Source organism: Mytilus edulis, chromosome 2 (assembly GCF_963676685.1).
Source record: "Mytilus edulis chromosome 2, xbMytEdul2.2, whole genome shotgun sequence".
Classification (NCBI taxonomy): domain Eukaryota; kingdom Metazoa; phylum Mollusca; class Bivalvia; order Mytilida; family Mytilidae; genus Mytilus; species Mytilus edulis.
In genome coordinates this window covers 27,571,915-27,687,258 of record NC_092345.1, presented here as the reverse complement: position 1 = coordinate 27,687,258, position 115,344 = coordinate 27,571,915, and the positions used below count along the sequence as shown (strand labels likewise).

Sequence of the window (115,344 nt, the reverse complement as noted above, 5' to 3'; positions counted from 1 at the left end):
TTACCTCTAGTTAATAGGGCTTCCCTATTACTTTAATGCTATTAATTTTTTTTTAGTATTATTATTTCTCTGTTAGAATATGCTTATACGTTTTAAATCTGGAGACAAGGCTTCCTTGTCTACGGAACTGTTTTACCTATCTATAGAGACAATATTTCACTTCGTTATCTACAGAACAGGGCTTCCTTATTCTTTATTGCCTCCCCTATATTTGCTATACCTAGACAAGGCTTCCCTATCTGGTTTTATTAATAATTATATATATATATATATATATATATATACAACTCGTCTAAACATCAACCCAACAATGTTAGATCTGTAAATTTGCTTATATATTTGCTTATATATATATATAAGTACGTCTGAGTCAGTGACAACCCTACAACAGATGTATCCATCGGATCGCCATCAATGATGGTGATACATGGCTGTGTACATAATGTATATACAACTCGTCTAAACATCAACCCAACAATGTTAGATCTGTAAATTTACTTTCGCAAATTTTTGGTCTTCCCTCGCCGGGATTCGAACCCATGCTACTGTATCCTCGCCGGGATTCGAACCCATGCTACTGTGATACAATAGCATGGGTTCGAATCCCGGCGAGGGAAGAATCAAAAATTTGCGAAACAGTAGCATGGGTTCGAATCCCGGCGAGGGAAGAACCAAAAATTTGCGAAACAGTAGCATGGGTTCGAATCCCGGCGAGGGAAGAACCAAAAATTTGCGAAAGCAAATTTACAGATCTAACATTGTTGGGTTGATGTTTAGACGAGTATATATAACAGTTACCTTTTACCTTATGCAACTGAATATTATTTGTTCTTGTAAGAATCTGGGTGCTCTATACTTCTTATTGAGTAATTTTAATTGCCTATTGTAGTAGTCTACTTGGTAACACAGTTCTTTATCCAGGCTACTTGCTTGCGTTACTGGTCTATATCCTTTTGTCTTGTCAATTACTTATGCCGGATAGTGCCTCTTTTTTCTATCCTTTTTTGTTACAATTCTGGTACCACTATACTTTTTCACTACTAGGGAGTAGTTTGTTGGTTTTGTTTGATTGTTGTTTTGATCTAATTTGTCTTTGTTTTCTTCACTTCTCTATCTCTGATTGTTTTATTAAATGTTGATATCGAGTAGTATGGGCGGGCAATCAAGAAAGATTATAGTGACATATTTGAATTTTGCCAATATTTTGTCTCTTAAATCTCAGAATCCTGTTAGTTATTGACTCTATATTTTGATATGGGTAGTTTCTTAGGTATATTTACTTTCCCTTTGTGGTAGTTTCACAAGTTCCGAACCAGATTAAGATGATTGCATCTTTAAGTTTCAACTCTTCTAATTTTGCAAAAAGGTTTTTTAGATGTTCGTCAGTGGTAGCTGTAGCTCCATTTTTTGCCACTATGTGGAACTTGTCACTGACGCTTTCTGGAACCACTTTATCTACACTGAACCCCTTGCTATCCGTGAATAGCACGGTATCTCGTGAAAGGCCCTGCCTTTTAAATAGGTTATAAACCCTTTTGTATTCTTTTATAATCTTATTAACTGACAGGAATTACTATTAATTACGCAATGTCAATTACGGATATATATATATATATATATATTCAAAATTTCAATTTCAGAAAAATCCAATATGGCGGCAACGAGCCTAGTGTCAATGCACAGTTTCAAAGGAGATTTTTCACTATTCTTCACTGATTAATCCATATTTACATTTATATACAGTTATTTATGACTTATATACTGAAAATGTTTGACTTATTTGACAACTGACTAACAAAAACACACAGAAAACTTATCTTTTCTTGACTTTTTGCAGGAGCAGAAAAATCTTGACGATGCCGACCGGAAGTCACGTGATTATAACACATCACTTACACGTTTTCTTATTTATGATACTGGAAAAGGTAAGAAAAAGGAGATATGTTTTGACTGCCATGCAATAAGACAACTATCCACAAAACCAAATGAAGTAGAAGTACACGCAATCAACTACGCTACGGCCTTCTACAATGAGCAAAACAAATACCGTTTAGTCAGTTATTTAAGTCTGTTGTAATCGAGTCCTTGTTTTTTTCTAGATAGAATCCAACATATACCGTTGGAATATGAACGTCCAGCTGCAAATATGTCATGCATGCCTAAGACGAGAATGAATCAACCAAAGACGTACAGAAGTGCCGTATATTCTGTAATAGAGGTCGGTTATGACGATTGTAGTAAAAATTTGAACAGGAACTAGAAAAATGAGGGAATATGACAGTTCGTTTCATGTGTTTGAGCTTTTGATTTTGCCATTTGATTAGGGACTTTCCGTTTTGAATTTTCCTCGGAGTTCAGTATTTTTGTGGTTTTACGTTTTGGATAGAAACAAATTATATGTAATTTTTTTATTATTTCTGATGGAAATACAGTTTTGAATGTTAAAATGAAAGATTCAAGAATTTATGAACCAAATACGATTTAGATCTATTTTGATAAGATTAAAATATATGTAAGTAAGATTTTTGCGTAATTTATGTGCGTCAGGGTAACACATTTCAAATTATTTTGTTTCCTTTTTTTCTGATTACCTTGATATCTGAAAAGGGGACTTTTTACAATGCATTCCAATGGATCTTCCCGACTAGTTTCTTTATTATTATGAGGCTGACTTCATACAGGAACTTCTTAGGAAGAAAGATAAAAAGTTAGCAATATCCTTTAACTCTATTTTCCGCTATATAGATGATGTTCTTTCACTTAATAATTAAAAATTTGGTGACCATGTTGAACGCATCTATCCCATCGAACTAGAGATAAAGGATACAACAGATACAGTTAAGTCGGCCTCATATCTTGACTTACATCTAGAAATTGACAATTTAAAATGAGGGTTGGTTGAAAACAAAACTTTACGACAAAAGAGATGATTTCAGCTTTCTAATTGTAAACTTTCCACTTCTAAGTAGCAATATTCCAGCAGCCCCTGCATACGGGGTATATATCTCCCAATTGATACGATATTCCCGTGCTTTCATTTCCTATCACGATTTTCTTGATAGAGGGTTGCTGCTCACAAGGAAGCTATTAAACCAAGAGTTCCAAATGGTGAAGTTGAAATCATCCCTTCGTAAATTTTACGGACGCCATCACGAGTTGGTTGACCATCATGGAAAAACCGTTTCACAAATGATATCGGATATGTTCCTTACGTCGTAACTACAAGCCCCTTCCCTTTCATGAATAGGACCTACCGAATTAGACTATTTACCGAATTTGTTATAACATTAGCAACACGACGGGTGCCACATGTGGAGCAAGTTCTGCTTACCCTTCCGGAGCACCTGAGATCACCCCTAGTTTTTGGTGGAGTTCGTGTTGCGTATTCTCTAGTTTTCTATGTTGTGTCGTGTGTACTATTGTTTGTCTTTTTCATTTTTAGCCATGGTGTTGTCAGTTTATTTTCGATTTATGAGTTTGACTGTCCCTTTGGTATCTTTCGTCCCTCTTTTTGACTTACTGGTGGGTTTTTTTTTCATAACCTTTGAAAACCAATTTTACGAGGCATTTATCAGTACACCATGGAAAATTGACAAATATATATGTATGTGCCTGTCCCAAGTCAGGAGCCTGTAATTCAATGGTTGTCGTTTGTTTATGTGATACTTATTTGTTTTTCGTTCATTTTTTTTATATAAATAAGGCCGTTAGTTTTCTCGTTTGAATTGTTTTACATTGTCATTTCGGGGCCTTTTATAGCTGACTATGCGGTATGAGGTTTGGTCATTGTTGAAGGCCGTACGGTGACCTATAGTTGTTAATGTCTATGTCATTTATGGTCTCTTGTGGAGCGTTTTCTCATTAGCAATCATACCACATCTTCTTTTTTTATAAGGACAGCTGTACTTTTAAAAATCATATATATATCAATATGCACTTTTGTACGTAAGCATCGATATATCCTTGAATGTATCGATTGCTAACAGAAAGAATAATGATGATGAACTTGCTGCTGTGTAGAATCGTTTTACTTTAGATTCCTATAGTGAAAACCTATACAAAGGTAACGACCAGAGAAAATCAAAACATTGTTGTTTGCTCGGCTTCAAAGTGATTTTCTTAGATCGGAAATATTCAAACTGAGTGTGATTTCGAAAAAAAAATCGGGTCAAAAAAGAAAAATTGCATTTTATGTAAGATCGAATATCATATGTATAGGAAAACAATGGATTGGGATTATAGAATATACATATATACTGATTCCAAAATAAGTTTAATAATTGAAAAAAAAAAAAAATATTAAGTTTAAAAAATACTGAATAAGAATTCATGCTATATATAAAAAAAGAAGAAGATGTGGTATGATTGCCAATGAGACAACTGTCCACGGGCGTATTGCATTTCAGCTAATTTTTCAAAGTCCCAATGCTACGTTTCCGCAAATTTAAAGTATACGTTTCCGCAATTTGTATTTATTACTTTTCCGGAAATTTACCTAGTAAATTATAAATATTTGAATATATATTGACTTGAAAAATGTTGCTATGTCCTTATACAGAGATAGGCGAAAGCAGTTTCCAAAATTACATAAATGTAGATTAGAAATTCACGAGACATTAATATTTGAATATATATTTTTTCCGGAAAAGTAAGATATTTATTGCGGAAACGTAAACTTTTTTTTGCGGAAACGTCATCTTTTTTTTCCGGAAAAGTAATGCCAATTTGCGGAAACGTAAAATGCCGATGTCCACAAGAGACCAAAATGACACAGACATTAAAACAACTATAGATCACCGTACGTATACGTATAGTTTGGGTAAAAAAAAAGGCAACAGTAGTATACCGCTGTTCAAAACTCATAAATCCATTGACAATAAACAAAATCGGGGTAACAAACTAAAACCGAGGGAAACGCATTAAATATAAGAGGAGAACAACGACATAACACTAAAATGTAACACACATAGACAAAATCCCAAAATGTATCTTTTTAATAATTATTGATAAAGTTTTTATTTTATTTCCTTTTTATATCAAAAGTAACCCAAACATAAGACCAACAAATTACAGGAAAGTAAAAGAAAGTTTCTACTTTAAAAAAAGGTATTTTCTGCAAAGATGTAACCAGAAATTACTAAACAAATGTTGCCGAAAGGTTCAACGCATGATTATATACAGTTACTTCTATGGATAGTCACTTACATTTGCTATGAACAGGGGCCGGTTTCACGAAGCTATCCTAAGACATGTCATAAGACATATCTTAGGACATGTCTTATGATCCTCTTATAACTATCCTAGGATATATCTCAGACCTCGTCTCGAAGCTGTCTTTGGATCATCTTAGCTAAGACATCCTAAACCTGTCGCAAGCTCTTTAAATTTTCAAATATAAATATGATCTACGGAAAAAAATCATGTAAATGTAGTATGTCTTACCATAAATTATTCTAAACGTATTGATTAATATAATGACATAATTTGCAAAATAAATATAAATAAATAAAAGTAATTTATATATAAATTATCTTTAAACAATACATCAATATAAATATGAAATTTTCAATGCAAAATTAAGAAAAAAGAATATAAAATTATGACATTGTTTTGGTACAAGTGAGTTGAATTCAATTTCGACTTTATTGGTTATAAAAGGTTTAAGAGATAAAATCGTGCAATTTTTATATCAATACATCGAACTTTCATTGTTGACAAATCCTGATAATCCGTCAATGTATATATGTTTTAATCAGGAACAGGAGAATAGATAATTAGATATAAATAATAAGATATTTTTTTTCAACATTAATATAAAAAATGAGTGTAATTCATATAAATAAACGTATAACTATCCCAAGACCATCATAAGACACCTCTCGCGTTGTCCTAACTTTATGACCAACTTTAAGAGTTGTCCTAATTTAGGACCGCTTTGTGAAACCCACTTAGGACTAAGATATGTCGTAAGACCATCCTAAGACATGTCTTAGTCCTAAGACAGCTTCGTGAAACTGGGCCCAGATTAACAATTGGACTGTCTGGTGAATGAATATCAATTTTTGAAGTTGAGAAAAATAAATTATCTTAATAGTACTAGATACAACAGGAACATACACATTAGTATCGGTAGACTTCAAAGCTATAACATGTGCAGTACTCATTTTTTAAGTTGCTACATGTAATTGTTTTTTTCTTGTATTTATTTTCATAAATCACAAACGAATTTCAGTCATAATACCATTGAAGTTTCCATAAAAAGGGGGCGGCATTGACTGTCCAAGAGGGGTATATCTCGAGTCACGCTTCAGTGATTCCTTAAAAAATCAACCAAATGTTTTCCTCAAAACGGGACGGGGCCCCCTGGAACATACTCTAAATCCGCCTCTGTATGGATAAAATAAAAAGTGAAATCTCGAGTTAAATTAAAAATTTCAAGAGTTTGAAAGTTAAAAATTTCGAGTTAAATCCAAAATTACAAGATATCGAAAGATTTTTTTCTTTATATTTAATATGATCCCAACACGGAGAACACGGAATAAAACCAAGAAAAAAACAATGATAATGCATTATTTTTTTTTTTCATTTTGTTTGTACTTAAAAAAAATATATAACTTTCCGAATTTTTCGATCGATCAAAATCTTCATAAAAATTTTGAAGTTGTTGGACTGTGAAATGTTTAAAGTAAGCACAAAGTTAAAAGCTGTCAAATATAAACTAATGTTGATGAAAGAGATAGAAACGATTTTTACATAAAAAATAAATTTGACAACATGTTACAACCCTAACATTAAATATTCAAAAAAACTCAAGAAGTCGTACCTGAAGCTAAGGAGAAACGTGAACTTCAACGGCGATATTTATATAATTAACAAGTTTCATAAATAGCGTATTTATGTACTTTTTAATTTAAAATATTTTTAGTAACAACCAAACATTGCAATAATGTAGAAACCCGTATGCTTAAAGCACAGAGTATTCATTTTTTTCTGCATTTCTTTTTCTTTTTCTTTTTGGACAAACATTTTTTTCTCCACTTTATAAATTAAAAAAATGAACTTTTTGTTTCAACAAAATATAGATACTTAAAATTGAATAAATCTGTTTCAAAATTTTCAATGGAACAAGATCGTGTCTTTCGAAACCGAACCAAATGACTTTTTGTTTTCTCAAGTAATTAATTCATAATCAACCAATTTATTCAAATGAAAATAAGAATGTCCCTTCCTATTACAGAAGAACGATTGGTGCCTTTACCATTTTTAATTCTTATTCTTTTATTGAAAATTTTCGATATTTTTTGTTATCTCTGAATGGTTAAAATTAACAAAGAAATTGAATCTTCTAAAATTCAAAATGAATACTGCAGTTATAACAAATCTCCTCGTCATGTTGCATTTTAATGCACGCTTATTTTATTACTCATATGATTCGATATTTGCGTATAATTGTAAAAAAAAAATGATATTTCAGTTAACTATGTCTATTAATTCCTGATATTTTCAAATCCGTGTATTTTTTTCTATAAGTTCCTTCAATGTCCTTCTTTCTAGATTTTCTTATTATTTCTATATATCCCAATTTTCTAAATAGTGTCTTTCTATCATTCGACTGCATAATTTAGAAATAAGCAAAACAAACAAACAAAACAGCTAACCTCAAAAAACAGTTAATTAAAATTGAATAAATTCGTAGTTATCAGCAAACAGTACTCAAGTCATGAAAAAATATGTTTTTTTCTAGTTAAAGATTCTAAATGAAAACTTCCTGTATGATGATAGTCCCTGCAGTCTTTTATAAAAATGTGGACAATAAGTTGATTCTAGAATTTCTTTATAGGTTTTCAAAAAACAAATATGTTGACATATTTACAATAATAAGAAATCGTATTTATGATATGCATGTGAACCCTGCAGACATGTACACGGTACTTTTCTAATGAGTACAATGAATGTACTGCTTGTAAATGCGAGGACACAACTTGTTATTCAGCATTGCCGTGAGGGTGGACTAAATCTATGTTTTGATTGAAAATACGATTTTTTTTTTTATTTCGTCAATTTCGATGTTTAAGCAAGTTGGTTTCGTATTTGGACTAGTTGCCTGTCTTTTCCATGAGACAGTGAAATGAAACCAGCTCATTTTGTCATGATAAAGTCATTCAAATGTAGCCATTAATTTTCAAAACTTATTTAAAAAATAGAAAAATTAAGTATATGACTATGTTGCCAATAACTATTATACTATGTAAATGATTTTTTATTGTGTTAAGCCATTCCAATTACTATTTAAAGTGTGTCTTTCTATGTTGTGATGTTACACTATTGTTTCAGATAAGGGATAAGGTTTGATATCATTAAAATGTTTAATCGCGCTGAAATTGTATGCACCTGTCCCGTTTGAATAGTTTTACACTAGTAATTTGTGGGACCCTGTAAGGCTGTATAGCTTGCTGTTCGATGTGAGTCAAGAATTACTGTTGAAGACCGTATCTTGACCTTTAATGGTTTACTTTTATAAATTGTGACTTGGATGGAGAGTTGTCTCATTAGCTCATATCACATCTAGCGATATCTAAGTAATAGGATATCATCATTATATAGATATAACTTCCGGTTGGCTATGTGGATTTAAAGTACAACATTGGTGTGCACACCTATTTAAAAAGTTATATTTATTTTCTTCTATATAACACAATGCATTCAAACATAAATATCGTGTATGAAATACGAAATTTGTTTCCCAAATGTATGCTGTCGATAATCTAGAACTTTTGAGCATATCGCACTGCTGTAATAAAGAGCCGAAAATATTACCATACGACTCATGCTTTATAATTCTTCTAATTTAATTTGTCAAATAGTTTTGAAGGATCTGCTTACTCAACCGGGACACTTGCGATCACCCTGGTTGTTTTGTGCTTTTTTTGTTGCTCAGTCTTTAGTTTTCTATGTTGTTGTTTCTGTATTGTTGGGTGTTTTTTGTTGTTTGTCGGTTGGTCATTTTTTATTACCATGGCATTGTCAGTTTGTTGTCGACTTCTGAGTTTAAATATCCTTTGTAGTGTTGTCATTTAGCTATATATTTTTACATTGCCATATAATCTGACTCAGCGTTTGGCTAAACTAGACCCCTGCTGTTGGTTCGCTCTACAAACGTGTGGAAAAGTATCAATCAGTGGGTGGCCAGTTTAGAGTTTGATGTTATGGTCCACCTGCTAGATGATGTTCTATAGCACAATCATAGGAATACTCTTTATCGAAACTCAACACAACCAAAGTCATAAGGATTGATTCTGTTTAGATCGTTATACTATATATAAAAAAAGAAGATATGGGATGATTGCCAATGAGACAACTATCCACAAAAGACCAAAATGACACAGACATTAACAACTATAGGTCACCGTACGGCCTTCAACAATGAGCAAAGCCTATACCGCATAGTCAGCTATAAAAGGCCCCGATAAGACAATGTAAAACAATTCAAACGAGAAAACTAACGGCCTTATTTATGTAACTACTTTGTTATAGTCTGTTCGTTTTTATTTACGGAATCTATTGAGTAGGTTTGACATCAGAGGCGGCGGATTTATAGGTGGACAGGGTGCCCGGTACTTTTTAATGTTGAAAATGTTTTAGATTATATAGGGAATCACAAAAGCATAACTGGAGAGGGTCCCCTCTCAGGCAGTCAATGACCCCCCTTCCTTATGAAATTTTCTGGATTGGCCACTGTTTTCGGCTCATGTATGTTGATGAAGTAACTGACATTAATATACTAATCGGTATTGACGATGCGTGAATTCTTTCTGAATTGTACCGGTTGATTGGAATTTTCTGGGGTTACCGGAATGGATAAGCCATGAATGAAAATATGCAGTGTCATGCAACATTTTTTGGGCTTGAGTATAACTTATTCATTGGAAAATTTATGTGACAAAAGATTATTTTCCTCTTTTTGCACAAGTATCTTCTTATGAAAATTATTGATGTTGTAATGTTTTGGGACCCATAATTGGAACTAAAATATCTTCTTCTTTATTCTTCTTCTATATTACTTTGTATTCAAAATCATAAGTAACGTTCCTTAGCTCAGTTAGGTTCAGCCCTCTATTAACTTTTATCAAACAAATTCAAAATGCCTTTTGCATTTAGCATTACTGCTGGAGCCAACTCATTTTCGAAAAATTAACACTGAAGCATACAATTAGTTCCGATGTTTGGTGGTTCTTGATTGTACATGTAGCGAAGTAAATCAAATTTACGGTGCTAGCACGGCCGCATCAAACGTATTTATATTAGAAAGTAGAAAATCGTACTATATTGGTACATGCACAAAGTATGACTCATGATAGTAATATTGAGTAGGGGGTTTCATAAATGATTACCATAAAAGCATGTGTGCTCATCAATTGTTGATGTCCCGGTTATACATAAAGTATTTGATACTTTATGAAAACTATACATCTATTTATATTTCTTTTTCTGCTTTGCCATGATTGAAATATTTTTAACTGTTGCTCCAAATCTCGAAACAAATCGTTTGTCAATTTATCTTAGTCGTTTTTTAAATCTAAATATTTCCAAATACAACCACACTGTCAAAATAAGTGTTTAATGATTAACATGTTTATAGGTTTATATAATAACGGATTTGTTCATATATCTACACTGTCATGTTAAAACAGAAACATGGGACTGATAATTGTTTAAATATACGTATTAACGCGGTTATGCCGTTAATATACGTACATGTATAGAAGACCGTTATTTTTTGTTTTATTTATACTCATTCCAGAATGAATAGCGAAAGAGTGCATATGTTGCACTCCCATGTGCGTACGAATCCTGTTTGTTACTATTCAGGAAAAATGTATCTTATATATAGTATCAAATATAACAAAGGAAAAATCAAGGAAGAACAAATAGCGTTACCAAGTAAACACAAGACTATAAACTGAGAATTAAGATGATGTGTTTGATGTGAGGGCTAACCCCATCTTAGAGTTGTTGTAACGATTCTTTAGCATATAGAGAGCGAGGTACTCCACCAAGAAATGTTGCCAAAACAGAAGTATAGTTCGTGTCGATAACTAAAGCTATTAAAACTTTGAAATGAACGAGTAAAATGAGTAATAATCAATTTCTGATCATTTCATTATAAGTTTATAACTGTTTTAATGTATATACAAACTTCCCAGTTTAGGGGAGGGTTGGGATCCCGCTAACATGTTTAACCCCGCCACATTATGTATGTATGTGCCTGTCCCAAGTTAGGAGTCTGTAATTCAGTGGTTGTCGTATGTTTATGTGTTACATATTTGTTTTTCGTTCTTTTTTTAAAATAAATAAGGCCGTTAGTTTTCTCGTTTGAATTGTTTTACATTGTCATTTCGGGGCCTTTTATAGCTGACTTTGCTGTATTGGCTTTGTTCATTGTTGAAGGCCGTACGGTGACCTATAGTTGTAAATTTCTGTGTCTTTTTGGTCTCTTGTGGAGAGTTGTCTCTTTGGCAATCATACCACACCTTCTTGTTTATATTTACAAAATAAACTATAGCACTGTAAAATAAGCAACTTGAAAGTGTACGCAGAAATGCTTTGCAATAGTCCAATTTAAGATTAATTTGCGTCTAACAGTACATGTAAGCTTAATCAGGAAATACAAGTTGTGGTTTAGATATTAATGTACTGATATAACCATCCTGAAGCCAGACTATTTTTTTTTTATTAAATTCTGTCCTGTCACGATATAAAACATATTGTCGTACGATTTAACGGGTCGTTGTTTTTTTTTTAAAGTCGTTCGTAGTTAGAACATGGATTTGTATAGTTACTATACAAATACTTGTTTAGAATATAAGCCTCTAAATGTTCTTAATATCATTAATAAATAAAATTCGGTAATGATCATACTATCATTGCACATAAGTTTTTGAAATGAAATATTTGTACCAATTAAAAATTTAAAAAAACTTTATTAAAATTTAACCCTAACTTAATAAAACTAGCCTAGTATACACAACAAAATTATTGCTGCATTTTCTAGCTGTAAATTTGTCTTACCAGAAAAAATATATCTATATCTTTAAATGTGAATTCTCAAAAGGATTAGCGGTGGTGTATATGAATATTATATGGTCATTGGGATTTCATCCGATCCGTCGGTAAAACCTTGACCAAACGGGGTGTACGTGTTTTGTGTACGAGATGTATAAATACGCAGCCACGTCCTGTTTGAATGGGGACTTTAAATCCAATGTCTCGTGTAACAACAAGTTTTATAGGGTGGCATGTTTTTTCTGCAACTGACATGCACATTTTTGGGGCCATTTATAGCTTGTTTTTCGGTGAGAGCCAATGCTCCGTGTTGAAGACCGTACTTTGGCCGATAATGGTTTACTTTTACAAATTGTGACTTGGATGAGAGAGTTGGCTCATTGGTACTCATACCATATTTTCTTATATCTGTTATGTAAAAAAACATACAACAAAAACAAAACAAAAAGATGATAGAAGCCAACGATAACCATGTACTGAGAAGTCTGAGAACCAAAAAAAAAACAACGTTCATATACTAGTAGTCCAAACTAAAGTTTCCATTTGCTTTGGGTTTTCAACATTCTTTTAAATATGCTGTTAATGTATCATTCGTGTACTGATTTTATTTGCCATGGTCTTGTACAATTTTCATGGAGGATAGTAGAGGTAAAGAACTTTTTTCTGAATATTCATTTCCCATCATGAAAGGCTATTTAAAAAAGTCTTTCAGCCTTTGAAAAATTTACCAGATCACAGATTCGTATGACTGAATGTATTTAAAGCACCTGGAAAAAGTTCAAAACTGGAACTTTTGATCAAATTTTGCACACTTTATTTATCTATCTAAAAAAAACGTTTAAGAAGACATTCTTTGTATCTGAAAGATATATAGATATAGGAAGATGTGGTGTGAGTGCCAATGAGACAACTCTCCATACAAATAACAATTTAAAAAGTAAACCATTATAGGTTAAAGTACGGCCTTCAACACGGAGCCTTAGCTCACACCGAACAACAAGCTATAAAGGGCCCCAAAATTACTAGTGTAAAACCATTCAAACGGGAAAACCAACGGTCTAATCTATATAAACAAAACGAGAAACGAGAAACACGTATATATTACATAAACAAACGACAACTACTGTACATCAGATTCCTGACTTAGGACAGGTGCAAACATTTGCAGCGGGATTAAACGTTTTAATGGATCCAAACCTTCTCCCTTTTTCTGAAACAATAGCATAACATCACAACAAAGAAAAACATACGATAAAATATCAATTGGCAGACTTAACTCAATCAAAAAACGTATGATTAAACAATGAACGAATAAATTTGATCTGCGATATCTGAATACAAATGCACAGTTAATTAAATATTAGAGACAAACATTCATGACCAAAAAGCTAACAAACAAATTCAAAAACAGGACATGACTGAGAAATATTTAACCAATCAATGTTCACTTTAGAAAAAAAACGTTTTTTTTATAATCTTGAAGTTTATACAAATGTTGTAAGAATAAGTGAAAAATTGAAGATATTACAAATAATCAAAGCTGGTGTACAGACAAGATCCATATAAATATAAATAACAAAAAAGCATTATAAACAGTATCAACAGGTCGAATAAACAAGAAAATACGATTTGAGAGTACTAGCAGTTACTGACAGCTAGTTAAAAGCCAAAACCAATTAATAATTAAAAAAATCATGCATCAGAGACTAAAATCGACTAAAACACATCACAGGGATTTAGTATTTTAACGTCATTAATAGTCAAAGAAGACATGACTTGTGCAATGCCAAAAATAAATGTATCGACAGGTAGTAGTATAGTGAAGAGCGACTTCTATAGAAATAAAAGTTAACGTGTCTGTGTCTCTATACATCTCGCCTCAAAAGATAATGAAATTTAGTTATGTTTTAATTTGCTAATGAGAATATCAATATTAGTGCCAATGTGAACTATATTCAGAGATCTTATTACAATATTGGTACGATAACCCTTACTTATAAGTTTGTTTAAAGGTTCGGTGAGTTTACAAGTATATAAAATAAAGATTTCAGATTTAAACTTATTATTTCGATTAGAGATATCATTCGACGCAAACTAAATTAGCTATATCATATCTAAACTGCCATCAACAGCAATATATAGAGTTAATAAAAGAAAAGCAAAGATACCAAAGACATAGATTGAAAACAAACTGATAATGTCATGGCAAAAAACGAAAAAACACAAAAAGACATACAACGGTTCACAAACTGACAAAACAAAGAAAACTCAAGACTGAGCAAGACAAAACCAACTCAAACCCAGGGTCCCGGATGTTATCATATGCTCTGTAATGTTGAGCAGCTCCAGCACCACAAATGGCACTCGTTGTGTTACTTTTGATAGTTCTTACGCGGTGATCAGTCTTATGCGTTGCTTAAATCTTATTCAGGGACTCTGAAGACAAATGTAGTGCATTTGAAATATTGTTATATTGATTGCTAATGATCGAGGTATGTCGTTCAGACTCCTTTAATAAAAAAAAAATCAAGAAGGCTTTACCACTTTCTGTTTTTTGAATTTACCTTGTGGATGAAACAGAAGAGAAATCGAGCATTTATACTTCTTTGATAATTCGTTTGTTTTCCTCAGTTACTACACGGTTTCTTTAGTTTAAATGTTCCTCTGGTATCTTTCGTCCCTCTGGTATCTTTCGTCCCTTTTTTATTATATTATTTAAAAGTTCCATAAACAGAAGTGCTACTGTATTGGTCCGTTTTCGAGCTTTCAATTATGAGTTTATGTGTTAAACTTTTGCATTGAATACTCATGAATTGAATGGTGGTAGTTTCGAGAAAACCAAACATAATATAGAAGTGATCCCCATGCTTACTTAGGGGCCTGGGCTTAGTGAGGAGAATCCGGGAATCATGCATTGGGCCTTGCTTTGTTTTAATATCCTGTCTTCTTTGTGTTTGTATTTAAAATACGGAATAAATAATGGAACGATCTGTGATTTAAAGTTTTTTTTAAATTGTAGGTTAAGCTTTGGTCGGGAGAAAAAAACTGAATGCATCCTGGTTTAAAGAGCATCCATGGCTAAAATATTCAATATCTACGTTCACACTTAATTGCGGAAATTGTACTGGCCTCGCGGATAAAGGTGCCAAAGACAAACTGTTCATTAATCCGGTTACTGGATGGGTTAAAGTTTCAAGAGTTTGGTACTCGTCACGAAAAATAAGGATCGTGTCATGCATTGTCAGAAGTTGCGGCCGAACATTTTAAGAGTGGGAAATCGGGAAAAAAGAATCGGTCATAAGTACGTTTTCTTCGTCGAGAAAGAGCAAGTTCTAAGAAACCGTCATATCCTTGATAAAATTATTCGAGCATTAATTTACTACTGTGTGGTAAACAGAACATTGCTATTAGGGATCATACCGAAGAAAGAAGTAATTTCATGATAATCCTACTTGAACTCGCGGAAGATGATTCAGTGTTAAAAAAAACATATTCAGAGTACTACTACAAGGTACAAATACATTGTATTATACTTTGCCCGACGGTCAGAATGATTTTTTGATAATGTGCGGGAAACTGATTTTTGATAAAAAAAATAGTCGAAGATTGTAATGAACTTGTTTCTTTTCTGTGCTTGGCGATAAATGTATGGATAAGTCAACTAAGGAACACATGTCTATTTGTTTAAGATTTATAGATCCAGGGACCAAAGATGTTGGGAATATTTTCTTTTTTTTTGTGGAACCTGCATGATAACACAAAAGGCGAAACAATCACTAGATGCTTATTAGGCACATTACAGCAACATACATACATTGCAAGGTCCACCAACTTAAACTGGCTCTCATACATTCTTCAAAAGAACCGTGTGCTCGCAATTTGATGGGAACTGTTCAGGATATTGTATTTGCGTTTGACTATTCAGCAAATAGACTCAATGCATGCCTTCGCAACTGAACTTTGTATTTGTGATGAATACGTCAAGGAAGCCATGGAAAAACGCTCCAAGCTAACAACGTGATGCGAGACTAGATGGTCAGCTCGAGCGGGTTCTTTGTTCACATTTAAGTCGGCCTTCCTCGTAGATGTTAATGCCATATTTCCGTGATAATCGAGATGAAAAAGCCGGTGATTTCTTAGCCGCTATACTTTATACAGATTTTTGAACTAAATTTGTGTACACCGCGTCGCGACGGGCGCCAAATAAACAAAGCAAACCACCCTGTATAAGACCCACAAGAATACTGTATGGTTTCTCTGTTCTATGTTTTTCTTGACCATCTCGTTCAGGAATTGGAATCAAGTTTAATTCAATCAGAAGATAGGCTTCTTGCAGAATAGAATGAAATTCAAAACAGTGTGGCTGTGGCCATTGATTGACACATTAAATTCATCCATTGACTGGGACAATTTAGGTGAACGTTTGTATGTAACGACCACTGTCCCAGTCAATGGATGAATTTAATGTGTCAATCAATGGCCACAGCCACACTGTTTTGAATTTCATTCTATTTGGTTCCAGTTAAACTAAAAAAATAGACATCAGATCACATTGAAAAGGTTACAATGCTTACAACGACGATATTGACACTCTTGAACAACTCAAAGAAGAAGTTTTTCGTTGGAAATCTATGGAGCATGACCACGTTGGAAACGAAACCAAAGACACTCCATGAAACACTTGTCAAAACAAAAAAAAATCTCTATCCGAACATTTTTGCTATAATACCTGTCCTTCTAACAATACCAGCTTCAACAGCCACAGCAGAGAGATCTTTTAGTACAACGAGCAGAATCAAAACATAATTGCGAACCACGATGAGAACAAACCGTCTATCGGCGCTTGCTATGCTGCATATCTATAGAGATGTTGAAATGGATAGACAAAATGTCATTACAAAATATGCATCTCTTAAGGGAAGAAAGCTGAACTTGTTGTTGTAAATATTCTGATTGTTAATTTCGTAAATAATAAAATTATCATTGGAACCCTATTCAATATTTTCAAGGCTTTTATTAATGGATTTGAAACAAAAATCTAACCAATGTCGGAATCCAGGGGAAAGTACTAACAAATGCATTCAAAGAAAAAGGCAGAAAATATATATTTCTGCATAAAATGGTCCCAATTTTTCGGCGATTTGTTTGCGACAGTTTGGCATCCAAATCCATTTACCCCTGGCTACGCCACTGTTGGCTCTTGGTATAACTGTATATTAGTACGAATAAATTAGTATAGTTAATGATTATGTCAAGTCATCCTGAAGAGTCGAAATTTGGAACTTAGTAGGTGTATGCAAATTGTAAATAAGTTTAGAGTTTTTCTGTTCACTCCATTAATATGTAAAACTGGCCCCATTCAGGCAAATTGTGAATGAAATAATTGACTATTTAATTTAATGTGTATATGTGTGTTATTTATCATGTTTACCGTTAAATAAGGTATATATTTTTTTAAATAAAAAAAAAAACCATTTTTTAACTAATTTTGTATTTTCAATTTTATTCTTTTTTTCAACATGCAAAAGTATCATCACACAAATATTTGCCTAAAGCATGAAAACATACAAGCATTTTGCAGATACCATAATTATTTTATTATTATAAATGATTTAAATGAACTTAAGGTATCACTTTCAGTTGTAAATTAGATAAAAATCTATCAAGATAAAGTATCATTTAAGTACCTGGAACGTTATAAGACCATAATCTCGGGAGTATACCTACAGATTGTTGAGCGGATACTTGGTTTTAATTATATTTTTTATTAAAATTCTGTGCAAATGAATGATTTCGAGATTTTATATACTTAGTTTTAAATACTTGTACCTTATATTTTTAATATGAATTAATGTGTTTCACAGTACAAAGTAAAATTACAAAAATTCTGAACTCCGAGGAAAATTCAAAACGGCAAAATCAAAAGCTCAAACACATCAAACGAATGGACATCAACTATCATAATCCTGACTTGGAACAGCCATTTTATTATGTCGAAAATGGTGAATCAAACCATGGAAGTAATATTTAGATCTAAATATTACTTCCATGCTTAACCTCTAACCTGTTTTGCAGTCGCATCAAATTCAAGATAAAGGAATGAATTCGAGATTTTATATACTTATTTTAAAAATACTTGAAACTGATATTTTCAATATAGATTGATTTGTTTCGCAGTACAACTGTTTTTATCAAAATTCTGCAATTGAACGCAAATCATTTTAGTGAAAAAGGATGAAACTGTAGTAAAAGCACAAATATTGCAACATGACGAACTATAAGTAAGTCCGTGGGAAAATAGTTTCTTGAAACCGGAGTAATTGCATGTTAAGAGACTTGAGTTTAAAATGAAAATTACTGACCGTTCAATAGTTCAATTTCCCAACAACAATTTTAAAAAGTAAATAAAATTCTCCTTGGAAATATTAAAATTATTTTCATAATATTTGGTAATAAAATATTCTCAGCGTTTAACCCTTTGTTAAATGTAAAATAGTTATTTTGGAATCATGGTGTTACGAAAACATTTTCTCATCTTGAATAGATTTTTCTTTGTCAGAGATTTGGCTGGCTACAATAAGAATTTTAGATGCTGAAAGTTATTTTTTCTTAGGGTATCCCCGCTGATTGGGAAATATGGCAAATGCATTCGTGGTGGTTTTGCTTTACAACGATGACAGATATATTATACTTCATACCGAGCTATCTAAAATAAAACCACTTGACGAAAAATGAATATTGCGATAAATTATGTATTTTCCAAACAAAAATTTAAACCATGTGTATCTAGTTACGGTCTATTGACTTTGGCAGATCATATACAAATCATATGAAAATAATATCATATTTTACCTGTATAGGTAAATCAAAAAAGACAATTTTGTTCTTTGATGATATAATCGAGTTATGATACCATCCAATACAAAAATCAACAATACCGTTGGAAAAATAAATATTGATATAAGAATCAGAACCAATCATGTTATATGAGTTTTGCATAAAATAAACAGAAAAAACGAGTTCATAAAGCATTGATGATTGTTTTTAAGGACGTCGACGTCTCCGTTACGGCTGAGTAAGTTTGTGAAATAATCCATCAATCAAACGTTGACTACCAACTGATGTAGTTAAATTGATCGTGATTGGATAGAGATTGTCACGTGGCTGGTATAAGTCTCTCTAATCTTGTCATTTTCAAGTTGTAATTTAGCTTCATTTATTTTAGATTTATCTTTAGATCGACGGGCTAATTTAGGCACCCCTATTGACAATTTAACGGTCTAAATTATGAATACGGAGAGTGATTACACACTTTGTAACTTAGATTCTCAACATTATGGAAACGGTTATTCTAATTCAGAAATCCCAAATAATATTTATGGATATAATGCTGTTAATAATCGTTCGTTAGATACGGGACAAAATTATTACGGATCAGAAAATGTCATTCCACACAATTTGTCCGGAGTAGACCTTTCACTTGGAAACGGACAGTGTCTTTCATATCCAGTTAATTCCACTATCATTCCAAGACATTCGAGAAATTCCGGATATGATCTACCTGAAAACCAAAGCCATTTGGTGGACAATTACTTAAATGGGCATAATCATAATGGGTTGACAATAAACGGTGACATTCATCTTGGAGGGGCTCAGATGAGTCTTTCTCCCGGACGGACAAACTATCCTAACGCATGTTTAGAAAATTACGGATCCTGTTCGTTGTCAAACCCGTATGGTTCTTCACTTCAGCAACCGTCACATGCAACACAAATAAAACAGGAGCCTATTTCTGGACAAGAACTGCAAACAAAGCCGTTCCGGTGGATGCAAATAAAACGGAACACCCCGAAAACAGGTAGTGTAAAAAGTCCATGTTTTGTTTATTACTGTGTTACATTGTAACGTTCTAATTTTTGACAGTTTATGATCGGTATAATGACAGTTTTGTTTGTATACGTATGTTTCTCCCCAGTGAGTTTTCCTTTTGACGCAAATAGGAATACACATAAACCACAGGGAGAAAATCTCGTGGTATCTGGTTAATAATTTTGTCTAATAGTTACTTGTCTTGTTTTAATGCTTTCATTGCATCGGAATCTTGTAAATTACCGAGAATAATGTTATTCCTCTTGTTTTCAAATGGTTTATTGGTAGATGCTAATAGATAACAGATCTCGTGCAGAAAAAAAATAGTTAACAAATTATTGTGTTGAAATGTATTCTCAAAATAATGCAGTCTTATCTAAAATAATATACTCGGCGTAATCTTGAAAGATACGCAGCATGCATTTTATCGGAAATATCATTTTTCATGTGATATGATTATAAAAACATATGATTTTGAAAATTCACAATTCACATTCTTCTATATGTTTAATTTTTGGCATTCTTTTTTCTATTTCTGTCGCTTTCCAATTTCAACAAAATTAAGATTAAATAGAATTGGTTAAAAGTATAAGATTTGGCGACCCACAAATTAAAGAAAAAGAAGGATATTAAATTTAATACTTCAATTAACGATCAACACTATCAAATTTTAACATTTTTTAAGGACTGTTTTCAGTAATAACCACACCAAAGATATTTCAATTTTAATTAAATTTCAGGTTTAAATATAAAGTTTATCATTTATTATATATATATGATGGGACACCACATTCGCTGCATGAATTTCAGAAATGAAAAGTAAACTGAAAATTTGCTACCGGTTTCAAACTCATCAGCCACATATTTCTTTATTTAATTCTATAATTACGATTCTTAAAAACTTTTATAATACAATGAATAAACTTGTATTTAAAGGTCTTAAAATAGCATAATGCAGAAAAAAGAAGCGAATATACTATTAACATATCCTTATTATATACTTGAAAATCTGTTTTTTTCATAGATACTCGTTAGAATTTTGAATTATTTGAATTATTTGAATATGAAAATTAATTTCATTTTAACGATTATTTTTCTAACGGTCAGTTGTTTTTATCTAGATGTAGAATCTTGAACTAAGCCCCAATAAGAACGGTTATAATCAAAGCTTAACAAAAGAAAACATATATTTTACAAAACTGTAAACCACATTTTGGTTTGTTTCTGGGAGGCATTTCCATCTTTTGATCAGAACAAATATTGACAATAAATTACATAAGTATAAAAATATGTAAAAAGAATTAAAGAATTAAATCATAATATTTGACATGTTGAGTGCTTTATAAGTTATCCTTATAGGGGGGTTGTAAAACCTTCAAAAAAAAAACTTTGCGAGTTTGTTTATTTGTTGTCTTTTTAAATATTTAAAAAACAAAATAATTTATTTGTTGTCTTTTTAAATATTTAAAAAACAAAATAAGAATAGACGAAAAGATGTATCTATGCTTATTACAAATATACATAACTGCATATGAAAAATCGTAGTGTTCTATGTATTAGCGTAAAAACTTTATAGATTCGAAAGCAAAGCTAATTAATTACGCCTTAATGAAAAACAAATAATAGGTTTGATCTGTATTTTGACTTCTGCGGTTAAATTAAAAATATTTGTGGTGTCTTTTATGGGAGACTATGCACAGATGATTCACATATTTAATATCAAATTGAAATTTACTGTCTAATTAATTAGGAAGTTGATTGAGAAAACTTATAACTAGAACATTCGATCTTAACATAACATGTTTAGCCTTGATTTATCCTGTGACTGAAGTGGTTAAATTTGACTAATTTAAAAATATGGTAAAATCAGGATAAATAATGAAAATGCGGAGTATTGAGGTTAAAACATTAAAATATATGATTATACAAGTAAATATATATAATTGTTATATACCGCATGACTATACAAAAGAAATAAACGGGATTTTTATGTAGACATTTCTGTTGTTAATTTTGCAATCGTACTAATTTCTTTATAACGAGAAAGTCGTTTATTGTTATGAGCAAAATTCCTGGAATAAGTGTAGTTGTTTGCTATTGACTGACTGGTGACTATGATAGACCGCGCCGTCAAATGTAACTTTGTCCTTGTTCTTTTGCCCATTTTTCTTGCTTGGATTTCAAGAACAGTTAGACATTTTTGTATGGAAAAATTACTTCTTAAACACACGAAACTATAAACAAATTACAAATCATTCTTGCATCCTAAACCCAGATTATTACAGATCAAAATCTATTTTATTTCAAACCAATTTCACTTTGCAAAGTGGAATTTATTTTTTTGAAATTGGGAAAGTGTAGTTATTTAACATCTTTACCAAAATATAGTACCCCTTTTTTTTCTTTATTTATAAAAAATGTCACGTGGATAGATAATATTGAATACGCATATGTACTGCCACCAAATGGTTGAGAAAATACCAATTTCATAAAAGTAAAGACATAAGAACGACAAGTTCCTGTCACAAGATGGCAGATTATATGTTTTAAGGGTAATGATAAGTCTGTCATTGTTTTGTCACATCTTATGAAAAATGTTTCAGAATACCTTTACAAGTTGTTTGACAACGTTTCCTTGTAATTACACCCCCTACTTGTAAAATATATAATGTCCATTATGAAGACCATTTATCTTTGTCCATGGCGTTGATTCACTGATGTTGTTGTTATTTACACCTGTTGATATTTATAGAATTTCATCATGTTTTAGGGAATCACCAAAAATATATCAGGTATTGATGAACCGGACTTGAACTCTGCTAACCTTGTAATCCCTTATGCCTATATTGTCTAGCGAGATAAATAAATAAGGCATTTTAGAGTTTATTTTGTACCAGAATTTGGACAAGAAGAAATGAATTGCATGTTATTTTCGTTAAAGTAAATGTTCGTATATATGATATGGGCAAGTTTTGGGGATTATTCTTATGAAATTGACGATTGGGAACAATTTATCCTTAGAAGGCTTGCAAATACTTTTGGATGGGCGGTAAATTCATTTTCGTTGATTTGGATATTGGGACTGTGTTTTTAAAAAATAAACGATACTTACTTTTAAAAGGACACAACTTATATAATTGTATTAACTCCTTTATTCGGTATAATAGATAATGTTTGGATATATTGGGAAATTAAACAATAGTTTATATTTTCTATTTTCCAGTTTATAAATCGATCAAAACTCTCACGAAAATAGATCTAAACAAAAACAAAAACCCAGAGATACCTGCTGCTTAATATAATATATTTGTTGGAAGTTTGAAATCGTATGAAACTCAAATTCCCCACCCTTCAAACCCAGCTATTTTATTTTGATGTAAGAAAAGGTTATTTGGTTCAAAATAGATTAAAATACAAATTCTTCTTCAGTTATATTAGAAAGCAGTGTTTCAGTCCGGTTGTAGTCGAGGCTGTCGTCTGCCTAAGCCACACGCATATGCCAGAATTGGCTCTTCAGTATTCTATTCTGAATCTTTCCAGTGTTTACATAACTAGTCAAAGTTGAGTGGTATAGTCTACCCATTCAATATCTTGCATGTACTAATCCACTTTACAAGTAAAAAGTAAATATTGTCTTTTATTAGTAAATTTGCTTTTCTATTAAATTATTCGGATCTTCGTCGACATGTAAATTAATAAAATACACATTGAAGTTTTATCACGTTCAACCGGTGCCAAACATTCTAGAAGTGACTCCTCGGGAAGAAGGAATGTTCAGAAATAAGAAATTGTGGATCAGTGCATATGTATGGAATTACGTTTGACTCATATTTGAGGATATGAGGAACATACTTAAATCAATTTATTTAAATATACTTTATAATATGACCTGCAGCAGCAAGAATATTCGAGAACACTGTATTGGTGAAAATTTAGAATTTTAATACATGTTTAACTGCAGATTGAAAACATGCTACTTGAACGCAAGTAAAATATATTTTCCAAACCAAAAAGTGTTTTATATTGTAACAATTAAGATGGTTTAGGTAGGAATGGGAACGTTGTTTGCTCCCTGGTATGTGTATAGTTCGATATGGATACTCTGGTTGCACCCTTATACGTGGGTTTAGTTAGGGATGGGAAAATTTGGTTACACCCTGCTTGGTAAGTGGGTTTATAGTTCGGGATGGTTTCACCCTGATAAGTAGGTTTAGTAAGGGATAGATACGTTTGTTGCACTCTGTGTAGAAGCTTTGGAACGGAATTCGTTTTAATATGTATAATTCTTTTAATCTATATCTTTGTATACCATATGTTACAAATATTTCAAAACAGAAAACTGCATCCATTCACTAAACCAATATTTGAAATTTAAAATCACTGTAAGGTTGTGTATATACAAAATTGATAGAATGTTATGAAGCTTTTTATTTGAAACCTGTTCCTAATCGATATTAGTAATTCAAATATTTTCATACCTTTTACCTTTTTCATAAAAGGGCACACGTCTTATCCCAGTGGGACGTAAAAATAAATGGCGTAATCGAGGCCTTATTCAGGGGTCATGACTGCAAAGCATTTAATATCCCTCTCAACATCCAAGAAAGGACTATTTCGCTTTTATTCATGGTTTGATATACAAAATGAACTCATAAAAGAACCATTATATTTTCCTGCTTTATAAAAGTAAAGCCTTTCACTAACCATTTTTTACTTATAGTCCCCATTGGCCCCAATATAAATGCCCGACGAAAAATTAATATTGCAAACACCTTATGTGTCCGATTTCAACAGATGCTGTTCTTCTTTCTCTATTTAAATCAACGTGAAAACGATCATCTTTCATCCATTGTATGAACTGTAAAATTTAACATAATAATCATCCAAGAATCGATGAATTAAGACATTAGCTGCGATCCTGAGACATTAACTGCGGTCCTGCATCAGAGATCACTTTCGGAATATCGACAGGTTAAGCAGATACAAGAGGCTAAATCTGCTTTTGACAAGAGGCATCAAATTAAAATCATGTCCTTTTTAGAAATGATTTTAGTGATCGATTTTCTCCCCATTTAACAGTCGACATGGAATAAACTTTGATGCTTCCTTTTTCATGCTTAATGGTTTCAAATATGTTAGTGCCAGCTTCACGTGGTTTGAAACTTAATCCCACAGAAATGTCTCAGATATATTTATAATTCATTAAACTCTTTTAAGTCCTTAAATTTATAATTTTATTATGAAATATTAATTTATGATGAAAGCTATAGTGACTTGCACTTTTTAACTTCAGAAAGTACCGTAAAGAAAATCATATTTATTGAAAATGTCCATTCGTTTGATGTGTTTGAGGTTTCGATTTTGTTATTCAGTTGATTTTGGACTTTCCGTTTTGAGTTTTTCTCGGAAATCAGTTTTTTTGTAACGGATTTTTTTTCTTTTTATTGTATTAGCTGAAAAATAACTTCAATGTTCTATGTTTAAAGCCTCTTTGGTAAAACAAACCTGAACTATCAAAAAACTGACGGTGCATGTTAGCAATCAAACAGTAACCAACGCGAAATATAATAGTTACTGGAAGACAAATATTTGACGTCACAATCTTTCAGACTTAATTATAATTCTCATTTAGTATTTGCTTCCCTTTCTTCACACCTATCATCAAAATGTCCGTTCTTCTTAACACTTACAAGACAACAAACGCTCTTTAATTACGTAGAAGTCTCGTGGAAGATCACGTTAATTACGATATTTCTGAACTGTCTACCTAAAATCACAGCTCTTTCCGCTGAAGACAATGGTAATTGCGCTGCTCAGAAATGTCCAGTTAAACAGCAAACGACGGAAACAGAATTCGATCATTATGGACAGAAACGTCTGCCTTTATTGTCTTTTGAAAATGATTGAGATTATTAGTAAATGCTTTCTTATGCGATGTTAGTATATTAGGTTACACGTGCTTTTTATTTCTCCAATAGTCACGTAAAAACCAATCGCATTGGAAAATCTATTAAGTCTTTATCTGCAAATATTTCGGTTACATTTTGCGAAGTATGATAAAAATAAACTCCTCATGGATACTAGGCTTCAAATTTTATACGCCATACACGCGTTTCATCCACTAAAGACTCCCAAGAAACCGATCTGCGAATATTTAGTTAGACTTTCACTATCCCAGACTGCCTGTAGTCCATACGATGCTGGTACATCTAGTCAGATTGTTTGATTATGGACGATTAAGAACTTTTCCTATTTTATCATGAGACAACCGTCTGTTGTTTAAGACGCATGTTGCTCTTATTCTAGATGATCGATTGTTTTGTTGTTTGGTTTCTGTCTTGTTGACGTATACCCAAGAAATTAAGGCCGGTATATGTGACTTAACTATAGTGATTTAGCGTCTGGTGGCCACTTGGAAAAATGGTTGGCACTCCCGACCAAAACATTTCGGTCTTATCAGTAGATACTCGCCTTCTAGTCCTATTGTCCGGAAAATGCTTGAAATATTTTCCACTGGACGTTAGACAACCAAAAATCAATCAATATCGTCATATGGTCTTTGATGCATCTGAATTGAAAACTCTATAATTATTTGAAGAAGTGAATTATTGGTAAACATACGCATTAGTAAATTTATGGAACTTTACCGAATAAAGATAAAGCGATGAAATAACAATTTATTAAATTTTGTTTTAATTCAAAATTATATTCATTTTCCACCGAAAATTTAGAACAGTAAAAGTCACTTTTTAACATAATGTTAGTAATAAACTTATACTTGTACGGAAAAGTAATTGAATAGTAAAATATAGACTATTAATTCAGTGTTTAGGAAAATGAAAAAAAAATCCGATAATTTTTAACATGTAGGTGATGGTCAGCAAAATCAAAATTTCCCTCATCCCGAATAATTCAGTTGGTATATTCTACTGATCTACGATGGCCATATCAAGACGAGTTTGCGAGTTTGAGAGTCAATTACGGAGAGGGACTGAACTATTCGGGTTATATTTATATTTTCTCAAAACCGATTTCATTGAGAGAAATCCGTTTATTGATTTTCAGTCAATCAATAATGACTAAATTGCTTTATCTAATCTGTTTTTTGTGCAAATATTGATATAACAAAGAGATTTTATTACTTTATAAATACACACTTAAAAAGCTCCTCCTTTTAACAATTTATAAACTCATTTTGTAGATTAACTATGATACCGGTCTTATCAGGTCGATCACATGAAATAGTTTGTTTAGAAAATTAGAATCCTTTGCCTCAAGTCAGAATAAAGTCTTAAATGACACTTTTTCATATTAAAATAATGATATGGTTCAACAGAATATTATGATATCAACTCGATTTATGTGGATATTATGAGGTTTCTATAAAGTTATTTTCACTTCTAGTTTTTAAGTATACAGACCTCATATTTCACTTATAAAGATATTGAAAAAAACCTTTGAATATATGTTTATATTTTGAAAGCATTTAAACAAAAAAGTATGATCTAAATCTTCAATATTTTTTTCATAATGCTGTTCTCAAAATAGTTTACATGATACACTCGAATAATACAATCCCTGTAAATTGGCAAATGTCAAATGTAAATTTGCATTTGTAAATATACCATAATTGATATATTTTCAAATATGACATTTATTAAAATTTGCAAATTCACTGCCCTGTAACAGTACATGAAACCTACTTCTTCAATTGTGACCTATTAGTATCTAGGAGATGTAAGACACAACTGAAAAGATGTGGCATGATTGCCAATAAGACAACTATCTACCAGACTTAAAATGATGTGGCATGATTGCCAATAAGACAACTATCTACCAGACTTAAAATGATGTGGCATGATTGTCAATCAGACAACTATCTACAAGACTTAAAATGATGTGGCATGATTGCCAATAAGACAACTCTACCAGACTTACAATGATGTGGCATGATTGTCAATAAGACAAGCCCAGTAGTCAGCACTTTTTGTGCTGACATGAATTGTCATTGATATGGTTATATTTATTAATTTACTGTTTACAAATTTTTGAATTTTTTGAAAAAAACTAAGGCTTTTCTACCTGAGGCATAGATTACCTTAGTTTTATTTGGCAAAACTTTAAGGAATTTTGGTCATCAATGCTCTTCAACTTCGTACTTTATTTGGCCTTTTTATCTTTTTTGGATTCGAGCGTCACTGATGAGTCTTTTGTAGACGAAACTCGCGTCTGGCGTATATACTAAATTTAGTCCTGGTATCTATGATGAGTTTATCTACCAGACTTAAAATGAAGTGGTATAAAGCAATGATAGACCATTGTAAGGCTTTGTGTCACTTTTCGTTCTTTCCTCCTCTAATTCCCGATAAGTTAGAAGTTCTAACCTGAACATATACTTTCTTCTTCTTTAACCCAAAAATGTTGTCTCATTGGTACTCATACCTCATTTCATATATCTATATGGGAATGAGATGAAAATAAATATTGTTTATCGAAATACGTAAGAGTACGGTGTGGGGCTTGCTCATGGTTGAAACTGTACATTGATCTGTTATTTACATTCTTGTAAGGTGAATATTTGTCTTCTTCAAGTTATAAGCAGTCATTTTTTTTTTTTAAAGTTTTAAGGTAGCATTTTAAAAGTAGCTTTGAGACTATTGCTGACTTAAACAATGCATTGTTATGATACTAATTTCTTATTTGATAAATTTAAAGACTTAAACTGTATACGACATTCAGACACTGAGAAATCGAACGATTCAGGAAACCAAGACGCTCAAAAGTCTGCCATATTTTAATGTGCCTGTCCAAAGTTGTTATTCAGTGTTTACGTTTGTTGCCGTTCATTATATTTGTATATCGTTTCTACATAAATCCGGTCCTGTATCCAAAAATACATTTTGTTATATTTGAGCCTTTTATAAATTGCAATGCGGTATGAGGTTTGTTCATTGTTGAAGGCCGTATGGTGAAATTAAGTTGCTAAAATCTACGTCATTTGGTTTCTGGTGGATAGTTGTCTCATTGGCAATCATAACACATCTTCTTATTTTATATTGTAATGTTTGGAGTCGAAACTCCTCTTTCAGTATTTTGAAAATTGTTTTATGAAAGACAGCATTGAATTAAAGTGGTTTATATATCTTAACATGTTTCCATTATTGAAGAATGTGTCGTTTTTTTCATGTTCATTGTAATGTGTTCTCATTAAATTTGACACTTTTATCACAAAATATCGACTGGCTAAGGGTATGCAGTCAAATTATATATAATCTAAAAGAAATGAAAAATGTTGTCCACAAATGTAAATATTACCAATGTTAATAGGGGTTAATAAATGTGGTAATAAAGTGACACAATTATTAACTTATAAAGTCATCATATATTACAAATTATATTTTCATCGTTTGATGAATGTAGGCAGGCCACTTCAAAAATGACTGATGAACTGTAATATAGAAATTCGGATTTCTCTCTGCACCGACATCGATTCATATGTTACACACTTGTCTATAACGTGTTTTGGGACACATTTTTACTGTCATTGGTACAAACTTCCCGAATCAATCATATGTTTTGACAAGTTTGTCAGTTAAATCGCCATCAGCTAAGCCGGTGATTTGTAAACGAATTTAGTCAGAAGATATTACTGCGGATTTAGTAATCTGACATAATTTCACTTTCGTGACCTTAAATCGTACCATTTCTATCAATAAACCAGCTGCAATAACTCTTTAAAATGAAAATTTATCTCATTTTTCAAGTCAAACTGGGTTATTTATTGGTTCAAAATCAAAACACTTAAAAAATCAAATCAATAGGATTGTTTTTATAGATATAGAACTAAATTAAATAATTCTCTGTGTAGATTTTTTCATTTATTTATTAACCTATAGTATACGATACGCTTATTTACTGAAATGCCAGCATGTACTACAAAACAAAACTTCAGAAATTATATCATTTTCGAGTTTTTCAGTTTTGGTGTTGTCTTTGCTTCCAGACTACAAGTATGTTTTGATTCTAACAACATGGATATTCAATTTAATTTTGACATTTTTGAATATTAATTCCAAAAACTTTATTTGTTTTGTTTTTTGTTTGTTTCATACTATTTGCGAGTCATAAACCAATTGTTTGAAAAAATCACAGTCATTCTTTCATTATGCCACTGTGTCGACAACTAACCAACGTGCAATGAAAATTTACATATTAATTCTTCATACTTAACTTCTTGTCAAATCCCATTAATTTTTATAGTAATAACCTACATTGTACATATATAAAACTTGTGTAGTATGGATTAAAATTAGCATTTCCTGGAAAGGTTTTATAAGACCAACATTGAAGTTTTTTTTTAAATTACATAAATTACAAAGGTTTCAAAATAGTAAATCTCAATTTTTGCAGTATAATAATGTCAACTATTGTCTTTTGAAATGACATTTTTCGATTTTTAAAAACCACAACGTTATTGACCTAATATTAAATGATTAGACAAAATACATAGTTTATGACGACTACATGCAAAAATCATAACCCTAATTTTATGTACATATAGTTTTAAGACAATATTTCAAACAGTTAACATTTGATACCACCCACTTGTTCATAGCCTTTTTGTTTATTGACATGTTCATTTTCTCCCATGGTCTACTACAAGGTGCTAGGATGACTCAACGACTCTATGTTCTTTAATGTGTGTCTCTGTTGTAAAGTGTATGTCATAGTTTGAATGTTTGAGGTGTTGAGATGATATACATATTTTATAGTTCTTTTGAAGTTGTAATTTGATGATTATTATAGGTGTCATATTGATATGTCGAATCATATAATAAGTTTTTATTTGTTTGTTACGTATATTTTCGTAAAAGGATTGCTAATCCATACCGATGTTATGAGTTGACAAAAACGCAGAGAAGACCAAATCCTAATACCAAAACAGAACTGAACAGATCAGTAGTAAAATTCGGACAGTAAAATGACGTAAAGGCGAATGTTGTTTTGTTGATCTAAAGTGATTGGATGCTATTTTTAAACTAATCCGTTCCTATGTTAGTGTTCCTTTATAAGAAATGAAAGTAAAAGTATTTCAATTAATTTTAATGATTGCTAACTATCTGTAAAAAGATATAAAATCTAAAAATATATTTTCTATAAGGCTATACTATCGTTTTTGACACACTTCTAAATATACCGTTCCATGCACAGGTGTTTCCGATCAAAATCAGTGATATCTGTGCCAATACAATACGATGTTTATCCGATATACATTTGTTCATAACCAATAAATGTCCAAAATCACTTTTACTTTAACTATGAGTTGTTGGTAATTGTCGAGGTAAGCGTGGATGTTTTTATTAAACATGTCTGTTAAAATTAAGACATTTAACATCATATAAACATGTTCTCACATCTATATCTGTATTTCCGATGTTATTTCAATTTCATACTAACAATCACACTCTGTTAATTGCGGTCAGAAAAAGATGTCCACTTTTCCCTCAGCTCTTTCATCCATCCAACATAAAAAAAGTTATGAATGTGTGTCCTCACGTTTACCTATCTAAGAACCATACATGTTGCACAAGAATGGCAACTCTTACACATATGGAATAAATAATGCTAGCATTTTTTGTATTTGCACATATACAAATTATGTTGGTGCACTTTTTCATATTAGTTACACAAGAATGACAACGCTTACACACATGGAATAAATAATTCTAGTATTTTTGTATTTGTACATATACAAATGTTGGTGCACCTTTTCACATTGAATAATTTACAATAAAAGTTGTCAATTTTTGATCCAGTACAGGTATATTCGATTGACCTGCAATAACAATTAAAATCACCCATAAAACAATATCTGACAAAATTTGAATGCTATTACCATATTAATATTCCGATCAGTTTTTGTAAATAAATTATAGAAAAGGTACATTGGTGCGTTTTTCTAATAAATCCTAAATATGGAGGTGTTTTGATGTGTGTTTATAAGGTTTCAAGGATAGAAAGTACTAAAATAGACACATTTAAAGGGGGGAAAGTTCATATTGTGATTGTTAGGTTTTTTTCTCAAGCTAAGTATAAAACTAGTCAATGTATAATGAAATTAAGGACAGAATGCTTAATATTGAACAAATTTATGGTATTTTGCCAATTATACTTGCTCCAAGTTATACATACATATATAAAAAAAAAATTAAACGGGATCATACGCTACAGTACACTAGAGCTTCAAATAAAACACTTTTTTGTTTTCTGGCAACAAGGATGCAGGATGAAGAACACATTTGTTAAAACCCAATAGCGTATGTATTTTTCCCGCCTTTTATTTCAATAGTAACATATTTCTTTTTCATTATCCTTTTGAAACAAAATTCTTTTAAAAAGAAATTTAGAATAAAACAATTTTAAGATACCAAAAGATGACTGCATGCTCAGTGTTTATTTAATACTTTTATAAAATTTTAAAATGAATGATTGATTGTAAATTGAGATTGAAAGCTTATCCCCCAGTGGCAAATACTACACGCATCTGAGAGAGAACAAATACACAATAAATATAAAAGTAATATCGAAACGAGGGTGGAATGGGTTAATAACTTAGTAGAGTGTTATCCATTGGTGACCTTCGGCTGTTATCTGATTTTTGGTCGGGTTGTTGTCTGTTTGACACATTCCCCTTTCCATTCTCAATTTTATTTTTTGAAGTATATGCTATTGACAAAAATACATGTATATTATGTATATAAATCCATTATAAAAAGCTGAACAACAACAACTTCTACTGCAATTTTAACCTACCTAACAACTTATAATACTGAGACTACTGCTATGCAAGCCTCCATTACTATTGACTGATATGAAAAAAATCAAAAAAACATAATGATACAAAGTCATTGTCACTATAGAGTAATTATTTTTATCAGTTTTGTATAAAATTCAAATACTTCGACTTTTTTTAAAAGGAAATTATTTGACAAAATGAATTCATCAAGCTTAGTCTATCTTACTGCAAACAAAAATTCTTGAAGGTTTTGATTGTAGACATCTACTTGGCACAAAGCATTGAGATGAAACACGAATATGTTAAATATTTATATCATAAATAGAAAAAAAATAATATGTATTCCATCAAAAGCGATAGACCATGGAAATCAAGTCCGTTTTAAAGACATACATGTACTGTCTATCATCATGACGTAAGAATGTTAGGAATTATAAGGCTCTTCAGAGGAACCCTTCGAAAAGAGAAAAGCCAAGATAATGCTTATAACGTTTTAACAATTCCTTTGTAAAGGCTTGAAATGTTCTACGACTTTCTAGACTTCTCTATTGGGTAATGTTTTCTTGTGTGAGAAGTTCAATAGAATTCCTACTTGAACTTTTGAAAAAAGAACATCTCCATGTTAAGGTCATCTCGTTGGAATACAAGATCGTATTATTTTCTTTTCTGATTTCTTTTCTATTATTTTATCTTTATTGCATTAAAAATACTGTTGCACCACCTTCTGAAACAGTTGACATATGGAGTTTCTGTCTGTTCTGAATAGAATGGTTTGATGTTCACAAATGTTTATGCGTGTGTTTTTTTTCCGAAACTTTGATACAAAGAGTTCCTAAAGAAAGATCTTTCAATATTCAAAATTTAATTGATTAACAAGAGGCAAAAAAATATTACAACGGCAAAACAGATTAAGTGGATAAGTGAGCACTAAAATCGTTTTTCCACATTTAAAGCACTAATTTTAGCATTTTGAATTTGCTTATTTTTTTACTCTGAAATAACAGTTTTTCATTTTTGATATTTCCTACTGTTTTTCTGTCAAAGCTGACATAGTAATAAAAATTGTTTTAGACAACCAATTGCTAAAACATAACGGAAACACTCAGTGTGATGTTTAACACTGACTTGATGCCATGTTCAATTTGCGTACGTCGTCATGCAATTTACAGAAGCTGAAATTCGTTTCTTTCAGTATCAGTTACGGAAACTTAGAATGAATTCCTGTTCCCTGACAGTTCTTTAAATGTATCAAAATGTATAAAATTATTCTCTCACAAAAGAAGTATGCTCTTTGCGTGATAACGGCAGAAAACCGTACCTTTGTCTTGCTTCTTGAAATGAATACTTGTTGTGAACTTCAAAACGCGTTAACTCTGACAATATTCCTGTTTATGAGTTTACCTAATCGCCTGAGCTTTCATTGAAATACATTGAAATGAAAAATTAATTCCTTGATATAAAAACGGAATAAGATCGTCAATCACTTTAAAAATGCGATCATAGCGTTTAATACTATACCATGTTTCAATTGTTGAAACAAGCACGTTTGTGAAGATGATTTGGTCTTGGCGGTATGACACCGACAATGAAAACAAATATTACCATACCCAACACGTGGCGCTTGCACAAATGAAAATCTAATGTTCCATGGTTTAAGAAAGTAAATATAATTAAATCTCAAGTTATTGTATAATTTCTTCCCTTGATATTTGATCAGCGTCTATCTAGCTCTTTTCTTTACCTGCAATCTATTGTTTCTGTTCTTACAGTAGAGTAAAGCTAAGTTTTGAAATCACTTAAAAAGCAATAAATCGACAGCCTGCTTTTGTTGAACTTAATTAAATTTGCATCATGAAGCCGAGTTATTATATTGTGATTTTTCTGTATAACTATGTTATCACTGCAAAGAAAGCGAAAGTAAGACTTCTTCTGAAGTCAAACAGTCAAGAAATTCTAAAATAAATGCAATTCTATAGTTTTGATAGGCATGCTCAAGTCATTTTTTTTGTATGAAGGTATTTGGTTAAACAGTATTTGAAAATTTTACGGAAATCTTTTTTTCTTTAGAACATAAATTAATTCTATTCGTTGAATTCAATTGAACTTTTGTTTAAATAGCTGAAATAAGTAGTTTAATTAAAAGTTATAAGATGCAAATATTTCTTTGTTAGTAAAAATTAAAAAATAACATTGTATTTCAGAAACATATATAAAGTTGATTTTTCGTATTATATTTAGATAGTTTTAAATCGGAAAATAGCGCAATAACATTTTATAGTACCTATCTTCAGGTTTACTTAATCAATTGTTTAACAAAAAGGAAGTTGAAAAAAAGTACCGATCAAAAATTATTAGAAGAAAAAATATTTGTGATATCTTGGTCATATCTGCTCAAAACTGTGTTCCTTTACAGATCCGGCGCATGCCTCTGATTCATTGTGTTGCCAATTCCTTAATTCTATATTTGATGAACTGTGCTGGATTTTTTTATAGTACTTTCGGAGATGTAACTATTCAATGCATTTTTTCAAAGCTATCTAGTAATTTGTTTTGGTCTGAATAAAAACTAAACAGAAGAACTTTACTATATTTAGATTAATTTCGGGCGAATTGATGGAGAAATTGGCACTCTTACTGTTTTACTGTTTGAGGATAGTTTGAATGCAGGAGAATCAAAGCTATTGTGATTATCATTAAAAATGTTGACAAATCCTAACTCAAAGTGTAATTGAAGTGAGTGTTTGACACCATAAGCCATGTTCAAACACTTTGTAAAGGAAATACCTTCACCAATTCAGATATCTGCAGTTGATTTTGTGAGTTTTTATGATTGCATTCTAAGAGTTTTTTCAGTTTAATAAGTATTTTTTTGTTCACTTAAAATTTGAAAGTTCGGACGTACCACAATAAAGTGTTATTTTCATTACGTAAAAGCCTGACAAAAGCTAGATTTTCTCTAATTCTGATAGTCAGTATCAAAATGTTAATTTCATTTATGCTTCAAGAAAACCGCAGATGATAAATATCAAGCTCTGTAATAAATTGATTTTATTGTATGTATGTTAGAATTGTTAATGGAAGGTAGGTTGACAAATATGAAAAATTGAACAAAACTTTACGACATCCGCCTCTTTACCGCTTCCGTTAAAATATCATCAAAGTGGGAATGTAGTTCTTATTCCGGTCTCGCTACAAAACGTGCTGATATTGCTTGTGTTGGACAAAGAATGATGGATGGCTTATCGCAGATCAAATCTGAGAGATGCCATTTAACAAGCCGTAATTATTTTAGATTTCTTTCGTCTAAGACGTCTGTCATTTACGTAGAAAAGGCAACAAGAAAAAACGCCTAGTTGCATGTCGCGGATTCTGCGGTAGCGGTGATGGACATGTTAATTAAAGATGGGTTTGTTTCATATCTGTTAATTTGTTCATTGTGCAAGTAGTGCTTTACAAGCTATAAGAACCACAAACACTATTCATTGATGCGCTCGTGAAATAATTAACTAACTTAAGTTTAATGCAGTTAGTGTTAACGAAGAACTTCTTACATTTAAGAAAAAAACTTAATATTCGTTGTACTCTTTCTACATTATAATTTGATACAGATTGGGTTGCTCAGGGGTAGGGGTGTTTTGATTAATATGAATCATGCAGCGCCTTGTGTATATGCATATGGATAAGAGTTTCAGGAATATGACTGCCATATATTTTCACTAACAGAGATTATGTTTATATTTTAAATTAAAATAATTTAAAGTAAACATAAATCGATGTCCTTTTTTGTTCTTATTCTGTTTTTTTTTCAATTTTCACAGTTTTTCCTCAAAGCAAAAATAAAAATAAGTATACAAAACGTAGGAATGTTTCAAGAAGCAAACTTTCACAGCTTTAATTTAGAAAAGATGATCGTAAATGTTTTAATTCTTCAGTATATAAACCAAATAATCCAATGTAATTAAACAAGGCCTCTCATCCTGTGTTATCCACTGCAGCAAACCATGACTTCTTTACTGCAACAGATATAACTTACTTTAATTACATTTTTGTTGTTGATCGGTCATGCTATAAGAAATAGGGGTAACTAGAAATGACTATATAGACTGGAATTCACTGATTTCATTATATTAGTTGCAGTATTACCTTTATATCTCTTGCAATGTTTCTATATTTTTTTCTTGATATAATGGCAATTCATTGCCAAAAAATGTCAAACTTAATTTCACCATGAGGGCAAGTGATAGAATAAGCTTAATAGTGAAAGGGCAAACTTTGGCCTTTTGATTCTAAGTTTCTATTCAAATTGCACAAACATACATTGAAAATCTATCTTACCACACATCCCCTTATTTTTATTTCATTTAGGGACCAGGTGTTTCAATCTAGTAGAAGTAAATCATATTAAAACTAAGTTTGTGAGGCATATTTTGATAAGGTTCGGTTAGCTTCACTAGGAAGCCTTGGTGATAAACCTGTCAGAAGAAGCCGTATATCTCCAACCGTTACAGGGACTTTATGTAGTGTCTAGAAGCAACTAGAAAACATATTTATTATACCAAAAATTATTATATTTTCTCAATGACATTACATAATTGTAATTCATATCCTCAGGTATCGACTCACAGCCAATTTTGACATTTTCATGGCAATTGTGACGTGTGGTTGGTCATCAAAGAAGAACGTCACTTTGATGGGAAGAAAAGCTTTTATTTTGCATTCTTTTTTTCTACAAATTTCAGGAAATGATTGTGAGAAATATTCAAATTTTCTCGAATTTGTCGTTTTAATCGACTTTTATGATCCTGTGAACGATTTTATTGAAATATGTTTGACAAATTTTATACGTTTTATTCAACAAAGCAGACGATTGGGTTATTTTTTTCCCTGTTGGTTTATATATAAGCAGACGACAATATTATGGCAAACCTCAATTATTGTCGTTTTTTTATAAATTAAAATACAAAACCTATTTTAATTTTTAGATGTAAGCTATGGAAATAAAACAATAAAATAAAATCATTGATAATTGACATTAAAAGTTTAAGAAATGGATATTTGAGACTACATCATTGAACAACATAAAATAATGGGTTGTGCTCTGAAACATTACTTGCAGCATTATGCAACCACAATCCGATATTGAAAGTTTGTTGCAACGTAAGGATAGAACAAGTTAAAAGTCTATGATTAAACAATATTTACAGCTCCATAATAAAGAGGGACTAGACAACGTAAGGGGTAGGACTAGAAAAGTAAAAGTAAACATTCGCATTATATGTAGCTCCCTAAAGGTGTTCCCTCTAAATCCGCCTCTAGATGATAGTGGTCATACAAAGTAATGCATTTAAAATCTTGCAATATTTATTTTAGATATAAAAGGAAGTCGCCTATAATAATTTTCTATTTTATAGTTTATGCTATTATTCTAAAGGTTGTTATCTCTTTGTTCCTCGTAACCCTCAACTGGTCCCGGAAATAACAACAGAAATGTAAATCAGACGTTGATTTTTCATATCTTTATTAGAATTTTGTTACTTTTGAGACGTTGATTTTTATGTATTTATTCGAATTTTGTTACTTTTGCGACGTTGATTTACATGTAACTTTCTAAATCATGTTATATATAAGAAAAATCTTTAAGGGCACATAAGATTTTAACATAATTTGTTACTATAAGGGGAAAGGATATTTGCATTTCGAAGTTCTAGTAATTAGTTGAACGTTGGAAAAAATGAAAAAAACAGTATTAAACTCTAGCATAAATTTTCATGTACCAGTGTACCAGGCTAAAAGAAATAAAGAGGGGGGGGGGGGGGGGTAATTGCTTTGGAACTCTTGTGGTTAACTTCTCTTATTCTTATGATAAAACTGTCACCGAAACTTTAAAATCTATATATAGTTGTATAAATTGTTCCATCTGTATCCAAAATTGAACATTCTCTATGCTTTTCCAACAAGTTAAACAAAGCATATTTAATAAAACCAATACAACAGAGCTATAAATCATTGGCTGCCATCTTAAATACACTAGCGTGGATTATTTGATTATGATTTAATTAATATCACTAACTAAAGAAAATTACGTGGCAAAAACAACATGCTTTGTGAATATCAAATAAGTTTCGTATTGTTTTCTCGACTGCACTTCATTCTTATTACATCAGCATTGCTTCGATTCTATTCCGACCCAATACAACTTGGCTGCCTGGGAAGACGGTCTTGTTGACAGTTAACTAAGATGGATGAGTCTTGCCTGTGAAATTCTTATTCTTTAGCGAATTCTCTAATCTGATAGTACTTTAGTTTTTTGTCTTGGCCCAATTACTACAAAGCCAGATTTCTGCGATTATTTCAATGAAGTTCATTTTTCTCTTTTTTGAAGCGGAATATAAAGATATCTTAACCCTTGTCAAAGATGGCACTGTTTGCGAGCCAATAATGATGTTGTTAAGATCAGAGAATTGTAAATGACAAAGATAATGACCATCTGACTTCGCAAGTTAATATAAATAAACACAAGTAATTAATTTCTAATTTTACATAAGGTTGTGCAGAATTAAAGATATCTTCATTTTGATATTGTTCCTGCATCAAACGTTTTTGTAGTCAATGGGTTTAAGGAAAGTCGTTCACTTGCGATTCAAAGATTTTCTAATTTTTGACTCATTTGAACGTCCAAATTACAAAAAAGTACAGATTTATTTTTCAAAATAGATACAGTATTTTGTATTCTATGTAGGCGACAAAGTCACGTGACAAACGGAAGTTGCACACCATATATCTTCCTGTTTTATTTTGTCACATAAAAAATGTTTCCTTTCAAATGGGTGGAGTAATATATGTTTCATGTAGTAATTTATTAAAATTTATAGGAACAAATTCGGTTGTTGAATTCTAATCACCGCAATTGAACATTTATATTCAAATTAGATTAGAATAAACATTTCTAGCACTGAATAATGATGTAAATATTGCGCCGACCAATCAATGAATATAACATATCCATATATCAAATATGTTACAAATACACGAAATAGGAGGAATAAAAGTATCGGATAATATAAATTAAAACTCAGAATATTGGTATAATCAAGAGAATTTCAGTATTGTTGAAAACTTTTTAAATTTCTGTAACCATTATGGTTAGACCCTGACAAACTATTGGTATAATTTCGGAAAGTCTCGTTTTGTTGCAGGGTTCTGTTGATCAGTATTTCTTCTTCTGTGCACTGTTCGTAGCTGACTTTTGCCCTTGGAATCTTCCCCTTTCATGTCAGTGTAATGGTATTTTTATTTTCTATTATGGAGTTCGTATAGAATTCAGTGCTAACATTTTTGTAAGATTGGCTGTTTATTAAATTTGCAAGTTAAAGAAATATTTTTTTCAGGCGATGTTGGTCCAAGATTGGTTTGGTTTCTGTATAAGATTATTCAAGAATGATCTTGCAAAGATCTTCAAATTTTTATATGTTTTCACGGTTTAACATTTCAGAAAACGATTATGTGAAAGTATTCTTATATCAGTACATTTATATTATTTAACCCAACCATATGAATTAAAATATAACCACTAAAGAAAGTAATTTGGTTTTTCGTTACTGATTTATAAAGTGTGAAACTTTTTTAATTTGCGTTGTCGGATGCAGTAATGGAAGGCCTTTTTTACTTGTAAGCTAAATTAATGATATGCGCCTGAGTGTGTGAATTCCTGCTTGTTCTTCTATTACACCTTTTGTTTGTTTTGTTTTGTTTTGTGTTCTTTTTTTAAACTTAAAGCTTTTCCATCAGTTTAAGTCTTAAGTTTTTATGTTGTGTTTTATTTACGGTTGTTTGACTTTTGCTCCTTTTTCGTTTTTTTCCATGGCATTGTCAGTTTATTTTCAACACATGAGTTTGAATATCCCTTTGATATATTTTGCCTCGTTTTGAAAACTATGGGAATATTTTCTTTCCAGGATTTAGTGTGTCTTTTACAGTTTCCTAAATGTATATTTCTTGAATTTAATTATGAGTTATTTACGTGAATCGAATATTGATTAAGTGGGTTTGAAAATATTTTTTTAATATTAAGACATCCATTGTCTTTGATGTCTATAGATTTGATATTAATTGAAAATTAATTCATGATTTTTTATTTTAAGACATCAAAGTTTATCAAAGTCTGTAACAGAGCAAAGATATAACGATGGGAAAATTAATTTTCATTCAAACTGTTTATGAGATAGTGAAAGAGATATTATATCTTAAGAAGAATTGCTCGGGAAGCGAAAACCTCAGAAAATATTTGAAAATCGGTATAAAAAGAAACATTTAAGAATAAAGGACCAATTGTTAGCATGTCTGTGAAGTTCAATTTTAAACAGAAACTTTAATTGGGTGATGTCAAGTTTTGATCCGGTCGGTACAAGAGAATAATCTTCTCCGTGAAAGCGGTGAAACATGGAAATTGACAGTTTTAAGTGTAATATTACTTAAAAGGTGTAAATTTCAAATTAATTGGGCGATAGATGAATATCAACTATAGGTTTAATTCTGACCTGTCGCTGTCAAAATATTGTGTTAAAAATTGCCCATTTTTACTTAAACGGTTATATTTCATGTTTTGAAGAGGAGTTTGATTAGATCATTTTAATACAATGAAATCAATAGAAAATGTGTTTGGTTATGTGAAATCTAGGCGGTTGGCGCTGCAGGCAGATTCCAAAAATGACAGTTTATGGAGGTGTTCCGTCTCATCTGTCTATCTGACTTAATTTGCTGATAACTTTTTTTATAGTTGATAATCAAATTATAGTAATAAACTATAATTTTTGTGATCGTTTGGGGGTTGTTTCCGACTTTTATTTAGGGGATGAAGTGTTAAATCGGTTTGTTTCCGACTTTTATTTTATTTCATACTCACAGTTGTTACCATACGCTGAAAGAAATTTTTTTCAGAGAAGGACTTTCTCTTTAAATTATATATTTTCTGGAATATCTTATATCTTATATCTTAGGTTAATTTTTTGTTGTTGCAGTTGACATTTATTTTTCCTTTCAGTTTTGTCGTATCATCTCATTTATTACGTAATGGAGTTTTAATTTCATTCAAACAATACCAATTACCATAAATCAGTTTATATATATATAAATATTTTTCTTAATCCTTTTATAATTCACACAAAAGGATATACTTTTAAGCTTGAACTTTCTAATTCTTTCAAAGGTGTCACGTGATACTTTAAGCCTGAACTTTTCGTGACAGACTCAATTATTTTCTTGCATTGTAAATGCACAACAATGCTTCGTTTTACCGTAATTTTTCATATGTATGCGATTGTTCAGAAACATTAGAAACATGATCTACAATATCATCTAAATAAAGATGTTTGCTTCTGATAAAAATCATAAAAAATAATAATGCACTCTTACTTTCCCGCCATGGGCACAATAACGCATTGTAAAAGTATTTTTTTGTGCTTCAAATATCCCTGTGTAAAAAAATAAAAAAAGCAGTAAAATCGAACTCGTGACAGCAGTCTTGTCTCGGAGCGACCCCTATTGTTAGAAACGAATTCCCGAGCGATTTGTCGTTGACAAGATAAATAGACGGTGTGGTAAAGGTGGAAAGAATATGCTTAAATGATGAGAAAAATAAATTACTTAGTCTCACAGGAGTTAAAAATTGAAACGAAATATTAAGAATTGATTTAGACGTCTATTTTTAGTATAAATATTCAGCAATATTAGAGGACTTCAGTCTACTTAGGGTACAGACAGATTTTTTTGGTAAATTTGATACATGTCAAAAATAATCTTTATATGTTTTAAGAAAAAGTTTTATGCTGTCAAAATTGAGGTTTTATATAACACTCTGATAAAAGCATATATAACTAAATTCGAGTTTAATTAATTTATACATCAAGTACGGTTTGCCCTTTATTAAGATTAGATTATTAAGATATTTAAAAACCACAAAGATAACAAAAAAGTGAAATAGGTACCACTCAAAGGAGATCTAAGGAACTCAAAATCGTTTATTTAAGGAAGTAATTTAACTGATATTTTTGTGCTTTTATGTCATATCAGATGAAAAGAAAAATATTTTTGATTTCACCTTAAAAGCCGTCGTTTTTATTCTTATGCTGTTTGTATATTTCAAAAATGATTAGCGTAAAATTGAGTGTTAAAAATGTTTCGCGACAAAACCCAATTCAATATTTATTCAAGTCTCATCTCTCAAGAAGGAAAAATTATAAATATTAAAAATGAAGGGAAAACGTATAAACATTCTAGTAAAAAAGTACAATTCAAAAGAAGTTTTATTTATCGGAGAAAATAAACCATATTGGAAAAGAATAATTAAAATATTTCTACGTAAAAGGTCGTCTTAACCATTACAGAAACAAATGTCAATGCTTTCCAAATATATACAAATGGTCTTAACAAAGATACTAATTGATCAGTGCAGTTCAAAATATAAATTCCTGATAGACTGCATCATTTAGAAAATGTAGAAAAACATTTACTTATAGACGTTTATTCTGTAGTTTGTATTATTTTGTTCAAACTTTGGCAACAACGTCTATATAGTGCGCAACTTTCTTGGTATGTTTTGAACAAAATAACGATGTACACAAAATGCTTATGATATGCAATTTCAACACTGACAAAGTTCGACTCAAAAAGTAATTATAAAAAAAGCCTTCCCTCATTTGAGACAAAACATGAAATTGTGTGATACTTTCCTTAAAATACAATACAAGTATGATGAATTTGAGCCAAACAAAATGAGAAAAGAACTACACTATTTTGTAATAAACAACAAATTTATAATTTATTTAATTTGATATTTACTTTTTCTTTTACCCAAACAAGCAAAGTTGAGAATTTATTTTAAATGCATATAATTTGAAGTCATTTCCACATAATGAGAGAAGTTTAACTCTTTCGGTTATCATTCTAATATAATTAATGACCAGAATAAACACAAAAATAGTTTCAGTATTAAGGGTGAAAGGGTTTTAATAATGCATGATGTTTTAGAAATATTGGAGTTTGTGGGAACACCATAGTTAACTGCGGACCTGTCCTGATATGATTGATGGGTAGCCATTTCCAGGAAAACTGATTTCCAATAGAAATAAATTGGATTTGGTTTTTTTCCAACACTGACTTTGTTGTGGACTTTATTCTAGTGTAACTTTCATCCACGTAATTTTTGAAAAGTTGTCTCACTGGCATTCATACCATATCTCCTTATGTTTATATTTATTACGGTTATATAGTTTTATAATTATTTATATCTGGGAACACGGAATACATGTGTTCCTGTTTATATGTAGCACATTGTCAATAGTACATATTTATTAGAAATGTAAAAGAAAAAGACAAATTTGCGATATACTGTTTGTAATGCAAGTCAGTGTTTTGGGATGACTGTTTAATTAAAAAATCTTTTTCCACATAAATTACCATACTGTCTAAATGAACATTAAATACTAATATTTGTCAATAACTGCTTTGAAGTTGTATTGAATTGTAGAAAGATAAAATTACTGACGGATCTGGTCCCGTCTTCGTACCTATTTATTATGAACTTTATTGCATAATAAATACGCGAGACTTTTAGGATAGATTACATGTAAAAACTGTAAAATGCGACGAACAATATTTTTTTCTAATTAACTAAGATATTAATTGGTATCATTTAACCTACTAACAGACAAATAATTATAAAAATAATTAAAGGGGAAGACTCATTTAACAGCTGCACCCAAAAATGCACATCACCTGTTCGGGATTATCTCTTCTCTTTTCGATAAGTAATTTAATATCCGAATGTCAAGAAGAATTGTTGTGTTTTTTTACAAGAATGACAACTGATTAACATTGTTCGAACAAAGAAAAATATCTCTTACCGATTTTCACATACCATGTCTTTTTGTAAAATTAGTTTCGTTTGAGAATTCTACTGAAAGTTATCGAGATGTTTTGACATCTTCAGTCTTGGAGGAATTTGTGATTCAGGGAAAATAAATCCAATTCCGGTATAACGCGACATTTGACATGTGCATTATGGTCTATCGAGAGGTTTGGGTTGCATAAAAAACGGAACAGTTGCCAAAGATGTCATATTGGTGAAAGTTTCTGCGAGAAACAGTCAAAATCAATGTTTTCTTTTACTCAAAAACTGTCACTTTTACAGTGCTTTGACATGCGTAGGTTTAAATTTCCTCTGGTGAGGTCGCTTTTGTTTTTCATTTTTTATTTATTTTAGAATGTTGATGAACAATTCAGAAAGGTATCTATTGTTACAAACAGTTAGTAAGAATTGGATTAGACTTCTAGATAAAGTCATCGCACTTTCTTTATTTAAGTGAAAATATTACAATTTTACAGAAATTAATTAATTACATTTTCTGATAAAATAAAGCGAAAAACTTTAAACACAAATTTAGTGTTCATCTGAAATCAACTTGTATTTTGATTCAAACGTTTACAATTGTATGTTCTCAAACAAACGGTTGAAAAAATATCAGTGTTGTTTTCAAAAATGAAAAATGGCCTTTCTAGGTGTTATAATAGTCGTAAATGACATCTCTTTTTCCTTGTAATTACAAAAAATTATCGGTTTATAGAGACAGAACATTAATCATAAAAACTGCCCGTCTCAGTCCGGTGTGAAATCAGTCGCGTCCAGCTCCGAGTATGAGTCTAAACATTACAATTTTTATTGTTTATTCACATGATAAATATACGGGGATCATTTGTCAAACTATTTCGTACCTGTAGGTAAATTTTTAAAAACAAATCGTGAAAAATTGGTTAGCATGATCGCTTTTCTTAATATTTGAAATTAAAGGAAGATGGATATCATTAGGAAATTTAAAACACTTTTTAAAATTTAAAATATGTACATGCAGTTTCATTTAAACTGTTAAACGTTTAATTAATTATTTAGAAAGTTAACTTTAAATATCAATTTCGCAAATTAAAAGAAGACATGTTTTTTCCCCCAAATCCATCCTTTTTTCAAATCTTGTTTCTTTTCCTGATATAAACCTTTTTATTTTTCTTTCATTTAAATCATTATTTTCTTCTTTTTAATGTTTTAAACACTGTTTAAATCTTACAGATTTGAACATAAAAACAAGTGAGTTTGGTTAATTTAAATATTTATATATATATATATATTTTTTTGCGCTTTTCTTTTCTTTTGTCATGTCAGTGTAAGTTTGTTTCGACTTATGAGTTTTAATATTCCTTAGGTATCTTTCCTCTCTTTTACATGAATTTAAAGTATGAAACTTTAAACATTTTACCTCAATAACTGTTATAAGTTTACAAAACTAAATCGATAACAGGTCAGCAGACCATTCATTTATTTTACAAAGAGTCCTGATTCTATTCCGCAAGATACAGCTATTTTTTTAACATTACTGGTAAAGAAAAAATGTTAAGTTAATTGAACAAAACAAAAACGGGACAAACCATCCATAAAGAAAGTACCTATAATCATAGCGTATTTTTTTACAAAATATACGAATTGCGTTCAGCACCCATTATCTATATATTTTTTTTAAACATTACTGGTAAAGAAAACATGTTAAGTTAATTGAACAAAACAAAAACGGGACAAACCGTCCATAAAGAAAGTACCTATAATCATAGCGTACTTTTTTTTTCAAAATATACGAATTGCGTTCAGCACCAATTATCTATATATTTTTTAGTTTTCTATATTGTGTTTTGTGTGCTGTTGTATGTCTTGTCGTCGGTTTTCAATTTTGTCATGACATTGCCTGTTTGTTTTCAGAATTTTTCGTTTAAATATCCATTTGGGACCTTTCTCCTCTTTTTCATTATCTATACTTTAACGGAAAACATACATGTGGAGCAGCATCTGCTTACCCTTTCGTAGCACCTGAGATCACCCCTAGTTTTTGGTGGGGTTCGTGTGGTTTATTCTTTAGTTTTCTATGTTGTGTCATGTGTACTATTGTTTGTCTGTCTTTTTCATTTTTAGCCATGGCGTTGTCAGTTTGTTTTCGATTTATGAGTTTGACTGTCCCTTTGGTATCCTTCGTCCCTCTTTTAGATACACCAGGAACTGAAAATGTTGTTTGATTGCATCGATACTTAAGATTGTTTTCTAAAGTTTCATTTTGTCTCATTTCAGGTACAACAAAAGCAGCAACTGATTTTGGATATTCCCCTACAACTACGTCATCAGCAGCCTCGCAACCAAACATGGGAAGGACAAACTTTACAAACAAACAATTAACAGAATTAGAAAAAGAATTCCACTTTAACAAATATCTTACTAGAGCAAGACGGATAGAGATTGCGGCTTCGTTAGGACTAAATGAAACACAAGTGAAAATTTGGTTTCAAAACAGGAGGATGAAACAAAAGAAACGCATGAAAGAAGCAGCATTCGAAAGTTCTATTAAAGATGGCTGTCAAATTAGTTTAGATGGACTTTCAATGACAGCGATGGGTTTATGTCAGGACAGTCGATAAAGTGATTAATTGCATGGTAAAAACTTTACTTTTTCCTGATATCTGTCTAAATGGCGGGTTTATTCACCCAGTTTATTTCAAATCGGATTGGTTCGTGACTAAGTCACTATCAGATGTACACGTTGTTTCAGCAAAAGTACAATGAAAAAGGCGTTCCAGGATAAAAAGTTCATATTGAAAATATTTCCAAAAGAATAAATTGCGTGGATTGTTTTCTTTTTCGTATCTGCATAGCGACAATGCCTACAAATAACGACCATCTGGACGGTAACAATTAGTGCTTTTTATTGTCAAAGGGAGATAATTCGTTTTATATTCAAGTCTTCAAGCAACCGTGTTTATTTTTGTCTCATAAACGTAAATGATTAAATGGCAGTAGTTATACTATTGTCAACATTCCATAAACGAAGGAATCCATTTTCGTGAACTATTTCAGACGGCGTAATAATTACTTGGCAAGTTGGTGCTCGTTTCAGTGTGACTTTGCGATTTTGTTTTGTTTTCTATTACTATGTTAAATGTTTGTATGCTCGTGATTGTGTTCGTACTGTACAAATGATGCTCAATCTTTAAATAGTTATTTATAACATTGAAAATTTATAAAACAGTTGAACATGAAATGTCATTGTGTATGATAAAATGTGTTACGTCATATTTGGCGTTATAAAATATTAAATATTATGGTGCAATATGTATTTGTATGTTTTACTTTGAATTTATTAAGAATTTGGCAAGTCTTATTACAGAAATATTTTTTGATCTTCAACTAAATACCAGTTGTAAAATACATACATTCCGAAAAACAGCAGACATTAAAAGCAATTTTTTTTTTTGGTATATATTTAAATAAAGGCATTAAAACCGAGAGAATTTCCAACCTCATCAACTATAAGAGGAAAACAAAGCCTGAAACAACAGAAACACTGAATATAACAACTACAAATGCATATAGAAACGGTCAATTTGATAACAACTGTCATATTCCTGACTTGGTTCAGGACATTTTAAGAATTACAAGTCGAAGGACCGAAACAACGAACCATCAAATACTTTTATTAATCTTATGGTACATACAAAGCTTATCACATATAAATGTGGCAAGTTTCTAATTGTACTTGTGATGTACAAGTAAAATAATTAGAGTACCGAAGCAATATTTGATAATTACAAAAAGCAAAAAGAACAAATCGACAAATCGACAAAAGACTGACAAACACGACAAAAAAATAGTACCATATCAATACTGAACATCTTTCAAACAAAGATTTAACAATAATATATAAAGTACTGTTACATGAATATATAATTTAGGAATACCAATGCAGTTCCCGTTCCGACATTTAAAGCACCGAGTCGTACACATACGAAACATCTATTTAAAAAGACATTACATCTAAATCTTATGTGGAATGAAATATGCATTGAAACATATGTCTTCATATAAAAGAGGAACGAAAGATACCAGAGGGACAGTCAAACTCATAAATCGAAAATAAACTGACAACGCTAAAAATGAAAAAGACAAACAGACAAACAATAGTACACATGACACAACATAGAAAACTAAAGAATAAGCAACACGAACACAACAAAAAACTAGGGGTGATCTCAGGTGCTCCGGAAAGGTAGGCAGATCCTGATCCACATGTGGCACCCGTCGTGTTGCTTACGTGATAACAAATACGGTAAATAGTCTAATTCGGTAGATTACTACTACAGTATGAAGCCCTCCAGATTTAACTAGACGCAACACTAGTTTACCTATGATCTAGTCGCAAAAACTCAAAAAAGAAGATTCACAATATAAACTGAGGGAATTACACTGAACTCAAAAAGGGTCAATACCAGGTGCGTCTCCAAGGAAACCGTATATTGCTGAGCATGCATCACTAGTTATGTGAACAAATAACAACTGAAGATATAAAATTATAACCAAAACCATAAGTCGACGAAAGACTGACAAAATACAGAAAACACGGACATAACAGAAAGCCGGGAATATACTCTCTTGCTTCGGAATGACCAGCAGTTCATGTTACATTATAATGCCTGCTGCTGTGACCATTTAAGTCTTCGTTCATGAAGCAAACACTATCTGAATTTATATAATTATAATACAGTATTTTTTATTTTTACAAATTTGGGAAACAGAATTAAGCTACAGGGTTTTTAAAATTCAATATCTGTATATATATAATATGACCAGCTGCAGTATCAAAACTCATCAGTAAAAAAAGTACAAATAAATGATTTTTTTTATAGCAAGTTTGCTGCGATAATGTGACACTGGACTTGAAGAAAAGTTCACATTAGGTCTTTCATGTTTACTGGACAATCTTATACAAATGATTTGTGTATATTAGTAATAAGGAAAGGGATAACATTTCATTATTTACTCCCATGTTTAATCTGTCAGTTTCTACATAAGGAAATGCCTGCACCAAGTCAGGAATATAACAGTTGTTTTCAATTCGTTTGGTGTGTTTGGGCTCTTGAATTTGCCATTTGATAAGAGACTTCAATTGTGAATTTTCCTTGGAGTTCAGTATTTTTGTTATTATACTTTTGCTCAATCGTATGGTTTAATGTCGTTTAGATTGTTATGATGATAAATGATATCTCAAACTCGATTAAATAATAAGTATATCTTCAGAAATTCTCAATTACAGTAATATAAAATATGCAATATTCTATCATTAGTGGAAATAATACAACAATTCAGCAAAACAATAGTAATCATAAAGTTAAGAAAATGTCTGTATTCCAGTTGTAAACGTTTTTCAGTTATATGAAATTTTGATTTGGATATCCAAATACAATTTGGTTCAGACAGTCGGATCTAGATTCATCAGCCACCAACGCATTTATAAATAGCGCTTCTATTATCATTTTTAAAATGCCACTGCATCATCCTTAGGGTGAACAGATTACGTTTTGTCTTCGAAAGACAATAAAAATGAATATCATGATTAAAAATTGAACTTGTTGAGATAGAGAAATTATTGTCTAATATTTTATTAAGTGTAAAAGACAGCGTTAATATTGCAGTGAAAAACATGCCTGGAATTTCAAGATGCAAACATTTACACTTTCATTTTTAAATCTAAATCATCAGAGGGCTTCTCTTCTGAGAATTTACCCATTGATAATGAATTTTTACCAATTTTAGCGTATTACCTGTTATATTAAAAACTAATAGAACAGGGAAAAAAGTAGTAGTTTAACTTTAACTAAATGCCAAAATGACTAAATCAATGGATCAACCCCTTTTCATACATGTACAAGTTTTACAGTGTTTTAAAAAAACAACAACATTCTCGTCTTTATTCTTGATTCAGTAAAGGACACATCAAACCTTATTAAAACATTTTTATCAAAACAAAACGTTTTCTGAAACTGACCTCATTCATATGATTAGTTTGATAGACAAAGTACTTGTAACACATTTGATGGATGTAAGTTTCAACAGACAGACGGCTTTCACATGCATACAATTGTCATCCAGACATTCTGCAAGAGGTAAAATAGCAAAATTACAACCTCCAAGGAAAATTGAAAACGGAAGGTCCTTATCAAAGGGAAAAATAAAAGCCCAAACGCATTAAACGACTGAAAAACAACCGTCATATTCCTGATTTGTTACAGGCATTATTTTTCCTTGTGTAGAATAAGTAGGATCAATTATAAAAAAAGATGTGGTATGATTGCCAATGAGACATCTCTCCACAAGAGACCAAAATGACACAGAAATTAACAACTATAGGTCACCGTACGGTCACCGTACAAGATAAAACCTGATTTTACAGCTAGCTAACTAAATTCATTATATATTCTAGTATTGCAATTTTATATTTGCGCTAGACGCGCGTTTCGTCCACAAAAGACTAATCAGTGACGCTCATTGTTATCAAATAGTCAGTATCTAGATATATTGCATTGGCGTTTGTATTTGTTGCACTTCAGTGTTTCTGTTCTTCCGTTTTTGTCAATTTGTATTTGATGTGTTTCATTTGGTTTTAATTTGTAACCCGGATTTGCTTACTCTTAATGAATTTATTACTTTTGATCAGAGGTATACTACTGTTGCCTTTATGTATGACAGTCACATATAATTTCATTACATTGACAACAATGTGAGAGAAAAATAGGGCTTCTCAAGAATAAATAAAAATTAACACTTTCAGTTAGCTTGCATTCATTTATTTTAGAAGATCTTCTATCACTGAATGATTCATGCTTTGGTAACTTTGTTATTGATATATAAAATACCACTACAGGCTGTTTCTCTAAAAAAAATTATATCTACTTTGATATAGCACATATTAAAAAATATATAGGTGATCTTTTCCAGACAAGTGCCTGTGGATACTACAAATAGGTCTACTCCATATTCTGATGACAGTTTGAAAATAAACGAAGACGAAAAACGCATACGGTTGCACTTTGCAACAATTATTTTTAATTATAAAGGTCCTATTGTGAATTTGCATCATTCCAACAGCAAAAATAATTGATACATCAAATGTGTTTTCTTTTAAAATTGTTACACGATGATTACTGCTGTACCCATATTTTGACTATTTTATTTATTATCTCGTTTAGTTCACGCATCAATGTAAATATAACGGAATTTGACGAGACTGTCATACAAAGTGAGAGGTTTAGCTCTATAAAACCAGGTTTAATCCACCATTTTCTACATTTGAAAATGCCTGTACCAAGTCAGGAATATGACAGATGTTGTCCATTCGTTTTTTATATGTTTTGTTATTTGAATTTTGCCATGATTAGAGATTATTTTCCGATTTGATTTTCCTCTGAGTTCAGTATTTTTGTGATTTTACTTTTTTCTATGATGATGTTCTTGAAAGTTATTGGTGTTTACAAATAAGCTATCGAACCAAGGGTGTTGAACGATTAAAATTAAGTCATCTCTTATAAACCATTATGATATGGACGATCATCATATCTTATCTGTGTCATAGATGACCATATATGTTTTACTTTTAATAACAATCTTGTCCTCCTTTCATCGCGTCTTTAATTTTCAGTTTTCTATTTTGAGAACTTGTGTGTCTTTAAGTCGTCTTTCGGGGTTTTTTTTGCCATTATACCTAGACTTATGATTTATGAATGTCCCATGGTATCTTCGGCCTTCCCTCCACAGACATTGATAAAACAAACACTCTCATTATAAGATAACTATTTTTTGCAAGACGAGATACATTGATTTTTTATAAATTCAAAATGTTGTTATTTTTAACCACTTATGCTGTTACTTGGGCCGTATTTTCATTACGTAATAGCCATTTTTGTCCATATAAATCTGATTCCAAAATAGTTTACACGGTTGTGGCATAGAACATAACTAAATACTGATGCTTCGCTTTGTAATTCAGTCTTGGGATTAATACATCCAATATTCATGTATCTAGTTATGATGTTTATGTTGTAGGTTCAGTTAGATATTGTGATGTCTTATTGTTTTTGGTTTAGACTGTATGTTTTCTGTGCATTTTACGCGTAATAGGTTTGTCAGTGCCGACATATTTTTTTTCTCGCTTTAAGTCCTTTCATACAGATTTCGTATTTGACGATTTTTTTGACGATATGTAACACAACTTGCAAAGTCACTGGAATAAATCGATTGCAAACCTTAGATTAGAATGATCTAGAATAACAGTATTTGGCAATATTTACATGCTTCCGTAGAGCCCATACTATTGGAAAAAAGTGGGTAAAAATAAAAGCACAATTGTGAATTAATCAAAAGACAAAATTTAACGAATGTATAAAAAAAACCAGTATTCGATGATCTATGATATGTTAGATCAGTTATAAATAAAACCTGTAAGCAGATTTTCTCTCTTATTGTTACAGATAAACTAAAATTACACCATTACGTACAATGTCACGATTTCATTCTTATGTTCAAAGAGAGACAATTGTTTGATATTAAATCTAAAGCAGTTTCGAACGAAGCATGTTTTGTTGGCTATTATTTGTTTGTTTCTCTGTCCTATATTTTCTCCCGTTTATTTGTATTGTAGTCCTGTCATGTAATCTTGTCATTTTAATTTTATAATTAACATTGCCATTAAAGCGGGAGGTTTGGCATGCCACAAAATCAGGTTCAACCCACCATTTTTTTCTGCAAATCCACTGTACCAAGTCAGGAAAATGGCCATTGTTATATTATAGTTCGTTTCTGTGTGTGTTGGATTTTAATGTTGTGTTTCTGTTGTGTCTTAGTTCTCTTATATTTAGTGCGTTTCCCTCAGTTTTAGTTTTTAACCCGGATTTGTTTTTTCTCTATCGATTTATGAATTTCGAACAGCGGTATACTACTGTTGCCTTTATTTATTCAATATTTCAAAATTTCTGCCATTTAATTTCCACCAAATATTTTTATTCTATGTCGTTTTTTTCAATAAATTAACCATTATAGGTATTTGTCATTTGCTAGTTTTCTGTTTTATTTTGCCATGACGTTGTCAGTTTATTTTTGACTTGCAAGTGTGAATGTCCCTTTGGCATCTATTGCCACTCTTAAAGATATGTCACATTATTATCAAGCACCCATTTAAAGTAAAATTTGTTTGAAAGGAGATAGTCTTTTCAATGATTTCATAAATATAATGGAATGTATTATCTTATTTGTAACAAAAATAACTCGACCATATCACTAGTGTATCACGCAATGGTTGACATGAATTTGATAATCACTATCGTAGCACCATTTTACCTACTATACAAAAGTACTCATTCCAATATCTTGTAAATTACTAAGTAAAAGAGAACAATTAAACATTAAAATACGCTGAAGTTTTTGTTTGTTTGTTATTAACGTTTATACTATAAATCGTTATTTTAGGGAGTGGTAACTGTAAGCCTCTACTAGCCGACTTGTTTGTATTCAAATAAAAAAATTGTCTAAACAAGAAGACCAAGATTTGGCTTACAGTTACCACTCCTTCATGATTTGTTTACCAAAATCTAAAGTGCTAAAATATATCTGTATATGTAATATGACCAACAATATATATTGTACACTAACAAGTACTAACCTAACCACTAATATGTTATACACTAACGTTAACGAGGCCGGGACAAGGTACCGGTACTTTATTTATCTCTGACAAATGTAACATTCATATAAAATTAAAAAAATAAATAGATATGGCTTACTGTAGTATCAAAATTCATCAGAAAACATATGAACATTAGTAAACATGTGAACATCAGTAAACATATGAACATCAGTAAAAATATGAACATCAGTAAAAATATGAACATCAGTAAAAATATGAACAAATAAATGAATTTTGTAATGTACGTTTGCTGCAATAACATGACACTGAACTAGACACAAGCCCATATTAGGCATTGGATGTTTACCGATAAAAAAACCATATACATATAAATTTCAAACGGAAAGTCCCTTATCAAATGTCAAAATTAAAAGCACAACAAACAAACGATGGAAAACAATTGTAATACTCCTGACTTAGTGCAGACATTTCCTAAGTTATCGACCACCCTTTACTCAATTGTAATGTTTTAGTCGTTTTGATTGTTGTGAAGATACATATTATCTTAAAACCAAAATCCGAATTGCAGCATTGTAGCGGTCATCTATGTTATCTTTAGTGGTAAATATTCATCAATTTAGCAAACGAATATTAATTATAAAGTTGTTCCGATTGTAAATGTTTCGGCTGAGTTATCTGCAAAATGGATACCATGATTGAACATGTTGAAAGTGAAATTATTGTCTTATATTTTGTTAACTGTAAATCTGATAGTGATAAACTTGCCCTTTTAAATCGTAATGATGAAAGGACATCTGTTCTGACTTATTACCACTAAATGTTATTGTTTACACACTATAGAGTATTACCTTTTATATTGAAAACTAATATTAAGATAGAAACTTAAAACAGCAAAATAATCAGAAGGTCAAGTTCTGCAAAATGCAAAACTGAATAGAAACATAGATCAACTCCTTTTTATATACATGTATAAGGTTATTCTTTCAAAAATGACGACAACTAGGACTTTTTTAGATACAATTATCTTGATTAAGAAAGGGACAAATCAAGTATTGCTAAAACACTCTGATTAAAACAAACAAAATTCTAAAACTGGTTGTTTGATTGATAAAAGTATTCGTTACACAATTGATGGACGTACATTTCAACAGACAGTGGGCCAGAAAACAATTGCCATCCGGACTTTCTGCAAAAAAGTGAAATGACGAACACCTAAGAAAGATAAGTCCTTTAACAAATGGAAACTCAAAAGCTCAAATACATTAAACGAATGGAAAAAAAACCTGTCATATTCCTGACTTGGTACAGGTATTTTCTTATGTAGAAAATGGATGATTTAAACCTGACTTTATAGCTAGCTTAACCTCTCCCTTGTATGAATATTGCATATTATTCCATTATATTGACAAAAATGCAAGGACTTTAAAATAAATAAAACTATTGAGCATTTCCGGTGACTTAACGTTCGTTTATCAAGATGTTGTTCTCTACCCGAATGATTAATGCGTGTGTGACTTAGTTGATCGTATAAGCTCTCATTGAACTCAAAATATATGATACCACTATAAGCAATTTTCTCTGACAAAATATATAGGTACCTCAATATAACACATATCATAGTATATAGGTAATTTATTTTTTAAAGACAAGTGGATACCAAAAATAGGTTATTTTTTAAAGACAAGTGGATACCAAAAATCGGTTTATGTCAATCTAAAAATAAACGACGAAAACGCGTACGGTTGTGCAGTGTCCTTTACGACAAAAGAAAATTGAGAATTTCTTAATTGCTCCTAATGTGAATTTGCATAAAAAAATGTGTTTCCTATAATGATGTTTTTGAAAATGTGTTGGTGTTTAGAAGCTATTGAATTAGTGGTGCTGAGTGGTAAAGGTGAAGTCATCTCGTATAAACCTCTATATTATTGTCTACCATCATTACGCATCTATGTCACAGCTGACCACGTATATGTTTCACTTACAAAAAGTCTGGCCCTCCTTTCTTCGTGTTTCTCAGTCTTAAATTTTCTATGTTATGTTTTTGAACTTGTTTGTCTCTTTGTCGCCTTTCGTTTATTTTTAGTGACTTTATCCAGTTCTTTAGACTAATGATTTTTTAATGTCACCTTGACCTATTCCACCTCTTCGTCTCTCACTTTTGTATCATTTTTGAAGGGGACTGTAAAATGAACAATTAGACATAAACTAGCAATGCCAACCCAGATTATAGCTTGGGTTTACGTTGCACAACTTTTGTTTTCTATGTGAATTTCTTATGTTTGTTAATCTTTTTCTATGTGTTTTTTCTGTTCTTCGTTTAGACATCTAGTCATTCTTTTGCCATAGTGTTGTCTATCTTTATTTGTCTTGTAGTTTGTAAATGACTTCTGTTTCGTTCCTCGCAATACAGGTATTACGAGTAGCACGGTACTGGATTGGTGAAGTTCCTTTTATAGACCTGAGTCATAACAATTTCAAAATCATTGGCACATACAAATTCTCATATATAAGCGAACCTAAAAGTGTGCAATTTTAATACGAAATTAGGTCAGAAACAAAAAATAACAAGAACGTACACAATGTTAAAAAACACGAACATTGACGAAATTAAACATTCTAGGCAAGACCAAACTACTTTATGAAAGACAAGATATATCGACTACTGACTATCTTGTGGGAGTTGAAATCTCAGTTTTTTTATGATTTAAAAATTAATCAACGAACAATTTTAAAAAGGCTTGTTTAAAATCATATCAGTACCGGCGTATTGATTACTGAGCTGATAATAACTGGGTAATGGTTTTAAGAAATTTGGGGTATAGAACTAACAGAATATACTAATTTACCAGTAATACGTTCATTGAAATCCATAACAACACTAGACACGGACATAACGAGTTGAAATATATAAACACCGAAGAATGGGGACAAGGAGCATGATGTAAACTAAAAGAATAAATTAACAATCCAGAACGACAAATCGTCCCATCGGTCTGGTTAATTTTTGGATTTGACTACCTATTAGTAAGTTTTGTGTGGAAAGTTGTTTAGGTAAATGTATTGTCTTTATTCTTTATAATTTTTGTATTTTTGTCTTTCATGTGTTGGTTTATATACCTTTTTGTGTTTCTTTTTTACATATATACACCCAGTCATTGTGTTATTTTCCCATGGTAAATAATGTTTGTTTATATATTTGTTATTAATAAAATTAACGGTACCAATTTTCTTGCACCAGATGCGCATTTCGACAATACATGTCTCTTCAGTGATGCTCGTGGCCAAAATATTTGAAATCCAAAGCTTACATAAAAGATGAAGAGATATATATTCCTTAATTTATAATATTTTCTATCATCAACACAAAAAAATCCGTATTTTCATGCCAGTACCGAAGTACTGGCTACTGGGCTGATGATACCCTCGGGGACTAATAGTCCACCAGCAGAGGCATCGACCCAGTGGTAGTAATAACATTAACGGTACCAATTTTCTTGCACCAGATGCGCATTTCGACAATACATTTCTCTTCAGTGATGCTCGTGGCCAAAATATTTGAAATCCAAAGCTTACATAAAAGATGAAGAGCTATAATCCAAAAGGTCCAAAAAGTATAGCCCAATCCGTGGAAAGAATCAGAGCTTTGCATGAGGGAGATGCATTCCTTAATTTATAATAATTTCTATCATTTTGTAACAGCAAATTTTGATAACACAAAAAAATCCGTATTTTCATGCCAGTACCGAAGTACTGGCTACTGGACTGGTGATACCTTCGGGGACTAATAGGCCACCAGCAGAGGCATCGACCCAGTGGTAAGTGATTAAGATAATAACGCAATGCATACTAATGTATCCCTATGTTTTACATTTATACATATTGTGTCTGATTGGTTTTTTTCACACATCGTTGTCAATATAATGGAATTATATGCGACTGTCATACACGTGAGATGTTTAGCTAGCTTTAAAACCAGGGTTGAACCACCATTTTCTACATAAGAAAATGCCTGTACCAAGTCTGGAATATGATAGTTGTTATCCATATGCATATAATATTTGATGTGTATTAAGTGGTATTTAAAAGTCTTATAAACATGTTTGTTTATCCATTCGTTTGATGTGTTTGAGCAATTGATTTTGCCATTTGATTAGGGACATGCCGTATTGAATTTTCCTCGGTGTTCAGTATTTTTTAGATTTAACTTATTACTACTGTTTTTTTCAGTTTGTATTCTTTTAACTAACAATTGAGTATTTCCTTAGAGAACTCGTTATCTTGTCATTGTTCTACAATTTCATGATTCGGATGGTGTCAAACCTAGCTTATCAATATATTTTCAGAAATAATTATTACGATCTTTGTCTTAAAATTATAGTTATCTGTTTATAAAGGCTTGAATTAATTTACAGATGATTAAAATAGTTAATAAACACATGAAGCAATGCCATGCAACCTTTAGATGGCATGTTTTAGAAATCAGTTTTTGTATGCGAGTAGTGTTTTTTTGATGGTGTTGCATTTAACCCTGTATAGCCGATGCAATTTGTATATTCATAAATAGGAAAGTTTGACATTTTTTTAGGAATTATTTTAAGAATGTGAAATTTAATAAAATGGGTTTGCTTTGAAATCTTATAACTTTTATTTCAAATAACTTACATTAAGATGAGAACAAATCATGTTGAAATATAATAGTTTTTTTCTTGGTTGTCTCTCTTCTTACACTTCGTAGAATGGTAAATCACGTCTCATTTATATAAGTGATCTGTATACATTTTATGGATGTCTCTGTATTCTCTGTAATATATAAATATATTATTTTAATTCAATCGTCACGGAACATGGAAACGATCAAAGAGAGACAATTGATCCCACTGATATTGATATATTTAGGAATAGTGAACATCATATATTAGAACGATCAGCACTGCCTCTACTAAGAGAGACGAATATGGCGACTCGTCCAGTATATTTTCCAAGACCTGCAAAATGAGGGTTGCATCTACCGTGCATACACACTGTTTTGATATTCCTTGAGATACTATTGATTAAATCACTAGTGAAACTATCGTTTATAAAAACGTTAATATTTAAACAGGCAATACATGCCGCCATATCACGATTATACCCTTATATGCATTTCAAAATCACTTACCGTCTTGAGACAAGACAATCTTAAAATATTGCCATCAATGCAACGTTAAACCAATATCACGTCAATATATCAGTAACTGAAATCTTGTTCAATATGTTCAAAGCCAATGACAACTAAAAAGTAAAATCATAAAAATTATCAAAGCCATGGGAAATTCAAAACGGAAAGTCCCTAATCTAATGGCAAAATCAAAAGCTCAAACACACCAAACGAATAGATAAACAAACATGTTTATAAGACTTTTAAATACCACTTAATACACATCAAATATTATATGCATTCAAAGATAAAAAGACGTCATTATTAGTTGGAGAAAACATATTACCTAGTCCAAACCAAAAATTAGGGTATCGACAGAATTTAGGACTTCGATTTTGATAGATGTACTTTGTACAGCATATAAGTTAGTAGGGATGAAATTCATATTTAAATCAATGTTAAATCAATATTTATACCGATAAACACAATATTCAAAGTTGTAACTTCACACCTTTTAAATGGTAAAAAAAAACATCACAGTAAACATGAGGATGTGCTATCCGTTTATAAAACGGTTTCTACAGGTACAGCATAATGTCCGTACTACACTTTTGCATATATATATGAAAAATATAATTAATGGTTTTAACTTTTTAATGTCATTTGTAGTAACGAAATCCCAAGTTTCAATCATTTTCCAGTAAAACATTGTTTAGCTTCATTCAAATTCAAACTTCAGTGAACACGGTCATGTCAAGTTGAGATACCTTTTTTTTACCTAAACTTTCTTCCTATTGTTCTGCGATTCTCATTTTCAGATTGATAAAGGTAAAAGATCTAATCACACACCTTGCTAATTAATATTTATGCTTCTATTTTTTTAGTATTTGACCAAATATATTTAAATGACTGTGGCAAAGAGAAACGAATACTGGTACCCGTCAAGTATATTTTCCAAGACCTGAAAATGAGGGTTGCAACTACCGTTCAAATACACTGCTTTGGTATTCCTTAAGATTTTTCTGTTGGAATCACCCGTGAATCTGTCGTCGTTAAATCTCTTATGTAAAACAGGCAATAGTTATATCTTTAATTAAATACTCCCATAAAACGAGTAGAATCTACTATACGTAATAAAGCCATCTAGAAACTTTCAAGCTATTGCCAATAATACACCGATCACCAGAGCCCAGTACAACGCCTTTGGGTATATCAAGTCAAAGCGAATCAGCTTATCTTCAATTGAAAATGCCTGTACCAAGTCAGGAATATGACAGTTGTTGTCCATTCGTTTTTGATGTGTCTTGTCATTTGATTCGTTTGCCATGATTAGGGACTTTCCGATTTGATTTTCCTGTGAATTCAGTATTTTTGTGATATTACAGGTGTTCCATGTACGTTGACTTATTTTCACCACTACAGCCACTGCTATTTGTATCTTAAAATTATCCCGGAAAGGCTTTGCCAGTGAAATAGGGACAAGCTGACATTATGTTGGACCAGCTTTGCACATGTTCGTTGCTGTCATACATTGAGGATCTGGGGTCGCACTTGCTTCATCAATCAGTTTAGTTATATTCAAAGATGTGAAAGACGAACACGTGTATTTATGATGAGCTTATTAATCTACACAGGCGTCGAAATGGGCATTTACCCAATGTCTTCGTACAGGAATCCAACAGATTTAGCGATGACAGCTTTGATGTGGGCGGCTATATTCTACAATCCCAACGTAAGAGAAACGATATTTTGCAGCCACATATATGTGGATGACTTATTAAAGCAGGAGAATGCCAAGGCCAATACAAAAAGCGAAACAATAGATTCCCTAACTCAGGAAGACCTCAATGTATTAACTCGTGTACATGGATCTCAACGTCGCCGATTTGCACATGAAAAGAATATATTTGGGAAAACTTAAAATGCATGTCCAACAATCATTGGACCAATGTTCTCAGTTATGAGTTGCAACATAATTGATGAAAAAGGGAAACAACAGATCAAAATACAAAATTCAATCAAATTAATGCCAAGGAGATTCAGAACTGCCTTAGTGGAATCAAGAACCATATTAGTAAGTAGTTTTTTTTTATATTGCGTACTTCATGTATCATCAAATGACATGATGTGGGTTGGAAATTAGAATTACCTATTTTGTAAACAATTATACGCGGCTTATCATCGGGAAATTTCGTGTAGTTTGTATATGTTTATCTTTTATCAGTTGTAAATCTTGTAAGCAATTAGAATATCGTATAAGACATGGTTATGATTTGTTTTATTTACATTTTGCTATGTATTAATTTCATCCAAAATGTAGTTTGCTATAATAAACGAATACTTACAAATGACCCAGACCATGTTGAAACGAGATTCAACCAGTTGGAACAGAGAATACAAAGTTTGGCATCCAAGCTAGCACAACATGATAACCAGATGATACAAATGGAAAATACTATACATGGCCTTTCTACCAGACTGGCGGAAAAAGACAAAGAGGTAACTACAGCTGCCAATTTTTCATTTTATAATTTATATATAATCATACGTATTTAATTTTTGTTGAATTATGTGACAGTATTACAACACCTCCTAGACTGTTTACATTACTCTACAGTGTATAACGCAGTACATGATATATATTGTGGTAAAGAATGTTATACGCTGCAATCGACAAATAAGATTGGTATTTAGCACAACATAAAATAACAAAACTATTTTTTGCAATTCATGAAAGCTTATTCACACCACAATTTGAACCAATGAATAAAGCATGTTTTCAAAATTAAGCATTGGGCAATTCATGCAAACAAATAATACTCTGCATTCACACAAAACATATATATATGGTAGTACTGCTTCATGCAGTTATGATCAGCATACAGTAAACAATGAATTATATTGTTTCATTTTCTTTCGTCTGCAAAACTTTTATCGATATACATGTTCAAGTTTTATCAGTGCATCCTTTGAGTTTATACAGTGTTTTCATTTTAAGTCCATTTTTGAAACAGGTATTAGCTCTTCAAAACATAACACACATACTGACAGAAACGATAGACTTATTCTACAGTTGTCTAGTAATTTAACTGTACTACAGTTTGAAGGTAAGAACACCATTTTGTAAGAGTTTCATACTTAAATTGTATTGTAACAGAGAAATCGAAAACTGCACCAAATTGACAAGCAGAAACATTTAGTCGAAGAAAACCTTGATCAAAAGAAAAAAAAGACTGACCTACAAATAAAATCAAAAGTTAATTTATGTTCGGTAAGCGTTTTTGCAAATTATCCTTATGAACATGCTATATCTGTTTAAATGTCACAGAAAATCGATAGAATTGGTGAAGTTAATCATTCAAACTAGTTCTATTATGCCTTCTCTTCGGTTTTATGCAAAACAGCTTTTAAAAAAGTACACAACTGATCAAACGTCGCCGTGAAGGGTGAAAAAGGTCATACACTTTAAGGGAAAGTACCTCGACAGAGAGTTTAAAAGGAGGGGCGAAAGATAACAGAGGGACATTCAAACTCAACGAAGTTAGATCTGGTGCAGAAAAATTGGTACCGTTAATGTTATTACTACCACTGGGTCGATGCCTCTGCTGGTGGACTGTTAGTCCCCGAGGGTATCACAAGCCTAGTAGCCAGTACTCCGGTACTAGCATGAAAATACGGATTGTTTGTGTTATTTAAATTTGCTATTACAAAATTTTAAAAATTATTATAAATTAAGGAATGTATCTCCCTCATGCAAAGCTCTGATTCCTTTCACGGATTTGGCTATACTTTTTGCAATTTTTGAATTATAGCTCTTCATCTTTTATATAAGCTTTGGATTTTACATATTTTGGTCACGAGCATCACTAAAGAGACATGTATTGTCGAAATGCGCATCTGGTGCAAAAAAAAATGGTACCGTTAATGTTATTAGACATATCTTTATGCACATAAGCAGCAGCAGACATCTAAACGATACTCATTAGGTTAAACGAAAGAAAAAAAAAGAAAACATAAAAAAATACACTTGCTATCAACCAATCAAAATCACTATCCTTATAAAAGGGGATATAATATACAAAACACTGCAGAAAAAGGTCTCTGAGATACAAAGTTCTGATAACAAAGACATGCTACAAACTAACGAAATCTAGGAATGTTACAAGAACAAAACACTAACGCATCACACCATACAGAAGCCACAATTAATTGGTCGAAAGTTGTAGTACGAACTGGATTTAACTTTTAGAATCGTTTGATGGTTGATACCGTCATTACACGATACTCTGATGACGCGCATGAAGTGTACGTCATCCATTTGAACTTTTGGATATCAGTACATTTGTGTATGGACGTATGAGATATTTTCTGCATATCGGCATATCTTTACATTAAATGAATGAATTAATGAGGAACTGTATTGCCCATGTTGATATGATAACCATTTAACTTTGAAAAATAGCTTTTCGACAACAATCACACATAAATATTCACTAGAACACACCCGCGAAATCGCGGGCATACAGCTTGTGAACTGTTGTAGGATGATTTTTTGTAAAAGATATTATGTATGAAGAATTTCATAAAAGGCACCAAAAGCCCTCTCCCTTTTTCCAAAGTCCATTATTTGTTTCCTTTCTGTTAAATTCAATTCATTTTCGTGTTTCTAGCCTCAGACCACAATTATTCTTCTCCTTTGCTACAATGCTTCGTTAAATCAAATTAAAAATTTGCACCGTTTCAAACATGTAATAAATGTAACTGCTTGTATATAGACCATTAGGAGTCTAACAAAATATGCTTCTAGGACAACCCATCAGTGCTTTTTTCTTTTAAGAGCCTTATTAACATGCCATTGGTAGGATATGAATCATGTATAAATAACTAAGACCGACTAAGGCTAATTTGAACGGTGGTCGGTCGTACGTCCATCCGTCTGTCCCGCTTCAGGTTAAAGTTTTTGGTCGAGGTAGTTTTAGATGAAGTTGAACATGTTTTACTTATCTTAATATATATATGTAAGTGGTATGACCCCTTAAATAGTAAACATTTCAAAGAAACATTAGACAGAATCAGGGACTTTCTATACTAACATAGAAAGTCCCTGACAGAATACAGAGAGTCTCTATATATTAAAGTAGTATAATCGTAGTTTACATGTAGATAAACGCGAAAAATAATTGTCCGCTCTAAGGAGGTATAATAGTTGTGGTTCTTGCGATTTAAACACCATGATCATGATATATATGAAACGCGAAAAATAATTGTTCTCTCTAAGGAGGTAGAATAGTTGTGATTCTGCGATCTAAACACCATGATATGGAGAACGCTCTAAATGGCTTATTTATTTTTCATTTTTGTTATCTATCATACGATTGGTTGTACTTGTGTCACATGTTTTACTTATTTTAATATATATGCAACCGGTATGACCCCTTAAATAGTAAACATTTCAAAGAAAACAGTAGACAGAATACAGAGAGTGTCTATATATTAAAGTAGTATAATCGTGGTTTACATGTAGATAAAAGCGAAAAATAATTGTCCTCTATAAGGAGGTATAATAGTTGTGGTTCTTGCGACCTAAACACCATTATATGGAGAACGCTCTGATTGGCTTATTTATTTTTCATTTTTGTTATCTATCATACGATTGGTTGTATTTATGCATGTTCTCAAACCGGAAATCATATCTATGACTTATAGTCAGTCTGATGACGGAATCATATCCGGACTCCTTTTTTGTCGTGTTTCTCTCAAAATAACGCAATCTGAATAATCATAAGAATGGATGACTTTGCATGTTACCTATAGGACACAGAGGCATGATGATTGGTTTATTATGGAAGGAAGAGAAGCGACACACAAAATGAGGTCTTCTCGTTTAATAGTATAGATAATAGTTATAGTATGAAAAATAGAGAATAATTGGCAAAAATCATAGAGAAAGAAAAAAACACAAATTACCTGAAAATCAAAGAGTATAGAAATATAGGACCCCTATCAAAACCATCAAATGTGCTATTGCATTTATTAATACATCTTAATATATATGATAAAAGTGATATGCAACTTCACGAAAAGTAAATAAAACCATGATTGACGTATATAGATATCTATTTTGATCAGCTGTGATAATTCATAAAATCTACCATATCATATCATACACATCAACCACATTGAAATATTGATTGATTCTCATCAGTTCACTGAAATGTTTGTTTTTTTCAAAGAAAGACGTATTGCTTTTCATGCCAGAATGTCAACAGATAAGACACATCTTGCTTCATTCGCCACAGTGAAGTTTGAGACCATAGTGACAAACGAAGGTCAAGCCTATAGTCCCGTCACAGGTGTATTTACCTGTCCTCAAGATGGAACTTATAGTTTCTCTTGGACATTAATAACACTAGCCGGTAATTGGTGCAACACCGAGTATGTTGTAGATGGCAATACCATAGCCTATACTCACGACGAGGCTAACAGTTCTACTGATCATAAAGCGTCATCTCAAAGTGCGGTTGTTCTGTTGAAGAAAGGAAATAAAACTTGGATACGAGCTCATTGATCCGAGGGAAGGAGGTGTTATCCCAAGTGGTCGTCTTCTGGTTTTAAAATGTGACAATGTACAATATATAAACGTCCTGTTATCAAAGCTTACATGACATCCATTGTAATTGATCAGTATAAGTGTCCCTCAGCAGATGAATATTCGTACTTACTTTAAAAGATTGAATCGTCATCAACACACTAATCTGAAAAGAGGAGGCGGGTTATGCTTCAATGAGTAGACAAACTAAAGACACAAACAGCAAAAGACGTCTTAGAGGTACATACACGGTCTTCAAAAACAGACTGCTGTCTAAAAAAGTTGTGAATAAAGTTAACAATTGTTATCAAAACGACCAAAGATTGTCAAACTCAGAAGTCAAAAACGAACTTAGTCATACATGTCAAGGGTAAAAAGCGAATAACGATCAAAAGACAAACAACAGTCCCACCAACATAACATGGAAAACTAAAGCCTGAGCAACAGAAACCCCACCAAAAACTGGATGACATTAGATGACACTGGAAGGGTAAGCAGATTCTGCTTTACACGTGTCATCGTTAGTGTTGGTCATGTTAGTACAAACCCGATGATTTGTAATCATGACTAATTATCAAAAATGCAAAGATATGAAAAAGACAATCACGGTTGAGGATTCTGACTTGGGATTGGTATATAAATATAAGGTAAGGTTAGAATTTACTTTTAAGTTGCAACTTCCACTTTTCAATCTCTGTCATAGGACTTAAAGAAAGTATACACATGAGCCTACAAGACATATTTGAACAAGAAAGTCACTCTATCATTTCAACTGTAAGAATATCTAATTAAAATTTCATCAAAGGTATCAGGCTAAATATTGTATACGCCAGACGTGCATGTTGTTTTTACCAAATATTTATCAGTGACACTCGAATAATAGAAATTATGATAATAGCCTATACTCACGACGAGGCTAACAGTTCTACTGATCATAAAGCGTCATCTCAAAGTGCGGTTGTTCTGTTGAAGAAAGGAAATAAAACTTGGATACGAGCTCATGGATCCGAGGGAAGGAGGTGTTATCCCAAGTGGTCGTCTTATTCTGGTTTTAAAGTGTGACGATGTACAATATATAAACGTCCTGTTATCAAAGCTTACATGACATCCATTGTAATTGATCAGCATAGGTTTCCCTCAGCAGATGAATATTCGTACTTACTTTAAAAGATTGAATCGTCATCAACACACTAATCTGAAAAGAGGAGGCGGGTTATGCTTCAATGAGTAGACAAACTAAAGACACAAACAGCAAAAGACGTCTTAGAGGTACATACACGGTCTTCAAAAACAGACTGCTGTCTAAAAAAGTTGTGAATAAACATTTTTTTCGGGTTTGGTGGATTGATATTTCAATAAACAGCCATTGTTCAATTGGGTATTATTGTGTGCAGCATATTACGGGATGTGTTAACGCATCCATATCAAACAGAATAAATACAAAACTGAGTAGAACTTTATTTCATTTACTTTTGCGTAATTTCATCAATCCGTCTGATCGTCATCTTTTTTTTTTGGAAAGGTACTTTGAACACAATTACTTTATTTTTGCTAGCAGTTGACCAGTAATGAGTTTTAAATGAGAGCACTTTTCGGATCTGCGTGACTTTTTATATTCATTCTCTTTTGCATTTTTCAATATGTTGAATGAACTTTAAAAATGTTGTCACATTTTTCTCAAATGCTTCTTAACATAAAGACTTAATAGTTAGTCAGCAGCTAAGCAGTGGTAGGTTGTGATGTGTCAGAGCTTTTCTAATATTTAAGGCATATTCCTCATAATTTCCACTAGAAGCAACATAGGAACCAAACAATAAGTAGTCAATTGAAATGATGGCGGATCTACAGATATTATTTTATTATTCTCAAGAGAAACATGTACCGAAAAAAGTGAGGATGGACGCAACGAGAAGAAAATAGAGACATCAAAGTCCAATATTTTGTCTTCCGAAAGTGCTGTGATGAGGAGATAAATGTTTGAATAAAATCTTAAAAAAATAAATCAATAAAATAAAATTCAATAGATTTCATTCACCCTATGAGATATCATTGTATCTGTATTACTTATTAAATGAGTCTTTTCAATAGTTTTCAATTCATAAATTATTTTCATATATATATGGTGATCATTGAAAGAGTATTATTAAATACTAGTATTTGGAGTTTATTACGTGTGTTTATAGAGGTGTTAAATAATAACTTAGTTATGACGTAATGATTATTACTTCAGTTTAATGAACTAGTATATTTATAATGGTTTATATACTAACTATGCATAATCAGCAATATCGATTTGGTTCAGTACTAACAAAGTACAATCTGATAAAACTATTATGTCAACGGTATACGATTTATAATGGTATCGCTCTTTGTAGATTCCGAGACTTCTTTGTGCAATATTGTTATTATGCATTAAATAACATGTCTTGAAATGGGTTCTAAATTGACAAAAAAATTAGGACATAGTATTTTGAAGAGAAAATAATGGGTTTATATGTGTTTTGTAGTACAGTTTATAATATTTTGTGAGAGAAATTGATATGAAAACATGTATTTTTATTCTTGTGCAAGAGCTGGTTATATTAATATGAATCATATGTATGGATATAGATGTTCAAGTAAGTACAAGTTTATAGTTGTATTTTTGTTATTCTCTCTGGTATTGATAATAGTTATCAAAGGTACCAGGAATATAATTTATTGATACGATATTCCCGTGCTTGCATTTCCTATCATGATTTTCTTGATAGAGGGTTGCTGCTCACAAGGAAGCTATTAAACCAAGAGTTCCAAATGGTGAAGTTGAAATCATCCCTTCGTAAACTTTACGGACGCCATCACGAGTTGGTTGACCGTTATGGAATAACCGTATCACAAATGATATCGGATATGTTCCTTATGTCGTAACTACAATCCCCTTCCCTTTCCTGAATGTGACCTACCGAATTAGACTATTTACCGGATTTGTTATCACATAAGCAACACGACGGGTGCTGCATGTGGAGCAGGATCTGCTTACCCTTCCGGAGCACCTGAGATCACCCCTAGTTTTTTGGTGGGGTTCGTGTTGTTTATTCTTAAGTTTTCTATGTTGTGTCGTGTGTGCTGTTGTTTGTCTTTTTCATTTTTAGCCATGGCGTTGTCAGTTTGTTTTAGATTTATGAGTTTGACTGTCCCTTTGGTATCTTTCGTCCCTCTTTTAGTACGTCAGACGCGCGTTTCGTTTTCATAAGACTCATCAGTGACGCTCGTATCAAAATATTTATAAAGCCAAACAAGTACAAAGTTGAAGAGCATTGAGGATCCAAAATTCCAAAACGTTGTGCCAAATACGGCTAAGGTAATCTATGCCTGGGATAAGAAAATCCTCTGTTTTTCGAAAAATTCAAAGTTTTGTAACAGGAAATCTATTAAAATTACCACATTATTGATATTCATGTCAACACCGAAGTGTTGATTACTGGGCTGGTGATACCCTCGGGGACGAAACGTCCACCAGCAGTGGCATCGACCCAGTGGTGTAAATAGTTATCAAAGGTACCAGGATTATTATTTAGTACGCCAGACGCTAAGCTATTCAGTATTAATGAGCCTGCTTTTGTCAATTCCTTACATGTTATGCATAAAAATTGAAAACAACTAAAGATGGACGACTGACGAAGAATTGGTAATTATACTTCCGAATTTACCGTTAACATCGACGACAAATTCCAATACTTTGAATTATCAAGGGATAAACATCGGGAGTTACTATATGAATGTCCGTTTTGTAATATTTTGCTACACATGTTTATCTAGTAAAGGAAGACAATGTTCGCTTCCCATATTATGTCTTTCCACTTTTCGTAGAAACAGGTTTTTAAAAAAGGGACGAAAGATACCAAAGGAAAGTCAAACTCAGAAATCTAAAATAAACTGACAACGCCATGACTAAAAATGAAAAAAAAGACAAACAGACAAACAATAGTACACATGACACAACATAGAAAACTAAAGAATAAGCAACACGAACCCCACCAAAAACTAGAGGTGATCTCAGGTGCTTCGGAAGGGTAATCAGATCCTGCTCCACATGTGACTACGTACGGTCGAAACTATAAATTGTATACAATAAACATGCTAATAAAAAGGATCCCTCTTGTTCCTGGCGGATGGAGAGATTAGATGCTTCTACATCACACTCAAACACACACACGCGTCGAAACTCCGTGTGGGTAACTGTTCATTAATCGAATCACAGGATTTACATTTTTTATTTATATCTTTTTTTTTATTTTGATCTTTGTTTGTATTTGTAGAATATGTGAAATACTCTTAAACATATTACGTTCTCTTGTCTGTTAGCGGTATAACTGAAAAGGTAATGAAATTTAACTTCAGAATCCATAGTGACCTTACAGACATCCTGGAACCATCTATCAATATAATTTATGTAATAAGTAACACACAGCAAACTGCTGAAAACGAATCCATGTTGTTGCAATGGCAATCGGACACACATACAAAACACTGCTGTACATGATAGCGAAAACAAATATTTTAATAGCAATGGTGAACACATATTATATTGTGGCTTTCGTAGTGAAGGCCGGTTAAATGGTGTTTTACAGAGACAATGTAGTTAGTGAATGGCTCTCTTAAAGGAGAAGGTTCACGAAGGGTTAAAACTGGCCCTGATTTTTTTATGGTTTTTAAATCGGGCCAAAAAATTACAAATTTCACATAGAAATACTTCTGATAATGCTAGTAAGACAAACATATTTTTTTTCTGGCACTTTCCTTTATAATTTATGGAGCTATGACCCCTTAAATAAATACAATTTGTATTAAAAGGTTAATTTTGGTACGTTTTTCCCATAATTTTAATTGTTTTTGGCATAATTAACTTTGGCCGCCATCTACGATCCAAAATGTTTTTATATTGATGAAATGTATATCAAAATTGGAATCTTTTAGTTACAACACATTTTGGATCGAAGGTGGCGGCCAATGTGTTTCTAAAGCTTTTAGGTCTGAAAAATGCACAAAATCATCATATGTTGACAAAATGTCTAAAATGGGCATACTTTGGAGAATATTTTGTACTCTTATGAGAAGAATTGTTATATATAGCATTAAGACTTTTGAAATAGACCCATTTAAGAACCAATTTGAGACCTTTTTGTTGTTTTATGATAAAGTTGATATTTTAGGCCATTTTGTGCCATAAGTGAACCATTTCTTTTGCGAAATGAAAAAGATTAACCCAAATAGTATGTTCGACGAATTCGCGATTTCACCTTTTCGCGATACACATGTTATTATAACATAACATTTTAAATATAATAGGAGACAAGACTACAAAGTAAAAGTCATTCAGATGATTGTCATATAACTTCATATCTGTAATCGATTATATTTAAAAATTTTTGTTATAATAACATATTTATCCCGAAAAGGCGAAATTGCGAAAAGGCGAAATCGCGAAAAGACGAAATCACTAACAGGCGAAAACGCGAAATCGCGAAAAGGAGAAAACGCGAATCGGAAAATGAAATATTTCGCCTTTTCGACTTCGCATTTTCGCCCTATAGAATATGAAGGGCGAAAACGCAAAAACGCGAAATGGCCTTAACCGGCCACCATAGTAATAGGACAACCAATTGAAATATTGATAGCCTAAATCTATCAATTGAAATTACAATTTCAATCAATGCGTATTCCACGAAACAGAAGACGTTCATTCTCCGAATAGGGTTAAGGCGAAGTTGTTTGAACAAAATTGAGTTTAAAAATGTTGGGTTTTAAAATCACTTGTAAATAATTTTAGTCGTAAAATGTCATTTTGATCTTAATATCACTAGAAAAGTCTGACCGATAGTGTTCGCTCATGATCAGTTTTTCAGTAAATTTTGAAGACTAATACATAGCGGTAAAACGTATTGTTTAGACAATTGGCTTGCGGGTAATTCAGTACTGTTGAGTAGATTTTCAAACAACTCAGTATGATGGTCAGGTGTACTGTTAAAATAAAAATAAACTGAGCCGTTTATACATAATCTGAACAGATCAAAATATTTTCTGAAACTGACATTATCAAGCTGCTTGATTCAATGATTGACAACATTTTTTTCTTTAATTTAGAGCTCGGGTTTTAAGGCAAACACTCGACATTCCCACAGAAACAAACTATGTCCCTCTTCGTGTTGACTTGTCCCTTCGTTCCGATGAGGCAGACTTTCCGCAGGTGCTTCTTATGGAGAATGTAAAGAAGCGTTTATTGTACTTATACTTCTTGTTCTGTTATATATGATGTCTTATCACTGAATAATTTTAAAAGTCTCATATGTTGACTTACATCTAAGATTTTAAAAAAGACTTCGACAAAACAAACGATTTCAGCTTCCCAAGAGTGAACTTTCCATTTCTATGTACCAATATTCCAGCAGGTATACAGTTATCAAATGTACCAGACTTATAATTTGATACGACAGACACGCGTTTCGTCTGCATAAGACTCATAAGTGTCGCTAAGATCAAAATTATTAAGTATAAAGTTGAAGAGCATTAAAGACCAAAATTCAAAAAAGTTTTGGCCAATATGGCTATGATAATCTATGCCTTGGATAAGAAAATCCTTAGTATTTTGAATAATTCAGAATTTTGCAAACAGTAAATTTATAAAATTGAACATATAAATGGTATGTATGTCAACACCGAAGTGCTGACTATTGGGCTGGTGATACCTTCGGTGATGAAACGTCCACCAACAGTCGCATCGACTAAATGGTGTAAATAGGTATCACAGGTATACCAGGCTTAAAATTTGATAGGCCAGACGCGTGTTTCGTCTGCATAAGACTGACCAGTGACACTCGGATCAAAATTGTTAAAAAGCCAAGCAAGTATAATGTTGAAGAGCATTGCACACTAAACATTCCAAAAAGTTTTGCCAAATACAGCTAAGGTAATATATGCCTGGGATAAGAAAATCCTTAGTATTTCGAATATTTCATAACTGTAAATTTATAAAAATCACCCTATAATTGATAAACATGTCAAAACCGAAGTGATGACTGCTGAGCTGGTGATACCCTCGGGGACTTAACGTCCACCAGCAGTGGAATCGACCCAGTGGTGTTAAAAGGTATCAAAAGTACCAGGCTTATTATATCCTAGTTGATACGACATCCCATTTTTAACATGATTATCTTAATATAAGGTTGCTGCATAAAATGAAGTAATAATTCAAGTGGTGAAACTGAAGTCATCCCCTCGAAATGATTGAACGCCATCATGGGTTGACCGTTGTGGAATATATGTTTCACAGATGACGACTAATATGATCCAATTAGTATAACCACATTATTACGTCCTCTTTTTCTGGAACGTGACCTACTGAATAAGTCTTATAACAAAATGTGACTTACATCAGCAACAAGACGGGTGCCACATGTAGAGAAGGGTCTGCTAATGCTTCTGCAAAACCCCAGATCACCAGGAATGTCTGGTGGGGTTTGTGGTCCATAGTTTTAGTTTTCTACGTTGTGTTTTGTTGATTTTTGCTTTTCGTATGGTCCTTTCTTTTTTTTGTCATGGACGTGTAATTTGGTTTTCGACTTATGAGTCTGTATATCCCATTTGTATCACCTGCCTCTCATTTTAAACGTTAAGAAGTAGTGTCTAAGGTAGCCTAAAATAATGGACAAGACTAGTCATTCCGTATATATTTTAAGGAATTTAAGTAATTGTCCATGCAAAATTATCATTTTTCCTTCTGGAAAATCTTTTTCCTTACACAATATATTATGTATCCAGCAAGAACAAAAAATGTGTTTACAATTAAAAAAAAGTCATCTAAAAAGATAACAGTCCAATGCCCCACTGAGAAGTAAGACTGTACTTGTTGCTACTACAAAAGCGCGATTGTTTTACACGGTTTTTGTTTTATCGACCTACACTTTTGAATTATTATTTGTCATTTCTACATCGTCATTATAGTGCACTTGCACGCAGTAGTTTAAGAGTTGATTGAAATTCTTATCATACTTTACTTAAGATACCATGTCGTTGTGTAAGATAGAGATAATTTTTACTTGTCCATATCACAAAGTATTGAAGGAGGGTAAAACCAAAAATAATCTACTAATATTCGTAATCTCCACACGATGTTTAGTTAGTAAAAATCTTTTTAAGATGATATAAAACATACTTGATGTTATATCTTCTCATTCCAAATCAGATGACGACTGTTGGTGATTTCAGTACTTTGTTCATGTGTATTGATAAGCAGTGAGTGAATGACTGCTTTGAAATCATTAGAGTTTATCATAAATTTGTGACTCCCCTTAACATACAAACATGTATCCAGGATATTATTCTATGTGTAAGTACTATATTTTTTTATTTTTTTGGGGGGAATTTCTTCAGATAAGTAATATTCTGTTATTACATTCAGTATTCCAGTAGTATTTCCATATGAAAGTAATCTGATTGCCATGAATTAAAGACTTGAACATTTTTCTATTTAAGGTAAAGGATTCTATAATTGCCAACTAATATATGAACACGTTATGTATGAAACTCCGAAATTAAAATAGAGGTTCTCTTTTTTTGACACCCAAAACATTGTCATAGAGAGCACACGCAGTTGTAAGTGTTGTTTTCAATTGTCCGTGACTTTAATTGGTGGTATTGGTTATGAAATGAATCCTCCGACAAGCAATTCAGGTCCTTTGTTGAAAAGTTCCGTCATGTGTTGCACAATTGTAAACTTTTGTTTCACTTCTTCGTGGCGCAGGGGCATCTTTCCAAATAAGGTGTTTCTTTATAGGCTTACATTTATTAAATTGAATTTCTGGTTTGTAACTTAGTATTGATGATCATTTCATTTGATTAGAGTGATCATAAATGTTTTTAGCCCACTATGTTGTCAAGATCTTATACATATGTAACTTTCTTGTTAATGATGTTGATCGTTTATTAGGGAGGGATGAAACTTTCCTAATAAAGGTTTTTTTTGAGAAAAACCACTTCGACGCACCAAATTTACACTGCCAATTTCAACGCTGTATCGAATAAAGGCAACAGTAGTATAACGCTGTTCGAAAGTCGGAAATCGATTGAGGAAAAACAAATCCGGGTTACAAACTAAAACTGTGGTAAATACATCAATAATAAGAGGGAAACAACGATACACCAGAAACTCCATGGATCGTAACAAAAAAAAAAAAAAAAAAAAAGAAAAACGACAATGCAACACACTCAGAAACGAACTATAAGATAACAACTGCCATTTTCCAGACTTGGTACGTATACAATCGACTGCTTTTGAATTGCTAGTCCCAATGTTGCCATTAGACTACTAGTACTGTACCTGCGTCGATTGTGAAATGATTTTTGATACACTATTAGAAATGTACAAAATTATTAAGAAACTAATGCTTCGACTCCCTCAGGCAAGGTTGACTTTACATTATATTTGGCTATTCTTTTTGGATCCATTTTAGTCATACATTTTCGCATTTATATAAATCAATTACTTCTACATCCATGACTTTCAAGCTTTATGAAGTGTTCGTATAATCTTCTAGCAATGGGTATATGCTTTGTTGTTTTGAGTTAGCTTTAGTTTGTGTGTCCTGTTTGATACTTTGTGTTTGTGGATAGTACCGGTCTTATGGGTAAATCTTGGCTTAGGTTGTGTTGTTACATCATTGTCTCAAGATAACTGGGAGAGGGTTGAAAACTTCCGAACATTATTACCCGTCGCAATTTTAATCTGTGGTCTAACGGATTGTGTCTGTTTCCGTCTGTAACAAATGTTGTTGTTCAATGCTATATCCTTGAATCAGATCCTTAGTTTCCCTTTTGAATTGTTTCAAATTTTGTTATATATTACAGTAACTGTTATCTGCCTTTACTGTATGTGTTTTCTCAGCCGCAGATTCGGCCATTTTGAAAGGGGTTCCAAAACATGCAAACCATATAAAAAGGGGGTCCAAAAATATGCCCCCATACAAAAGCATTAGTTGTCAAACAAAAAAGGGGTTCCAATCCTTGAACACCTCCATGTGTCAGCTACTGTTTCTAAGTGATGTGAGCCATGGGACCCCGCATAGTTGTATCTTCTGTGGAAAATTGTCTCATTGGCATGCATCATACCATTTCTTGTATTGATGTTACAGTTATGTCAGATATCATGCCAAGTATTGATCTTTTTTCACCTAGTTGAACTCTGTGTCAGTAAGGTGATCGACCTAAATATAGATAGAAAAGAACAGCGTGACCTATGAATATAGATGAATTTGTTTACAAAGAAAAGAACAGCGTGACCTATGAATATAGATGAATTTGTTTACAAATCAGCGACTAATCAAGAGGATGACGATACATAATATATAAGTCATTAAGTAAACATTATTGTGACTATTTAGCAATCCTTTTCGGACATCAGTTATGAAATCATGTCCAATGATTTTGTTTATCTGTGTCAGTATGTCAGTTCTTGCTTAAGGCTTAAAAGAGTACAAGATGTTATTAAATATAAACTGTATTTTCCCTTTCTAATATTAATGGAGTGGAAAGTGAAAAACAATAATAAAACGCAAGTCAATAAACGAACCATGGTGTTAATAGGTAGTTAATATTACTTATATACTTTCTCCCAGATTCCGACGACAACAGTTAGCATCATTCATAAATAAATAAGGATTGGTACATACGTACGTTGTTGATCTGTTTACAAAGAAAGAGTACTTTTGCTTTATTGGAATTCTACATGTTATGTCATATTGAATAGTTATTCAAGTAATGTACGTTCATATCCTAGTATATATACTTCAGACAGCGATTGAATGATTATTCAAAAAAGTATTTGAATTGATTTGTGAATTATATCGGCCAAGTTTCAATAAAATTCCAAAAACAGAATGAATTATGGATATAGATGTACATGTAAGTACAAAATTTAAATATTCTTAATAAAAAATTAACTGAAACTCTTTTGTATGTTCCAGACCATATAAGTATTTGGACCGTACGCGTACGGTCCGGACCGTATACGTATACTCGTATGGTCCGACCATACGTGTATGGTCGGACCGTATGAGTCTACGCGTATGGTCCAGTACGAGCTCATTATACATGTTATTGGATCATATGGGTTAAATTTAAACAAACATTTATCACAATCTTTATTTTAAGTTTTACAAATTGTTATTATTACAATTAGATGGATAAAATGAACAAACGAACAATTGAAATTAAATATTTGTTTAATTGTATATCTGAATCCAATTTTGGTACTCTCGTCCAAGGTGACACACGTTACGTAATATTTTTTACATAATCATGTTTGCAGTTCATGCATGTTCCTTTGCATTTGCATTTTTCTGTAAAGTTGCTAAATATTCTCAAACAATTGTCCTTCCACATTATGTTTACTTTGATATCTTCAATTTCAGTGATCAAAATTCAATTAACGTATTACAGATCGACATGCTAAATACAAGTAGAGATTAACAGATTTTAAATTACAATTAGCGCGAATTTTATAAAAAGTTAAAATGTAAAGTTTTTATTTTAATTAAAATTGATCTATTTTATATTAATTTGAGAGTTAAGTTATGTTGATCTGTTATATGCATTTGTATATAATAATAAACTTGACCAACTTCTTAATATAAGTCAGACCGTACGCATACGGTCCAACCGTATGAGTATTTTGAAAAAGTACGCATACGCTCCAGACTGTAGGCGTACGGTCCAAAAACTCATACGGTCTGGAACATATTATTTTAGCCTTGCTAATTCGGTTCAATAAAATCCTGACTATATTAAATGCACAGATAATTGCAAATCAACGATTAAGCTGTTAAAATACAATAATGAGAATGGTTTAAAAGACACATGAATAGTAAAAAAAGACATCTTTGAGTTAACTATGGATGGGTTTAAAAAAATCAAGGGGTGGGAGGGGTGGTCACAAATCACTGACTCGGTTTCAAAACTTTTATACATTGTTTTTGATAACAGCTCTATGTACCTGCATGTATAGCAAAAAGTACATGTTATCTTCAAAAGGCCAACAAAAATTATTGAATGATTTCGAGGGAACATTTCAACCAAATCTAAGCATAACGCATGTCGTGGCAATGCACGACGTGACGTGCATCAGTGATTACCTGTTGGGTCGTGTCTGCAGGACCCATTGTTGCATGTGACAACGTTAACGTAAGCTGAAACTTTCAAGTCATAAAACTTTCGAGTCAGTTTTTTGTACTCGGACTCTAAAATCAACCAATCAAAATGTTTGATTTCATGTTTCGAGCATGATTTTTGTGCTCCAAGCACTGAGCAAAGTTTTATGACTTCAAATTCATTATTTGAACGCACACATTCGCATCTGGTCTAATTAACTCATCGCACAAACTATTTTTAAATCACAATGTTCTTAAATGGTCAAAACTGATGTACAAATGTATTTATTTATACTTTTAACTGTTGACCTTGGGCAGTGATTTATTTGTAATTGATTATTGTTTAACATTTTATGTCCAGCGGCAAATATTTCCTTCATATACGGGACGAGAACAATACGTTTTTTTGGACCGTCATGATGATATTTGTGCTTGCAACGGGCCCATAAGAAATCTTCAGATATGTTACAATGTTTCTTAAACGTGTAGAGGGCCTGGCATGCACTCTCTCAACACGAATGATCGAGACAACGGATGTATCCGACCAGGCCGTGGCTGCGAATTTATCATACATCCAACATAGCCCAAAAATGTCCCACTTAGGCAAAGGTACGAGTTTGATTCGTGGTGTTTCCTGTAGAAACGGAGATGACATTTTCAAAATATTTAAAAAAGAAAAATTACAAAGAAAATTCTATGGGGCGATTCACAGAAATCAGAATGTTTTAATAATCAAAACGAATACAAAAGCCATCACAGTACTAAATAGACATCCCGCACAACCAAACGGACGCCCCGTCATGGTTAATACGGGTCTTACTATGACTCACGGTCGGTCGGGTTGAAACCCCTCGGAGCGACCATATTTATATCATGCGGCCACCAGTCACTTCTGGTGTTCCTTAACTTGAAATAAAAACTAACATTCATGCAATATTATAGCTATTGTATAAAGCACGAAAAGTAATTCTAGCATTTTCTATGGCAAGCCGTTTTACTATTTATTCGAATTTCAAGATATCTCCTATAATGTATAAGATATCTTATATAATACATAAGATATATCCTTTAATATATAAGATATCTATATAATTTCATTTTTATATAGATATCTCATATACTATATAAAATATCTTTAATATTATATGAGATATCTTTAATGTTATATAAGATATCTTTAATGTTATATAAGATATCTTTTATGTTATATAAGATATCTCATAAAGTTCATATGATATCTTATATACTTTCTAAGATATCTTCTAAAGTTTATAAGATATCTTATAAAGTATATGAGATATCTTATAAACAATTTTTATATAAGATATCTTATATAATTTATAAGATATCTTATATAGTTTATAAGATATCTCATATAGTTTATGAGATATCTTATAAAGACAATTATATAAGATATCTGATAAACTATATAATATATTTTATAAATTATATAAGATATCATAAACTATATAAGATATCTTATAAACTATATAAGATATCTTATAAACTATATAAGATATCTTATAAACTTTATGAGACATCTTATAAACTTTAGGAGATAGCTTATAAACTTTAGGAGATATGTTATAAACTAAATAAGATATCTCCTATGATATATAAGATCATATAAGATATCTCCTATAATATATAAGATATCTTATATAATTTCATTTTTATGAGATATCTTATATATTATATGAGATATCTTATATATTATATATATTAGATATCTTTAATGTTTTAAAAATAAGATATCTCCTAAAATAGTTATACGTTCAGTTTAAATCCCTGTAAACTTTAAGATAATAATAATAACGTCTATGTACATTAAAAATGGGTCACAATTTAAAAGTTATTCATAAATTTTTTAAAAGATTCTGAATATTATTGAGCAGGCCAAATGAAAAGGTTTGCAACAGAATATAAAAGCCAGAGTTATCAGTATACAAAGTCCTACAAGCCCTACAAGAGGGGCTGGACAGGGGGGTATGTTTCTCCCTGCTCCTGCCCCTCTTCTCCCTTCTCCCGCCCTCCTTCTCCTTTCTCCCACCCTCCTTCTCCCGTCTCCCTCTTCTTTCTCTCTCCCTTACCTTTTCCGACATGCATTTCATTAAAATCCATAAAACATTCAGGAAGAGTTTCGCTTTGAAGATTAGTAATGCCATACTATTAAAGTAACGAGTATCTCCCCTTTAACATTTCGAAATTTCTCATGTAAATATTTCTTCTATATCCATCCAGTTTTTCAGGAGTAGATGCACTTAAAAGAGATACATTAATAGACAGATAGGGTGCAATATGCCTGCAACATAATCAGACGCATACAAATCCCCATCTAGGAAGGACATTCCAATGCAACCTCCCAGATTTTCAATATTTGACAAATTTTAATCGGAAATAGTCCTGTTAAGGACGGCAGTAAAAATTGTGAATGTGTGCCTCCAGCTTATTTCAGACCTCAAGGTCATAAATCTTTCGAGCATGATTTTTCTACTCAGACTCGTAATCAACCAATCAAATTGTTGGATTTCATGTTTCGAGCATGATTTTTGTGCTCCGAGCACTGAGCAAAGTTTTATGCCTTCAAGGCCTGATACACGCCGTCTCCCGATTACTTTTAAAGTATAAAATTCAGAGGCGTAGCACTCAAATTTATATTGGTACGGCGTGAAATATTATGGGTCGCAAAACAACTCATATCTGCCTTCTTGAGGCAGATATACGGCAGGGGGTTTGGGGGCAGTTAAAGGGCCAGAGAAATTTTGGGATAAATGGTGCAAAATCCTGCATTCTGACACTTAAATTTCGCTTATCATTTTTTCAGTAACAATTTGAGTTATCTCACTTTTTTGAAAGTCTAATTCAAAATATAGAAAAAAGAAAAGAATTTGAAACATGAAATGTGTCAAAAAGTCAACAATCCAAACGGATACAACAAGTGGAATATCTTGGCTTAAATTTATACTTCCAATTTTGTGTCCGATGCCATTCAATGTGTCTAGGCATACAGGTTTTTTTTTTATAGTGGTACAGATAATAAATTTCTTTGCCGAGCGTAGCGGGGCAGATTTCTATGACCTCTTTTTCGCCTCAAAAACATAAAATAAGTGTAAAATGCACTAATTTCAGAGTTCTTGACGTGAGGCTTGTATATAAATAAAGAGTAAGGGTTAAACATTTTTGATGCCGTCTTCTACTCCATTAAATTTCTATTATAAATTGATTAGATGGTTCCAACGCTAGAATTTCTTATTGACATTTATTGAGAGGTTTCTAGTGATGACTTCTTTACACATCTTTCGTCAAAGACATATAATGGTTCAATTGTAGAAGTTTATGTTATATATAAGTTATGGTCCTTATGATGATTTTAATACGGGGACCTCAATATCTCCCAAGAAAAAGAGTAAAACTAAAAATCATACAAGACTAACAAAGGCCAGAGGCTCACGACTTGAGACAGGCGCAAAGTTGCGGCTAGTTAAACATGTTTTTGAGATCTAAACCTCCCCCTTATACCTTTAGTCAATGTAGAAAAAACATACACACAACACTACGCACAGTAAAAGTCAGTTGAAGAGAATTCTGAGTCTGATGTCAGAATAGGCCACAAAAGAAACTAAACAAATTGGCAATTATACATAAACTAACACATACTTATAGCAGTTACATACTGACATGCGAGCTCGAGACTTGAATTAAACTAATATATGATATCGTTTCATAATATGAATATCAAGCACGATCCCTGCCGTTAGGGGTTTAGTAGTATACCATCATAAAATATATGAGAAGAAAGAACCCTGTCCAAGTGAATCAATATTAAAGCCAAAATAAGCAATCTTTAGTGAACTGACAACAGTATCGTAACTAACCCTTCTTAAAATAAGTAGCTTTTGAGTTGAATGCCGACAATGTTTGTGACAATGTATAAACAAGGGAAAATAGAACATTTTCAGCCGATTCTGAAAGGGACATCCCAAATTCACCATCATTTCTAAAAAAAATGTGATAAGTTTAAAAACAATTCACATAAAGTTCATCTACACAAAAAAACGTAATTGGTAGGCTAAGGTTGCATCATCTATAGACATAAAAAAGTATTTAAAAAAGATTCGATAATTTATTTTTTCATTTCGGTGCCCACTTTTTTATTTAGCTTATTGAATGCCGTACTCAGTTTGACTTTAAATAATTGTTTACTTTTAACACATTATGAAACCTGGATTAAGAGTTCAACTCGTCTCATTAATTGGCTACTAATCTACCACATCCCTTTATTTCTATTGAACTAGTATTAATAAATGTTTATATATATATATACCGTTTATATTGCCTATGACTCATAAATGGGATTTTCTGTCTTTGTTTTTTCCTGTAAAAACTTAGTTTTCTTTAATCCTGTGAAAAAACTTTGTTTTTTTTTCAATAAATTATAAAACTAGAGGCTCTAAAGAGCCTGTGTCGCTCACCTTGGTCTATGTGAATATTAAACAATGGACACAAATGGATTCATGACAAAATTATGTTTTGGTGATGGTGATGTGTTTGTAGATCTTACTTTACTAAACATTGTTGCTGCTTACAATTATCTCTATCTATAACAGTACTTTCTGTGGAAAATGTTATTGAAAATCTTCAAATTTTAAGAAAATTGTTAAAAATTGACTATGAAGGGCAATAACTCCTTAGGGGGTCAATTGATTATTTTGGTCATACTGACTTATTTTTAGTTCTTACTTTGCTGTACATTATTGCTGTTTACAGTTTATCTCTATCTATAATAATATTCAAGATAATAACAAAAAAAAAAGCAAAATTTCCTCAAAATTACCAATTCAGGGGCAGCAACCTAACAACCGATTATCCGATTCATCTGAAAATTTAAGGGCAGATAGATCGTGACCTGATCAACAATTTTACTTCCTGTCAGATTTGCTCTTAATGCTTTGGTTTTTGAGTTATAAGCCAAAAACTGCATTTTACCCCATGTTCTATTTTTAGCCATGGTGGCCATCTTGGTTTGTTGGTCGAGTTACCGGACACATTTTTTTAACTAGATACCCCAATGATGATTATGGCTAAGTTTGGTTAAATTTGGCCCAGTAGTTTCAGAGGAGAAGATTTTTCTAAAAGATTACTAAGATTTACGAAAAATGGTTAAAAATTGACTATAAAGGGCAATAACTCCTAAAGTGGTCAACTGACCATTTTGGTCATGTTGACTTATTTGTACATCTTACTTTGCTGAACATTATTGCTGTTTAAAGTGTATCTCTATCTATAATAAAATTCAAGATAATAACCAAAAACAGCAAAATTTCCTTAAAATTACAATTTCAGGGGAAGCAACCCAACAACGGAATGTCCGATTCATCTGAAAATTTCAGGGCAGATAGATCTTGACCTGATGAACAATATTACCCCCATGTCAGATTTGCTCTAAATGCTTTGGTTTTTTGAGTTATAAGCCAAAAACTGCATTTTACCCCATGTTCTATTTTTAGCCATGGCGGCCGTCTTGGTTGGTTGGCCGGGTCACCGGACACATTTTTTAAACTAGATACCCCAATGATGATTATGGCCAAGTTTGGTTAAATTTGGCCCAGTAGTTTCAGAGGAGAAGATTTTTGTAAAAGTTAACGACGCCGGACGACGACAGACGAAGGACGACGAACGACAGACGCCAAGTGATGAGAAAAGCTCACTTGGCCCTTCGGGCCAGGTGAGCTAAAAAAGGTATGGCATGCCATACCAACGAAAATCATTGGTACGACAGCAGGCTGCTACGCCCCTGTAAATCCAAACTTTAGAAACGCAGGTTATTTTTAATTTGTGAAAATACATGGAATTTTTGTGACACTATTTGTGCAATTTCGTAAGAAACCAATTTGTGTTAAATTGGTTGCAAAAAAAAGCTTCTTTTGGAAAATAATACTGAATATGATTTGTTGAAAATACATAGTACAAGCAGTCTTTGGAAATCAGAATTAACAATGAAGAATAATACAATTGTCCTGGAACTTGGTTATTTTGGCACACTTTTCCTATATGTTCCAAGTGTAACCCGTTTTGAAATATAATTGGACTGTACAGATAATATGGTTCCGGAAGCTTTTAAAAAATAGATTGCCGATACTGTAATCTTATAAATACAGTTTACACAGGACAGCAACATCGAAATGATGAAAAGGTTAACAAAGGCCTGTCATGTTGGGATGTCAACTATTAGACCCCCGGTTACATATTTTTTCTTTCAATTCAGTATTTCAAAAATTATTTCTTGAAATTTACAATCACACAATTCATGAAAATAAAACCCAGCGGCCAACAATAAATGAATAATCGTTTAATTAATTATTTTAATAATCATGATAATTGTCGAAAATAAACCAAGAAAAGTGCTCGGAACGACAAAACAAAATAAAAAAGATATGTTTGTTTGATATATTTCTTCAAATGCAGAAACAAACTGAAACACGTAAACATTTTAATATCATTTTGGTTCATGTTAATTAACACTTGGTGTACAGGGATGGGTGTGTTTTGTTGTTGAATTGGACATCATGGACATGATTTACAATTGAGATTCCCAACTATATTCCATTATGATCTTTAATATAAATATATATATATGAACCAAAAGTGCGCAAATTCAAAGCACAGAGTCTGACTTCTTTTACAGTGTACAATTTCAAGGATGCACCAAGTGTTTTACCTATAGACGATGCATGTATGTTCTCAGATTTTTTTTATTATATCATTTTTCAAGAAAGACAGAACAATTTCAAAATGTATTGTATGGTCCTGAACATGCCTGAAATATTTTCTACCAGACATTTTGCAACCTCAAATCAATAAATTCAAATTATTCTTGAAAATCACTGTTCACCAAATGAAATTTTGAAAGCTGAATCTCAGACTCCACCCTGTTAGTTGGAAATAAAACTAAATCAGTTAGAATTAATAGGAAATTTATGAAACCAGACAGGGGAAATAAAAAAAACGTTACTCTATATTAAGTAATGTCATCCTTTTTTGGCCAAATTCTATGCATATAGGTCAAATTTGAAGCAATTTATCAAAAAAAAAAAATAAGGATGGTGACATGTAATGTGTCGCTATACATGCACAGGCTCACAATAAAATCCTGGAAATTGTTAGTTTTTTATTCTTTCTCCATATATAAGAGATTGTAATGAATTAGTGAAAAGGTTTTTCATTACTATGCACAATTTTCTGCGACTGTCATACAAGTGAGAGTTTTGGCTAACCATAAAACCAGATCCAATCCACAATTTTCAGCATAAGAAAATGCCTAAAGCTGAACCAATTCGGAATATAACAGTTGTTATCCATTTGTTTGATTTTGCAGTTAGATTAAGGACTTTCCTTTTTAAGATTTCGTCGGAGTCGTTTTTGGTTGTTTTTTTGGTCGTTTTACTTTTTAATACCATTTTCTTGAATCTTTTGATCCACTCATTTATTAAATAATTGTTTTCCTGCTAAATTTTAATAATTTTAATACACTTTTTATCTCCTTTATATACCCTTTTCTCCTTTCTCCTGCCCCTTCTCTCCTTCCTCCCACCCCTTCTCTCCCTTCTCCCGCCCCTGCTCTCCCTTCTCCCTCCCCCTCTCTCCCTTCTCCCGCCCCCTCTCTCCCATGCTCCCAATACCCTGTCCAGCCCCTCCTACAAGGGATCTCCCTTTTTTACCACCTTACTTATTTTAAAATTACGTAATCCTAAATCAATCTCTGTTGATATTGTTCCTTAAAGCTCATAGGTTTTCTAATATCGGGCAAAACTCCTTAAAAATCAGTAATTTAAAGCTACGTGATCTTAATGACGTTTTCTTACTTTGACCATGACCATGACCAAAGATAAATTTACGATTTACATTTTGACAGATACAAATAAGGGGAGATAACTCGGCATTGACTCTCCAATATAAACAAATGTCATGGCGTCATTGAGGAAAGCATCGACTAGATTTAACCACTTATTGTGGCAACAATCACCGAAATGCACCAACTTATCGTTAGGTAATACAACTAAAAAGAATATTATTTATGTATTTATTATGTGAGCATTTAGGATGGCAGCCTGACTTACGATTAAAACATGCAAGTGCTCAAATCTATTATATTTTTTGTTCAATTTGTTTATAAAGAAATTATAAGTTTACCAAGTCAGTGATATTATCAGAATAATTATATGTAAAAAATGTTGTTAGAATGAATGTTATTATTTGTATGCAAGACATTTTATTTTAATAATTAGTTGAATTACTGTAGAATAAACTTTTATTTTTCTATTTTCAGTAAATGGAGTAAAACACATGGTAAGGAGTTATGTTAAGACTATTTGACAGTGGAATTCAGTAAAGATCTAAGTACATTAATGCATCACAGATAGAGGGAATAATTTTTTTTTATCAAGAACTTGAGAAGGAACAAATTGATACGCACATGAGGGTAGCTGCGAATACATAGCTCTTAAGCTCTTAAGGTCCATTTGATGATTTTGATACATGTATTTGCGGACCATTAGAATTTCAAAGGACAATAGAGCTACGTTTTCGCAGCTAACATGAGGGTAGAAATGCTCTTAAGTTACTGTTAAGCGTTCTTATGTCATTTTCAGCTACCATTAGCATCAAATGAGTTAAAATTTAGTCGTTGATTATTGTAATATCCTTATAATAGTCATTCGTCAGAGGTGTCAATAATTATCCTTTACTGTTATTTTTGGAAAACATTTAACGCGAATCTGACATCAAAATCATTCAAATTTTGTTTTCCTTTTAAAGAAAATTTACTTTCTATTGTAATGCACCAAAAATTACTGTTAAACATTATTTGGAAAGATTTTTTTTAACTTTTATTCATCATGGATACACAATTCATACATGTATAAATAATACATCAGAATCTCTATGCATCTTTTTCTGGAATCGCAAACATAAAACTCACATGCACATGATTGTCCATTCATAAAAAATCACAATAAGCAATTAATTTCTGAATTTGTAAACAGGAATAAGAAAGTTGCCACTTGTTGTCATCTTTGTCCTAGAAACAGTGGGCATAAGTATCCAGATGGTAAACTTAAAAATCCAGGAAACTTAATAGCTTGGTACATGTACATTACTTAAAAACTTCTGAAAAGATGTGCAAGACATTGACAAAATTTACTTGTTGTGTATTGTAATCACATTGTTACATTTGAAATAAAATATATTTTGCCCCTTCTTTTTGTATTGGTTATCAAATGACTAGATGTTGTAGTCCACTGTCATCATGGTCATAATTCAATTCAATTCAATTCAAATATTTATTGTCATATAAACTCTGAACAATAAGTTTGTGACAAATAATATAAACATACACAAAATACATTTAACAAACAAAACCATGAAAACAAAAAAAGCAAAAAAGCAAAACAATCTATCTATATGATATATAAATATATTTTATAAATAAATCAAGAGTCCCCTGTCCTCAGTTCTAATGCCTGTTTAAAATAGGACCCTAAGCTTTCTACTTCTTTTGAGGTTGATGGACAAAAAAGATATTTAATTTTTTCATTTTCTTGCCAGGACATAAAATCTGGCATATGTTTAATTACATTTCCTATAAAGTTATCTCTAATGTTTTAGCAATTTTTTGCAGTAAAAAATAAAATGGGCTTCATCCTCCATTGTATTACAGGATGTGCATAGTCTTTTTTCTCTAGGTATTTTTAAATGTCTTCCTTTTTCTATCATTAAATTATGATCGCTAATTCTCATTTTTGTTATGTTCCTTCTCTTTTCAAAAGATTTACAGTTTAAGTAGTTTTTCATTTCTAAATTTTGCTTTAAACTTTTATATAAATATAATTTACTTTTTTTATCTATTTTTTCAAATTTTTGTTCAAACATATTTGACTATGTGTAGAAATTTAAAAATTGATGTTTTAAGGTTTTTTTTAACAACTTTGAGTAATTTTTTCTTTTGTTTTCATAGTGACAAATGGCTAGAGTGATCACTCCATCTATATAATACATTGTCTGTAGATAGGCCAGAATGGGGGTCTGGTTGGGGCTTTTATACATCAGTAAAACAGCAACTTAACACTACATGTGGCAAACAACATCTGAATACTTTTAACATACAATGGACACATACATGTATACATGTAGGTTCGTTAGATTGCCTAAGAATGGTATTAATTTGTAAAAGGTTGATGTGAATGACTAATATTGCCTTTTATTTTCAGTCAAGCCTAGAGACATTAGGATTTATTGGTCTGGGTAATATGGGAAATCATATGGCCAGGAATTTGGTGAAGAAAGGACACAAATTAGTTGTTTTTGATGTGTCTAAAAATGCAATGAAAACAATTGAAAATATGGAGGGCTGTGAAAATTGTAAGTGGGTATTCACAATACAATGCTAAAAAAATCATATTGTAGATTCTGCATTCTTCAAAGATGTTTACCAATCAAGTGATATTTCACAGTATAATGTCTAAATGATGAACAGCAATATAAGAACTGATCTTTGACATACATGTTTAGTTTCAGAGTAAACCTTACATTTACTTCATATCTCAGATTTCTCAATCATATCAAAAAAAATAATTGTCAAAAATGTTCTCATTTCATTTTTTGAGAGATTTGAATATATTACCGCAAAAATTTAAAAAAAATTTGGTCGTATATTGGTATCACGTCAGCGTCGTCTGAAGACAGATGGTTTCCGGATAATAGCTTTAGTATAAGTAAATAGAAATCAATAAAATTTTAACACAATGTTTATAACCACAAAAGGAAGGTTGGGATTTATTTTGGGGGTTATGGTCCCAAAGGTTTAGGAATTAGGGGCCCAAAACAAGCATTTGTCTAGTTTCAGGACAATAAGTTGTGTATAAGTATTTCAATTGCACTGAAATTGTACTACAATGTTTAATATCACAAGTAGAAGGTTGGGAATTATTTTAAGGGTTATGGGGCAAACCGTCTAGGAATTGAGGGCTAAAAACAAGCATTTTTCTAGTTTACAGACAATAACTTGTGTATAACAGTATGGATTTCTCTGACATTGTGCCACAAGGTTCCATATAACAAAGGGAAGGCTGGGATTCAGTTTGGGGTTACTTTCCCCAAACATGTAGGAATAAGGGACCAAAAAATTGGCCAAAAAGAAGCATTTTTTCTAGTTTACAGACAATAACTGGTTTTTAAGTGTATGGATCTCTATGAAATTATACTACAAGGTTTCTTACTACAAAGGAAAGCCTGGGTTTTTTTTATAAGTTGAGGGCCAAAAAAAGGAGCCCAAAATAAGCATTTTTATACGACCGCAAATTTTGAAAAAATTTTCGTCGTATATTGCTATCACGTTGGCGTCGTCGTCGGCGTCGTCGTCGTCCGGCGTCCGAATACTTTTAGTTTTCGCACTCTAACTTTAGTAAAAGTGAATGGAAATCTATGAAATTTTAACACAAGGTTTATGACCACAAAAGGAAGGTTGGTATTGGTTTTGGGAGTTTTGGTCCCAACATTTTAGGAATTAGGGGCCAAAAAGGGCCCAAATAAGCATTTTCTTGGTTTTCGCACTATAACTTTAGTTTAAGTTAATAGAAATCTATGAAATTTTGACACAAGGTTTATGACCACAAAAGAACGGTTGGGATTGATTTTGGGAGTTTTGGTCTCAACAGTTTAGGAATTAGGGGCCAAAAAAGGGCCCAAATAAGCATTATTCTTGGTTTTCGCACAATAACATTAGTTTAAGTAAATAGAAATCAATGAAATTTAAACACAATGTTAATGACTACAAAAGGAAGGTTGGTATTGATTTTGGGAGTTTAGGTCCCAACAGTTTAGGAATTAGGGGCCAAAAAGGGACCCAAATGAGCATTTTTCTTGGTTTTCGCACCATAACGTTAGTATAAGTAAATAGAAATCTATGAAATTTAAACACAAGGTTTATGACCATAAAAGAAAGGTTGGGTTTGATTTTGGGAGTTTTGGTCCCAACATAATAAGGGGCCCAAAGGGTCCAAAATTAAACTTTTGTTTGATTTCATCAAAATTGAATAATTGGGGTTCTTTGATATGCTGAATCTAACTGTCATGACTGTGTATGTAGATTCTTAACTTTTGGTCCCGTTTTCAAATTGGTCTACATTAAGGTCCAAAGGGTCCAAAATTAAACTTAGTTTGATTTTGACAAAAAATGAATCAGTTAGGTTCTTTGATATGCTGAATCTAAAAATGTACTTAGATTCTTGATTATTGGCCCAGTTTTCAAGTTGGTCCAAATCGGGGTCCAAAATTAAACTTTGTTTGATTTCATCAAAAATTGAATAAATGGGGTTCTTTGATATACCAAATCTAACTGTGTATGTAGATTCTTCATTTTTGGTCCTGTTTTCAAATTGGTCTACACTAAAGTCCAAAGGGTCCAAAATTAAACTTAGTCTGATTTTAACAAAAATTGAAATCTTGAAGTTCTTTGATATGCTGAATTCAAAAATGTACTTAGATTTTTTATTATGGGCCCAGTTTTCAAGTTGGTCCAAATCAGGATCTAAAATTATTATATTAAGTATTGTGCAATAGCAAGTCTTTTCAATTGCACAGTATTGCGCAATGGCAAGAAATATCTAATTGCACAATATTGTGAAATATCAAAAAAAAAATTAATTAGAGTTATCTTTCTTTGTCCAGAATAGTAAGCAAGAAATATCTAATTGCAAAATATTGTGCAATAGCAAGATTTTTTTTTAATTGGAGTTATCTTTCTTTGTCCAGAATCAACTTAAATCTTTGTTATATACAATATACAATGTATATTCACTTTTTACTACCAACTGATAAATTAAAATAATCTTTACCATTCAGTGATAACAAGCAGTTTTTTTACATCTTAATATTTTATGATGTATTTAAATGAGTAGTTATTGTTGCAAACTCCATTAGAAATTTTAATTGAGATTAGTTTTGGAATAAGGGAAAGGGGGATGTGATTAAAAAAATTGGGTTCAAAATTGGGTTCAATTTTTCTCATTTGAAATTTCATAAATAAAAAAGAAAATTTCTTCAAACATTTTTTTGAGAGGATTAATATTCAACAGCATAGTGAATTGCTCTAAGAGAAACAAAAATTTTAAGTTCATTAGAACACATTCATTCTGTGTCAGAAACCTATGCTGTGTCAACTATTTAATCACAATCCAAATTTAGAGCTGAATCCAGCTTGAATGTTGTGTCCATACTTGCCCTAACCGTTCAGGGTTCAACCTCTGCGGTCGTATAAAGCTACGCCCTGCGGAGCATCTGGTTGTAGTTTCCAGTCAATAACTTGTGTTTAAGCGTATAAATCTCTCTTAAATTATACCACAAGTTTCCATACGACAATGGTTATGGAGGGTTATGGATGAAATCATTTAGCAAAAAGGGGAAAACAAGGGTTTTTCTGGTTAAACCTATGCTGTGTCAACTATTTAATCACAATCCAAATTTAGAGCTGTATCCAGCTTGAATGTTGTGTCCATATACTTGCCCCAACTGTTCAGAGTTGACCTCTGGGGTCATATGATAAAGCTGCACCCTGCGGAGCATCTGGTTGATTTAAGAGACAAAGAAGACAACTTTGAAAAAGTTTAATACATGTACCTCCATGACTTCATAAACAATTTAGTTATAAAACACTAAATGGTGATTGTAAAACACACCTAATCATTCTTTAAAATGGCACTTATGATTTAAGCTCAAACACCATTAATTTATTTTAAGCAATGGAGTATGATGTTATTATGTGCATGATAGTAGGGTTATGTTTTAAAGGGTGATGGATCATGGAGCTAACTTTCTGCAAAAGAAAAAAAAAAGAAAAATTAAATTCTGACATTGGATAGTTCAAAATTAATCTTAGAATGAAATTCAAAACAGTGTGGCTGTGGCTATTGATTGACACATTAAATTCATCCATTGGCTGGGACAATTTAGGTGAACGTTTGTATGTAACGACCACTGCTCACTATGTACTTTTTAAAGACACTTAAACTATTGGGTCACCAAAGGTTCTCAACACCTTAATAAAGTAATTCGAAAAATTAATCAGAAATAACACGATGTTTTGATTTATACCAATTATATAAATCAAAACATAAAGGTTATTCCTGATTAATTTTTCGAATTATTTTATAATTAAAGGCGTTAAGAAACCATTGGTGACCCCACAGTTTAAATGTCTATCGTAGGTACGTCGTGAACAGTGGTCGTTACAGACAAACGTTCACGTAAATTGTCCCAGTCAATGGATGAATTTAATGTGTCAATCAATGGCCACAGCCACACTGTTTTGAATTTCATTCTACTTCAATCATGAACTAATTATGATTAAGTGAACAGGCACAAAGTCTTCTCTCTGTGAAAAACAACATACATTCATAAAATGATTCTTGTCTATAAAGTATATTTTATCAGAAACAAGTGACCCCATGTCCGGCTGTCAGAATATAGATTCAACCTGATAATGGGCCTGACTCATAAACAACTAACAAAAACTCTTAAGACACAAAGTACTGTTCTGAGAGTTATTATGAGAATATATACATTATACTTTTTTTTATCTGTGTAATGCCTTTGTGTCAAGACACGTTTACTGTTTACAGTTTCAGGGGACTAATTGACTTTTGTTTTATTGTAGTTTAAGGAAATTTACTCAAACTTTTACTGTTTGAAGTTTTCTAAAGGATTAATGATTTATTGTAGGTGTACAAACAGTAAACTCACCAGCTGATGTGGCAGCACAATGTAAACATATAATTACCATGTTACCAGCCACACAACATGTACAAGAGGTCTACACCAGTCGAGGTACTGGTATATTTAGGTATGTTTCAAAAGGCAAGAGCTGGGCAACAGTAGTACATTTAATTCTGCTTAAACAGTCAATGTATTTCAGAGATCACCTCCCCATAACAACTGTTTCAGACCTTCCCAAATGTTTTCTCTATATAATTTAACTCTTCTCAGCTGCCACCTGTCTATTGTCACAAGAAACTGTAAAACAGTCATTTAATTTTTTTATAAACAACCAAAATAATCATGACTTATGTATTGAGTTTTAAAGTCAAAATGAAAATCTGAACTCGTTTGCAACTGAGATTACAAATTAAGAGGTGAATTCTTGTTGTATTCTTTTTCAAAACATTATCAATAATTATTTTGATATTTTACAGTGCTATACAAGAAAACAGTTTATTAGTTGACAGTAGTACCATAGACCCTGCAGCATCCCAAGAAATGGCAGCTATAGCATCAGAAAAAGATTCATCATACGTTGACGCACCTGTTTCTGGAGGTTTGTAACCATGTTAACCATAAATCAATGATGGAAGATTGCATGTCAAACTTAGATAGTTACATGCAACATGCTTTTACTAGGAGCGTAAATGGGTGTATCTGCACGAAAGATCGCGAAATAAAGAATTGAATAAACAATTAAAAATTTCTTGCACGCTGATATTTTTACCGATTTCATGAAACACGATGAATAACGACCCTTTTCAAGGCTGCATGTGAAATAAAATGGCAAAACATGTTGCATGAAAATAACCCTTTACCATTTACCACCACCGTCTTTTACAAATTTCCTTTAAAAAAAATTGGATAGAATTAAAATTTGAATGAAATATTTCAACAAACAAAAGAAAGCAAATGAGAAAAAAATTGATTACCACTCTTTTCAAATATAGAAAGGTCAAAACTAACAAATTGAATACTGTAAACCAACTTATTTTAGTGGATATGTTGATTCGCGTTCAGCCCTTTCTATCCATTTTCGCTAACAAAGTGATCAAGTTTAAAAGGAATGCCAAAATATCAACTTGTTTGTATGTTTTCAGCATTTATTTTCAACTATTTAACATGAATATCTTCATATGTTTCCAGGCGAAAGTTTCAGATTTTTTTTTTATCTCTGACAGCTTTGTTTTTTAGGGTGATGCAACACCAATACTAACCATATATTAAAATAAAACATGTGCACTACCCAATAGTAAATATACAGAGGGTCACATGTTCACTTTTAACCAATCATATTCCTTGAAGTGTACAGGAGGTGAGATGAAATTGATTCCACAGTATGTGATACTATATTAGAGAATATTCCTGTCAAACCAAAATATGTTCCGACACATTTAGTTTTTCCAATGCATTGTCAAAGCTGAGCCCACCTTCCGAGTGCTGGATTTAATCGCTGTTTTGAAGACCCATTGGTGGTCTTTGGTTGTTATAGATCTACTCTTTGGTTGGATTGTTGTCTCTTTGACATTTCCATTCTCATTTTAGTATTTAAAACATGTGTTACATTTTTTACAGGTGTAAATGCAGCTAGGGATGCAGCCTTGACCTTCATGGTGGGTGGAGCTCCGAGAAGTTTTGAAATGGCGCAAAAATATTTGTCTGTTATGGGGAGGAATGTAGTACACTGTGGACCTGTAGGAACAGGACAGGTATAAAATAAATTCTTAATTTAACTCATCTTCCGTGCATTTTCTTACAAAAATGTATTCTTGTGCACAATGTAGGATTTTATGCACCTGTGTTTGATTGGCTAGGGCATATACTGTATGCAGTGCCTTTCATTCTGTCCTGAAATTAAAAATTTTCTTATGCCTGATGATATTTATCAGATTTTTCAAACATAGGTGTATAATTATGATTTGCATATCAGATCATATCAGAATTGAGTTGTGTGGACCTACTGTAATTAAGGTACAATTTGAATATCACTTTTGTAGTTTCCACCTCTCTTTTGCAGCTGCACAAAAGTTTATTTTTCTGGGACTCAAAGTATTCATTTCCTTTCAATTGTCCTCTCTTAGTCAAAATTATGTAACAAGACTTGGAAAGTTACTTTAAAAAAAACTCTACTTGTGCAGAATTTTATGTAATTTATAAGCTGTAAAATGATTCCTGCATTTTCATAAAAGAAATTAAACAAGAATGGTTTTATAAGTGTTTTAACAGATTTCTGTTTAATATTTAACTTCTAATTTTTTTCAAAAGTAGTTGAACTTGGCATTGGCATACTATAATGATCTGATAATGCAGTTAAATTAAAAATAAAAGGAAAGGACATTCCAAGTTCTGAAAGAGATACATGTTTATTTGTGTATTTCTTTTTTATTACAATTTGTGATTTAAGCAAATTGGAATTTGATTTATCTCCCTTTGCCCATTGTTGTGAAATTCAGATAAGGCTCGGCCAGTGCAATGAACTTGTAGTTTTAAATGATAGACTGGTAGCTAGCTATCCATTATGTAGTACTGTGAATTCATTAATATTCGTTGGATACTAATTTTCGTGGATTTCGTGAGTACAGGAGAACCACGAATTCAAATATTCAACGAATTACAAATTTCCTAAAGGAATGTGTGCAGACTTTTGCAAAACCACGAAATTAAATATCCACGCATATGCAAATTTTCCTCAAACCATGAAAATTGGTACCCATGAAAAAAAACGAATCCACAGTAAACTTATTGGTCTCATTTTTTGTAACAGCCCCATTGTTGTTTTATTTGTTCACTTACACTTAAAAGATAGATATGGGAGAAGCAAACTCAACTTCTGTTTGCTCAGTGATTTCAATTAATTTCCTGTCAGTAGTTTAAAAGTATAGGTTTTAACATACACTCTTGAAAGCTTGCATGGTGAGAATCTAAATTCTACTTATTTTTAATGAATGAAATATATATATAATTGTAGACATCTCACGACAGACCACATAAGTAGAATGTATATTTCTATTTCCAAGAATTTTGTTAAATGATAGACACAAGATTATTATATTTGACGTGTACATTTTTTAATGTATCACATTTTAAGTTATTTTTGCAACAAATTTATTTTGGGCACATTTAACACTACATTTCTATTTTAAGTTACTTATTATAGTTAAAATTAAAGATTTTAAGTATATTTTTTGTCCTTTTCAGGCAGCAAAAATTTGTAACAATATGTTATTAGGAATATCAATGATAGGAACTTCTGAAGCAATGAACCTAGGTAAAAAGTAAGTCATATCAATTTTATAGTTATAATTATAGATTATCGTTGATCATCTCAACAAGATTAATTTTCTAGCTTGAGCAGGGACGGTGAAAGCGAGAAAAGAAATCGAGTTGAGATGACCAATGATAATCTGTATATCGCTATTTTACCCAAGCTGACGTTGTCAATTTCATGTCAATTTCATTAGCAACGCGACATGCTCCCTTAGTTTCTAGCTATAATTTTCATATCACTCGACTCCCTTTTCATATAACTCGACTCTGCTGAGAAAGGGAATTGCCAGTCGGCAAGATCAAAGGAAAAATTTCGTAAAATAGCGATAATCTTTATTATTTAATTCATAATTAGATTATTGTTAATTACCGGGGTATAGTTACATTATTTTTCAAAGCCTGAATTTGTATTATGAATACATGAATAGTTTATAAAAATTTGACAATGTTTGTACCCTGCAATAGTAGGGGGTATTATGTTTTCCGACCCGTATCCACCATTTGCTTGATCAATATCAAGATTAAGTTTGTTTTAGAATAGTTTATCTTAAATTTAAGGTCGCATCAACTTGAAAAGTAGTACACCTTTGGTTACCCCACAGTTTAAATTCTATAATAAGTAAGTAGTGAGCAGTGGTTGTTACAGACAAACGTTCACCTAATCTGTCCCAGTCAATGGGATAATTAAGGTTGTCAATCAATGGCCACAGCCACACTGTTTTGAATATGATTCTATTGTTAAAAATATATTTGGCACTTCACTGAACATTGAAATGTGATTAGGCCAGTTTGACAACGTTATCATATTGACACACATTTTTGTAATATTAATAATAAAAAATCCTGGTCAACAAAGTGTTGTATGGGAATACAGGAATCATTATGCCTCTCCATCTTTTCATGTGCATTGTCAGTGCAAAATCTTTTAAAAGGCCAGATGATGTGCATATACATGTACATAGAAATAAAATCCAATCAAACATGTTTACCCAGAGTATTTCGAAATGTTTTTTCCCTGGTGGTCCCTGGCTGATGAAAAACTGCTGGTCCTCACCACTATTTCTATTACAAACTACCATAATTGTGTCAGTCCTTTGAAAATTTTGGTGGTAAAGTCCTTCTGACCACCGTTTTTTGAGAACTCTGTTTAGCAACTTCAACTAACTCAAAGTATTGCATTGAAGAAATTATCCTTTTGTTAGTTCACTTACAGTACAATTTTTTTTACAATATTTCAGATTAGGCCTGGAGCCAAAATTATTAGCGAAGATTTTAAATACAAGCTCTGGTAGATGTTGGTCAAGTGAAGTATATAATCCTTGTCCAGGAGTATTAGATGGTGTACCGTCAAGTAATAATTACGAGGGAGGATTTGGAACAGCTCTCATGACCAAGGTCAGTATAATATTCTTGCATTTTATATGCTTCAAATGACATTAAAGACAACAGCAACCTAAATTACCAATAAGTAGTTGTTTCAATACTGTCTTCATGTTTTGCATAGAGTGTTATGGACTTTGCAATGATTTAGCGGTGTTGTTGACTTGAATATTGTTTTATTCTTTAAACTATGAATACCGTGAGTTTTGCACCAGAAATTTACCCTTCCTCACAAACACTTCAACAGGTCTTTGATCACTATATATAATTTCATTTTATACAATTGTTGCAAGTTTGCTTCACAATAACAGTTTCTCTTCGTGGACAATTTAGGCTTAAAATCATTAAAACAAAAGTACAGTACAAGTACTGTGTATTTATTTTATTTTTTTCAAGGGTGGAGGCAAATTTGTATTTCCCTGGAAATTTGATTTTGTACTTTTGAAAAGTTGTACTCTATTATTAATGTTTGAATTTGCGGTTCACTCATTCCCATTAAAGGCACTGAAATTGGTACATTACTACACAAATGATTATGAATTGACAGTATTTTTAACATGTATATAAAAAGAGTTGAAAGGAGAATATTCTTCTTTGCATCCAGCATGTCCATGATTTTATTCTTGATTCAGGATTCGAGTAAATAGTGTTTTATAAGAAGAATTGTATTTTATGCAACAGTTGATGTTTTGACTTATTTATGTTTATTTTTAATAGGATTTGGGTCTTGCCAATAATGCAGCTACAGTGACTAAGTCCGCCATACCCATGGGAAGTCTGGCCCACCAGATTTATAGAATCATGACAAGTAGTGGCTATGCTGGAAAGGATTTCTCATCAGCTTACCAGTTTTTACAAGACCAAGAAGACAAATCATAATGTGATATAAGGACAATCATATTTTCTAGCTTTTTTTTCTTTATTTGTACAGAATTTTGAACAGTGTTCTAGAAGAGATTTACAGTAAAAAATGAAAAATTGATCAAGAAAAAAATGGCTATGATTACAGTCAGGATGCTTTTGAATTCCTTAAAAGAAAACTTATTTATAAAATGTATGGTATTAGAAAAATAGGTTCATTAATTTCCGCTAAGTGGCAAGTTTGAGATATTGGTTACTTCATGAGATTTATTTGAAAATTTGGATGAATTTTCATTTTTAAATAACAAAAAATGATTTTTTTTATCAATCATCCTGTTGACCAAACAACATAACTGCTGTGATAGTGACATTTTGTAAATTAAACCACAAAAAAATTGTAAATGATGAGTGTTTTTAGCTATATTTAAAATCTGACCAAACAAGAACTTTTGTAATCATTAGATGATATTTTTGCCTTTTTGATATATTTGCAATCAACTAAATTTAATAAAATGATTTTTCCTCTTTTTTATCCAGCATTTTTGTGATCTTGTATATTGTAGACATTCCTCTATTTTGTACCAATTTAGTTTGAATGCATTTATGGTATAAGTAAAATGGAAATATATAAAGAGAGAATGAAGGTTTATGTATGATTATTTGAAAACTTCTGTGAAGTTAAGTATAAGAAACAATTGTGTAGACTAGCACGAAATATTTGTTTATAAGAATTCATTTTTATCCTTATACATATAAAAGTAATAAGACTGTAAATAATGGGTGATTTAGATACTAAATATTATACAAGAATGAAATGAGATTTTTTTGTAATCCTGCTTTTAAGATTGACAGCATGAAGTGTTGGAGTCTGTCCATCTTTTGTATCTGTTTTGTTCATAATGGATTTTTTCTGCATCTCCTATTTACATGAAGGGGGGGGGGATACTCATTTAGTATCTACAACTCTTCCCAAACCCCTTATTACAATTTATTGAACTTACTCACAATGTTCTCCATAAAATGCTATTTTGCACCTCTTTAAGTGTTTTCAATCTAAATCATTGTGCAGGGGAAGGGGGTATCCTTTTGTCAGCTTTGCTCACAGTATGCGTAGTTAATATTTGTTTTGATGAAATTGACCATGAAACTTAAATGGCTGGAAATTGATAATATATAATTATACACAATGGTAATTGATTATGTCATATAAGACATGACATTTTTGCATATTGTTGGATAGTTGAAGTGATATACTCAATTTTTCTACTGTTATTGAAACTTTTTATTTGATGGCATTTGTACAGCATAGCTTGAAAGTTTTTGGGTTCACTACTTCATGTAAAAAGTGTGAATTTTTCTCCCTAGGATTCTTTATTGTGCATTGAAAGCATAAAGAACAAGTCACTTCTGAAATTCAAAAGTGTTTGTCTATACTAAATTTTTGGACATGACAGTCTAAAGAACAAGTAAAACATTCTGTCTGTGTTTATTTGATACACATTTTTGGAACATTGAACAAAAGAATATGATTTTTTTGAAAAAATAATTTTATTACACAAAATTGGTGTGATAATACTATATGATAATCAAAAACATAACATTTTTTTTATTTAAAGATATGTTTATGTTGATAATAGTTTTCAGTCTGAGGTTTTTAGTGGTGCTCATCATGACTTTAATTCTATGTTAAAAAAAGACCGTGAAGAAAGTTTGTAATTAGGACAAATTTGAACCTTATTTTAATAGGGCATTTTTAACCGATGGATGATGTTTACAATGACAAACAACAAACAGTGCATAATGTATGATGTTTACCATACACAGTACATCTGTTCACATTTTACTGTTATACATTTTGGTGTCATCTTTATATTTTTTGGGTTTGACTTTTATTGATTTTACACTTACCATTAAAGAAGTATTTTTATATTATGAATTTCAATATTTTTATGCCCCACCTACGATAGTAGAGGGGCATTATGTTTTCTGGTCTGTGCGTCCTTTCGTTCGTCCGTCCGTCTGTCCGTCCGTTCGTCCAACTTCAGGTTAAAGTTTCATGGTCCACTGAACATAGAAATTAAAAGTGTGAGTTTCAGGTTAAAGTTTTTGGTCAAGGTAATTTTTGATGAAGCTGAAGTCCAATCAACTTGAAACTTAGTACACATGTTCCTTATGATATGATCTTTCTTATTTTAAAACAAAATTTGACTTTTGACACCATTTTCATGGTCCACTGAACATAGAAATTAAAAGTATGAGTTTCAGGTTAAAGTTTTTGGTCAAGGTAGTTTTTGATGAAGCTGAAGTCCAATCAACTTGAAACTTAGTACACATGTTTCTTATGATATGATCTTTCATATTTTTAAACTAAATTAGACTTTTGACACCATTTTCATGGTCCAATGAACATAGAAATTAAAAGTGTGAGTGTCAGGTTAAAGTTTTTGGTCAAGGTAGATTTTGATGAAGCTGAAGTTCAATCAACTTGAAACTTAGTACACATGTTCCTTATGATATGATCTTTCTTATTTTAAAACAAAATTTGACTTTTGACACCATTTTCATGGTCCACTGAACATAGAAATTAAAAGTATGAGTTTCAGGTTAAAGTTTTTGGTCAAGGTAGTTTTTGATGAAGCTGAAGTCCAATCAACTTGAAACTTAGTACACATGTTCCTTATGATGTGATCTTTCTTATTTAAAACAAAATTAAGGTTTTTGACACCATTTTCATGGTCCAATGAACATAGAAATTAAAAGTGTGAGTTTAAGGTTAAAGTTTTTGGTCAAGGTAGTTTTTGATGAAGCTGAAGTCCAATCAACTTGAAACTTAGTACACATGTTCCTTATGATATGATTTTTCTTATTTTAAAAAAAAAATTGACTTTTGACACCATTTTCATGGTCCACTGAACATAGAAATTAAAAGTATGAGTTTCAGGTTAAAGTTGTTTGTCAAGGTAGTTTTTGATGAAGCTGAAGTCCAATAAACTTGAAACTTAGTACACATGTTTCTTATGATATGATCTTTCATATTTTTAAACTAAATTAGACTTTTGACCCCATTTTTATGGTCCACTGAACATAGGAATTAAAAGTGTGAGTTCCAGGTTAAAGTTTTAAGTCAAGGTAGTTTTTGATGAAGTTCAAGTCCAATCAACTTGAAACTTAGTACACATGTTCCTTATTAGTTGATCTTTCTACTTTTAAGGCCAAATTAGATTTTTTACCCAATTTCACGGTCCATTGAACATGGAAAATGATAATGCAAGTGGAGCATCCGTGTACTTTGGACACATTCTTGTTGCCTTTTCTGATTAAGTCAAATATTTGATAATTTCACAGATACTGTGATTAGATCATTCAGACATTGGTATATGCTCGTCATTGAAGCTGAAAGAGAACTTGGTTCTAAGAAGTCTTATAAAGAATGACAAAATGCTCAACAAAATATGCTTGAATAAACTGGCCATTTGGGGTAAAAATTTATACTAAAATTATAATTGACCCATAAAAACAGACAACACATGACCGAAACAAAATATGATGAATAGACTAAAAAAAAATGTGTTTATATTTGTGTAATTTAGGCCTTTAGGTGTTAGTTTTCTCTTTTTGAGTTTCATGTTTTGTCTACTTTATGCAGTATGGGTTTTTGAATAGTTATTTTTTGTGTGTTCTGATTCACAACGGTACAATCAGTTGTGCAATATCCTGAAAAGCCATAGAATTAGATAAGAATTAATAATATGTCTGAAAGTGTATTTTCTTATAATCAGCATCATCTTATCCTACATCATCGCAATATATCAGATCAATTGTGTTGCGTTGTTCTCCTTGACATTAAGGTTTAGCTGTAGGTTAGGTACACGAGAGATGTTCAGTTTTAACAGTATAAAGCGGTGGCTTTTTCTGTCAGGTGTCCTTGCATCCATACCAGTGATAGAGTATGAAATTCAAACTACTGCTCCACTGGTTCATTGAACAGATATGGCACATGGTGGTTAAAATAGATTCAGGAATTAACAACAAGAAACTTGGGATATACATCTGCAGTATTACAAGTTTCTGATGTCTGTTAGACTGAAACCTAACAACACAAACCAAAACAAATCTTTCAGATCAATTTACAATTAGGCAGTTTGGCTATCGTTTGATATTAGATACTATCATTTAGGATGCTTTTTAGCTCACCTGGCCCGAAGGGCCAAGTGAGCTTTTCTCATCACTTGGCGTCCGTAGTCCGTCATCGACGTTAACTTTTTACATATTGAACTTCTTCTAGAGAACCACTGAATGGAATGAAACCAAACATGGCCTGAATGTTCCTTAAGAGGTGCCGACCAAGTTTTGTTACTTTTTAGCCGATCCATCATCAGTGGGGGACTTAGTTTAACATAGGACCCTATGGGAAATGCATACAAATGACTTCTTTTAGAGAACCATTTAATGGAATAAAACCAAACATGTCATGAATGTTCCTTATGAGATGCTGACCAAGTGTTGTTACTTTGTAGTCGATCCATCATCCAAGATGGCCGCCAGCGGGGGACTTAGTTTAACATAGGACCCGATGGGAAATGCATACAAATGACTTCTTTTAGAGAACCACTGAATGGAATAAAACCAAACATGGCATGAATGTTCCTTATGAGGTGTTGACCAAGGGTTGTTACTTTGTCGCCGATCCATCATCCAAGATGGCCGCCAGCGGGGGACTTAGTTTAACATAGGACCCTATGGGAAATGCATACAAATGACTATTTTTTAGAGAACCACTGAATGGAATGAAACCAAACCTAGTTCGAATGTGCCTTATGAGGTGCTGACCAAGTGTTAATACTTTGTAGCCGATCCATCATCCAAGATGGCCGCCAGCGGGGGACTTAGTTTAACATAGGACCCAGTGGGAAATACATACAAATGTCTTCTTTTAGAGAACCACTGAATGGAATGAAGTTAAACATAGCATGAATGTTTCTTATGAGATGCTGACCAAGTGTTGTTACTTTGTCACCTATCCAACATCCAAGATAGCAACTGGGGGGGACTTGGTTTAACATAGGACCCTATGGGAAATACATACAAATGTCCTCTTTTAGAGAACCACTGAATGGAATGAAACCAAACATAGCATGAATGTTCCTAATGAGATGCTAACCAATTGTTGTTACTTTGTCGCAAATCCAATGTCCAAGATGGCCGCCAGTTGGGGGACTTACTTTAACAAAGGACCCTATGGGAAATACATACAAATTTCATCTTTTAGAGAACCACTGAATGGAATGAAACCAAACATAGCATAAATGTTCCTTTCCTAAAGAGGTGCTGGCCAAGTGTTGTTACTTTGTAGCCAATTTTTATCTTTTTTTATATAATTTCAAAAACCCAGGTAGAGTCAGGTGAGAGATACAGGCTCTTGAGAGCCTCTAGTTTTGAAATGTGAGATATATTTTTTGTCATCTATTAGCTATGTTAGTGGACCACCTTTTGCTTTTTGGGAAGTAATAGCGAGATTGCATACAGCAGGGACATTCTATAGAAAGTATAGAAAGTCCCTGCTTACAGCATTTGGGTTCCAGTAATCTTTAGGGATATCATGAAGTACATTGCATACTATGAAGGTTTTCTTGTGACCAGACAATGCCATAAACTGTTATTGTTTTGTAGAACTAAGGAAATCATTTAAGTGTATAACTGATGTCTTTTTTTTTTTAGAATATGTATTGTATTAGTATATCAACATTTTGTAAAAGCTTAATATAGGCACTCATTACCACTGTTTCACATTTAGGGTCAGGTGAGGCACCCGCTAATCTGATTAACTCAACCACATTCTATATATGCTCATACCAAGCCAGGAGCCTGTAAGTTAATTTTTGTCACAAGTTGCTGTATTTACTGCTAAAGGAAGAGACTGATCTCATTGTGCCGCAACTCCTCTAAAACTATACAACGTTGCAAATATTTGTAATATGACGTACAAATGTAGTGTTTTGTATTTCCTAAATTTGTCTTTGACCCAATATCTTTTTCACAGAAAACGCCACTTTTTGAAAAAAAAATCTCCAAATATCACGCATGATCAGTCGACGTACTGCACGCGAAATTGAAAAAAACGTCTTGGTTTCATAAAATAAAAATTAAGATCACAAAAATACTCAACTCTGAAGAAATTTCAAAACGAACAGTTCCTATTCAAATGGCAAAATCAAAAGCTCAAACACATCAAATGAATGGATAACTATCATATTCCTGACTTGGTTTAGGCATTTTCTTATGTAGAAAATGGTGAATTTAACCTGGTTTTGTAGCTGGTCAATCTCTCACTTGTATGACAGTTGTATAAATGTCCATTATATTGACAACGACGACTGAACAAAACAAGCAGACATAATAGGTAACTTTCCCAATTGTATCACGAGTTCGCAGGCATCTTTTAGTATCATTTATGTTTTCCACTTATTATTTTGTACGACATTCAACAATGTGCATAACCGATACCAAACCATCACCAACCAAGCAGACAGTGAACTTCATCATAAAGACTTAAAATCATTGGAAGGCTGTCAAAACAAATTTCAAATGAGTTTCAACGTCATAAAATGTCATAAGATGGTATCACCTTATATGCATGCGCCGAAGGAACTAGGCAAATCTAAGTTGTACATAATGTTTATTGTAATATATCGAAGAAGATCTGTCTCATTGACACTTATACCAGCTCTTCTCATTTTCATACTGGTGCTTGTTATTGAGATGCATGCATTTGAAAAATAAGAATTTGGCTAAAGAATAAAAATGTCTGAATTTTCATAATAAAATGCATAGAAAGACCCTCATGGTTAACTGAATTTAAAAAATGCTAGCAAATTAAATAGAAACAGCATTTGGAATAGGCATGCCTTTGGAATACTTCAGGAATAAACTTTTAATTGAGAAGGATACACTTGATTTTTGAGACAGAGGTTTATATTTAGTGAATAAACAAATCAAGGTGCATTAAATTGATTTATACTGCACTCGTTCTATTTGAGCAGTCAAAACGCGTTGACTGTATATTTCTATGTCATATCCAGTCACTGACCCGATGTCACTTTTCCTCATGAATATTTAAATAGAAATTGCCGAAATAATATTGAATTATTCATACGACCTCTTCAACCTGTTTTTGTTTCAAATGCATACAACGATGCGTGGAACGACTCAACATTGTTTCTTTTGCAATTATTGGAAAAAAATATTTAATTTGTTAATATTTTTTGTTTGCAACCTATAAATCATTATGTTTTATGCTTATGGTTGATATTTAAGTCCATACTCAAACGATTTCGTTCACCATCGAGTGTTGGTTTCAACAGGTAAATGTAAATTTCATTGTGTTGTATATTTCTCCGCGAGCATGACGTGAAGCCTTTTAAAAGGGTATTTCCCGCAATATTTAAATCAAATGAATAACCTTAACGCATTAAACAACAATTGAAAATGTTTTTTTTTAGATTGCAGTATAAAGACAATAATAGTGCATTGACTTGACATATCAACGATATAAGGATTCGGCCCGAAACGGGGAAATAGCTCGGCACAGCCTCGCATTTCCCCGTTTCTAAGCCTCATCCTTATATCGTTGATATGTCAAGTCAATGCACTATTATTGTCTATATATACAAATCATGAAAAGAAATACACGGTACCATGCATTTCTTTTGAATGGAAATTTCTATTGCGTATCATATATGGTCGTGGATATTTATAAAAAAATACTCAGTGTATGTAAAGTGCGGATCCTAAAATATCATTTTTACTGTATATGCCATAAATGTCTAATGTAGAATGATAAATAAACAGACGAACTTTTTTTTACTTTCGAAGAAAATGAAGAAAATTAGTTATAGTCCGGCCGATTGGTGCAGATATAGAGCAGAATTGCTCACTTGATGAGGAAAGCATGAAACTTTGCATAGTAGTTCTTGATTATATACCCTTTGATTTCAGCTATGGACCCACTCTGAAAAATCCAATATGGCTGCCATTTTCAAGATGGCGGAAAAACGGTATAAATAACAAGATTGTCCTATAGATATTCTATATAATTTCGGAAATTTAAGTAATGATTCTTTAAAAATGGACTCTTTGACACATTCCCCATTTCCATTCTCAATTTTACTTCATGTTTTTGAATTTGTTATCAATTAATTTTAAAATATAAAAAAAAAATTTGGTTATTTCTATAACACATACATTTGCAAATATGGCTGCATATACAAAAACAAAAAGAGAAATTCAAAATGTTAATCAAAATGTTACATGTTATTGTAATTGTTCTTTAAACGCTTTCAGTTTTAATGGTTGGAATGAAATAGGTTGAAACGAGTCGATTGAACGTTAATATATGTCGGTTAAATATGGTGGAATAGTTGGTAACTCATCAGAACTTTAAGGCAGTGCCGAGTGCACCATGTCTCGTGTCTCTTCAATGCCACGTCTTACGTCATTTATCGAGTTTTCATCTGCCGTACCCATTGCATCGTCATATTATTCTATGTAATCAATAGGTGTACCTTTCTTCAGGGGGATAACACGATTGCCTTCACTTAAAACGGTTAAGGGGCAACTTTTTCCTTTTCCAACTACGTGTGAAACAAATTCGCAACTATTCAGCGAGCATGGTCCTAGAATGCACTCCTAGTCAGCACTTTTATTAGTTTTAATGGTAACAGTCATTTTTGAGTTTTGAGGAACTGTGATGGTTCGTTTTATGCAAACTTGTTGAGTTGAAATTTAGTTTTCATTGTTAACAAATGCCGCATTTATCACTTTATTGTTGATGGTAATTGTGGGAGTACTCAGGTTTATCACTGCGCTCAGGGTTTCCAAAATATCTACCCTAAGTATAACAACGTCTGTTAATGCCTCTTTGCACACATCCCATTGTATGTTTTCTCTATTAATGTCGAGAGTCGTTCTTTATAATTTTCCCAATAACAAGCTGTTAACCCACACCACGTAGCGTTACGTTCTTCAAATCTCAAATTTTTTGCCGGAATTAATTTTTCATTTACTAATGTTATCATTGCAGCGGTGTCCACAACGATGCTCACATTCTTGTCATGTATAGTACCTCTTACTGCTAAGCTCTTTCACATGGTTCGTCTCATGACAATATCTGACGAGGACGTGGGCATCTGATCGATTTTGTGATGAAGTGATGTTTCATGGCCAATAGACTTTGGAATCGTGCGTTGGCCTACTGGCCCGACCCTTTACTGTTTTAAGACTCTATTGTTGGGGTTGCACTTTGATTTGCTCCGTATCCTGGTGAAGGTGACCGTTGTCTGAAATAACCGGGATATCTGGAGTTTGTCCGTTGAGATTCTAACCGTTGTCTTTAGGAACCATATGATCTCTAGATTAGTGGGGGTGTTGCTGATCGATAGGCAGTAAGGTTGGGTGTATTTCTATCTTGCGATCTACCGCGATTGTATTGCTTAGGAGATCTTCCACGTGTTTATTGATCAGGTGATCTTCCATTTAACTGGTGATCTTCCATGATTAAGTGATCAGAAGAACCGAGGTTATATTGATCGGCCCATCCACGGTTATGCTGATTAGTTGAAAGCATAATATCAGCTAGTTTTGTGACAATTTGTGTGAAGTTATGCACCTTATTATCCAAAGGACTGCTCATATTTCTTTTATCGGTCGGTGATACTGCGCCATCAGCAAAGTAGACTTGTCGATGGTCATAATTGGCACTTTTTGATCCATATATCACCATCTGGTTTGCTATTAAGGTTTTCAATTGTTTCAACGCCTTGTTGAATGTGTCTTGGTTCCTCTCTATAAAATTTCTTATAGAATCTTTGTCTTTACATCCTCGAAGGATTGCTTCAGTTCCAATCTGGTTTGATCTTTCTTGCTGAAGTGCTGCTCCAAATTAATGCTTTTTAAGGCCTTGGAATCATTATCTGTGTTTACCTTGCGAGCGTACCCAAAGCCAACATCAGCCTGGCAATCTGGAGCCTACACACATTTTGCCTGTTTTACCATTGTCATCTACCGACAGTTCGTTCAAATTGGTAAATAAACGCCGCCCAAGTCATGGATCCTCTTCAATTGAGTTTTTGCATTTTTGGGAGGTTGGCTTCGGCTCCGGTCCCTTGCACCAAGATTTTCTTGCCATCGGGTATATTCTCTCTCCAATGAGGAGTCTGAAGAAGAGGTGTTGCCACACTTTTTTGGTTTCCTCTGCCCTTTCCTGGATCGGTCAGTGGAGTCAGCTTGCTGTTATGGGAAGCCTATTAGAGCTACAGGAGCTGACGAGTTTGTCATAATTGGAGTGATAAATGTGGGATTTGCCATTGACTCGACGGGGATGATACCATAAGTATAGGCACTGCATTTAGCATTGGAGAAGCTTGATAGAATCCACTTGCAGCCAATTGTTTCTGTAATGGTGTGCTGCTCTTAACTAAAAATTATTGACTGATAGTAGATGGTAAGTGTGCGTGAGAAGACACATAAGCCTTTTTGCTGATATCCTTGATAAGTACTAGAGGATTATAGTATTTTCTTAATTAGAGATTGTTGTTGAATAACTTGAACTGTCTCATGCAGGGTCAAGGGCCCTGACATAGGACTTTTGACTTATGGTGAAGACACTTTCAACAGAGTTGGTGCGGTTGATGGTTCATGCGAACTACAATTGGGGAAAGACCCAAGGCATGGATTTTGTTGTGTACTTTTGGTAAACTTGCGTTGTACTGGCTAAGGTCACAGTTTGGCTTAGATGATGTGTCCATTGCAGGAATTTTAACTTCTTTATTTCGATTGTCGAATAATTCATTTACAACAGATGCCAGTTGTAGGAAGGTACCCTGCTGTTCAAATGCACTTTTAAATTGAACTGTGTATCCTTCCTCAGTTGTTGTCAGCTTGTCCATTCATCTCACCACAACATTGAGTATCGTATTGGTCTTACCATCAATTCCGCCAAGCATTTATTACTAGCCTTGTGGTCTATGATGTCTTCAGACTACTGAAGTTGCCGAGATATTGCTCTAATCTGTTCGTTATTAATATCCATTGCCTCTTTCTGTTCAGCTTAAAACGTAATGAGACCAACACATATTTTATCAATTCGCGCTTCGCTCTGTTTTATATTGCGGTAAATCTCAACTGTTCATTGAGCATTAGATTTCCTATCTGCTAAAAATTCCTGGTACAATAGTTTAATAGTCATTTCTGAGCTGTCCTTTGTTAAAACGTCTTCAGCTGTGGGTTTCTCATTATCCCCAAATGATTCAGTTTCTGCCATTTTAATGTTGTTGTCCGTGTTGTCCTCAATTCCTGCCATTTCACTGATATGTGTTTAAATGATTTTCAATTCACAGTTTAATATCTCAAATAGCAAAATATTGCGACCCAAGAAATAAGATTGGCACTGAATTATATCTTAAGGCAGATAAATCCCATACCACAGCTTTTATTTGTGACCCAAGAAAACAAACAGTGCAGCTTTTAATGAAAGCTACTGCTGCAGCTTTTTATGAAAGCAACTACTTTGTGTATGAAATGACAAGGAAGGCAAAATCAAAAAGGTCAGAACTGGGACAGATACTATAAATGACACTTTACATCAATAAAATGCTTATATTCAGGTCAATTCTCAATAATGAATATTTGCTTACTTTTCAAGGCGGCCATTTTGAAAATAGCCGCCATTTTCTATTTCAAAGATAGATCAAAACAAAATCTTGCTAAGTACACCAAGTCATTCAAATATGTTGATTTTTGTGCTTCTAGCATCAAATCCACTGTGGTTTGTGCAATATTGGAAAATATTTTAGAACATACGGCAGCCATCTTGAAATAAGCTGCCATTTTGAATTTTGACGGTGGGTCCATAGCTAAAATTGCTCAGTACACAAAAATGTACCATCATGCAAAAATTGTTGCTTTCCTCATTCTTTGAGCAATTTTTTCACCGATCGGCCGGACTATTAAAATGTATATGTTCAGAAATACATAATACTAATAAAACAAAGTAAGAGATGCGAGCGGGGTTTTATCGCGCCTAAAGCCATCCAGCTTTGAAATATATACCAAAATAGGTGAATATTTATGACATTTCACGAACAGATCGTGCAGGTGCTTTATAACTAACAGGTAAGATGTTGTTGCAGTACAAAATATTCATTTTAATACAATTAATAAAGTTGTATAACGTAGAATATGTTTTGTCATTCAGTTTCTTCATATTTATCTAAATTCCACTATGATGATTTCGTAATGCTAGTCATGTTTACTGTCGAATAATGATACTATTCTTTCATTTTTACTGTGGAGCGAATCATTAGTACTGTACATGCGGTGCATTTTCACTGTATAATTTTTTTATTTTTTTTTTATCTATTACAGCTCATTTCTTTAAGCATGTAGAGCAAGACTTTAGTTGACTTGCTTGTTTTTCTTTTATTGGATAATCGTTATGATAACACCCAATTTAATTCAAATATTAAAAATACAGGTTAAACTATCATATGCTTAATCATATTGTTTAAAAATGTCAATCTTATTTACAAAGTTTGTATAAACAATTAAACAAACAAAGCAAGCAAACCAACCAAAGTTTTGCTTTGCATGCATTATGAAATTAGCTGTAAGGCCTTAATTTAGCCGACTTGCTCAAACAATAGATAAAGTAAGAGAAAGATTTGATAAAATTTAACTTACGTCGGAAAGTTTGGTTTTAAAACACTCTAATAAATTCAATAGAAATAACATTTATTTCAAATGTATTCCATTTAGTTTCTTATAAAGCGTATAGGGATCTTTATCCTTATTTTTTTTTATCCATTTCCATGACACTTCACTACTAATTACGTACATCTTGAAATAGATTGAATCTTTGTTTTCCCGTTTAAAAGGTTTTACACTGGAGCCATTTATAACTTGCTGTTCGGTGTGAGCCAAGACTCCATGTTGAAGACCGTATGTTTACGTATAATGGTCTACTTTTATAAATTGTCACTCGGATGGAGAGTTGTCTCATTGTCACATACGACATCTATATATGGCTCAAAAACGAAACGAGACGGGATAAAAAGGTATAAAAAAATCCACACTACTTTTTTAATATATGTATAATGGGCTTAAATGATTCAGAATAGAGTAAAATAGTGGGTCGCATTTGGGTATAAGCGTGACGCCGGATTGCCGATTTTTTGCAAGCGTGACAGGTGAAAGTCAAATGATTGTGTCGTGAAAAACGAGAAATGAAGTCTAGCGGGACACAGGAATCTGACAAAACAATAAGCGGAATACGGGAATCTGCCAAAACAGTAAGCAGGATCCGGGATCAGAACCCCCCCCCCCAATGAGACCCCCAGAATAAGATATTTGTGTATATCAATCCTATTGTTACAGTCATGCCTTCAATAACAAATGTATCCGATGCATGCATTTTTTTATATTTTTGGTCCCTTTTTCAATTTTGAGGGGTCCAAATTTAAAGACAAAAGTCCTTTAATATAGATATTTGGGATTCGTTGACATGCTGAATCTAACCGTGTATCTAGTTTGGGGATTTTTTGTCTAGTTGCTGAAACAGCCCACATAGAGTTCCAAAGGGTCTAAAATCAACAAAAATGAATTGTAGCAATCATTTCGTGTACAATTCAATAACCCAAATGTGTATGGTTTTACCTCTGCGGTAGTATCCATTCGCGGATCTAGAATTTTTCATTTTGAGAATCGCTTTTGTTACAAGTTTGAAAAGCTATATATTTGATGAAGAATGAATGAGGAGTTTGTATTTCAATTTGAAAATACATGTATCATAAATCCTAAAGTCATCAACTAAGTTTTTTCGTTTGTTGCAAGTGCATTTATCACATAATTCTACAATAAAAATTCCTCGCATCTTTGAAAATTCTACATTAATAATGACTGCACTAACAGTGATAATTCATCGCATCTATAGCTAAAATGGATCGCTTTCAATAATCGATATGCTATAGTATGATGCTTTTATAACACTTATTTGAACTTTAATGCTATGTTTGTATATTATAAAGACATATCACAATGAAAATATGTTAAAACTTATCTTCAAATCACTTAACTTGATATTTTCAAAACATAAACAAATACAGTTTTCCCATGATCCTTTATTCTACAATAGACATACCCGCATATAACAGTAAAAATGAACTATCTGGATTCGCACTTTATATACACTGATACTGGTGTACTAAATTATAATCCTGGTACCTTTGACAAGGGGTACAATCAAAATCACGTGATGGATATACACACACCGGAAGTAACAGTCGAGCAGACCGCTTGAAAGGTAAGTAGTCGTATTTACTTGTTTATATCAATAAAATTTAATAAATAAGGTAGTGCACCGAATGTAGGATACTATCTAGTTTTGAAATACACAATTATCCTTTCTGGAAAGCGTGCAGTTAATGCGAACACTTCGACACAGTTCCAACATTTCACCGTCGAAGTGTTTGCAATAACTGCACGCTTTCTAGCAAAAACAATTGTGTATTTTAAAACTACATACTATCCGACATTCGGTGTGCCAACTTATTAATCAAAATTTAATTGATATAAACAAGAAAATGCAACTACTAACCTTTCAAGCGGCGAGTTCGACTGTAACTTCCGGTGTGTGTATATCCATCACGTGATTTTGATTGTACCCCTTGTTTGATAACTATTTACCCCACTGGGTCGATGCCACTGCTGGTGGACGTTTCGTCCCCGAGGTTATCACCAGCCCAGTAGTCAACACTTCGGTGTTGACATGAATATCAATAATGCGGTCATTTTTATAAATTTCCTGCTAACATAACTTTGAATTTTTCGAAAAACTAAGGAATTTCTTATCCCAGGCATATATTACCTTAGCCATAACTTTTTGGAATTTTGGATCCTCAATGCTCTTCAACTTTGTACATGTTTGGTTTTATAAATATTTTGATACGAGCGTCACTGATGAGTCTTATGTAGACGAAACGCGCGTCTGGCGTACTAAATTATAATCCTGGTACCTTTGATAACTAATTAAATGGTGTTACAATAGTTACGGGTGATTTGAATGCCAAAGTTGGAAAAGAGGGACGAAAGATACCAAAGGGACAGTCAAACTCATAAATCTAAAACAAACTGACAACGCCATGGCTAAAAATGAAAAAGACAAACAGAAAAACAATAGTATACATGACACAACATAGAAAACTAAAGAATAAACAACACGAACCCCACCAAAAACTAGGGGTGATCTCAGGTGCTCCGGAAGGGTAAGCAGATCCTGCTCCACATGTGGCACCCGTCGTGTTGCTTATGTGATTACAAATCCGGTAAATAGTCTAATTCGGTAGGTCACATTCATGAAAGGGAAGGGGATTGTAGTTACGACGTAAGGAACATATCCGATATCATTTGTGAAACGGTTATTCCATAACGGTCAACCAACTCGTGATGGCGTCCGTAAAATTTACGAAGGGATGATTTCAACTTCACCATTTGGAACTCTTGGTTTAATAGCTTCCTTGTGAGCAGCAACCCTCTATCAAGAAAATCATGATAGGAAATGCAAGCACGGGAATATCGTATTAATTGGGAGATATATACCCTGTATGCAGGTGCTGCTGGAATGTTGCTACTTAGAAATGGAAAGTTCACAATTGGAAAGCTGAAATCATCTCTTTTGTCGTAAAGTTTTGTTTTCAACCAAATCCATCATTAGTTTAAAAAACAATAAAGAACAGGTTTTAGCTATTAAACAGCCTTACAACTGACTATACAAACACAATGTCAGTCAATGATGAATGGCTGCATATTCATGAAATCTACAATGAAGCCAATTCAAAGGTATTTAAATTTAAAAGACAAGTACAACAACAGACTGGATTTAACACCTGAAACTTAGAAATTGATAGATGAAAGAAAAGAAGTGAAGTGAACAACAACATATGTTAAACACGTTCAGGGAGAATTAGGGAAAAGCTAAGAACAAAATATACTGAATTGAACTAGAAAATAAATCCAGCTTCACATAAGAGCATTTTGGATTGTATGGATGACATAGCAAGAGAAGCAGCAAGAGCAGCTTCAAATCAGAAAATTGGACAGATTTACCAAGTTACTAAACAACAAAGTGGTTGAATATGTCAATTATACCTAAAGCACACCTGGACTTAAATTAGAAACACTTCCACCTTCAAAACAAGAAATACCGAAAGTCATTAAAAGTTTGAAAAACAAAAAGGGACCTTGCATAGACCAATTAAATACAAAACTTTTTAAGATGCTTGCAGCGGCTACTTTAAAGAAAGTATTTCAGAAAATATGGGAACACGCTGTTATTCACAAACTGGAGAGGAATCACTTTACTATCCATTCCAAGTAAAGTTTGTCGCATAAGTTTAGTATTAAGAATATAGACGAGGTGGATGAGAAACTACGACAAGAACAAGCTGGTTTCAGAAAGGTAGAGGTTCCATAGACCACATATTTGTCATACGAAACATCAAATAAAAGTGCCATGAGTGGCAGGGAAAAATAAACTGCTTGTGAATTTTGTAGACTATAAAACCTTTGACAGCTCACACAAGGAATGTCTTTGGGAAATTTTGAGAACAAGACCAATACTTAAGATGGAAGGATAATTTTCAAGAGGTTCTTAATCGAAAAGTTCCAGGCGACCCATCAATTAATCCTGAAACACACTTGGACTTACCAGAGAGACAGTCACACTCATAGATTAAAAATATTCTGACAATGCCATGACTAAAAAAGAAAAAGACAAACAGACAAATAAT

At 32.2% G+C, this 115,344-nt stretch overlaps 3 protein-coding genes across 5 annotated transcripts; all 3 read left to right on the top strand.

Annotated features, from left to right (window-relative positions):
• Positions 1-19,241: 19,241 nt before the first annotated feature.
• On the top strand, positions 19,242-47,924 carry LOC139511876 (homeobox protein Hox-A1a-like). Its single transcript, XM_071299012.1, has 2 exons — positions 19,242-19,921; positions 46,890-47,924. Exons 1-2 carry the CDS (start codon positions 19,351-19,353, stop codon positions 47,231-47,233), a joined length of 915 nt encoding a protein of 304 aa, XP_071155113.1. The 5' UTR covers positions 19,242-19,350; the 3' UTR covers positions 47,234-47,924.
• A 17,757-nt stretch (positions 47,925-65,681) lies between these two features.
• Positions 65,682-65,990, top strand: LOC139510784 (complement C1q tumor necrosis factor-related protein 2-like). The gene has a single exon (XM_071297315.1). The coding sequence runs from the start codon at positions 65,682-65,684 to the stop codon at positions 65,988-65,990; it is 309 nt and encodes a 102-aa protein (XP_071153416.1).
• A 2,401-nt stretch (positions 65,991-68,391) lies between these two features.
• On the top strand, positions 68,392-100,435 carry LOC139511875 (3-hydroxyisobutyrate dehydrogenase, mitochondrial-like). Of its 3 annotated transcripts, none has more exons than XM_071299010.1 (9): positions 68,392-68,629; positions 86,517-86,536; positions 88,456-88,606; positions 92,963-93,083; positions 93,433-93,554; positions 94,574-94,707; positions 96,197-96,273; positions 97,504-97,660; positions 98,363-100,435. In XM_071299010.1, the coding sequence occupies exons 1-9, from the start codon at positions 68,560-68,562 to the stop codon at positions 98,522-98,524; spliced, it is 1,014 nt and encodes a 337-aa protein (XP_071155111.1). In that variant the 5' UTR covers positions 68,392-68,559; the 3' UTR covers positions 98,525-100,435. The 3 variants fall into 3 exon arrangements, with proteins under 3 accessions (XP_071155111.1, XP_071155112.1, XP_071155110.1); XM_071299011.1 differs by lacking the exon at positions 68,392-68,629 and adding an exon at positions 74,255-74,376; XM_071299009.1 differs by lacking the exon at positions 68,392-68,629 and adding an exon at positions 86,083-86,237.
• The last annotated feature ends 14,909 nt before the right edge of the window (positions 100,436-115,344 follow it).

Bases quoted from the DNA above. Each gene is read 5' to 3' on its own strand.
- LOC139510784 (XM_071297315.1), top strand. From the start codon at position 65,682: ATGTCAACAGATAAGACACATCTTGCTTCATTCGCCACAGTGAAGTTT.
- LOC139511876 (XM_071299012.1), top strand. From the start codon at position 19,351: ATGAATACGGAGAGTGATTACACACTTTGTAACTTAGATTCTCAACAT. The intron at 19,922-46,889 runs GTAGTGTAAAAA...GTCTCATTTCAG, and splicing joins ACGGAACACCCCGAAAACAG to GTACAACAAAAGCAGCAACT.
- LOC139511875 (XM_071299009.1), top strand. From the start codon at position 86,156: ATGGCGTCATTGAGGAAAGCATCGACTAGATTTAACCACTTATTGTGG. The intron at 93,555-94,573 runs GTTTGTAACCAT...CATTTTTTACAG, and splicing joins TGACGCACCTGTTTCTGGAG to GTGTAAATGCAGCTAGGGAT. The intron at 97,661-98,362 runs GTCAGTATAATA...TATTTTTAATAG, and splicing joins GAACAGCTCTCATGACCAAG to GATTTGGGTCTTGCCAATAA.